The sequence below is a fragment of the Amphiura filiformis genome, chromosome 18 (genome assembly GCF_039555335.1).
Source record: "Amphiura filiformis chromosome 18, Afil_fr2py, whole genome shotgun sequence".
Classification (NCBI taxonomy): Eukaryota; Metazoa; Echinodermata; class Ophiuroidea; order Amphilepidida; family Amphiuridae; genus Amphiura; species Amphiura filiformis.
In genome coordinates this window covers 31,349,210-31,493,388 of record NC_092645.1, presented here as the reverse complement: position 1 = coordinate 31,493,388, position 144,179 = coordinate 31,349,210, and the positions used below count along the sequence as shown (strand labels likewise).

The 144,179-nt window shown below is 36.2% G+C and overlaps 1 protein-coding gene across 1 annotated transcript; it reads left to right on the top strand.

Moving 5' to 3' along the window:
* The first annotated feature begins 64,320 nt into the window (after positions 1–64,320).
* Positions 64,321–143,461, top strand: LOC140140114 (scavenger receptor cysteine-rich domain superfamily protein-like). The gene is given in 22 exon segments (XM_072161943.1): positions 64,321–64,445; positions 88,517–88,594; positions 94,708–94,826; positions 98,150–98,345; positions 103,561–103,875; positions 109,673–109,887; positions 114,239–114,350; positions 115,308–115,456; positions 117,711–117,873; positions 121,522–121,634; positions 122,401–122,596; positions 126,109–126,414; positions 126,919–127,061; positions 128,505–128,670; positions 129,560–129,723; positions 131,318–131,462; positions 133,145–133,459; positions 133,910–134,089; positions 135,191–135,232; positions 136,219–136,318; positions 137,574–137,600; positions 141,019–143,461. Coding segments are annotated over 22 exon segments (3,468 nt in total). The 5' UTR covers positions 64,321–64,342; the 3' UTR covers positions 141,140–143,461.
* The last annotated feature ends 718 nt before the right edge of the window (positions 143,462–144,179 follow it).

Sequence of the window (144,179 nt, the reverse complement as noted above, 5' to 3'; positions counted from 1 at the left end):
TTGCTTCAAGAGATTACTGAATTATGTATCCACAAACATGGCAAATCAAATCATTGAAACATTTGATTAATAATAGATAAAAACAGAAACATGAGAAATGTCAAGGTCGCCAGAGGTACTTTAAAGACGATTTGTATCAGGGAAAAAATACAATTTGAATTTAAACTTTTGTTCGAGTTCATCATAACCTTTATGATCCGCCCTTATCATGTTTATTATTTTTGTAGATAAAAATAAATACTTGAAAAGAAAGGGAAAAGAGTCGAAGAGAGTCATGTTGAGGGACTAAACAATACAAGACAATTGAATTGAAAGAGAACAAAGGACAATATAATGTAGACAAGCAGAGAATCAGAATAAACAAAATGTGTTTGATTGACGAGTGGATATAAAGGTAGACTTCTCCGTAGTCCATTTGTCAGATTGTGCATACTCTTGCTATTACATTTAAGCATGAAACTCTGATTTGTATTAATTTGAGTGCAATTGATAGATTTTCACATCTGATCTTTTTAGTCACCGTACTCCCTCTGTTAGCCTCCCATGTGGAATATTTTACTCGGGCTGTTCAGATGATATAGCTGTCTGAGGTGATACAAAAATGTATGTGATATTAAATTAAGTATGAAGAACACAGTTGACACTTGATCAACTGTGTAAATGAAAGGAAATAAAAGATTCGGATGGTAAAGATCCAGCTCCGGCAATAGTTGTGTTTGATCTACTTATTGCGTCCATAGGACAATACATTTAAGCATGAAACTCTGATTTGTATTAATTTGAGTGCAATTGATAGATTTTCACATCTGATCTTTTTAGTCACCGTACTCCCTCTGTTAGCCTCCCATGTGGAATATTTTACTCGGCTGTTCAGTATTGAAGTGAGCCATGCAGTATAATTATACCAATTATGTTGCATTCAATAACCATAACATAGGCATAGGTGTACTAAACTTTTACTGTCACTAATTATATAAACTTTTTATGACCATTTACTTTTGAATACTTTAATTCTAATAAACATCAGTACAATTTTGATTTCAATGGAATGCGTTCATTATGATTAAAAAGATATTTTTTATTTATCAAAAATCGACTATGGCATAGTCTAATATAAAGGTTGTCAATTATGTCGCTTTTCTATTATTCAGTTGTAACATGGAAGTGTAACCATGCATTTTCTGAATGTTTTTATCAAGCAACATACTCTATTGACCCACAAACATTTACAGACTAATAAATTGCAATTGTAATTGAACGTGAGAGATGATATACATTAGTACTTATTATTTGACTTTGGGCTATTCCAGATGAAATCCACACACCCCCTATGGAAGACATGACCTTATTCTTCCACATATGGAGTGTGAATTTCAAATGGGGTTACATCAGTGACTCCATTTGAAATCTGCACCTCCTGTGTGGGAGATTAAGGGCATGTCTTCCATAGGGGTGATGGATTTAAAATGGAATAACCCATTTTAATGACATAGATCATGTTGCTCATCATGTCGCATTTGTGCCGACTTAATTGGAATCTTTTTTTTTTAGATGCTCTAAATCTGTTAACCCCAATATCATAAATACTCTATGACGGTTTATTGTAAACAATATTCACTAGAAGCTAAGCAGAAATATGTGACGAAATTAGAATTTCAAATATTCATGATCGTATTTGAAAAAAATGGACCACATTAAAGGAGGATAAAACAAGTCTTATTTTGAACATTGTATGTCGTGGTTATACCACAGATACTGCTAAAGTCGAGCAATAATCGGTTCTGACGACTCAACTGCTAAGGGCAAGGTATTTAGAGAGATATATTTCCAGATGTTACGAGTCCCTTTACTGCGACTTGCAGACAACAGACCGTTTTTTGTTTTGCTTTTTTAAAAGATGAATGAAAATCAGGTTCGGTATCGTGATGGCATGGAAATACTTAAAAAGATATACTTAGCACAGTTAGTGCAAATGTCCATTGTAATATACTTTTAGTATTGACACGATACTTTGATCTTTATGTCATGTCTGATGGCTGCCTTGTGTTTGAAAACAATATCAACTTTTTGATAATATGTTATTTTTTGTTTAATTTTGTTTCGTCACATGCTGACAGCCTGTAGTCTCATCTTTGGAAAAATGCAATGGTTCAAAATAAATTGTTCATCCTCCTTTAATGTGGTCCATATTTCGAATACGATCATGAAAATTATGATACGTTGCAGCAGTTTAATAAGCTACAACTACGTATCTAAGATATCCTTTGTGTGTATCATTGTTCCTGTTGAGACAGATTAGTTCTACATAGCGACTTGGGCACGCTTTACAGAGACTTGCCGACATAATGCTATCTAGAGGCAAATGAGACACAACGTATAAAGGTATTCAAAGCGCCACGTACAAACATGCCTATAACCACTCCTTCTTACGATAACCTTTAAGGAATATACCAAGTTACAAAGAAGATGTCTTAAGGCTCCGCACATGTTAATGGTGTATTGAAAGCTTCACAAGTGTCTATAAAGGGCTCGGGTAAATAGTCGACCTAGTTTTCGAGGTCTATAAGGTATATAGCTGATCATATAGATGGTAATTTCCAAATGAAGAGGCAACAGACATAGATCTGAAAGGACTAGCCTCCTTTTCTAAATTAGACTTCGTCTTGAGGATCCACATACAAAACAATCAATTATGTGTACTCAGGAGACGTTAGCGAAAGATAGAAAGCTTCGGGTACATAAAAGGGCTTTTCACAAAATTAAACTGTTGTGTTGAGACGACAGAAAATTGAGGTTCGTTTCCTTGGCTTTTTGAATATATCGAATCTTTTGAGAAAATGAGCTCTAGAATAGTACAAATTATAACAGAGTGTATTTGTCTTTTTCGATGACTTTCGGGGACTGAATGACGCCTTTGGAAAACTTAAAAGACAGAAAATCAAGTCATAAGGCTGTGTTTATTAACCGGGGTTATTACCTTCGTTACGCAGATTTCGGCTGCGCCGCTCCGGTCCACACCTTTCAATTACTTTTTATAGGATAAGAGTTATGATTGTTCGTGACCAAATTTGAAAACTACATAAAGAACATAATCACATGAGTGCAAACATGACTAGCACATGTTCAGTAGTTCTTGAGTTGGTGCCACAAAATATTAGGCTATGTAGTTAAAGTAATTCGAGTATGCCAATGTTAAAGACTGTTTTGCCGTTTGCACAGAATTAAGCCCGTAAGTTGGGTTCACATTAAACACCAGCGGCGTCAATGTTGTGCCATTTCATGTCTATTACGCACAAGTGGTTGTGATACTCGCATGATATACCCTTTAATAAAGTATTAATGTTACATAGATTTACGTTTCCTGCTTGAATCTATCTATTAGTGTTATTACCTTTCAGTTTAAGAACTAGGTCAAAATGATTCTCGTTAATAAACCTATATGTCTAACCAAATGCGATAGGTAATGTTTCCATGCATTTTAACCACGTACGATATATGAACACCTGGTGTCGTATTTGCCACATTCCCGCCAATTTTTACTCAGAATTGGAAAGCATTTTAGAAAGAGGTAGGCAGATCTATATGTTTCCTCTTTGTTATTTTGTGACGTATTTACCACAATGAATAGAATGGGCTATTCCAGTTGAAATCTACACTACCCCTGTGGAAGATTATGAAAATATCTTCCACAGAAGGAATATGAATTTCAAATGGAATTAACGCATTAGGCAGTTTCATTTGAACCCCCCCCCCTTTGTTCCATAAGCACTAGGGTATAGGACATTTTTTGTTTTTGATATAGCCCCCGAATGAAATGTATTTAATTATGTTTGTACTCACTCAGGTAGCATTGTGTGTGAATTTTACATCCGAACTAGAGGCTATTCTTTTTTATGGGCATTTTAGTGTCTAAAATGGCCCAAAATGAGGGTTTTTCAATATTGCCGTCCATTTCTAATCGTCACCCCCATAGGCTTTACATGTAAAATAAAAATGCACATACAAATTTAATAGCCTCTAGTCCAGATGTAAAATTCACACAAAATGCTTTTTGAGTGATTACAAAGATAATTAAATACTTTTCATTCGGGGGCTATGTGGAATTTATTTTGTATGTATTCCTTGTACAATGACATTTTACTATAAAATGTCCATTGGAAACAAAGGTGCCCCCCCCCCACTGTGAATTGAATCTTTCTTAGAGGATGTATGAAATTCAAATGGATCTACCTAAAGTGTTAATTCCATTTGAAATTCATACTCCTCCTGTGGGCGATATTTCCAAAATTAGTAGTTTGGATTTTAAATGGAATAGCCCAATGCGTGCAAACGCCGTAACAAATATCAACTAATATCATTTTCAGGCATCGAACTGATCACTTCAATAATTCAAATTACTATTATATAGCATGTCACATTTGAGCCGACTTTTAATTGGAATTGTTTTCAGATGCTCATCCTTTAATCCCAGTACTCTGTAACAGTATATCGTAAACAATATTTACAAGTAGCCATGCAGGAAAATGTGAAGAAAATTAGAATTTGAAATATTCATGATCATTATTTGAAACATGGGCCATATTTTGAAAGGAGGATAAAATAATGGATATAATACTGTAAAGCACTGTTAAAGCATTGAGCAGAGTAACACTTTAACGTGAAAACAAACGTATACCGACTATTGATGATTCAGTTTAATACATTATCTTTTACAAGTCCTTTAAATTAATATGTTTGTTAAAAAACGCAGTGATTTATAGCGCGCTACGCACAGGCACAACAACGCCTAGACGTTGATCCACAAGCCTCAGCACACTTTACATGTTGTTGCTGACCACTACGGCCCCACATCCTACGGCCCCACATCATTCCATTTAACAAAAAATCAGGGACTTTGCTGCTTCAACAGCTGCTCAAGAGCGTACACCCTAGATATTCCACAAATAACCTTCGCAACCAGGATCAGCTCCCCTTGTTTCGTACGGGTTACAATGAGACAATTAGCAGTAAGTTCCTTGTCCAAGGGAATTTCAAGCAAACTCATTTTTTCCACGAGAGCGTACTAGGCACCACCAGGGTTCGAACCCGCAACATCTCGCACCATAGTCGAACGCCTTATCGATTGAGCTAATTAACTGCTAACATTCAGTTAGTTACGTTAATCAACTGTTACGAGTGTTTGTAATGACTGCACGATACTTTGAAAGACTTGGGTAGCAATATATATTATACTTCTTATAATATTAGTTGTAGAAGTTCATATTACGTATTTTGTCAATGTTCAAAATAATGTAGAAACGAAGCACGAACATGCCTAATGATTCTATGGGTTTTCATATTATGTTCTATAATTTATGTCTTTGAGGCATAATGTAATCCGGTCGCCACGTACTAAAGTGCTAGTAATGCCAGTTCATTACTTCTTAAGATATCATTTAAAATGTTAAAGAATATATCAAGTTAAAAAGAAGATGTCTTAAGGCTCCGCACGTGTTAATTGTGTATTGGAAGCTACACAAGTGTCTATAAAGGGCTCGGGTAAATAGTCGCCCTAGTTTTCGAGGTCTATAAGGTATATAGCTGATCATATAGATGGTAATTTCCAAATGAAGAGGCAACAGACATAGATCTGAAAGGACTAGCTTCCTTTTCTAAATTACAATTCGTCTTAGAGGATCCATATACAAAACAATCAATTATGTGTACTCCGGAGACGTTAGCGAAAGAGAGAAAGCTTCGGGTACATAAAAGGGCTTTCTCAAAATTAAACTGCTATAGAGACAGCAGAAAATTGAGGTTCGTTTCCTGGCTTTTTGAACATATTAAAGCTTTTGAAAAAATGTGCTCTAGAATAGTACAATACCAGAGTATATTTGTCTTTTTCGATGACTTTGGGGACTTAATGACGCCTTTGGAAAATTAAAAGACAAGTCAAACCGTTGTGAACGATGTGTTTATCAACCGCGGGTATATTACCTTCTTAGCGCGGTTTTCGACTGCTCCGCTTCGGTATACACCTTTCATTTGAAATTTTAAAAGGTTAAGAGTTGTGATTGTTCGTGACCACATTTGAAAACTACATAAAGAACTTCACAATAAAACTAGTGCAAACATGCCTAGTACTTGTCCAGAGGTTCTTGAGCTTGTGCCACAAATTATTAGGCTATGTGGATTAAGTAATTCGTGTATATGTTAAGAACTGTGTTGCCGTTTGCAGCACAAAATTAAGTCCGCAAGTGGATGCACATTTAGCATCATTGGCGTCAATGTTACGCACAAGTGGTTGTGATACTCGCATGATATACCCTTTAATAAAGTATTAATGTTACATAGATTTACGTTTCCTGCTTGAATCTATCTATTAGTATTATTACCTTTCAGTTTAAGAACTAGGTCAAAATGATTCTCGTTAATAAACCTATATGTCTAACCAAATACGATAGGTAATGTTTCCATGCATTTTAACCACGTACGATATATACTGCGCCAATAAAGTATCCTTACACTTGGAAAAATAATCACAATTTCAAAACTGAACAATATTGGGGTAACTTTGTTTTTTTAATAGATGCACTAGCTAATCCTGCACATTATGACACCACATTGAATCCAATGTGACCTCAAGAAGTAAAGTTATTGAATAGACGAAGGTCCAGTTTTAAAAGTGACAAACTGGCCTATACAAGGCGCAAAAAGATTCCAACAAACGCAACAAAGAGACAACACAGTTTCTTCAATGAAGCGTTATTTAAAGCAGTTTTTATTTCAGTTTTTACTTTTCTGTACTTTTCATAACTTTCATTTTATTTGTCAGCTCTTTTGTTTCAGTTTTCTTTTGTTCCTTTTGTTTTAAATTAAAGCCAAACGCATAAATTAGCCATTCACCACTCTCAAACCAGATGTCTAGTCTGTGGAGTTTTGAATAGGCCAGTTTGTCACTTTCAAAACTGGACCTTCCTCTAATCAAATGCTTGTAACTTTGCTTCTTGAAGTCACATTGGATTCAATGTGGTGTCATAATGTGCAGGAGTATCTAGTGCATCTATTAAGAAAACAAATTTACCCCAATATTGTTCAGTTTGGGAATTGTGATTATTTTTCCAACTGTAAGGATACTTTATCGGCGCAGTATATGAACACCTGGCGTCGTATTTGCCACATTCCCGCCAATTTTCACTCAGAATCGGGAGCATTTAAAAATGAGGTATAGTATTTATTAGGAGTTATTATGCTCACATTCAAACTTGATGTGCTTCATTGGAGATAGTGAACATTATACTTGCGTCACCATTCACATTCCACACATACAAGACAAATAAATCTTGTATTATCGTGTTTTTAGGCAGATCTATATGTTTCCTTTCTCTTTGTTATTTTGTGACGTATTTACCACAATCAATAGAATGGGCTATTCCAGTTGAAATCTACACTACCCCTGTGGAAGATTATGAAAATATCTTCCACAGAAGGAGTATGAATTTCAAATGGAATTAACGCATTAGGCAGTTCCATTTGAAACTCGCCCTCCCCCTGTGAAAGATTCAGGTTGAATCTTTCGTAGAGGATGTATGAAATTCAAATGGATCTACCTAAAGTGTTAATTCCATTTGAAATTCATACTCCCCCTGTGGGCGATATTTCCAAAATTAGTATTTTGGATTTTAAATGGAATAGCCCAATGCGTGCAAGTACCGTGTCAAATATCAACCAATATCATTTTCAGGTATCGAACTGATCACTTCAATAATTCAAATTACTATTATATAGCATGTCACATTTGAGCCGACTTTTAATTGGAATTGTTTTCAGATGCTCATCCTTTAATCCCAGTACTCTGTAACAGTATATCGTAAACAATATTTACAACTAGCCATGCAGGAAAATGTGAAGAAAATTAGAATTTGAAATATTCATGATCATTATTTGAAACATGGGCCATATTTTGAAAGGAGGATAAAATAATGAACATAATACTGTAAAGTACTGTTAAAGCAGTGAGCAGTGTAACGCTTTGACGTGAAAACAAACATATACCGACTATTGATGGTTCAGTTTAATACACTATATCTTTTACAAGTCCTTTAAATTAATATGCTTGTTAAAAAAACCGCAGTGATTTATAGCGCGCTATGCACAGGCACAACGCCTAGACGTTGATCCACAAGCCTCACTACACTTTACAGGTTGTTGCTGACTATGGCACGCCACACCAGACAAAAAACGGCGAGACTATAAAAAATGACGTCCAATTTAAAAAAATGACGCCGAGAATGAAAAAATGACGTTGAGAATGAATTGATAACGTCGAGTTTTATAATACGACGTTGAGTTCAAAACGATGACGTTGAGATTGTAAAACCAACGCCGAGTTTGTAACGCCGAGTTTCTTCGTGTCCAGATTTTTTTTCGCGTCCAGAATTTTTCGCGTCGAGAAGCGCCCTCTATAGTTTCTGATAGGCCATGTTGACATGGTCCAAATAGCTAGTCATTTTCAATATCTGCAATGACGGAAATAAAAGAATGTATGGTGAGTGTGGCAAATCTTATGAGTGAGATTCAGAGGACAGACATTGATTCCGAGGTTAATTCCGTGGAAAGACTAGGAAGAATGGTAGAAGAGCATTTGTGTAATTAAGTTACGACCTTTCTAGCTAGCTGTATACTTGCCGTAGTCAGTTCAATGGAATGAATCTTATGTCGTGTGAAATTTAAATTGCAGCATAACATGATATACAGGGTGTCCCAGAAATACCCTGGTGAATGAATTTGGACATAAGTTTAGAAATAGGCATCGGAAAAAAATGTAAAAATTATATTTTGATTCGGTTGACTGCTTGCAAAGAAATGAGCGATTACATAATCACGATAATGCCCACATCAATTCAATTCCCGGGGGAAGTGACGCGTATGTAGGGCTGTTAAGACCCCATTTTTCATGCAGCGCAGCTGTCACCCAAAGACCCCATATGTTTTTTATTATCACATGCTCTGTCACCCAAATACTCCTTATTTTTTCCTTTCGATCTGTCACCCCAAACTTCACTATCTATGATTCAACCATGGACTTATACAAACACGCATAGCAATTACTTACAATGAAACATGAACAATATTCTGCTAATAAATCACAGTTGCTATCTTTATCATTGTTGTTTCTTTCAAATATGAATAATAGTAGTAAATAATCAATATATTGCATGGTTTATAATGATTATTGAGATATAATATATACAGAAAGATTACAAAACTATAGAGGGCGCTTCTCGGCGCGAAAAATCTGGACGCGAAAAAAATCTGGACGCGAAAAAACTCGGCCCGTTACAAACTTGGTGTGGGTTTTACAATCTCAACGTCATCGTTTTGAACTCAACGTTGTATTTTAAAACTTGACGTTATGATTTCATTCTCGACGTTATCATTTCATTCTCGACGTTATTTTGTTATTCTCGACGTTATTTTTTATTCTCGGCGTCATTTTTAAAACTGGACGTCATTTTTTAAGTCTCGCCGTTTTTTGTCCGGTGTAGCGTGCCATAGCTGACCACTACGGCCCCACATCATTCCATTTAACAAAAACTCCGGGACTTTGCTGCTTCAACAGCTGTTCAAGAGCGCACACCCTAGACATTCCACAAATAACCAGGATCAGCTCCCGAGTTTAGTACGGGTTACAATGAGACAATTAACAGTAAGTTCTTTGTCCAAGGGAATTTCAAGCAAACTCAATTTTTCCACGAGAGCGTACTAGGCACCACCAGGGTTCGAACCCGCAACCTCTCGTATCATAATCGAACGCCTTATCGATTGAGCTAATTAACTGCTAACAATAAGTTAGTTACGTTAATCAACTGTTACGAGTGTTTGTTTTTAAAAATGTTTCTTTTCCCAAAGGTTTAAGTCGTAGTCATTTGTTTTAATTTTGGCTACTTTTATGTATGTTGGTTTTTAATGATGTTTCATATAAATACAATGGTTTTAATATTATAATAATTTATTCTTTTGAATTTCCATGCAGATATGTTTATGTATATTTTTGTTGTTGAAGTTGGTAATATTGCCTTTTTTATATAAGGCTTTTGATATGTATTTTTGTAGCTTGTAGTTGTACTTTGTGTGTATTTTTATTATGTAAAGCGCATTGGACATTGTGGAAATGCGCTCAATAAATCCTTGTAATAATATTAATAATAATAATGACTGTACGATACTTTGAAAGACTTGGGTAGCAATATATATTATACTTCTTATAATATAAGTTGTAGAAGTTCATATTATATATATAGTTTGTCAATGTTCAAAATAATGTGGAAACGAAGCACGACCATGCCTAATATGGGTTTTCATATTTCTATATGTCTTTGAGGCACAATGTATTCAGGTCGCCACGTACAAAAATGCCTAGTAATGCCAGTTCATTACTTCTTAAGATATCATTTAAAATGTTAAAGAATATATCAAGTTACAAAGAAGATGTCTTAAGGCTCCGCACGTGTTAATTGTGTATTGGAAGCTACACAAGTGTCTATAAAGGGCTCGGGTAAATAGTCGCCCTAGTTTTCGAGGTCTATAAGGTATATAGCTGATCATATAGATGGTAATTTCCAAATGAAGAGGCAACAGGCATAGATCTGAAAGGACTAGCCTCCTTTTCTAAATTACAATTCGTCTTAGAGGATCCATATACAAAACAATCAATTATGTGTACTCCGGAGACGTTAGCGAAAGAGAGAAAGCTTCGGGTACATAAAAGGGCTTTTCACAAAATTAAACCGCTCTAGAGACGATAGAAAATTGAGTCGGGTTTTCTTGGCTTTTTGAACATATCGAAGCTTTTTAGAAAATGAGCTCTAGAATAGTACAAATTATAACAGAGTGTATTTGTCTTTTTCGATGACTTTCGGGGACTGAATGACGCCTTTGGAAAAATTAAAAAACAGAAAATCAAGTCATAAGGATGTGTTTATTAACCGGGTTTATTACCTTCGTAACGCAGATTTCGGCTGCCCCGCTACGGTCTACACCTTTCAATTACTTTTTTATAGGATAAGAGTTATGATTGTTCGCGACCAAATTTGAAAACTACATAAAGAACACAATCACATGAGTGCAAACATGACTAGTACATGTTCAGTGGTTCTTGAGTTGGTGCCACAAAATATTAGGCTATGTAGTTAAAGTAATTCCGAGTATATGCCAATGTTACGAACTGTGTTGCTGTTTGCACAGAATTAAGCCTGTAAGTGGGGTTCACATTTAGCACCAGCGGCGTCAATGTTGTGCCATTTCATGTCTATTACGCACAAGTGGTTGTGATACTCGCATGATATACCCTTTAATAAAGTATTAATGTTACATAGATTTACGTTTCCTGCTTGAAACTATCTATTAGTGTTATTACCTTTCAGTTTAAGAACTAGGTCAAAATGTCTCGCGTTAATAAACCTATATATCTAACCAAATACGATAGGTAATGTTCCCATGCATTTTAACCACGTACGATATATGAACACCTGGTGTCGTATTTGCCACATTCCCGCCAATTTTCACTCAGAATTGGGAGCATTTTAGAAAGAGGTATAGTATTTTACACACAATAAGCACTCTCGGAGGAGTTAGCATGCTCACGTCGTAACTTGATGAGCTTCATTAGAGATGTTGAACATTGTACTTGCGTCACAGTTTAATTTTCTACCACACTGTATAAGAAAAAGTAATTTGTCAAATCTGGAATGTTTCTTTCCTTTTTTTTTTGTAATAGTTATGAAGAAACGATGTTCATCTTGTTCTTGATCATCAAAGTTTGTGTTTTCCATTTATGTTTGAACGGATGAATAACTTCATTCCAATATCTTTGAATTTTTAAGTTCCTTTAAAAAGCCATCAATTCGTCAAAGTTGTACAAATCTTCAAATCACGTCTAGATAAGACGTAAGACGTCGAATTTACATAGATAAAGGCACTCAAATGGCAAACCGCCACACGGTGTAATAGGTTCTTATCCGTTCATGCCTGCAAGAGGGATGCGCTATATCCCGTAATGCAATGCAAAGCATAGAAACTCAAGATACTAGGATCCACAACATGCTCATAAATCAGGGCACAATTCTTTGACCCCCAATACATTTGTACATCCAATGAATGACCTTTGACAATTTGGGTACAAAAACTCATACTCTGCAACTTGAGGTCAAATTTTTTACTATGATTGTTTAATTGAGGTTATTGAACTACGTCACTGGGATGAGGCCATTGTGGTCCATAGTGAGACCTCACGTCACACTCAAAGTATTATTGGTCATGTTAGTTGATGTGGCCAGTGTACAGGGTGTCCCAATAAATAAAAAGAGGCCCCTGGTTGCGCCCTCTTTTTCGCCTATTTCTGAAAAGTTGATTAAATATATTTTGGTATACAAAGAAACCTTTAATCGTTAGCTTTTATATTTTATCATTATATCAATCGGCTCACAACTTTTGAAGATATGCTCTTTTGAATAAAAGTACCCGTTTTTCACTCTGTCCACGGATAACAAACAGAGTGGTTGGGATGGCTCATGCTGTGGAGTGGCCTGCACGATCACCAGACCTCACACCACTTGATTTGTTTCCTTTGTGGCAAAATCCAAGATCTTCGCAAACGTATTACTGAATGCATTCGCAAGTATCCGGCGCACAAGGATGGTACCCAACGCAATTGATGCAATGAGGACCAGGGCTGAAACCTGTATTCGCCAAGGAGGCAACCAGGTAGAGGGCAGAGCAGCACAGTAAACTCACTTCAGAAGAACCAAAGACAAACCAAACAGCCTTTAGGGCTACCTTTAATCCTAAAAAGAGAAATGACTTATGCTGTAAATAAAAAAAGAAAGCAAGAAATAACAAAGTAAGAAATTAAGAAACATAATAAAACAAAAAGGCATAAATAACTAAGAAAATAATATTATTGCAAGTAAAGCAAAAGAAGTCCCATTCGGCATCCATTTTACACACAAATTAATGACACTATTAACAAAATCCATTGCCCATAAACCCACTGGTAAAGCCCATTCCATAAATAAAGTTATTTTATAAAGTTATCATTGAGGAATGTTTGATATTCATGCATGGTATGTGTACTCCTTTTCAATCTTTGAAGTAGCCAAACCTTCTCCGTGGACAGAGTGAAAAACAGGTACATTTCTTTAAAAGAGCATATCTTCAAAAGTTGTGAGCCGATTGATATAATTGTTTTGGTTTATTAAAGCTAACGACTCAAGGTTTTTTTACATACCAAAATATATTTGATCAACTTTTCAGAAATAGGAGAAACAGAGGGCGCAATGAGGGGCCTCTTTTTTTTGGGACACCCTGTATTTCGTAAATTATACCGAAGTGGGTCCTGATCGGCTGATTGAATTACGGAATAAAATATCATTCAGCATCTCATTCGCTGAAGAATCAGAACCGTTCTGCCTGAACCGGTTCTAAAAAAAAAAAAAAAAATACGTTCACGCGATGCTCGCGTCGAAAAGAGCGAAATGATCCTGTTGAGATCTGTAATATCATTAAGAAATGCAGTGTACTTCGGTTATATTTATAAATGTACTTATATAAATACGCACATGACTCATGAGCACGACATACCAAGACCAGCAAGCGTGACCAAAGCGAAGACCACCCGCTATGTAGAAGGTCGCTTCGAGACTTACTGTGTACAAGCTGTTATGTCAGCGCAGAGGTGGTCACGTGCCGCGTATTTACAAAAGCGAATTTATAAATATAACCGAAGTGCACTGAAATATGGGCTGTTTCATTTCAGACTGCTTCTATCGTTATTACCTTAGATGATTGAATGTCTTCAGGGCAGGTGTTTGTGGGCTTCGAAAGGCAAATGTTCGTTTTGAGCTTTTAAATCCCACGACGGTATTAATATCACGTGGTCAATACAAAAAGTACGAGGTTCCAGGCTTAAACATCATCGACTTGTTTAAGCCTGATACTTAAACAACTCGATTTTTAAACAGTTGTTCAATTTTATTTCAACAACTCTTCCTATACCTTTGTACAGGAGCCAACCGTTGTTAAACCGTGATGAACCCACACTTTTACTGTAGCGTATACGCGAACGCGAGCGAGACTACGCGTTACGCGAGAGCGCGTACAATTCGTCATGCCTGGAACCTTTGTGCGTATGCCAGCTTACAAGTTGAATTCAGTATTTTTCAGGTAGCGGCTAAACATTGCCGTTTTATTCTGTAGTTTTATTGCTGATATCAAAAGAGAAATCATCCAAGTTTTTGTAAGGCTGGGTGGCAATGATGAACTGACATTCCTCGTAAAATAATCGTGAATTATACGATATTTAGCTTCTTTTCGTTGTTGAAAGGGATTCAATCATGTTTCACCGTTGTTCATCACCGTTTAACAACTCGCGTCTGGCGCGTCTGCGTGGTTTACTTCGCTCGGGCAGCTAAAGCTGCCCTCGCGAAGTAAACCACGCAGACGACGCGGCCGCATCGTTGTTAAACGGTGATGAACAACGGTGAAACATGATTGAATCCCTAATTCAATTTTATTTTTAGCTGTGTATACTGTATAGTATTCATTTATATCCAGCACATTTTTCAGGCGTAACTTCAGAAACGATTATGACTCAAGGAGCAGGACTTACTCTGAGTCAAGTACCGTCTTTAAAATAAATAGATCGATGTAAATGTCACCAAAATTCCTGAGTCGATCGTTGTGCAAACTTGTCGTTGTGTAACCACGTTGGCACTGTTTGAATTTGACAAAATTACTCAATTGAAGATTTACGTGGATGTATGTATATGAGAGCTTTCAGTAAATGCGAACAAATTTCAAAATGTCACTGTCTACATCACAGAAATCCACACCGGCTTATTTGAAATATTGTATGCATGTTTTGAGATAACATTAATGTGGGGTTTTTTCTGATCCAGTTTCATGCCGAGATAATGTGAAAATAGATGCATATGGTTTTCTTTCCGTCTACACTTCCCACAATACAGTGCGTTTTAAAGCCGAAAATTATTTGTCCAAAAGGTAATAATGGGCTGTTCCAGAAAATAATGGAATTCCGTACTATTTTTGTATTTACTTTGGTCTGGAATTCCAGACTTTTTCCCCCAAACTCCTTCACATTCATATACTCCAAACCTATAGAGGGCGTCGTCAGAATTCCAGATTTTTTCCTCCAACGCATCAGAATTCCAGACTTTTTTACTCTTAAGTTCTGGAATTCCCGACATTTTTTCAAAAAACAAAAGTTTGCCCTCTCTATGGTTCCGTTGGAATTCCATACTTTTAGCAGAGGTTGGATCTGGAATTCCAGATGTTTTTTCCAAAACGAATTTTGAATTCCAGACTTTTTTTCAAAAATAAAGTTTGGGGGTGTCTTTTATTATCTGAATAGCCCAATTTCACTATATTAATATAGTGTGCAAGAATATGCCACGTGTTCGTCGCATATTGATTATGTATATAATATTCGTAAGGTAGCAACATATTTTGTATATCATACTATTACTAAGCAAAGAGCGTAGCTTTTTTATGACGTCGCGTCCGATTTGTTATTGGTATCAATAATTTGTTATTATAAAACAGCTCATTCTAAACCGCTTTATATGATTGCAAAACTTGAGCTTTTGGCATTATCATACTAGCAGTCCGCCCGCGTGCGATTCAAAATCGCTTTTATACGCGTTTGAAGCGTATTTGCGACTTGACGTTCTCGCATGCTAGCGACTTATCGATTAGATATCGACAGTCTCTCTGCCGATTAGTGACGGAAGTGACGTCATAAAAAACCCACTTAGTATGATATGCCATTAAGCATTTGAACTGTCCATATGATTTTGATAATTTAAAGAGATTGCGATTTCCAAACGTAGCATCGAACGTACGTGGAATCTATTCAAAATCCCGTCACAGGAGAGTGATCAGGTTGGTCTCTATCCGTTTCCAAGAAAACATAAGAGCTAACAACATCGGCTGATGACGATTTTCATGACCATTTAATTGTTAGTCATTTTGACAAAATATCAATTAGAGACATTTTTGCGGCCTTTGTCGCGGTGCATTGTGGTATATTATTTATACCTCCTCTAATATGCCGAAGTGCATTATGGTATACCATTAATACCTTCTCTAATATGCCGAAGCTATTGCAAAACAGAGTGTGTGGATTCCTTCGGGGGTATACTTTCCCTACTAAAGTACGCCACGTTGATCATTTTTGATAGTGTACATTAAGAAGCGTTCATTTCCTATTTGTTGCGTTTTTTTCATCAGATGTGCTCAGACGCCGAATTAAAGAAAGTACCGTATATAGAGTTAAGGACATAAGGTTGTTATAGTAACTTGGACAATTTGTGCAAGAATTAATACTCTACTGATCAAATGTTGCCTTTTATCGATTGTTCCACACGTAAGCAAAAGGCGTAGGTCTTTATGTCACTTACAATATATAAATTTTATAATAAATATGGTATACAACGAAAGAAAGTTCCAAGAACTATTTCAAAATTCCAAAGATTCGTCGTATAGAACCACTGGCACACTGACATAACGTGCTTGCGTATAAAACAGTGAAATCTCATTATTTTGAATATCTTTGTTAGATAATTCTTATTTTAAGCGTTTCTTTTGCAAGCGACTTCTTTGCTGCAAGCTACACGCTGACAGAGGTCTTGTCTCGTCCGATGCAACAATAACGGTAAATTTGCAAGTTTTGAGATAACAAATATCAAGAGCTATCTCTAGAACTACTGGACCAATACTAGGCTTGTGTGTACTCATTTTAATGCATATTTCATGCTGATTCCAAATATGGTCATGAAAATATACAATTCTGACATTTTTGAATTTTGACAGAAAATAACATTTTGAAAATGTCGTCTGCAGTCGACACCCGTGTGGAAAATTATAATTGAAGACTGAATTAAAAGACCAGTTTGCGTCTGACGTCAGGACAAATGCGTGGCGTGATTGGTTGCTGATCTGCGCAGTACGCCATTTTTGTATGGTTAACAGGACGTCATACGCAAACTAGTATTTTTAATTCGTTCTTCAATTATAATAAACTACTATTATATTCAATTAAAATATCATCGTGTGGAACTATGAAAACAAATATGACAATTTTTTAATCGCACTTTTCATTATTCGACTGGATTAAAAGAAAAGTTTGAAAAGTCAGCAACATATTTGCCGGCAAAGTGCAATTGTAACGTCAGTATTTAAGGCTGATTTTCCGGTCGCAGGATTATCTTTCACTTTTATAGCAATTTCAATCTACCCATAATTATTAGATCCCGGCCATAGATATTGTCTGTGAATATTTCTCAGTGGTTTTCTTATCAGAAATATTCTGATAGCTTCTATACGTTGCCTACTTAAAGGCGAGGCTTCTTTGGCTGTTAATTGTTGTATATTTCTGGTTGATTAATATTGTTTTAGACTTATAAAACATCCGAATGTTCTTATACCTGATAATTCTTCACAAAGTAGATTTTTAGAAGGCTTTAACACAACACACAGCCAGTGGCTATTGATGTCCCGATACAAAATCACCACGATCACTATCGTCTAGCTTACTTTTACTCAATTGAATGCATGTTTTAGTATATAATTCACATTATTTGAACTGAAGCGTAAAATTTTTGAACTTTTTGAAACAGATTGTGGGAGAGCAATTTTAATAGAAAAAAAAATATCGACGTTCCCTAAATTCATCGCTCAGATTATGTTCTTGTACACATTTACATAATTGCACTGAAACGTATTTTTTTAAAACTTTTTGAAACATTTTTGTTGGAAAACAACAAAATACAAAATTTCCTGTATTGATTCGCGGAGATGTCAGGATGGTATGCACTTTAAAAGATGTATATGCAGAGGACCTCATTTTGATTTAGGCCGATGTAGTTCAATGATTATTCATATTGTGTGAACAGACGCAGAAATATAAGCGCATCTGATTGGGCAATATACACATCATCGCCAAATTTGCAGACATTACCATGATTACGGCGTTCTTGTATATACTTTATCTTGTTTCATTTCAATCTGGACTAATCCAGTTCAAAAAGCATCGTAATGACAGCCTTATCATATCTATTGCCTCCAAAATAATGATGCTGCTAGTGTTGCGATCCGGGATGTATCTCTACTCCAAATGCACTGAATAAAGGAAAACCAGCGCTGTTTTCATTGAGGAGTCTCATTCCCCGTGATTCCTGCGTGATTCTATTGCCGGAAGTATAGATTACGGAAACGAGAAAGAAGAAAGATGACGTTGCAGGCAATTTAGGCTGTTTGTACAGCAGTGTCATGCGTTGCTCTTCTTTATCTCTCTCTTTTTCGCAAGAAATGATTGTTTCTTAGTTTCAATCTCAATTTGTGTCACGACTCAGCTTAATAAAGCACGTGTTTAGTTGACTTCTGCTTTCAGTAGTACTTGTTTTAATGGCAAGAGATGACTATTCAAAATTTAATTCTTCAAAGCTTGAGTCAAACGCGGTATCGTCTTGATTTGTTCACAAAACAAGTTTACAAACAGATGGACGTTACACTGGATAAACCCTCATCAAGTTGATTTTTAAGGAGGGGCTAATAAATTACTTGGTGCAATCAGAAAAAAGCGACCACAATTTGGAAGTTATTGTTTGAGGAGTTACATCATTTTGGGAGTTATGTTTTGAGGAGTCCAATGCGGTATCGTCTTGATTTTATCACAAAACAAGTTTCCAAACAGATGGACGTTACGCTGGATAACCCCTCATCTAGTTGATTTTTAAGGAGGAGCTAATAAAATATTTTGGTACAATCAGGAAAAAGCGACCACAATTTGGAAGTTATTGTTTGAGGAGTTACATCATTTTGGAAGTTATTGTTTGAGGAGTTACATCATTTTGGAAGTTATTGTTTGAGGAGTTACATCATTTTGTAAGTTATTGTTTGAAGAGTTACGCAATTTGTAAGTTATTGTTTGAGGAGTTACATCCATGCATGTGTTATAAATGTTGTGGAAACCATAAGAGACGGATGTACGATTAAGACACGCATTTGCTATGAGGACACTGAACACTGAAGAAGCTGAACGGGCATCTTTTCGAATGACAGAAGTTGGAGGATTATCTTAGATAAGTTTAGCGGAGTTCAAAGAGACGAAGTGGTGGATTAGGAGGTATGTCATTATCTAGCCCTATTATATAGGGCCTTTTGATCGTGGCAACTAAAAGAAGAAAACCAGTGGCGTAGCGTCATAGGGGCAGGGGGGCACGTGCCCCCAATCGATCTGAACTTTTTTTAAATCCCATAGGAAAATGGCCGAAAAACGGCTTGTGCCCCCCCCCAATCGGATGACCCACGCTACGCCACTGAACAAAACCAGCATTATATCCAGCGAATGGCTAAAGCTAGTCACAACTGCAGTTACCGCTCCCCGACGTCGACGTGAATCTTGGTTTATGCTGAGCATAAAGGGAAATTAAAATATCCCTAAATTTACGGCCGCGAGCATGTAAATGATATATTTTAAATTTATTAGCCAAGTTGTACGTGATACTGAAGATTGAGTAACACCTTTCCAGGAATTGCACAAATGCTTTTTGTTGCTGATATCACTGTTATAGAGTTGCACGACTTCAGCTTTTCTAGAAGTCGCCTAGTTGGCATCAAATAGTCGCGACTAAAACGACTATTACGACTAATAGGAGGTCAACAGTTAATAAAAAGCAATCAAGTGCCAAATATGAATAAACACACAAAACAAGGGGCATTCTTCAGTGAACGGCTCTTTTTAGAGCCATCACCTATTAACTTTTCTCTGTTGACTAGGAGCGGTCTTCAGTGAACGGCTCGTTTCCGGGCTAGGCCAGCAAAACGTTTACATTAGCTGAGGTCTGCTTGTTCTTTGTTGACAAATTAACTCTGATGAAATCCTTCTGATGGTAATTTGTTGTGTCAAATTAGCCGCGTTTTATGTCCCCTATTAGACCTTTTTCTTGGGGGGGGGGGAGATACAATAAATAGTCGTCATCGCCAAGTCATTGTCGAAAGTCGCGATCGGCGACTTACCTAGATATCAGACTCGGATCACTTCCCCCATGACCGCAATCATCAGCTGGTCATCGGTTTCCTGCTGGCTATTCCAGTTGAAATCCGTACACCCCCTTTCAAGACATGACCTTAATCTCCCACACAGGGAGTGTAGATTTCAAATAAAGTCACCCAATCAGATAACCCCATTTGAAATTCACACTCCTTGTGTGGAAGATTAAGGCCATGTCTTCCATAGAGGATGTATGGATTTCAACTGGAATAGCCCCATTTCCCGTATATAGATACCCTCGTGAATCTTCTTCGTGAACTCTCTATTGCTTATCACATCCGGCTATGTGTTAAGAGCCAGTCTCCCTTATTATGTACATGAATAATATAAGGGGGGTTGTGATACAAAAAAAAATAGAATTGTCTCTAAAAAATAATTTTGGTACATATTAGCACCAACAACTCATATGTAAAATATGAGCGTGCACAGCGCCCTCGTTCAGCTTGAAAAAATTCTTGAAATTTCAGCCTCTCTGAGCCTTACTTGCAAATGGTAAACTTTGGAGGTGCATAACATCGTGCGCCATCATCATCCCAACCTGCATTTTGCATTTTTATAAAGTACCAAATGGTTACATTACAAAAACCAAGAAAAAAAAATTGGGATCTTGATGGCGCACAAAATCAGCAAATCCAATGATTTGATGAAAAGCGCCCTCGTACAAACTTTAAAGCATCATAACGGGCTGCGCCATCAAGCTCCCAAGTCCGAACAAGTTTGAAATTAAAGACCTCCATGGCAAGTTTCATTTTTCAGCAAAATTTTTTTGGGATTTCGTTGGCGCACCGAGTTAACAGAGGTCAAAGGTCAAAATGTCCTTTTTTCGCACATATTTGCATGCCTGTATTATCGCGCGCCAACGTCACCTGACTCTCCGAATAGCATTTCATCAAAGAAGAGGTAATTCTCTGCAAGAACTGAAAAATTAGCTTGGGATCTCTTGATCTTCATATTTTTCTGATTTTTTGAAAATGGACTTAGCCTCATTTTGGAGGTCAATTTGACCTCTTTCCCACTCGAACAATGACGCGCAGCACAATGTGGGCTTTTTACTGCATCACAAAAAGATGCGCCAACAAGATCCCAATTTTATTTGTCATCGTCTAGCTTCTTTGGCGACCATTAGATAAAACACAAGCAACAGCTAATTGGGATCACGTGGGCGCACTAATATAAAAGAGGTCAAAGGTCAAGCTCTGTGCCAAAGTGATGCATATTTGCCTATGTGCAGCACGAAAGTGGAACTTTGACCCGCAATAAAAATGTGCGCCAACAAGATCCCATCTTACTTTTTGGATGATTGGATAAAGGGGCTTATGTATAACTAATAACAAGTAAACAAAAAGTGGGATCATGTGGCCGCACTAATTCAATAGAGGTCAAAGTTCACAATAATACAGGCGTGCAAATATGTGCGAAAATAGGAAATTTTGACCTTTGACCTCTGTTAACTCGGTGCGCCAATGAAATCCCAAAAAATTTTTGCTGAAAAATGAAACTTGCCATGGAGGTCTTTAATTTCAAACTTGTTCGGACTTGGGATCTTGATGGCGCAGCCCGTTATGATGCTTTGAAGTTTGCACGAGGGCGCTTTTCATCAAATCATTGGATTTGCTGATTTTGTGCGCCATCAAGATCCCAATTTTTTTTCTTGGTTTTTGTAATGTAACCATTTGGTACTTTAAAACAATGCAAAATGCAGGTTGGGATGATGATGGCGCACGATGTTATGCACCTCCAAAGTTTACCATTTGCAAGTAAGGCTCAGAGAGGCTGAAATTTCAAGAATTCTATTTTTTTTTGTATCGCTAATCCGTACATAATAAGGGAGACTGCCTCTTAAACTATCGTAATATCAAAAATAAAAAGTGGGAGTTTTTGGCAGATAGAGATTGTTTCCTAAGATGAAACGATACTGCTTTTGTAATTTCACGAGATAAGGAAAGCCATACAGGACATAGCGCGCACCGTATGACCAGATAACAGCGGTTAATTGAAGGAAACCACCTTAACCACTTAGATAAGATTGTTAGGTCATACTCAGTAGAGGCCAGGCTGTATATTGTTTCAACCTACAAATTACAACACAATTAATATAATTATGCAAAGGATATTCTTTTTGATTCAAACTGCATCAATGGCTCTATATATTGCATCTTTTACGTATGTACACATGTAAAGGTATATTTTGAAATTACTTAGCCCCGCGAATATTACATGCAGCAGGTAAACCACTTGTTGGCATCTTAATCAAGTTAACCCTCCTGAGTACTACCTGCCGATCTAACATTGCCTCTGATTGGTCAATTACATGATATCTTCATTTTAATCACCAATCAGAATGGAGCTTTGCAGATAATTCACCCCAACAATGTTGCTGATTGGTCCAATTGATAATGAAAACTTCTTTTTGACCAATCGGCAGGTAGTTCTCATGATGTTAAGTATAACATGTAGGAGACTCTGGAGCTGGCTGCGATGATTTAGTGTGATATGCTTAGGGTGTACATTTCTTAGTTGAAAATCCACGAGTTAATGAAATTGTTTATGCAATGATTGGAACCACATTGGTCAGAGAGGCCATGTGGGTTTGGCCATAGACAGTATAGAGAACGCTACTGTCTATGATTTGACATAGTGCACTATCGCGAATGGTTTTATGAATGAATCTTGTAATTACAGAGCTAGGCAGAAGTTGAAAATTAAATACATATAGACATACAGCTAAATCATTCAATCATATCATGATATAAAGGATAATTATCCAAGTCGTTAGTTGTACTGAAGATTGCATGGCGGTATTTTCAGAAGTTACAAAATGTTTAAATAATATTATTGTATATAATAAAAAGGTCATGAGAATCAGATCACTTCCTTTAGGCTTTAGGGCCGATGCCAATGAGAATAATGTAGGCTTCGGAAATTTGAAGGCACTTTATAATCATGATAATAGTGCACTTTCGACTAGGAAATAATTCAGACTCCCGTAATTATGGTTATAGAAATATTAATGTAAAATATACTCATAATCACAGACTTGATAATCAGCTATCAAAAAGTTAGAAACAAAATTTTACAAAACATTTTGACAACATTTTAAAATAATTTTGATAAAATCCGGCATTACAACTTTGTTAATACGTTTACAGCGTTAAAAAAATTGTGTGCTTGCTAGGAAAAATTATATCAAAAATTGTATTCATATGAGTACAAACGTGCCAAATGATAATGTGCAATATGTAAAATGTTGACCTTTCGTATTGAAGATATAGATTTGTTTCCCTAATGTAGCTGGGTGGAAAAGCCGACAATCATTTGAAAATGCTGACCTTTCGTATAGATTTGTTTCCCTAATGTATAGCTGGGAGGAAAAGCCGACCATCATTTCAAGATTTTGGCCTTTCGCATTGAAGATATAGATTTGTTTTTAACTTTTTATCGGACTGTTAAATATCAAAAATATAAATTTTTAATAATTTGCCATAAAATTTGTATATCACGAATTTCAAAATTATTTGATATCAGGAGGACATTCCTCGTATTCAGAAAGCAATTCGATATGTCTGATGTGCTCTCATATCCCACAAAAATACCGTGCAATAATCCGATCCCTTAAGAGAGAGGTCACAACAAAAGTGTTGCGTCATTTGGTGGTTTGGTATTATAAACTGGCCTCAAAAAGAAACTTAATTTAACACAAGGTCGTATCTTAAAATCCTGTCCATAAATATGAACAAAAATTGCACACAGGATTACTTCAATACTCTACTCTAAACACTGGTCGGTAACCAACTGACACAACAGCAAAATGCACTGACATGGAAAAGCTTCCTGGAATATGTGGAACAAGACCTGTTTCTTGAAGAAAGTGTGTGAAAAGCAGAAGTAGCCCGTTCCACACTATTCCACTTACTCTTTGGAAATAATCACCTGTATAAGGATCTTGTATACGCGTTCTCACAGATTTCTTTTGCTGGGTTCCAATTACTCCGCCTGTGAATGTGGTCCCGGAAGCTGTTCCGTGTCAGTGCATTTTACTGTTGTGTCAGTTGGACAACTGCTTGGTTAATGACGTGTGTTTAGAGTAATCCGGTGTGTAATTTTTGTTCATTTTCATGGACAGGATTTTAAGATATGACCTTGTGAAAAATTGTAAGTTTCTTTTTGAGGCCAGTTTAGATAGTTGCGATTATTCTTGCAGCTTTAATAACCACGCGTGAAACACTAGCTGTCACCAAGTGTCCATTAAGAACATGTGTATCTGCATTATGCTTTCATTGCATGGGCATGTGAGGATTAAAAGATGGCCAGTCCACTGCTGAAAACTATTAAAACAATAAAGCGAGCAGCCCTTCAGTGGTTTGTGCCTTTGAAACCGGCCAATTTAAGGAAAGCTGCGCGAATTCTTGGACGGAATCAAACATTTTGATGACCAGAACTTACCTAGCAAACGCAGAATGTTTTTAACGTACTTTAAGCGCGTTTTGTTTTTGGTAATATAATAATTATTATTCTAATAACATTTTTATGTACAAAGGTCATGAAAACATTTTTAAACCCATGAAAAGACATTACAACAACATTTTTAAAATGGTGTAAAACTGTTATTGTAAAATAGTGTTTTTGGAAACATTTGTGGAAAATATTTGGCATCAAGTTTTCAAAAATGTTTGCTGAATGTTATTAAAACGTTTTATACCTTTGTTTTCTGTAATAACGTCTTGTGTTTGCTGGGTTTATTATTCACCAAATGTTCTATTACTTTATTCTTTGCCGACTCCTTTCTGAAACAATAACTCAGCAAGCACACAAATGATTTTAAAATGTTTTAAATCTTTTATTTGTTTGTATAATTATGTTTTGGTCAAAACGTTTTAATAACATCTGAATGTTGGTTTACATAAGGTCATGGAAACGTTTTAGTAAAAACGCTACACTAAAAACGTTTATAGAATCAATGTTGTCAAAATGTTTATTGTTTAGAATAATGTTGTCAAAGTGTTATTGTACTTTTTTTCCCATGACCATTATATGTTACAATGTTTTTTAGCAACTATTTAAAAAATATTGTAACATCTTATTAAAATATTTTATACCCTTTATAAAACCCCGGTAGTTAAAATGACTATTTTATGTAGAGCTACACAACAAGAAAGATTTATGAAATAAAACCCAGATAGCAGAATATGTAGTGTCATACAAAGATATTGAATATTTCGCTCCTCATAGGCATTCATGCTTGTGTAGCTCGTATTTGAAATATGATAGGAACAACATATTACAAAAGATATTGAATAACGTTTGCCCTTGACCGCTCATATATGGTGATTCAATTTTATATACTCAATACTCATTATTTAAACATCTCCTTACCATTGCTTACAGAAGCTGATCGCAAACATTTTACATGCAGGTGTGTCTCTATACGCATATGTGACCATCCACGTCGAAACGCTCGAAAGGTCGGCCCCTGGTCAATTTTGTTTTCTTCCGTGTTTAGAAAATATATACCATAAGCTTTACAATGATACATGTATATCATTTGACTTCAAACGATATCCAGAACCGGGGTTATGGCTTGTTAAACTTTGCTCCTTCAGTAAAAGGGTACATTATTTTGGTGCTACAATATTTCTCTTTTTCTACATTGCTGGTATTAAATATCAAATGGTCATAATTGGCGGTCACTTCAAATCATCCCCAAGTCAACGAGGTTCAGGAATGTCCTCTCGTTGTTAATTGTTGGTTACCCCACCACTTGAGCAGGATTTAGCCAAAGCAAACAAAGACTAAAGCCATTTACTATAAGTATAAGCTTATTACCCTCTTCAACAATAGGATTAAAGATTGGTGTTTGACTGGACTAAAATGAGAAACATGTCGGACAATTATTAGGTACATTATGAATACAAGCTTTATGCACATTTTGGACTGTAACTCGAAATATAATTAATTTACCGACTTTACGAGCGGTTTGAGATGGATGGTCACATATATAGTGAAGGAGTATGCTTTTGTTAGATTTTGGCCCGAAATTATGCTCCAGGAGCCGTCTCATAAAAATTTTATAGCACCCAGTTCGGATGTAAAATTCACACAAAATGCTTTTTGAGTGATTACAAAGATAATTAAATACTTTTCATTCGGGGGCTATGTGGAATTTTTTTAATGTATTCCTTGTACAATGACATTTCACAATAAAATGTCCATTGGAAACAAAGGTGCTCAAGCACTGGCTGGGCGGGGAGCTCAAATAAGAACACAATAGTTATCCTGAGTAAGCAATTGGACAACCGCACCCAAAACATTTTTTGTAGCTTATCCAAAGCTTTTGATTACAGTTTTTAACCATTTCCGACGTACCAAACACATCTAAACAACCAAAAATCACATTTTCATCAAATAACTTTTGTTTTGTGTAGCCAAGATTTAAGAGTATAATCCTGAGACCATAATACCTATTATGGTCTCAGGTATAATCATTGGTAATTTTAATATCCTGGCCCGTAACAGAGATGTGATGATGGAGGTAGAACATTTTGAATGACCCTCGTATAATGTGTGTTCTTTATAAGTTTGCGAAAATATCACGGTGAATAATTTAACAGAAAACCAATTCATCACTTGTTTTATAGTATTTTTTTTACTATTTGACGTATTCATCTATTGCATTATTATGTATGTAGCTGGGAAGAAAAGTCGACGATCATTTATAAAAATTTAAAATTTCTTATTGAAGATACACAAAAAATACGAAAGGTCAACATTTTTAAATGATCGTTGGCTTTTCCTCCCAACTACAAGTACATTTCATTAGATTAAATAAGTTTACTTCGAGGACTGTTAAATATCAAAAATAAAGACAATATCAATTTTTGATAATATGCAATAAAATTTGTATTATAACGCAAATTTCAAAAAATATAAAATTATTTGATATCCGAAAGACATTCCTCGTATTCAGAATGCGATTTGGTGTCTTCTAATGTATCTCAGGTCCCACAAAAATAAAAACTTTGCAACTAGAGCCAATAATCAAATAATATATAATTGATATGTTACAATACAATTTTCAATTTTTATTAAATAGAAAAAGAAGCATAGACTCTAGGTGAGAGTTAATCAATTGCCTTGTCGGCGTTGTAACATTACACACTTTATTCAATTCCTTCATTAAGACAATAAGGGGTTCAGCTGGTGCCGATTTATATCAAATTTCATGTACTTTACCCACGGCTAATACTGTGTCTTCGACTCGTGACACACGAATCATACCACTACCATCCTCAGGGCTTCGGTTGTTAACCTTATGTGTGTTTGCAGTTATGAAATAATAAAAAACAATCATACTAACAAACAGGTAAACAAGTATACAAACAACTGAGTAAATGTATTTTTGGTCTGATATTTTTTGTATCGAAACTTTTACGTTTTATGTAAAAGAAGATTGAAAAGCCAGGACAGTTTTTAATGCGCTTACCCATATCGCTATTAAACACAAAACATTTTACAGAAAACGTTCAAATGTCGGGTTTTATAAACATTTTTGAAAATTTGCTGCAAAATATTCTGTAATGGCCATGACGACTTCGTATAACTTAGTTTCATCTGTAGGATGAAATAATTTCATGAACACTCCTATACAGGTGATTCTAACATGTTATTTCAGTATGGACAAAATATTTTGCAAAAATGTTTGCCGAAAAATATTTTGTAATAACATTTTGACAACATTTTAAAAATGTTCTTTAACGTGTTCACGACCTTAATAATAACCAGACATTTAACTGTTATTCTATAGGTTTTAACCAAAACCAAAATATGTGTATAACCTGTTAAATAACGTTTTTAAAAACATTTTTGAGTTCGCTGTAATATTAACTGTTATAACAGTAATGATGATGATGATGATGATGATTGCAAGGCGCGCGCGGCTCTCTTGTTCTTGTTCTCAGTGGCGGCGCTAGGGGGGAGGGGACATTTGACCCCCAAATATTTATCTTGCCCCTCCCCTCAGTCCCCCCCACTTTGGAGGCAAAACACCCAACATTATGTAAATTTTCCATAAAAATTTTTGAGCATAATTTGTCAATTTTGCCTCCGGGTTTTGCCTCCCCCGAAAAAAATCCTGGTGCCGCCACTGCTTGTTCTTCAGATGTAGGGAACATGCAAGGTTGTAGTGGCTGTATTACAGAATACTGCAGATTGCCAATAGCGCATACAACAACCTTGCATCGACCATAACGGAGATATGATATTCACTCGACAATGGCAAAGAGAAAACGCGCCATAATACAGGGAGATGAGGTGTCAAAATAGCAATCACTCGCAGCATTGATTTTACGCTCGGATTTCTGTAATTTAATTTACCTGTTATTCAGCACCGTATAAAATGATGTATAAAGAAGACCCGTGCTATTTGATGGTGAATGATAAAGCTGTGAGATGTGTTCATATGATAAGGGATTATATCGACATTTTGAATGCGTCTCCTGACACAAAAATGTCTCACGGCATATGCCAATGATATCTTTACACTATACATGTAGCTCGAGTGCCTTGATGGAGAGATTCAATGACCATTTTCAACTTGGAGCGACTGCTTTCAGAGCCACTGATGTTTCAGTAGGCAAGGCAGAACCTTGTGAAACGGCTCTTTTCAGAGCCACCATAATTATTTTCAGTGTAATCTACTGAAACGGCTCTTTTCAGAGCCACAGTTTCTTCAACAGGTAATATACTTGCATCGTTGGGCAAGTAACGCATAATATAGTTTGTCCTGACCTGCTACTGAAGAAATCAGAGTTAATCCTGACAAAAGATTTTAATCTTTCATTATGACATTTTCATTATGAAACACTTCATTGCGAAACACTTTCATAATGAAAGTGTCAAGCTTTTTATTCACTGTTAGAACACTGGGCAAATTACCCGGGTACTGAAAATAACCCAATGTTGGGTAAAATTTGTTTACTCTGCAGGTTTATAACCCAAGCTTTTTTCAGGATTAACTCTGGTTTTCTTCAGTATCAGGTCAGGAAAACGCTATTAGGAGTTGTAGACTACCACATATATCTAGAGTTTCATAGCTGGTTGTCCCTTGCTCAACAATGTGAGGTTGCCTTTTATATCTGCAGAAATTGTGCCTCTGAAAAGAGCCGTTTAAGTAGGTTGCACTCGTTTACTTCATTAATATCGGATTCCCAAATAATTATGTATATTGTAAATACGAAGGTACTAGCCATGAGCTGTATTAAGTGCGTGGCCTATATGCTACGGTGTATTATGCATGCAACCTATTTCTAAAAAATCGGGTATGGGGCAAAACGGAACCCTAGGTGTGGGGCATAACGGAACAGGGTTCCGTTTTGCCCCGGGCGTTTTGTCCCACAGATGCATGGGTTCCGTTTTGCCCCAATTGGACATAACTTGTCCTATGTAGGCGTTATCTAGGGGCCTACTCGAACATGGTAAACACTTCGCTGAAACATAGACATATAACTAGACCTACAGATAGAATTAATGATTAAAAGTTAACCACTTACTCCACAGAGATGGTAGGCCTACTGAATATTTCTTTCTAGATAATCAAATATTGGTCATGCATATTATAGGCCTATAGGCCTATAAGAAGTTAACCACTCACTCCACAGAGATGGTAGGCCCACTTAATATTGTAACTGAATATAGGCCTACATATAACTAGGCCTAGGGCCTACCGATGGAACAACTGATATAAGTTTGCACCCAGGGTACCGTTTTGCCCCATAGGGGGGTTCCGTTTTGCCCCGATAGTGGGGCAAAACGGATTTTTTTTTTTGAAAATATTTCTTCATTTTTATAAAAAATTGTAAGATTCAAGTTATATTGGTTAATGGTATATTAAAGGTAAATACAAACTTCAACTGAATATATAATTTTTACAGTCATATTACTTATGGTGACGTCACAGCGCATCCTCAAAGTTAAGTGTTCCGTTATGCCCCACCTTCCCCTATAAACCACACACTTTCCTAATATTAAACCCATTTTTTTTTATCAAAAGTCAATCTCCAGCAATGAATGTGTTACAAGTAGACGTTTATACATACTGGATTTCAATCAATGTGTTACAAGACTCAAATCATGTAATTGGGTGTTTCTTTCATACATGCTATTTTTCACATCATGCTCAATAGACACAGATGATGAAATTGAGTTGATCTTTCATATATATGACAGGCCTATCTATATAGCAACAATTTCCCATGCTTAACTCAATTTGGCCAAAGTATGGACTTGGGTGGGTTTTGTATTCATATATTCATTTAGTTGTGCTCCTAAGTTAATGAATTAACATACAAGTCATGAACTGTAGGGTGCATCCGATTTCGCTCTTTTCCGCTTCCTTATATAACGCATGTACGTTAAAGGTTACTATCACTTTAGTCAAGTCAAATAAGAAATGATCCACCACTAATGTTACAGAAGTCATTTCACATCCCCACCAAAAATAAAACATCGTAAGTGCATAGGAAACTATTAAATCCAAGATGGCCGCGTATGCAGGGGTGAATTTCAAATCTGATGGTTAGAATGTATTCCTCTCAAGTCTCAAGGATTCACAAAAATATAGTTTGACCTCTTTTTGATGTAGGCCTACAGTATCACCCCTGCACAAAACAGTCGTGTTGGATTGTATGAAGCAAATTTAGATTCCCCTAAAAGACCAAAAAAAATCGGATTCCGCCTTTAAAAGCCCCCCCCCTCGCGTAAATATTTAACGACTCCTTTATAGTATTGCCAAGTTAAAATAGTTTAACCTCGTAAGTTTGTTATGTTTTAAAGTGATAATGATCACGACTTATTTCTGGTTATGGCAAGGTCGCACATCCGCATCCTTTATGCATAGGCCTACATGTCCTGGGCATACATGTAACTTATTATTTCCCGCCTTCTCTATAGGGGAACAAGCAACAAATAGTTCGATTGCCAAAAGTACTAAATTCGAAAGTCCACGTACAGAAGTATAAGATGATTTATTAAAGTTGGACTGGTAGGTATGGCAAGCCTAATGTACAATAATTGAGAAACCTAGTTCTCGATTTGTATTATGAAAAGATATCCCTCCCTCCCATAACGCCATACTAATAAACAAGAACCGTCTTTAAAAAAGACAACACCACATAATTATGAAGATCATGTTTCATAATAATTTAGCATTAATATTAAAGAGCCTGGAAAACTGGTAATTTGTTTCGTTTGTGGAGAAAATTGCCCAGGTGGGAAATACCAGTAATTCTTGATAAGGACATGCTGGGAAATTTTTCGTTGAAAGCTAAACATGGCACAAATTTACCTACTCAATCCTTTAGTCTGGATTTCAGTGTTTCCTCTTCAATCATTTTGTTCTCTTTTATAGTATTACTATGTACGCCTTTAGACGAATCCAACGAGCCAAATGATGGTCAGAATTCAGTCGGCCATTACTGGGTCCCGACTCCCGTCTGCACCAAACTGGTGTTGTTACTGCCCAATTGGGTGGATTAAATCCGCTTAAAAATCGATGTTGAATTGTATTGTATTGTAAACTTTCATCATTCTTTTGTCTACTGTAACACGGGTGATGGAATGCAGTTTAATATCCCCGCCAAGGCCACATCATTTCACATTTTAGGTGGGATAGACCTAAGGGGGTACCCAGCTATGGCCGGCTGCCATTGAGGTGTAGGAATGCGTGAAAATGGATTCGTCTATATGCCCACTATAATATTACAGATCATAAAAAGTGCAAGGCGTTTCTGCGGTTAGAGAAATTAATGGAGCCGTGAACTGCAAGGGCACGGACACAACTGTATGATATCATCATTAAAGGCTTATCCAGTGATCCCAGCAAAAGTGTAAAAAAATAATTGTATCAAATTTCCTAAAAGTAAAGGATAAGTCACTAAAATTGTTATATGTATTTTTGAAATGAAAAATGCGACAAAAATGAGGAAAACTACAGTATTGATAAAGTTCAAGTCCACATTCAATAGGCCTACATGCTAATTTCTCTTACAGATTCATGTAAAAATGTCTTATTTTGTCTTCAATACATGGCTTTCGACTTGACCACTATTACTTTAGAAGGCAGTGTTAGCATATTATGACACTAAAATGTTGATGATTTTTACGATCTTCCGGATAGGCCTTTAATTATGCAATGTAGCATATCATTTGGTTTAGCATATGTTTAATTAAGGGTTTTAAAATCAACTGTAATCAATCCCTTATCAATGTTTAGTATAGAGATTACTCTAATAATTTATATGCAATCTTTCTTATATTATTTTGATTGCCAACTTGATGATAGAAAAATAGAAAATATAAATATGGGTAACAAATTTGTATTAGGCTACAACGTAAAACAAAAGGCCCAGATCCCGGCCCAGATACTGTACACTTTTAGCAGGAAATCACATGGTGCATATATAAACTTCCTTTTCCTTCTTGTTATCTCTACAGAACTTGCAGCCTTTTCTACCAGTGTCATTTAGCACCAGTACCACCCCTGTTGCTGCAGCATCCTTTAATTCCACCAAGGGATCTCTAATCCGGAAACCCGCTCTCTTGGTTGCTGAAGGCCACCGTATCAGTTCATCCAAGTTGGAAAATTTTAACCCATTTTGCAACCAGAGTTGTTTGATAAGCTGAATCGGAATCTCGTCGATATCATGTATGATTTTGGCACTATCTCTACAACGTTTTGTTGGTAACAGGATTTGGTGGTGCGATATTTTGGATTACAGCAAGAGAGCAAGATTACCTAAGTGCCTTTATTTTTGTGGGAAAAAAACCAATCGTGGTGGAGAATTAACGTCATCTTCAATAAATAAGGTGTACTTTCTCAGTGTTACAGAAACGAAGTGGAACTAACCAAAAGTTATCGTTAAAGGAGTTTCCTTTGATCAGCAAATGTGTTGATTTATCGCATTATAGACCCAAGAGTTGAATAAAACTGGAACAAAAATGGAGGAAAGATTACGATGTTGCTGCAAAACTTTACAGTTGCTACTTCTATGTGTTTTAGCTACACACGCACAAGTTGGACCCTTTTTAGGTAAGTTTTTCCAGTTTGAACTATAATATAGTTTGGCAAATTTGTATGAAAAATATCCTATATACCTACTCTAATAAGTTAGATTAAAGGTTCTAAGTAGAACCTACAAAGGTTCTTGAGATAACCTGTGTGTAGAATTTTAAATGGTTCTTTGACAAACTGAAAAGGGTTCTGAATATGGTTCTGGAAAGGCAAGAAAGAACCGTTTTAGACTTTGAAAGGTTCTAGAAAGGTCAGAAAGAACCATTTTGACGTTCTTTCAATTTTCAAGAACCCTTTTGTCTCTTCAGTGTTGGAAAATTCATCAGTCACATAATAATAATAATATAAAAGTGCAATATTTTAGAGCCCCCTCCCCGTTGTATTGCACAAAAAGTAACTTAAGGTTATTAATTATTTTAAACTGTTGTGATTTGGTAGTTCACAGCATCTTACGAATGGTAGTGAGCTTTGGCAAAAACTGCATTGCTCAATTTATAGCGAGCGTGTAGAAGAATTAAAATATCACAGATATACTTTTATAGGTGCTGCGGTTCTTGAGTTACGTTTTAAAGAGGGCTGAAACAACAACACTTTTGTAAAACGTACATAACTCATTAACAACAATAAATTAAGCAAGTTTGCAAAGTATACGATTTGTAGAATGGACTTTTGCAAAACATCAAGGAGTTAATTTTCAATAATATATTGATCTAGATAATGAAAATCGATTTTTAGGTTGCTTCGACCAACAATACCTCGTCTACCCTTAAAACCCATTCAGTGATCCCAGCGCAAGTGTAAATAAAATCAAAATTATTTATAAATTGCTTAAAAGTGAAGGATATAAAGTCATTCAAATCGTCATGAAAAAATTGGCAAAGAAACCGAAGAAAACATCAGCTAATTTACACACTTTCAGTATATATAAATCATATATTTATGCCTTGTTTTGCTGAACCACTGGCAGGTTATGTTATAGCACATCTATGACATTACCAAAATCTGAAGTTTTATGATTTTTACGATCATCAGGATGAGCAAATCACTCAATGGGCCTTTAATTCTTACAGTTAAACGCAATGCAAGCGCAGTCTATTGTAAATCAAAAGTTTACTTTTCAAATCACAACATGCAGGGCATTGTAAAATGCAACAAAACATGATCAAATGTATAAAATAATAATCAACATTTTGTTTTATGACAGTTTTATTGCATAATTTCTTGAACCGTTAACTCCTCCAATCACCCTTATCATATTCTTACTCAACTGTGTCAAACCCCCATGGAAACAGTTATGTTTAGTCATATATCTTTTTAAACGTTCTCTTGGCATGAATGAGAATTTCCCAGCCTGGGGGATCTCTGACGTCATCATGAACGTGCTAGGCCTACTTTACAAAAAAAGTGCAGTTTTTAATTTAAACCCGCATAAAAAGCTGGGCACAATTGGGACTACACGGAACAGAATATGCCTAACACCGGGGCCTAACATTGATATCTCTCTTAATGTTCACCGAGTGGAAAGAGTGGAAAAAAAGATTGAGCGAGTGAAATGGAGGACAACCCCTTTTTGAGTGGAAAAATGTTACTCTAAAAGGATTGAAAAAAGTAGTTTGTATACTCTCAAAAGAGTGAATATTGCCTAAAGAAATTGTACTTTCTTTCATCTTTGCGTGTTTTCCACTCAAAAACGGGTTGTCCTTCGTTCAACTCATTAAAAGAGTGGAAATTCACTCTTTTACATTGAGAGAGACATATCCTTTAAATGTTTTCTTGGCATAGAGGAGAATTTCCCTGGCTCGCGGATCTATGACCTGAGACTAATATTAGCCTCAGCTATGACGTCATTATGAATGTTGGGACGTGCTAGGCCTACTTTACAAAAAAAAGTACAGTTGTAAAGCCGCGTAAAATCTAGGCATAATCAGGACTACACGGAACAGAACATGCTTAAAATTGTACATTTGTCGGGGAATGGGAGTGAGTTGGGTGCCCATCGTGGCGCCCCACTGGACGCATTGCTGGAACTTATAAATATCCTGATGATGTTTAGTACACCAAAAACCCTGAAAAACTTTTTTCAGAGTCTTGTACACTTATATTATAGAACAAGACGAAGTTACAAATCGTAAATCATTACAGAAAGATTTCGCGATACGCTGTTGTGAACACACATATATAGCATCACTGCCCTCCAGTATTTGCGAGATTTTCTTCAAATTTTCAAAAAAAAAAATGCAATGCCATTTATATCACCATTTTCATATGCATGGAAAATTAAATTAGATTTCAAACCAGTACAAGCTGAGTACATGCACATATGTAGCCATATACCAAAAATGTAGGCCTAGAGATTCATAACATAGCCCTTAGTGACTTTATATATTAAAACCCTAAAGACATTTATACATGTCATGCATGTTTACTCACGTACACCTTATGTTAGCCTCATTGATTTTTGTGGCAACGATTTTCACTGATCCACCAGCCTAGTTTTGCTCAAGAGTTTACCACGGCTTAATGCTGCATTAAAAAACAGATCACGATTTTGTCTATGATGAATTTTCTGTCATAGCAGAGGATGGTCCCTGGGCTATGGCGTCCCTTTTTCATGTTGTAGATCATTGCTATGCTATACTGGTTGTTGAATATGACCCCATGGTGACACGACACCATATTTATTTTCTGGTTAGGGGACGGCACAAAGTTGGGGGGGGGGACAACACTCTGAAAAATAGCCTATTGCTTATTGAAGAAATCCAAAGCAAAGCAATGACTATGGGAATATTAACTATATCCACGCGAGTGTCGATTGCAGACGACACGTTTTATCTTATTTTTTCAAAAAAAAAAGAAAAAAGGCAGAAATGTAAATTAGCATTACCATATTTGGAATCAGCATGAAAAATGCATTACAATGAGTACAAACAAGCCTAGTATTGGTTCAGTAATTCTTAACTATAGCTCTTGATATTTTTAGAAAATATCTTAAAACCTGAACTTGTTATGCTGCTGCCTATGGCTAGCATGCAGAGTATTAACAGAGCTTCATGTATATAAACGATATGTCGTAGCCAATGTTTGTCAAGAATATTTTACAAGTAATCGAATCTATGATAGCATTTTTGTATTCATGTTGACTAACAGTAGAGACAGATAGTTGGGAGCGCCACTCAATGCAAAGATGAACAACTCTTGAAACTTAAAATCAAAATAAACAACTCGAAAAAGCCTGTTACACACCGCAGACTTTGCTTTAGGACGCACACGATGCTGAATATCGTTTTACTATGTCAGAGAAGCAAATCGTTACTATACTGTTATATTGTGTATTTTTATCAATTTTTTCCAAGTATTGAGGCGTACGAACCTGTTCCAACTCGAACTCAAGCGTTCGATTGCACAAAATGGTTGTTTTAAGAACATAAAAACGTGGTATACTTTAGTACTTTGTTGTTGTAAAAGAATAGTGAACTCATTCTCCACAAAAAGTGAAAATCACTCCCCAGTGAAAACCACTCCTTAAGAGTAGATTCGGTATTGTTGGTCGAAGCAACCAAAAATCGATTTTCATTATCTAAATCAATATATTATTGAAAAATAACACTTAAATGTTTTGCAAAAGTTTATACTACAAATTATATACTTAGAAAACTTATTGTTGTTAATGAGTTATGTACGATTTACAAAAGTGTTGTTGTTTCAGCCCTCTTAACAACATAACTCAAGAACCACATGACTTACAAAAGTATATCTGTGATATTTGAGTTCATCTTCACACTCGCTATGAAATGATCAATGTAAATTTTGACCAAAGCTCACTACCATTTGCAAGATGCTGTGAAATACCAAATCACAACAGTTTGCTAACCTTAAAGGGGAGGAAGCCAAAACCACTCTTTCAAGGTATGATGAGGGACAATTACTTTTTCGAGTTATGCCCCTTAATCGTACTTTGGCCAAAATTAATTGATTTTGACTGGAAAGTTTTTGAAAAAAAAATCAGAAAATTTCAAAATATCAAGTTGCAAATTTTTGGCAAACATTTATAATTATTTTGAAAAATTAATATTTTTTCGATTTTTCAAGCTCTGGTAATATTTTAGGGTCATTTTAATTTTAGCCTCAAAATCTCGACCAACCGACCCTACTTGAAAAGTCCGACCGTTTTTTTCCGTCACATATAAGCAATAAAACATTACAGTATTCAACCGCCCGCGTGATTTGATTGAATTTACAACTTTTCATAAAATCGTCATCTGATCATGCTGATGGACGTTTGGAATTCGTTATATATACAGAAGTGTCGTATCAAACTCAAGCTAACATATTTCTAAGCATGTTCTTAGCAATGTCAATGTTCTTAAGCAATCATGTTAAGAATTATGACCTCTCAAACAGCGTAAATTTTCTTTTTGTGATATAGTTTACCTCTATGTCTGAAACTTTTGTTTTCTTTAGTTTTACTCACTTATTGTTTCCTATTTTGAAGGCTAGCAAGCCTTGATCAAAAGTACTTGGCAAATCAAGTTGTTAACCACGTTTTCATACTGTATGTTATAATTGACCCATGAAAAAACATTTAAAGGTTTGTGTTGCTTTTGTATTGTATGCGTGTATTTTGATACCAAAGTACAAAATTAGGTTGGCACCAGCCGTTCGTTATACTGTGTCAACTGCCAACGACAAGTTTCTTTTAAATTGTTTCTTTTACAAATTAAAGAAAAACATACCAAAATTGTACATTTTCATTACCATATTTGGAATCAGCATGAAAAATGCATTAAAATGAGTACAAACAAGCCTAGTATTGGTTCAGTGGTTCTAGAGATAGTTCTTGATATTTAAAAAAAATCTCAGAACTTGGGCTTTTTATGTTGTAGCATATTGCCAGGACGCAGAGCATTAAACCTGTCCTGAATCCACTTGTCAAAGCTTGAAGACAGTTGCTGTCTATTTGCCCTGCCAATAATACATGTAGGTCGTCTAGAGTACGATACGTGAGCTGGGCGTACGTATGACTTGTTGTTTAGAGAAGCCGCGAGGCCTTACATCCAAAATTTCTAAATATATTTTCCGCAATTCATAGACGAAATTGATTTTGATCAAACGAAGCAGTTAGGCTGTAAATTGGTCTGGCTAGATGGGTCAGTGTGCTATTCGAATTGAAATCCATCCTCCTATGGAAGAGACAAGACCTAAATATCCCACATAGGGAGTGTGCATTTCAAATGAGGTTACCTAAATGGGTGACTCGATTTAAAATCTACACCCCCTGTATTAGAGATTGAGGCAATGTCTTCCAGGGGGTGTGTGGATTTAAACTGGAAAAGACCAATTTTCACTTGGAATGAGTTCCCTTATAATGTTACCGCGAGCGTCATGGCTTGTATGTATGGCAAAGAATTGGATGAAAAGATACAATGGCAACGTGATTTGGAACCATACAATAGCGGACACAGGCTGCAACAACTTACCAATTATCTATGGCGTGTTTCTAAAATCACGTGGTTCATAACCGCGCGAGGAGAGCCATGCAGATTTGATTAGTTTTGACCACCATTTATGGACCAGGAATAATCCTTTATGCAGTTATTATCTAAACGGATGTTTCGGACGTTTTCATCCTCTCGACATGCTCGAGAAAAATCATGCACATGGGGCAGAAATCACACCCCTTATAACAAGCCTGTGGTATCTCCATTTATAACCCATATAACTCATCTTGTGTGTCCACTTTATTTGTCTCACTGTGATATTTGAGTGCAAACACCACTATGTCATGCTTTCCTTCGGCCTACCTTACAACACTGAACAATACGATAATTAAAAAAAACAAAACAACAACAACAAAATACTTAACATCCTGACTTTGTTTTGTTTTTTAATTAATTTTATTTACTTGCCTCAATTTTGGACAATTTCAAATAAATTTGGGGATCTTTTTGTTGAATTTGCTTTAATCTGCTAAATTTTAGCAAGCTTTATAAACCCAGTGCATCACGATTTGTTGTCTATCTCAAGAATGCGAGACTTTTGTTAGGATTGCAATCAACCGTTAACGGGCCCATTAAAAGTATTTTGTTTAAACTGAATCAAAGGATATAATGGATTGTACCGCTGTTTATATGAACTACATCGGTAAAATTCACATTTAAAACATGTAGCATCCGTACTTTATCATGTTTAGCCAATTTTATAAAGAAAGACGTTGATTACGTATTCGCGAACATTAAAAATCACTGAACATTATGTGTTACAACACCCCCTTTTGATTCTTGACGCATTCTAAAAGCTTCTAAAAACCAGATCTGTCTTTAAAAGACATGGCGGGATGGGTTCAGGAACCTTGTGACTTTGCAAGAAGATGGATAATTTTTAAGAGCTTTTAAGAGCTACCCAAATAAGGTGGCATACATTGGACTACTATCTAAATAAATCCTGAACATCTTACAGTGGCGTACCGTGGCCGCCCCTTCCCCGGGGGCTGAAGAAAATCAATTTTGCCGCCCCTTCCTCAACAGCCCGAAAAGGTTGCCCCAATTTTTTTACGGTCGTTTGAAAAAGTGAAGAGCAAAAAAAAAAAGGATTTATAGGCGCTACCGCCCCAAAAGCAACACATTTTGATGTATAGTACAATTTTTTTTTTTTAATACGCGCATGTCTTAGGCCTATATCTGTTAAGGTATTCATATTTGGCAGTCCAGGTTCTAGCATTTTGTGGTTATATTTCGTAAATGCCAAAAGGGGAAAATGATCTCTTTTTCTTCATATTATGTTGACACTGACATATCTCAAGAACCACAAAGGGCAACGTCTGTTGAGCGTATGCATTTTCTTAAGAGGCTCTGCAGTAAGAACCATGTTTTACTTTCCAGACTGGTATAGTGTGAATTCTTTAATATTTAGTTAAAGCCTTTCAAAAACCGAGCCATCGGAACGTGACATTAAGGCGACGTCGCTATACGGAATCACAATTCCGTATCGTTTTATTTGTTGCTGGATCTAATTATTGTATAAATTCTAAGAAATTCACTGATTTGCCCTTTAATTTCACTATGTCTGAACAGTACTTGCAGATATATCCGTCAAAATTTGAACAAAATCTTTTAATACATTTTGGTGAAGAACCAGAAGGCCAAAAGAACTGTGTGAACATTATTATGAATTCATTGACGTAGCCGGTTTTTTTATGACAGGTTGGTGTATGCAAACTGTCAGTAAAGTTTGTCATATGAAGCCTGTGCTTGAAGCAGAAATTTGAATGTTTAAAAAACTAGATTCACTATTAAATTTAGCCGGGAGATGATAATAATTGATAATGCCTTGAGTGTGCGTGACAATCGCTTCCAAAATTTACCGTTCCTCGGGGGCTTATAACTGGAAGAAAATTGGAACGAAGTGTTTAACAATTAAAGAGTATTTTTAGATCTAATGCACCTTAAGATCGAGGAGTATCTTAAATTGACGGTCTCGAGACTGCCGTTTCAGCATATTCAGGAAAATAAAATTATGATACAATTAAACAAAGTGTAGAAATAAATAGGACTCTGAGAGCGAGTATTAAATTATAGACTAGAAACCAAATGCACATAAAGCCACTCGGAACTGTCGGGACTTGAACCAGGGACCTCATGTAAAGCGAGAACCGCTACGCTTACTCGCATATTACCAATTGGGTGGAGGGCATTCTACTTGATCTCGGCCCTTAAGGTTACACGAAGAAACGTATAAAAAACGTATAAAAGACGTATAAAGTTGTTCTTTAAAACCGCGTTTTCTCAGCAATCAAATATCGCAGTGAGTCAAATGTTGGTGCATGGATGTATCTTAACATTATTTTTGTGTGTTTATACACATTTTTAGAATCCGTTTGAAAATCCTTCGTTTAAATCATTTTTACGCACCATGTTCACAAGATCAAAAACACGTTCCATGCAGTTTTTTTCAAATATTCGCTCCGTATAAAACCACGCAGAGTGATTGTTTTCTCCTTTTTTGTATTGTCCTACAAATCGACCAAAGAAATAATGTTGCCATGGGGAAGAACCAAATACAGTACCGATTAAATTTTATTAGCCCGTTTTTGGGAAAAATTTTCGATAATCTTGTACCACAAAACACTGTTATGTTACATTATCGATATCTGGATTGTGGAACGTTAATTTTGATTTCTAACTGCCTACATTATTTCTCAAAAGTATGTCGATTCCTTTACCATTTGAATTTCACTCCAAATTTAAGCTACTTTTGCAAAAATCGAGGTTTTTCGCCATCGATACCTCCGACATTTACAGCGGTGATGAGATTGTTTATCATAAGAGCCTGGTATGCACTATTCCATAATAGTCAGTTTGAGATCATCGATTTCACAGGTCACTCAGTAGCTCAATCGGTTAGCGCGCCGATAATACTATAGTTTTGAGCTGGAAAACTTTGGTACGTGTTCGAGTCCCTATGTGGTCCATTCAATCTATTTTGTTTTATTTTTCTCTCACTTTTTTTCTTTTTTCTTGTTCGTTTCTTTAAGTTTCTGACTGCAGCGATTGATTGTTTTTGCCCGTTTTTTTTGCATTATATATTTCAGGAATTTTTAGGCTATACTAGTCTAATAGGCGCGGCCATGAATATATATTTACAAATTAGATTAACAAAATATTGGTTATTGGCTTTGTTACTGTTGTTGTAGTTATTGTTGTAGGCCTATATATTGCATAATCAGGGTATAAATAGGCATACTAGGCCTATTATAGCCTATAGAAGCATTGATTTATTTCACGACAGATATCATCCAGGAAAATTTTAAAAATTGAAAATTTAGAAAATCCAAAGAAAAATTGCCGAAAACGGCTGCCCACAATCACCCACCCCATCGGCCCATATGGTCCTATCATGGTCGCCCCTTCCCTATCCCTGCAACATATAGGATGACTCACGAGCCGCGGTTTGTCCGTGGCCCCAGTTCAGATTGATACATTGTACGCGTGAGTTCATTCTTTTTTGCATGACTGTTTCCATTATTAACTTACGCCCCTCTGGAATCAAGCCTTGAAAATCAATTGTATTTAACCTTAAACATTTCAAAATGCTTCACAAAGATAATGCTCAACTTTTGTAACAATTATTATACCATGATCACAAGGATAATGCTCAACTTTTGTAACAATTATTATACCATGATCACAAGGATAATGCTCAACTTTTGTAACAATTATTATACCATGATCACAAGGATAATGCTCAACTTTTGTAACAATTATTATACCATGATCACAAGGATAATGCTCAACTTTTGTAACAATAATTATTATACCATGTTCACAAAGATAATGCTCAACTTTTGTAACAATTATTATACCATGATCACAAGGATAATGCTCAACTTTTGTAACAATTATTATACCATGATCACAAGGATAATGCTCAACTTTTGTAACAATTATTATACCATGATCACAAGGATAATGCTCAACTTTTGTAACAATTATTATACCATGATCACAAGGATAATGCTCAACTTTTGTAACAATTATTATACCATGATCACAAGGATAATGCTCAACTTTTGTAACAATAATTATTATACCATGATCACAAGGATAATGCTCAACTTTTGTAACAATTATTATACCATGATCACAAGGATAATGCTCAACTTTTGTAACAATTATTATACCATGATCACAAGGATAATGCTCAACTTTTGTAACAATTATTATACCATGATCACAAGGATAATGCTCAACTTTTGTAACAATTATTATACCATGATCACAAGGATAATGCTCAACTTTTGTAACAATAATTATTATACCATGTTCACAAAGATAATGCTCAACTTTTGTAACAATTATTATACCATGATCACAAGGATAATGCTCAACTTTTGTAACAATTATTATACCATGATCACAAGGATAATGCTCAACTTTTGTAACAATTATTATACCATGATCACAAGGATAATGCTCAACTTTTGTAACAATTATTATACCATGATCACAAGGATAATGCTCAACTTTTGTAACAATTATTATACCATGATCACAAGGATAATGCTCAACTTTTGTAACAATAATTATTATACCATGATCACAAGGATAATGCTCAACTTTTGTAACAATTATTATACCATGATCACAAGGATAATGCTCAACTTTTGTAACAATTATTATACCATGATCACAAGGATAATGCTCAACTTTTGTAACAATTATTATACCATGAACACAAGGATAATGCTCAACTTTTGTAACAATTATTATACCATGATCACAAGGATAATGCTCAACTTTTGTAACAATAATTATTATACCATGTTCACAAAGATAATGCTCAACTTTTGTAACAATTATTATACCATGATCACAAGGATAATGCTCAACTTTTGTAACAATTATTATACCATGATCACAAGGATAATGCTCAACTTTTGTAACAATTATTATACCATGATCACAAGGATAATGCTCAACTTTTGTAACAATTATTATACCATGATCACAAGGATAATGCTCAACTTTTGTAACAATTATTATACCATGATCACAAGGATAATGCTCAACTTTTGTAACAATAATTATTATACCATGATCACAAGGATAATGCTCAACTTTTGTAACAATTATTATACCATGATCACAAGGATAATGCTCAACTTTTGTAACAATTATTATTATACCATGTTCACAAAGATAATGCTCAACTTTTGTAACAATTATTATACCATGATCACAAGGATAATGCTCAACTTTTGTAACAATTATTATACCATGATCACAAGGATAATGCTCAACTTTTGTAACAATTATTATACCATGATCACAAGGATAATGCTCAACTTTTGTAACAATTATTATACCATGATCACAAGGATAATGCTCAACTTTTGTAACAATTATTATACCATGATCACAAGGATAATGCTCAACTTTTGTAACAATTATTATACCATGATCACAAGGATAATGCTCAACTTTTGTAACAATTATTATACCATGATCAAAAGGATAATGCTCAACTTTTGTAACAATTATTATACCATGATCACAAGGATAATGCTCAACTTTTGTAACAATTATTATACCATGATCACAAGGATAATGCTCAACTTTTGTAACAATTATTATACCATGATCACAAGGATAATGCTCAACTTTTGTAATAATTCACAAGGATAATGCTCAACTTTTGTAACAATTATTATACCATGATCACAAGGATAATGCTCAACTTTTGTAACAATTATTATACCATGATCACAAGGATAATGCTCAACTTTTGTAACAATTATTATACCATGATCACAAGGATAATGCTCAACTTTTGTAACAATTATTATACCATGATCACAAGGATAATGCTCAACTTTTGTAACAATAATTATTATACCATGATCACAAGGATAATGCTCAACTTTTGTAACAATTATTATACCATGATCACAAGGATAATGCTCAACTTTTGTAACAATTATTATACCATGATCACAAGGATAATGCTCAACTTTTGTAACAATTATTATACCATGATCACAAGGATAATGCTCAACTTTTGTAACAATTATTATACCATGATCACAAGGATAATGCTCAACTTTTGTAACAATTATTATACCATGATCACAAGGATAATGCTCAACTTTTGTAACAATTATTATACCATGATCACAAGGATAATGCTCAACTTTTGTAACAATTATTATACCATGATCACAAGGATAATGCTCAACTTTTGTAACAATTATTATACCATGATCACAAGGATAATGCTCAACTTTTGTAACAATTATTATACCATGATCACAAGGATAATGCTCAACTTTTGTAACAATTATTATACCATGATCACAAGGATAATGCTCAACTTTTGTAACAATAATTATTATACCATGATCACAAGGATAATGCTCAACTTTTGTAACAATTATTATACCATGATCACAAGGATAATGCTCAACTTTTGTAACAATTATTATACCATGATCACAAGGATAATGCTCAACTTTTGTAACAATAATTATTATACCATGATCACAAAGATAATGCTCAACTTTTGTAACAATAATTATTATACCATGATCACAAGGATAATGCTCAACTTTTGTAACAATTATTATACCATGATCACAAGGATAATGCTCAACTTTTGTAACAATTATTATACCATGATCACAAGGATAATGCTCAACTTTTGTAACAATAATTATTATACCATGATCACAAGGATAATGCTCAACTTTTGTAACAATTATTATACCATGATCACAAGGATAATGCTCAACTTTTGTAACAATTATTATACCATGATCACAAGGATAATGCTCAACTTTTGTAACAATTATTATACCATGATCACAAGGATAATGCTCAACTTTTGTAACAATTATTATACCATGATCACAAGGATAATGCTCAACTTTTGTAACAATTATTATACCATGATCACAAGGATAATGCTCAACTTTTGTAACAATTATTATACCATGATCACAAGGATAATGCTCAACTTTTGTAACAATTATTATACCATGATCACAAGGATAATGCTCAACTTTTGTAACAATTATTATACCATGATCACAAAGATAATGCTCAACTTTTGTAACAATTATTATACCATGATCACAAAGATAATGCTCAACTTTTGTAACAATTATTATACCATGATCACAAGGATAATGCTCAACTTTTGTAACAATTATTATACCATGATCACAAGGATAATGCTCAACTTTTGTAACAATTATTATACCATGATCACAAGGATAATGCTCAACTTTTGTAACAATTATTATACCATGATCACAAGGATAATGCTCAACTTTTGTAACAATTATTATACCATGATCACAAGGATAATGCTCAACTTTTGTAACAATAATTATTATACCATGATCACAAGGATAATGCTCAACTTTTGTAACAATTATTATACCATGATCACAAGGATAATGCTCAACTTTTGTAACAATTATTATACCATGATCACAAGGATAATGCTCAACTTTTGTAACAATTATTATACCATGATCACAAGGATAATGCTCAACTTTTGTAACAATTATTATACCATGATCACAAGGATAATGCTCAACTTTTGTAACAATTATTATACCATGATCACAAGGATAATGCTCAACTTTTGTAACAATTATTATACCATGATCACAAGGATAATGCTCAACTTTTGTAACAATTATTATACCATGATCACAAGGATAATGCTCAACTTTTGTAACAATTATTATACCATGATCACAAAGATAATGCTCAACTTTTGTAACAATTATTATACCATGATCACAAAGATAATGCTCAACTTTTGTAACAATTATTATACCATGATCACAAGGATAATGCTCAACTTTTGTAACAATTATTATACCATGATCACAAGGATAATGCTCAACTTTTGTAACAATTATTATATCATGATCACAAGGATAATGCTCAACTTTTGTAACAATTATTATACCATGATCACAAGGATAATGCTCAACTTTTGTAACAATTATTATACCATGATCACAAAGATAATGCTCAACTTTTGTAACAATTATTATACCATGATCACAAGGATAATGCTCAACTTTTGTAACAATTATTATACCATGATCACAAGGATAATGCTCAACTTTTGTAACAATTATTATACCATGATCACAATGATAATGCTCAACTTTTGTAACAATTATTATACCATGATCACAAAGATAATGCTCAACTTTTGTAACAATTATTATACCATGATCACAAGGATAATGCTCAACTTTTGTAACAATTATTATACCATGATCACAAGGATAATGCTCAACTTTTGTAACAATTATTATACCATGATCACAAGGATAATGCTCAACTTTTGTAACAATTATTATACCATGATCACAAGGATAATGCTCAACTTTTGTAACAATTATTATACCATGATCACAATGATAATGCTCAACTTTTGTAACAATTATTATACCATGATCACAATGATAATGCTCAACTTTTGTAACAATTATTATACCATGATCACAAGGATAATGCTCAACTTTTGTAACAATTATTATACCATGATCACAAGGATAATGCTCAACTTTTGTAACAATTATTATACCATGATCACAAGGATAATGCTCAACTTTTGTAACAATTATTATACCATGATCACAAGGATAATGCTCAACTTTTGTAACAATTATTATACCATGATCACAAGGATAATGCTCAACTTTTGTAACAATTATTATACCATGATCACAATGATAATGCTCAACTTTTGTAACAATTATTATACCATGATCACAAAGATAATGCTCAACTTTTGTAACAATTATTATACCATGATCACAAGGATAATGCTCAACTTTTGTAACAATTATTATACCATGATCACAAGGATAATGCTCAACTTTTGTAACAATAATTATTATACCATGACGCATACCATTTGGTCTATATCTTTCCGAATTCTAAATCCAAAGTATACATATTGCTCTCTCGTAGTTCTGGCACCTACTTCAAAAATAAGTACTTTCGATTTGCTGTACTCTCGGCTTTAAAATAAAGAACACTACACCTGTAACACCTAGAAATTCCTTGTAACCAAAAATTAACGATATTAAAAAGTGACATCAGATCTCGCTTGTTGGCTAAGGGTAAACATGATAAACTTGACACTAGAGCCCTATTCAATTCTGTGCGCAAGGTTTCGCCAGTACAATCGTTTTCACTAGGATCCATAACATGCTCCTCGATCAGGGGCACAGTTCTTTAACCCCAATACATTTACACGTTCATTGATTGACCTTTGAAAATTTGGATACAAAAACTCATACTCTGCAACTTGAGGTCAAACTTTGCACTATGATTGTTTTAATTGAGGTTATTGTACTAAGCCATTGGGATGAGGTTATTGTGGTCCATAGTGTTTGAAGAGATATCCAAATTGCTTTATCTCAAGAACCACTGAAACCATTCTAGGCATGTTTGTACTCATTTGCACTTTTTCAAATTTGCAAATGAATTTGCATTTTCAAATGCACTTTTTCTAAAAAAACGACAACTCGACGGATATTTTCACAATAATCATTGTTCGTGTCTGATGGTGCAGTGTTACAAGCGAGAGTTAAATGGTTAAAGAATTCGTGCTGTGACATGCGCTTTGGGGCTATTTGGTGCGAAAAGTAAAGTGTATAAAATGTCAAAATTAAAATAACTAAATATTAGCTTCTAGTCCCACGATAACGTCCCTTTTATTAGATACAGTGCGTGCTGGAAGAGGCAGTTTGCAAAGGTAGTTTGTATTTGGCAAATGCAAACTTGGCTTGCATTTGATTATTGCGCGCGAGGTGCGAGATTTGATATGAGAAAAATATTTTCAGCTCTGTAAATTGGTAACAGTAAATAACACTGTGGTATACGTACTGCTTGTCATCGCTTGTGTAAGTTCGTATCGTATGTTTTAAAATCTTAAACAGGAAGCCCCGCTTGGCCAGTTCTCCACAGAAGAACTGACTTACACCTGTTACTTTGGTGACAGACAGAACAGAATTTACATGGATACATTTCAACCTTGACTAATTCCCTAAGGAACTTGAACCAAAAGTGGGGCTTCCACTTTAAAGGTGTTTGATAAGATTGAAGCCTCATCTTTGCTCCATCCAAATGTAGATTTTGATATCAGTTAAAAGCTCATATTTTTCTCATAACCCCATATCTCTGACGGGTATGACGGTTTATAATTAGCTGATATTCGTCAGTTTGTGAAATCCGTCAATACGAGTCATATACAAAGGGCAACACGTCATGCATGTGTACGACAAGTATTCGGTAGATCCAAGCTTACAACATAAATATCATGAATATGGTAATTAGCAATAATGCAACCAACGAGATTGCCGGGTACGCGGGTATCTGTATACCACTTATAACGTGGACTAGAGTTGATTTGCCAGGCTAGTGATCATTAATTAAAGTGATTTTCGTGCAAATGGATAAAAAATGTAGACGAGTTTTGTTTGGATATATAGAGCTCTGCTCCGAAATGTAACGATGGCTCTTCAGGAGATGTAATGCATTGTACCGGGCGTAGTAATGAACATTTGCATAAATACATGCAATGTGAAAAGAGCCCTCGGTACCGATCGGGCCAGACCATCGGGGCACCGATAGTGCTATAGGTACAAACCAAGCGTGGAGCCTAATGCGTTTCTCATCTGCTTGTTTCTTTCATACGTCTAAAGCATTGTAAAGGGTGGACTTGATCCACTAGAGATCAGTGACTTGATCAGAATCACATCATACTCATCTTTCAGTACAAAGTTCTTTAACCTCAGTAGACTTTTATATAAATAGACCTTTTAGTATGTTGGGTACAAAAACTCATTCTCCACAAATTGAGGTCAAATTTTGAGCTCTGATCGTTGAATTGAGGTTGTGAACTTTGCACTGCAGAAGAAATTATTTTGGCTCTTAGTGTCAATTTGAGCTATTCTATATAGAAAATAAGTGCACACCCACTATAGATTTTCAATTAATAAGAATGCCTGGATTTCCAGCTTTGTTTCCTGAAAACAACTGGAACTCCGATGTTATTGGAAAAAGTTTGGAAATGCAATCAAATGTGCATTTTACGGAATTGTTTGAAATAAGCCCCGCAAATTCACGGAATTGTTTGAAATAAGCCCCACAAATTCACGGAATTGTTTGAAATAAGCCCCACAAATTCACGGAATTGTTTGAAATAAGCCCCACAAATTCACGGAATTGTTTGAAATAAGCCCCACAAATTCACGGAATTGTTTGAAATAAGCCCCACAAATTCACGGAATTGTTTGAAATAAGCCCCACAAATTCACGGAATTGTTTGAAATAAGCCCCACAAATTCACGGAATTGTTTGAAATAAGCCCCGCAAATTCACGGAATTGTTTGAAATAAGCCCCACAAATTCACGGAATTGTTTGAAATAAGCCCCACAAATTCACGGAATTGTTTGAAATAAGCCCCACAAATTCACGGAATTGTTTGAAATAAGCCCCGCAAATTTAGGATTGATTTCCGATTGTGAACTATTTTTCCTGGATTTCTTCGTATTTGGATCTCCATGCAATCACAACTGGTCAAAAATTCCGGAAATCCGAACTCCTCTACCCTGGTGTCAATCTATTTTCTGGAAAAGCGAATTGATCTGTTCTTTTTTGTTTTATGTGAAGATGGTAAATGTGTCATCTGTGCTGAAAGTGACCTGGTAGACTCAATTACCCTGTCCCTTGAAGATGCAAAATGATAAAATGGTTAATTACACAGCCTTCTTGAAGACCTTGCCCCACGCAGACACTCCCTTGTTAAATCCCTTTCTATTTTGTTTCTATATGAAATAGATACTGATTTTTATTCGACCAATGTGTAACTTATATCGTTCACAGATAATGAGGGACTCACAAATTTCACATTTTTAAGTAGGTCATGGCTCACGAATTTTAAGTGGCCATATCAGAGATGCTAGAAGATTCTAATATTTGTGGTGTAAATCATAATCTAGAAATTTCACTAGATTGTAGGCCTAATGTGATGAACTTATTCGTTCACTTGATTATTTATTGTATAACATGTCCGGAAAATGGTGTCGAATTTCAGTTCCTTTTGATAAGTGTTTAAGAGGAAGTTTACACTTTGGTTCATCAAAAATCATAACGAAGTTTTACACGTGTATTTTAAACCCGTTTTATAGAGAATATATTTTGGTTTCATCATCATGTTCATCGCAACAGTGGAGATTCTGGATGAGTATAACATGCACTTTGCCCCTTACAATATTGTGAGGGGAGTACTCTTTTGAAAGTAAACTGGTTTGAATTGCACTCCATATTACACTCTTTTCAGAGTGACTTTCTAAATCATTTTCACCACTAAATTTCCATTTTCTTTGCACTGTAGGCACCCTTTTAGAGCGGAATTGTCGCCTGTTCATTTGCTTACATTTAAAGTTTATAAACAAAGAAGAATTTAATTAATACACTCTTAAAATTATTTTACGCAACTTGGGTAAAAAGTCACAACTCATACAAATTGAGTAAAAAATTACTCAGTCAAATTGAGGAAATAATACCCAACATTGAGCTCATATTGATAAGTAGTACTCAACATTGAGGGTATTATTTTTAATATGAGCACAATGTTGGGTGTTATTTACTCAATTTGAATAATATTCTATACTCAATTTGTTGAGTTGTGACCTTTTTACTCAAGTTGAGTAAAATATTTCTAAGAGTGTAAGAATGAACACTTCCTCTCTCGGTAAGCAATCATATGTTGTGAGAAATAGAAATCGTAAAACAAATAAGGGGATTATAATAAAACTAATGTAAAAGGGTGAAAACTGACTCTCCAAAAGAGTGAGAAGAGTGAAAAACACTCTAAAGGGGGTGAAAATCACTCCTAAAAGAGTGAAACCCGTTCTTTCAAGGTATAATATAAGGGACATTTGGAGAATTAAATTTTTCACTCTTTTACATTAAGACAGTGGGAAGGTGGTAAACAGAAAGAGGCAACTACCCCTTAATAATTATGAAAGAGATATAGGGAATACAGACAGATAGCCAAGCAGGCAGACTCACAGAGCTATTGAGAAAAACACACACGCCTTCAGTTTTTGCTACAATGTATTTACAGCAGCACTGGCATGGTAGGAAACCTGAATTTATTGTTATATTAAGAACACGAACCGTGCAGTTAGATGCCAAACCTCCTGAACCATTTACATGCTGAATACCTTTCCTATATTATATGCAACCAAACAGACAGTTTGATGTTTTTTCCTTTATCCAACATGCAATGAATGTTTCTTTTTCTTTTAAAATTAAATAAACTTTTCTTTTATCAATGTTAACTGTTGTGTGTATTGTCTTAGAATATGAGAGAGAGAAGGGGAGAGAGAAAACTAAGCAAACGAACAAACAAACCGGTAGCTTTTTCTGGTTAGCCAAAACAAAGAAACAATTATCCACATTAATGCACAGCAAACTTGATTAGAATTTTAAATCTACAAAAATATGTACTCAAACCTCTCAAACAATTACTGATGTTCCAATTTTTAAATCCTATGCATCCCATCGCTAACATTTTGCGCAATTATACACATTTCCACCATTTTAATTGGATTTTAGTAACGCATAAAAAAGGAGGAAAGTATGCACTTGAGGAGTTACAGTATCGACTAATCTATCAGAGTGGCAGAGCTAAAAGCGCAAGGGATATTGTTTAGGGAAAATAAACCGAAGGAGTGTACCTTGCAATGGATGTCTAGTGTCTTTATTGAATTGCCTGTTAAGTTAATTTTACGGTGTACCACGAGGGCCATCCCAGAAAAATATTTATCTCAGAAAAATATTTATCTTATCCAAGAAAAAATATTTATCCCAGAAAAATATTTTTCCCAGAAAAATATTTTTCCCAGAAAAAATGTTTATCCCAGAAAAATATTTATCCAAGAAAAAATATTTATCCCATGCAGAAAAAATATTTATCCCAGAAAAAATATTGGCCCTCATGGTACAAGGTACAATTTGGACAGTAAAGTAGATGCTGGGTTTGCGTGTTGTCTCGTTGTATATGCAGTTGGCAAATTTACAGTTTTATCAAGGAAATTTATGTATTCTCTTTTGAGCAAAAATTATCTTGAAACAAACAAGATGTTATTTCAAACAGTCTTTAAATGCATATATAATGGTGGCACCAGGTGTGTTTTTTTTTGGGGGGCTGGGCATATTTCGTCAAAATAGTGGATTTACAGATGTGAGTTATTTTCTTCTGACTGGGTAGGGAACTGGGGGTGTACAAGTTTGTTGGGGCACCCCATACTCCCCCGGACGCAATATTTTTTTCCGTAGTTAACATTTGAATAGGAGAAACTTATAATGCATAATGTACATGTATAGTGTTACATGTATTATAGGCTAGGTTCCACCACATTGCGATTAATTTCTTCTTACTTAACAAAAAGAAATTAAATACATTAGATTTAAAATTCTACCAAAGGATTGATCGGGGTTCGAACCAACAACCTATGTATGCATAGTCAGACGCTTTACCACTGTGCTACGAGTAGCTCTGCAAGAAATGCGTCTGTTTAACATACTTATTGATTACGGAATAAAGCGCAAACACACGATATACTATTACTAGTGAATACGGTATAATCTCCGATCAATATTAATAATAATAGGTATATAATTGCCTAAACAGGCTCCCTATTCAAATGTGAACTACGGTAAAATAATCCGCCCCCCGGACGGGCTCTAATTATTGTAGACCTACATTTACGGCTTTTTAAAGGGCTGGGATTTCAAAGTATCTTAATAGCTTTTGTGAGGTTAGGTATTATTATATAGGATTTGCATGTTGTGTTATTCATATATCTCTGTCTCTTTAAGAAGAGTATAAGTATTGGGGCTCATTCATACTTAATCGTCAACAACAAGTCATTTGCATCTTGTATAAGGCCAAATGAAAAAAATCATTCGTCTCGCGTCCGCCTCTCTTCTCACTTTTTAGGATCAGCTCATATTTTTTTAGTTTTTAATTTTCATAGTCAATTTTAAGTTTTACGACGTGAAACGAGTCTTTAATTTTATGTGGCCTATAAAAAACAATCGACGAACAAATATGCGAATTCGTCCTTTAATTAACGTCATGACCGTAGCAGTTCCGCTTGTTTTTTACTACGATTCCCTAAATTATATAAAGAATTGGCACTCGACAGAATGCATCACTTTTAAAATTACAAACCTAAAAGGTTGACGTGCGATAACTTTAATCACGATAATGGCAAGATGCAGTCAGTCAAAGATATTTTATGATTATCCATAACATTTAGAATATAATTTATATTATTATGATACTGTTTTGATCATAAAGTATATCCATGATAAGAAACCGAAAATCATTGATGATTGCCGAAATTTTTATTGGTTCTAATTAAGCCCAGCAATTAGTCCGGATGATTCATGATCGAATATAAACCTCCGACATCATTTTCTATTATTTATAATGAACTTAAGTTTGGGAAAAAGTGGTCTTCATTTAGGCTTGCATTATGATTTAAATCCAATTATTGGGCCGTGAATGTGGTCCAGGAAGCTGTTTCATGTCAGTGCATTTTGCTGTTGTGTCAGTTGCAGGGACAACTGTTTGGTTACTGACCAGTGTTTAGAGTAGAGTACTGAAGTAATCCTGCGTGCAATTTTGGTTCTTTTTATGGGCAGGATTTTAAGATATGACTTTGTGAAAAATTATAAGTTTCTTTTTGAGCTCAGTTTAGTTTCAGAAGAAAATACAAAAAGGCAAATAAACAAGCAACCAAATAAACATGACAACAAAAACACGTGGCAAAAACGAAAATACCAAATAACAAAAAAGAACAGCCTTTGAAAAAGACAATCATCGCTCAAAGTGTTTGACTTGCAACTATTGATATAATTATGTTTCTGGGATGCTGAATTAACAGTGCTTTATGCTAGTGTTGTTTGGACTTGGAGTATTGCATGGTATAGAAAAAGAAGAAAAAAAAAAAAGAAAAAAAAAAAGAAAAAAAAAAGGTTTCATGACAGGTTGGACCCTGCTGCTTCTTATTGGGTCATAATCATGGTAATTTGCCTGGTGAGTTAAGGAATGATTATAAGGTATGGGTTTGAACGCGTGGAACGGATTTCCTCTTTCCTCTCATACGGGATATCGACTGTTCAGTTCCAGAAGTGGGTAAGTGCAATATCTGCCCTGTGAATATGGCAATTTACACACAGTATATTGTACTCATCTATACATGGTAGCTACACATGGCAGCTATTGCATTTACCCACTTCTGGCACTGAGCAGTCATTGTAAAAACCTGACTAGATAATATATCAAGGGCAGCGATAATGAGATCTATGGGATGCGTATGACTAATGAAATCTATACCACAGGAGAGAACCATATTCGTCCGATTTTGATTCACGTTGTAAACATTTGTGGGAAAAAATCATAGATGAAGCAATAACAAAACAAGCAAAACACTAAAACATTGTATGTTCTTCATTTTGGTAAAGGGATGTGTACGTTAGTGAACAGTACTTTCAAGAGGAAAGAAGAAAAGGAAGAGAAAAGAAGAGGAAAGAGAGGAGAGAAGAAGCTGGAGATGAAGGAGAAGATGATTATGATATGATGAAGATGAAATGAATTTAAGACGAAGATGGCGATGTAGATGAAGATGCAGTTATAGATGCAGATAAAATGATGAAGATGAAGATGACGATGAAGATGGAGGTGAAGATGAAGATAAAGATAAAGATAAAGATAAAGATAAAGATAAAGATAAAGATGAAGATGAAGATGAAGATGAAGATGAAGATGGAGATGGAGATGGAGATGGAGGTGAAGATGGAGATGAAGATAGAGATAAAGATAAAGATAAAGATAAAGATAAAGATAAAGATAAAGATGAAGATGAAGATGAAGATGAAGATGGAGATGAAGATGAAGATGAAGATGAAGATGAAGATGAAGATAAAGATGAACATGATGAAAATGGAGATGAAGATGAAGATGATGATGGAAATGAAGATGACGATGAACACGAATATGACGATGCCGATGAAGATGGTGATGAAGATAGAGATGAGGATGATGATTATGATGATGATGATGAAGATGAAGATGACGATGAAGAGGACGATGAAAATGAAGATAAAGATGACGATGAAGATGTAGATGAAGGTGACGATGCTGATGAAGATGAAGATTAAGATGACGATGACGATGAAGATGGAGATGATTGAAGATGGAGATGAAGATGAATATGAAGATGGAGAGGAAGTTGATGATGAAGATGAAGATGAGGATGAGGATGAAGATGAAGATGAAGATGGAGATGAAGGGAGATGAAGATGAAGGTGGAGATTGAGATGATGAAGATGGAGATGGAGAAGAAGATGGAGATGACGATGGCGATGAAGATGGAGATGAGGATGGAGATGACGCTGAAGATGACGATAAAGATGAAGATAATGACGGAATGGAGATGGAGATGACGATGAAGAGAACAACGAAGAGGGCGATGAAGATGAAGACAAAGATGACGATAAATATGAAGGTAAAGATAAAGGATGAAGATTGAGGTGGAGATGATGATGACGATGGAGATGAAGATGGAAACGAAGATGGAGATGAAGATGACGATGGAGATGAAGATGAAGATGATGATGAAGATGACGATGAAGATGGAGATGAGGACGATGATGAAGGTGAAAATGAAGATGAAGATAAAGATGATGATGGCAATGGCGATAAGGATGAAGATGATAACGAAGATGGTGTTGATGTTGGTGATGATGTATGTTATGCATCCCACTGATGTCGTATTGCATTTTGCATACCTATACTTCTCCAATATTTAAACCATGTCAGGACCAACACCTGAAATCTGTAACAAGCTGTCAGGTTTAACAGTATGTACGCAATATCGGCATGTGTTCACACGTATATCGCGTTTACGCCGTAACGGATAAATCAGAATAATGTCCTCATGTATATAGATAGAGAAATCACGTCATGACGTATGTTTTACATCCATGTTTTAGTATTAAGGCATTCAATGCGCAAAGACATGGCCAAAAACAGAGAGTACGATTTTCTACAAAAATATCACGAGCTGTCTCAAGTAATGAATACTCTCTGGAGTTGTTGTTTATTTACTACACTCTTAGAAATCACAGTTTTTTACGGGAAAAGGTTGGCAATAGAATTCTTAGGTATTTTACCGTAAAATTTACGGAACATTTCTTACAGTGTAATTTTGAACAACTTTTCATGCCGATTCAAAATAAGGTAATATTATTTTAAAATGTTGGAATTTCTGATTATGATATTTCTAAAGTAGAATTTGTATATGTACAATTAGTTATCAGTTAATTCAAATGTCTGGTGAATAAATAACCATCTGCGAATAGCAATTGTGCTATTGACAGGTTTCGAAAATTAAAATGTATAATGATCTTGAGAATTTTGAATTTCCATTATAAAATAATGAGTTTTTGAAAATAATTCAAATGAGTTTCTGAAAATGCATTCAAATGAGTTCAGAAATGCCTAGTATTGGTTCAGTAGTTCTTGAGATACGTTTAAACATTTCTGAAGAAAACCTCGGCAATTGTTTTTGATATGAGATAGCGTTAAATCTCTATAAAGTCTAGAGCAGGTGGGGTGTGTGGATATGCATATGGGTGTATTTGGGTAAGCACAACGAGTAAGTGCATTCACAAAGTCACGATTCTAGGATTGGGTTTCAATCCGTCGACTCGTACCGCTCTTCAGATGTCGTATTAAAAGAGGCTTCCCTAGCTTGGTAGACTCGACCCAATACTTGTATTGGCGCGGACAGGAAGCCGCTTTAAGTATTGAAAGTATATACCAGAATTAGTTATGTGTACTGTTTAACAAAATACCGAGTAAAAGGTTTGTACCTGGGTGTTTGAAACAAGTTCATCGTTTATACCGTAAAACCTCGTCTACAAGCATATATAGGGGTTTTTGATGAACTTTAACGAACCAGGCGTATATATACCAATACAATAGATTGGCCTTACAATAATACTTGTTTTTATATGCTTGGATCTGTAATTTATTTGCTCAAACTCCATAATGGAGCCTGGAATAATTTAGCTTTCAACAGAAGCACTTTATATGCTTGTAGACGGGGTTTTACGGTAGTTCAAATCCAGATACAACCAGAGCCTCATATAGTTTATCACATGACCGTGCCGTGAAAGGTCCCGGATCTATGGTTAGTCACAACATGAGAGATCATTTCTCCCCTTATCAGCCGGCATATGGAATACCATTCGTAAGCATTATTGTATCAAAACAGAATGTAATGCACAGCTTCAAGCGGGAGGTAAATCGCTATCTTGGCGCTAACCCGTCAGTAATATAATTAGCCTTGATGTAATGACCCTTGACAGGTCACTTGTCTTGTCAAGTCACAGTTCACGTTGATATTTAGGGAATTGTTTGATCACATAGCACAGATTGTCATGATTGTGAAGAACAGTCTATTAAAATTGAATGCGGAAAATACATTTGAGTTGGTGTTGTGTGTCTTTAACTTTATGTCAAAATGGAAGACAGTAACGAGTATACAAAGAGAGGGAGGGGAAGTACGAAGAGGGGGAGGGGAAGTGAGGAAAGAAGGAGAGGAACGGAGAAGGGGGGAGATCATTATGAGATTGAGATATAAAACGAGAGGAGAGAGAGGGGGCAAAAATAGATGTGTAGAAGTAAATAGGGAGAGAGATACTCATAGAAATGTGAAAACAGGAAAGAGAATACCACATACGGTTTACAGCACCATGAATCCCCGTGTTCAATTACTTCTTACCAACTTTCTGTAAATGTCAAATTCAACCATGTTTTTCCTGTGAAATCTAAGAAGATGTATTACCATGCATAGATGCAGTACTTAGATTTGCCAAGTCCTATGCATATTCAATTGCCCTCTCGCTAAAGGCAAACACCATATCTTTGCATTTAAAGATGTTTGAATGTTAGAACATCCGATGAAATAAGCAGAATTTTGTCATGGTTGCTGACTGCATTCAAATCAACTATCAAGGGAGAGGGTGTCATGAGTGCGATATTATTTTAAAGATGAAATTTTCATGATTTATGATTGAGGCATTGAAGCTGTGCAACTGTGATGTTGACTGAGAACGACGTTCAATATATTTGGAGAAATTATGTGTAAATTATAACTATATTTACGCGTTTTAACCATGTTAACAGTGTGTTGTGGCTAAATAGTATGTACGCTCGCTAGCAATGAACCAAATAATTATTTAAGAATTAGTTCAAAAACTGAAATGATGATGATATCATGATGATATTAAGACGCTGATGATGATGATGATGATGATGATGATGATTAAATCATAACGACAACGAATCGATGACGCTGTTGTTGTTGTTGTTGTTGTTGTTGTTGTTGTTGTTGTTGTTGACGACGGTGAAGACATCGACGACGACGATGATGATAATGATGACGATGATGATGATGATGACCGGCCACATCGATGACGACGACGACGACGATGATGATGACAGCAACGACGACGACGATGATGATAGAAGGAGGAAGAGGAGGGGAAGGAGAAGGAGGGTGACGAGGGATGGAGTATAAAGCAATGATAAGGAGACAATGATGAAGATACGAGGATGCAATAAGTCAAATGTGTGGACAAACCTGAAGGGTTATATTGAATCTATTCCAAAGACTGGACCCCGAGAAGGACTCTTTCGTCGGGGTGTTGCTTGAATAATCGTCAAATGCGTATGGGAATACAATTTGGGAGAATTTTCACCATAGGATATCAGACTTGTAGAGAATCTCGCAATGATCTGCTAAAAGTAACAACTTCACCACCGATCTAGCCATATTAGATGTAGTCTCCTACAAAACTACACTAAATGTCGGGATTAAGACTTTTAGGTTGTGTTTTGGATGGAGTCTATTTGAATTTCACTGAGGTGTTTCAGAAGATGTAATTAAAAGAAGTGAATTTTGTCGCGAGCAAGTGAGTGTTTGTGAGACGTTAGGAATAGCTGGATCACAAGTTATTATATCATGTGGGCTATTTTGAATCTGTCTACAACTCTTCTTTGTTGCTCTCATTAAAACAAACAAACAAACAAACAAACAGGTCTGGAACTTCATATCCCAATAAAATTAATCAAATTTCCTACAGAGGTGACAATCTTTATGTATGTTCACTAATTTTATGAAAGCAAAATTCCTTCCAAACATAAATACATCTTTTCCAGCTAAATTATTTTAGTCCTTGAACTTAAAGTGTGATAGATTTGTTTAAATAGTATAGAATTAACAAAACCTTTCCCACTTTTCTGTCTTCTTCTTCCTTCTTCTTCCTTATAAGTGCCTCCCTCATATGTATGAGTATTGTCGCACTGCGTACAGACAAGCTGTACTTATTTTTTACTCTGGAACCTAGAGTAGATGAGTGTATTTTGAAGTACAGTCAACATGACCGGGATGATCCCCTGCTCTTTTCGAATAGCCTGTGACGTTCTTTAACGTGCACACTACATTAATGTGAGAAAATATGCATGTACACGGGACCGACAGCTTAAAGTGCCCTCCGAAGCACTAAGCAAGTAGAGTGAAGTGTCTTGCTCAAGGACACAAAGAGCCGGACCTGGGATTCGAACCCTTGACCCTTGGGTTCACAGTCCTATGCTTAACCGCTAGGCCACGCTGTCCGTGTAATTGGTAAGTATTTGCCAAAGTCTGTGTAGTGTAGGCCTATGTCTGTATATCAGTTCGGGGGCACTGCTAATTCAAAGACGTCTCTGATATCAAAGACGGGTCAGTGATTTCACATACGGGGGTCTGTGATATCACATACGTCGTGCTTTTTTTACAGTTTGGGGCTAGATGCAGCATATCGGAAAGAAGGTGACTGTATCGGAATATGCTTTCCTATGTTTAGCAAATATCTGCCTGTGCAAACATCATATCTATCTGTGCAAATTCTGACAAATGGTCCCAGAAAACACTTAGATTGGCAAAATCGAGTCATATCCAACGTTTTGAAGTAACAAAAATCCCAAGTCATGGGGGAGTGAATATTTTGGCAAGGCAAAAAAGGAGGGAACAATGAATTTTTTTTTTTTTTTCGAGGGGGGAGGGGAGCGATTTTTGGCACGCATTGTGGCGGCAACTTTTCAAAAATATATTCAAAAATGACTTGAAAAATGGTAGGCCCTCACGGAAACATTCAGGCCTATAACCTCGTGGCCTGACTCTTGCACACGTGCATGGGATGAATTCGGAGAAATATGGACACTTGTATTTTATTGATAGGGGTAGGGTTATGTAAAACTTATGTTATGATTAGGTGGCTCAAAATAGATCAACAAATTACGGTAAACCAGGCGCGTGCCCACTGCCCAGGGAGTGGGGCTTTGGGGCCTGCAGCCCCGGGTCTTTAAAAAAATGAGGGAGACAGAGAGAGAAAGAGAGAAGGGAGAGGGAGGGAGAGGGAGGGGAGTGATCGAGCGGTGGCATAGGCAGGCCCGTTTTTTTTGCGGGGGGCTGATTTTGAACAAGTGTTTCATTTTTTTCCAGGGGCGATTTTGTAAAAAGTGGACCTTCTTCACAAACTTTGGACCTTTTTTTGACTAAAAAAGCATAAAAACATATTTTTTTGCTCACTACGGTCGTAAATTAGGATTTTTTTGAGGACTTTTGCCTCACCGCACGGCCCCACTCTGCGTACGGGCCTGGGCATAGCCAGTGGGGCAGTATAGTGTCCCCTACAAAAATTGAAGGGCGGAAAAGGGAGGAAAAGAAAAAGGTCTACTTTTTCGGTCTGATTTCCCAAAAATTGAAAGAAATAACCCGACAACTGAAAACATATATAAAATAACTGCCAATAATACCGGAACGAAAATGTTACAAAAATCAGGACAAAATATTAGCAAAACTGGGTTGAAAATTTTGTTTTGCCACAGCCAAAATTGTGGCCCCTTTGTCTTTATCAGGGTGTCTTTATACTAAGCATTGGTCTAGGTGACTTAACTTTGTATTGTATGAAAGAGTGGTCTTTATGTTACTGTTTGGTGAAAAAATATTCAAATAGCATTAAAATTTTTATGAGGGGGGTCTAATTAGCGGAGCGACATCGCAAATGGCTCTAAAAAGTGGCAAGTCCACTTTTTATTCATAGGGTGGTACTTATTGGTTGTATCACTGACTATTTTGTATGTGTTTGACATGAAAGGTAATCATAACAGTTCCCATTGATATAACACTTTTATAAAAAATTTTTTATTTAATGAGCTAAATTTGCATATTATGTAATACCCGGCTTGTGATAAATGTGGCCCCTGTTCATGTCTTAAGCAAATTACTTGCATCTGACCCCCTAAAAAGCTATTTTGGTCATTAATCTGTTATATGTTAATCAAATTAGCCATTTGGGGTCATTATTGAAACAAAAAGACATATTTAGTATGTTTTCAAGTCAAAACAAGGAAGTATAATGAACAGTCAGATCCGGCCGCAGTTTCGGCATGCAAAAATTAGCATAATAACAAGTATTTTACAAAATGCCTTAAAATGCCCTTTTCTGGTAAATAAACCAGTCCAAATGGCCTAGAATTATCGCAATGACTGTAAAACATGTTATTAATAGTTATCAGGAAGAACTGGATTCACAATACTCTTAAAATTCTTTATTTTGTTCAGGGGCCACATGTAATTGTGGCCCCTAAAACATGTTAATTATTATGCAAATTGCAATATATTTAGCTCATTATCACATAGGTACCCATTGCCTCTATCCACTCATGCAGAAATTTTACTTCTCCAGTTCATACTTAAAGAATTACATGGTAAAAATGCAAAAGGGGGCCACAATTACCCCAGTTTCCCTAAGCCTAAAACTAAAATTCGCGGCTCAGTTGGAAATCTGTAAAAAAATATATGCTCCGAAAATAACCAATAAACAGTTTTGATGTGTCCGGAGAATTGAAAGTCTGCAAAATGTCGTCGAGGGAGCAAAGTTATTCTGCAGCATTTAAGCTCAATTATGAAAAAGAGCAACATTTTTTTAGCATTCTCCGATTTCTCACGTTCACTAGAAAGAGTGTATCCCGAGCCCGCGATTTAATTCATAAATTGGATAGTAAAATTAGCAGTAGCTAGCAGGCACTTGGGCTAGCTACAACCCTGTGATCATGCTGATTAGGCCTACTCGCAAAATTATTCCCGTTGCGCCAGTTCACGTTCACAATATCGTTTGCGGCTGGGTTTTGAGACTAGGGAGTATGTGATTTATGGAAAAGGGGTATAATCCTTCTTGTCTTCCATGAGCAACCGCGTCACTTCGGGTATAATCTTCCTTCCAGGAGCAACCACTGTGCATGATTGACGGGCTATTCAATTGCTCGTAATAGGGTAGTGTTAGCGGGACAATGCTGGATGGTGCACGCGCGCGTGCACGATGTGCAAGGTAGACTTTCGCCAAGACTTGGCATGTGGTTGTTGGTGTAGGGGTGTGGGGTGTGTGTGTGTTGCTGGGGGAGGGGGCATGTTGTCCGAGATGTTAGGAATTATTTAATAATAGTTTATTAATATTGGAAGAACGTTTTAAACTTTAATTTAAGGCATCAGTAGTACGATTTTATACTATTTTAGATTTTCAATTAATAACAAAATAATAAAATAGCATTTAAAAATTATATTAATAGGCCTATTTATTATCGCACGCCATGGTAACAATAAAAAAAATGGCACACTTTCCGATAAAAATTTGGGAAACAAATTAATTTTAAAAAAATAAATAAATAAAAACAATCTTTCTTAAACCAAATTTTCATGAAATTGAGGGCCATCAAGAAACCAAAATGCACCCCGAATCTGTCGCACATCCCCGTAGTAGGCCTACCCTACTTTCCACCCCCGTTGCCCATAACTAGACATGTAATAGGCCTATAACCGCCACAAGTATTGTTTTTTTACCTGTATATAGGCAAGCTCATCCCTACAGTCGCAATAGTTCTAGCCCAGATAGCTTTTAACTCACGCCTGCTAATAACGTACTTTCATCAAGTGATGGCGCTATAAGGTTTACCACGGAAGCTGTTTGGTTTACCGTGGAAGAAGATTATACCCTATATGGATTTATGAGACGTCTTTGAATTATGATACTGTCAGGTGACTCGGCACTGAAGAGTCTTTGATATCAGACACACACACACTGTATATTTGTCTGTCTGCCTGATTTTCTTTCTCTCTCAAGTTAATGAAAGTTTTTGGTAAAATGTTAATATTCAAAATGGAGAAAGCACACATTTTCGTGATATTTTATACTCTAGTATGTGTTCAATAGAACTTCTATTTTTCACTTATCTTATTTACAAAGAGGTGTTTTTTTAAAGTTGTTCACAAAAGTGTTGACGCATTCATTATTAAATTATAACTTATTAAAATAGCTTTTGCTGTAGTTTCGGACTTGTACAAAGACTACTAAACCCTTTCTAACTTCTCAACCAATGAAAATTGAGCTTTTTCCTACGAGCTGTGATTTAGGCATGGTAGACGAGCTGATTTTACACTTCGCCAAACATGAAAATTTCTTGCGAAAAAAGTACAACTTCTTCTGCAAAATTGGCTGTTTTTGGACTTGTGATTTTTATGAAATTGGTTTCCTGCTTTAGTTTGGCCTCGGGTAAGTAGTATAAGTGGTGTTGTTTTCCGATTATGGTGATGTTGAAGACTTGAAGTAAGCTTAAAACTTGATATAGTTTACATGTTTCATTCATGCATGCGCATGGTTTGTGTAGGTAACCTAGGCAAACCTTAGTTAACACATTTACTAGTCAGCGAATTCGCCGAGACCGGGGCCCCAACACAATGCATATTTACATAGAAATTTGAATTTTTTTCGAGAATAGGTGGGTGAAGGAAACCTACATAAATATGTTTTCTATACTTCACTTGACCCAAATATATGATTTTTATGGTGATAATCAAGTCGCACATGGAATTTTAGAGGATTTTGATAGCAGTTCCATTAAAAAAGCTGCCATCGCCATGAGACTAAGATCTAGAAACACCCCCGAAATGCCGCTTTGGGGAATTTTGCTAGCTGAATCTTTTTGATGAAAGTCAATCTTTGACAAGATGTAACTTTGCTACGGAAAGTGCTATGAAAAAAAGGTTTTCAGTTTTGGCTTAGTTTACTCAAGGGCTTTAATTTGATATATAAAACGATGCAATTTGATGGCAAATTTGAATTCACCTATACCTAGTTTGTGAGTGTCATCTGCAATTTTACATGACGTCAATTGCGATGGATCGCTTCATCATTCTCACTGGTTGTTTTTGCTGGGATTTGGCTGTTCCATCTCACACCCTCTGATACGAAAGGGACACTTACACCATTTGATTTCTTATCAGGGGAATAAACTCTGAATAATTACAACAACAACAACAACAAACGCAAGTGGGTATTTTCTATAGACTATATCTTGGAGAAACAATTCACAGCCTCAAATGTGCCAAAATTTGCTTAATTTTGAACAGACACAAGCGAAAGGAAAGAAACATATTCCACCGGTGTACACTGGAAATTGTAATTAGGGTCAACAATTTACAATTTCGAGTGTACGCCGGTGGAATATGTTTCTTTCCTTTCGCTTGTGTCTGTTCAAAATTAAGCACATTTTGGCACATTTGAGGCTGTGAATTGTTTCTCCGCATATAGTCTAATTGTTTGTCTGTGTGTGTGTAATTGATATGATGAAAGTTACATTCAATATCTAACAGGGCAGGGTAACACAATATGACACATGATCAAGGGGAATATGTCGACTCTGTTTAAAAATGAGTTTTACATAGGTTTCTAAAGAGGGCATTAAATTTAGAGCTTTCAGGAACTAAAAACCCAATGTTGATACGACTTTTGTTTGCGAAGTTACATCAATTTATCAATCGTTAAAAACAATGGAAAACATCTCAAAATCAATATTAGCGACATCTGACTCATTTCCCTCGATCGCGTCACATATGTGAAAATTTCATGTGAATCCGACATTCAGTTCCGGTCCGGTTCTAAAGATATTGACGTCTTTTGACGAATATGAAATGTCAGTCTCAGATGGATTTTTTTTACTTCTCATTCAGACATTCCTGGCGAAAAAGGTTCTCACACCAAAACATTGGCCAACATCCTTCCCCTCTCCCCTATTGCAATGTTGATTTGGAAGATGGGGATTCCCCAGTCACATTAGGAATGTTTTGTGGAGTTCATTTACTTTGATTGCATCATAAAACAATACACATTTTCATTAAGCTTGATGAGCTCACATTCTCCAAAAAAAAAAAAAAAAAGTTTCGACGCTTAGCTTCTAGCGAAATCTAAACTTTATTTTTCATTGTGCTTGCAATAAGCGCAGTAACCCCATCTTTCACAGTAATTCAGGACAAGTACTCATCTCCCTCAAGTGTATACTTAGTACACAAAAAGACAGCAATAGGCCTTTAGCCCTCTTTGAATTACCAGCTCTTGTCATTACTGTTTACATCATTTGATGTGTCATCACCTGAAGCCCAACTAGGCTGCCATACATGTCTGTGTTATTGCAAGGTACATATTGAACATATGTTGCTACATAAACACCTCAAAAGAAATAAGTCCCCCTCTGAACATGTCGTCATAACATCGTAAGGTTTCATTTTGTACCAACAAAACTAACTTTGAAATAATTATATGACTGTTTACTACGTGCTGTGTGAAAATGAGAGATTTCCATGACTTCAGGGCTGAATGAGCCTAAATTGAAGGCAAAAACTGCCCTTTTCAAAAGTCACAAAGTAGGCCTATGCTTGTCACAAAAGTTGATTCATGGCTTGATACTAATGGAAAACCCCATGTGTTTGAGTGCAGTTTAAAATCCTCACCAAGTGAACATTTACTGTAATGTGTATCGATTCTTGATCATTCAGCCATGCAAATCCCCTTGGTGCAGAGTTCAGCACAGTGAGTTGTAAGATGGCCAGTTCCATTCCTTGTCCCAATACGCCTTGCAGTTAACAAGCATAGGCCTACTTTGTGACTTTTGGAAAGGGCACTTTTTGTCTTCAATTTAGGCTCATTCAGCCCTGAAGTCATGGAAATCTCTCATTTTCACACAGCACGTAGTAAACAGTCATATAATTATTTCAAAGTTAGTTTTGTTGGTACAAAACGAAACCTTACGATGTTATGACGACATGTTCAGAGGGGGACTTATTTCTTTTGAGGTGTTTATTTAGCCTTAAATTCAACTCCCTCTGCGGTGGGGATTGTAAATGGCATCCCTTTAGATTTTGCGAACTTTTTGTAGCATTGAGTCAATGGTTGTACAAAACAATGTAGACTGAAATACCAAAACAATGGTAGGCTACATGTAGTTAGAATCTGCAAAAAATAACAACTACATTGTACAAAAAACATAAAAAATAGTTACCGTACAATTTTATTAAAATTTAAAAATAAATAGTGGAAAAAATTAAATTCGATATGAATTTTGTTTAGTCTGCACGTCTGCAATCTGGATGCAAATTGCAACTTAAGGCTTTCTGCTGACAGGTAACATTTTTTTGATGAAAATGTGAATTTAAAGGGATATTTCCTACTTTATTCATAGTCTTCGCATATACACCATACATCCGTCCCAAAAACTTGTTAGATGACAGATACACACACAGACACACAGGTTTATCGATTAGAGGTTAATAACTGTGCATCATTTTGCATTTGGAACCGGTTAATATCCCAAGCCCCGAGGGATATTCCAAGGTCCAAAGTAAAATGTTTACGTTTTTCACATTGCCCGACAATCCCCGACATATTACCGATGCAAAGTTATTAACCTCAATCAATATCATAACCATCACTTTCATCTCTTCACTTTACAAAATAATGCAAAATTGTCCTCAAAAGTTTGTAAAAATATTAAACAATTTTTACATTTTGCCTTTCCAAAAATTGAACAGGCTAATAAAATAGGACGACCAATAACAGAAGTGCGAATCACAATCTGTTCAATATGGTAGCGCGCAATCCAAGTTTGTTTGATGCACAACACAGTGCACACGGAGGTTACTAATATTTACGCTGGTACAATTATGCATTTTGCGGTCAATTGTGATATATTAATGACCTTGATTTGTGTTTGCCTTTTTACAAATAATAAAATGTGACCATCCATCTCAAACCGCTCCTAAAGTCGGCAAATTTATTTATAATTAGCCAACTTTATGGGTTATCCTGGCTCATTGACTTGGTTGTGTGTTTCTTGTGATGATGATTGATTGCATATTTGTTATTTTCTGTATTGTTGTCAATTTTGCCAAATAAATAATAAATGAATAAATAAATTGTATTTCGAGTTACAGTGCAAAATGTCCATAAAGGTTGTATTCATATTTACCTACAAAATGTAATGTTTGTCCTACATGTTTCTCATTTTAGTGTCAGTCAAATGCCAATCTTTAATCCTATTGTTGAAGAGGATAATAGGCCTAAGCTTATACTTATGTATAGAGTTAGTAAATAGATCTAGTCTTTGTTTGCTTTGGCCAAATCCTGTTCAAGTGGTGGGTTAACTAACAATCAACAATGAGAGGACATTCCTGAACCTTGTTGACTTGGGGATGATTATGACAATTTGATATGTAATAACAGCAATGTGGAAAAAGAGAAATAATGTAGCAGCAAAGGTTGTATTCATATTTACCTACAAAATGTAATGTTTGTCCTACATGTTTCTCATTTTAGTGTCAGTCAAATGCCAATCTTTAATCCTATTGTTGAAGAGGATAATAGGCCTAAGCTTATACTTATGTATAGAGTTAGTAAATAGATCTAGTCTTTGTTTGCTTTGGCCAAATCCTGTTCAAGTGGTGGGTTAACTAACAATCAACAATGAGAGGACATTCCTGAACCTTGTTGACTTGGGGATGATTATGACAATTTGATATGTAATAACAGCAATGTGGAAAAAGAGAAATAATGTAGCAGCAAAATAATGTACCCTTTTACTGAAGGAGCAAAGTTTAACAAGCCATAGTTCTCTGCTTCTGGATATTGTTTGAAGTCAAATGATATATCAATGTAAAGCTTATGATAATTTTCTAAACACGGAAGAAAACAAAATTGACCAGGTGCCGAGTCACAAATATGATTGGATCATACGCATCGCATATATTCATGAGGTTATGAATGACCACCAGTGACTTACATGTGTCTCATTTCACATAATAGCTAAAAATCTAAACCAGACTCATCTCAAGTGGAGATCTCTTCAAATAATCACCAAGTCTCATGGTTAAGGAATGCTCTTTCAGTATTCCTAAACCATGTGACTTGGGGATGATTTGAAGTGACCTCCACTTGAGATGAGTCTAGTATTTATTCTTAGCTAGCATGTGAAACGAGACACATATAGCAGCCGACAAGTGCATCGTTTTGATATGGATGTACACATATGTGGTGCAATGATTTCTGTGTGCACGCATTCTTTGCATCGGAGCACTTCACACTCGCGCAGCTACCATATTTGCACATGGTGTGATTTTACTGTAATTGGGAAGTCCATTTTAGCCTGTTTGAATTTTTGAAAGGAAAAATGTAAGTTGTGATGAAAATTCAGAGAATAAAATCTTGAGATTTGGTTAAGGGAAAAGTTAAAAAGAGACAGGTATGAATTGAATTTTAGTTAATAACTTTACATCAGTTATATGTCAGCCATTGTGAAAACTTTGCGGAACCATTCAGCTAAAAGCAGAACAAAGCAGTATAACCTTAATGCTCTGCGTGCTAGCCATGCGCTTTGAACAACGGAAAAAGTTGAAGTTTTGAAATATTTTCTCAAAATAACAAGAGCTATCTTAAGAACTACTGAACCAATACTAGGCTTGTTTGTACTCATTTTAATGCATTTTCAAATATGATCATTTCTGAAATTTTTGAATTTCTAAAAAAAAAATTGAAACATGTTGTCTGCAGTCGACACCCGCGTGAAGAGAGTTAAACACAGTGAAGCAAAGCAAAGTAGATCAAGCAAAGCCAGGTGAAAAAGAAACAAATAAAAACAACACCTACAAAGTGAAACAAAACCAAAATATTAGTTTTGAAAAACTCTTACTTAAAAGTGTGTTTCTATGATAAGTCAAATCATTTAGGCTTATCAAAATCTTGTAGCACATAGCTATTCTAAACAATTAAAAAATTGACCTTGCTTAAAGGATATCCTTCTTTCCGTTCAAAGGATTTAATTTGTGTACTAATTAAAACAAAGATAGCCCTTTAGTTTGGAGTATTTTAATGCTCTGCATGCTAGCCATAGGCTTCAATATTAAAAATCCATGTTTTAAGATATTTTTTCAAAATATCAAGAGCTATTTTAAGAACCACTGAACCAATACTAGGCTTGTTTGTATTCATTTTAATGCATTTTTCATGCTGATACCAAATATGGTCATAAAAATGTATAATTCTGAAATTTTTGAATTTTTGAAAAGAAATTAAACTTGTTGTCTGCAGTCGACACCTGCATGGAAAGAGTTAAAGATACATACATCCCGTATGTATCTTTACGTAGTACAATTTCCCATTTATCAGTTATCCAAAATACTTCCTTTAGATAATACCTTGAACATACTACTGTCTACAAGCATATAGAGTGCTTCTGATGAAAGCTAAATTAATCCAGGCGCCATTATGAAGTTTGAGCAAATAAATTAGAGATCCAAGCATATGGTCATTTTCACGGTAAAGGGTGTAACTTTGGATTTTTAACATTTTAATCCGTAGTGTTCTAATAAAGCCACAGAATTCCATGATTTTTGGCCACATAAGTCATCTAGTTAGCAGCTACCTTGGGTAGCATAATCAGCTTTGGGAGTTACTGCGCTCAGTTTTAGCAAGCTTAAATGTACTTAATATTGCCATTTTGAAAAACTATAAAAACAGTAACATTTTTGTAAAACCCTGTGTTTTCTTTAGTTAGTTCATGGATAATTTTTCTTATCCTGAAAGTACAGTCATATGTTCAGTAAACACTGCCACATTAGATTTAATTGTGAACAGCCCTGTATTTTTGAGAACCGGACTTCGATATTTGTCGTTTCGGAGGCTTCATTTTCCGTTAACAATTGTTAACAAACTTTGTGGGTGTAGCTTTGGTTCATAATTCTTGGTTATTTCTTCACTTCTTCTTGATTCATAACAGTTGTTATCTTAACTTGAAATGGGTAACAAAAATTAGTCGATTTGCAAGCTTTTAAAATTTTTATAAAATCTTGACTTCAAAGAGCCCTTTTTCCGTTAACTTTTTGAAGCCTCCGAAACAAACTGTTCAGCAAGCTTGTGCAAATATAAATAAAAGAGCTCATCCAATCTATTTATCAAAATGTAGCAAAGTAGATCCTCAAGTCACATGTTTTTAAATCGTGGAGATATATATCACCGTTTGAAAATGGGACTCAATACAAACTTTCCGTTAACAATTGAAGCCTCCGAAACAAATGAAGCCTCCGAAACAACAATAAGATTAATTATCATCTATGCATATCTAAATTGGTGTGTTTCATACTGATATCTGCATTGTAATTATTACTTGATATGTGCAGAATGTCATAAATTAAAAAAAAATTTGACATTATGGTTTTATGTTTGAAAAATATACTGATACCCAAAAAGCCTGTTTCGGAGGCTTCACATGCAAAAAACACCATACTTAACAAATGGGTGAAAAAATTAACATGTGATAAATCTACAATATCTGCCGCATAGAATCATTGATTCAATATACACAAGAAAATAACAGCTTAGATGATCCCAACACTGTTGTTTTCAAAAAAACTACTTCTGCAATGTTTAACAATTGTTAACATGAAGCCTCCGAAACAAAAAAAATGACTTCCTGTGATAATTTAATTTTTGTCACAACTGAAATTCAATACTTAGAAGCAAAGCATGAAAATTGGTAATTGTGATATTTTTTACCTATTTTTTATGTCAACTTGTAGTGGTTAGCCAAATATTTTACTTTTATGATCACCTGCGTTGTTAACTGAAGCCTCCGAAACACAAATCGCTTGAATTGCCAATTCTAAAAAATAACTCCAATTTCTGTGAAACTTGGCTGGGAGGTTCCTTTCATCAAGTAGTATTTGTACATGAAGTTAGACATTCAAATTATTTTAGGAACCCAATTAAAACTTAAAAAATATGTTTAAGGTTTGGAAATTTCCATTGTAAATGACACTTGATGTTAAAAATTTTCAAAACTGCAATTACAAACATAGCAAAACATGGTATAAAATTTAACTTATATCTGTTGACTTACTTTGGAATGGGATTTCACATGTATTCCAGCTTTCATGTCATAATTTTCTGAGGTTATGTAAAATACATTTTTTCTTAGATTTTAACCAAAATGTTATGGAAATGTGAAATTTTTATTAGAAATCAAAAGGTTTATGCTTTAAAAAAAAAAAAAATTTGAATTTAAGTTGCTTCTATGCATGATTTCAGTAAACAGAAACATATTTAAGTGGTTTGAAATTTTGACCCAAAAAATCAAAAGTTACACCCTTTACTGTGAAAATGACCATATACAAACAAGTATTATTGTAAGACCAATCTATTGTATTGGTATGTTTACGCATTTATCGTATTAATTTAGCTTTCATCCAAAACACTATATATGCTTATAGACGAGGTTTTACGGTATGTTATATTTATTGATAATCTTTTTTCAGAGCTAGTAGGTAGATAATGCATCTGTTCCTTTATGTTCAAAATACCAGGCCATTTTATTGAATGCATTCCACCTGTGGGCTTGAGTTAATGTATTTTGGTCAATCATTTGTCGTTCATGAGAAGCGATTCTAAAAGATAGCTAAAAACATCAACACTTTGTGGTCATTCACTCCCGGCTTTACTGTCATGGTGTCCCGGGGTAACCACTCTCATGTGCAGGAAGGTACTAGCCTGGTTCAGACGATTCATAGGAAGTTTGTTGGAAAGTTAACTCTGGAATTAAGATTGTGATAGTGACCATCAATCATGAAGATGCACTCCATGATAACTATCACAAGCTTATCACAGAGGTAACTACCTCTAAGAATTTTTTTAGGTATCTCATTATTATGAAGCGTCAGTCATTGCCATTCAACTTAACCAGAAAATCTGTGATTTCTCTGTTGATATTGGCAATAAAACTAAAGAATAAAGCGACAATGTTTAGCTGCTCCCTCCAAAAATACAGAATTCAACACTATCAACAGAGCGTGTTTACGTGCATAAGTTCCAGGCATGAAAAATTTTATGCGCTCATATGTAACATGTACTTGTTAACTTGCGTTCACGTATATGCTCAGGAAAAGTGTGGATTCATCACTGTTTAACAACGTTTGGCTCCTGTACTAAGGTATCTAGGAAGAGTTGTTGAAATGATATCTTCTTTAACGGTGTTTATAGTTCAATGGGGTGTTTTAGTGTTGCTCACTCTGACCCAAGACTGGCTACCTTGTATTTTATATCTTAAAACGGATAGCCTATGTAAATGTGTGGTCGTGTTAGACAGATTATTTTGATGGCTATTGTGGCACAGTGTCGACAGCGTCTAAATAAATACTTTTTCCATGAAATGAATCACGTCCTAATACTCCGTCGGTGAGCGACAGGCGATTGGTATTTCACTAATAAGAGACCTTGTCTTTCCGAAGTCAAGAAAAGGAGTCCTATCTGATTGGCTAGAAACCGATCGCTAGATCGCTCAGTGACGAGTGTACAAACTCATGTATTCAATTCCATTTAAATCGATATTCTATTATTGACGCAGATAAAGAAAGTTTTATTCACTGTGCTGTATTGTATATAGATTTGTGATTTAATACTATAGCCAGTGTACAGCACCGTGGTCTTAGCTGAATGGGATTTCATTTCGTTCTTTTCATAAATAATATTCTCAAACAGTTTAATATATCACAATTTTTACGGTCGATTTAAAATCTTTATGCTGAAAATGCAGTAAAATATGTCTACACCAAACAGCTATCCCCGCTTATTAGTGTATTGCATTTCAAGTTAGTGTATTGGAAACAAATCCTGCATTTTACCTGACAACAAATCAAATTTTCTTGTAATAGCAACACCATATGGGGTACTGAGCATGCACAGATTGCATAAACGTGTATGAATGGAAACACTGCGGTATCTCATATCGTGTAATTGATATGCTTAGCCTGAGTCGCTTGGCCTATCTCGAACAAAATCGCCATGCGTAGCTTTCGAAGAAAGAGTGGACTCGCCGTACTATCACAGCAATTTTTGACACAAAGATATAGGATGATGACGCTGTGTGTGGTACCTTATGGAGGTAAGCACCTCTCTGAACATATGGCTATATGATGTATAGGGACTTGTTGATGTTCCATAACTGATGAACATTCACTTTATACAGGATATGCATTCCTGGGGGAACCCTGTCACAAACAATGTGTGTTGCATTATTGATGACCATTCCCTTATAGCTCATCCAACTTGTCAAGGATTGTCTTAAGGTACTCTTGCAGCTCATGAACAAACATTGCAAAGTTCACATTGTTTATGTTAACTACACAATGATGGTCAATCACACAGGATTTACATTCCTGGGGGAACCCCTCACAAACAAACAGGTAGTGTGTTGCATTATTGATGACCATTCCCTTATAGCTCTTCCAACTTGTCAAGGATTGTCTTGGGGTACTCTTACAGCTTATGAACAAACATTGTTTATGTTAACTACACAATGATGGTCAATCACACAGGATTTACATTCCTGGGGAAACCCCTCACAAACAAACAGGTACATTTGTAGTGTGTTGCATTATTGATGACCATTCCCTTATAGCTCTTCCAACTTGTCAAGGGTTGTCTTGGGGTACTCTTACAGCTTATGAACAAACATTGTATATTTCACATTGTTTATGGTAACCACAAAATGATGGTCAATCACACAGGATTTGCGTTAGTGGGGAAACCCCTCACAAACAAAAGTATATGTCGCATTATTAATGACCATTCCTTAAAGCTCATCCATCTTGTCAAGGGTTGTCTTTGGAAACTCTTACAGCTTATGAACAAACATGGATAAGTTCACATTGTTTATGTTGCAAATGATGGTCATTCACTTATGCATACTCCTAACCATGCTCAAAGCTTTTTCAATTTTGATAAGTGTTGTTTTGTGCAAACTATAAAAAGCCTGCGCCAGGAACCTATTATTGGCCTGCCATTTTAGTGTATGGTTTGTGGCAATGTTATAGCCATGTCCAGCATGTCTTGAGTGTTAGCCAAATCTTGGAAAAAAAGTACTTGCAATGCTTGACACACTCTGACAAAATTCCGTGCAGAATTTCTTATCGTGATGAAAATGATGTATATTGTGCATGGGAACAAACATGGCATCTACAACAATGATTTATCCTTCCCCTTTCCCCATCAATCAATGTTGGACACATTGGGAAACTATTGAAGACATTGGCATTTCTCAACATTGCACAGGGAAAGGGGTGACAGTTTTCCGTTATTTACACGCAAGTGTTCTCCAAGACTGATTTCCAAGAATTTGAGTAAAGCCAATGCAACCACACCAAATAAACAAAACTGTGCTAGAGTCCAGGCTTGTGTGACCTACTTGACTTGACAAGGGTGAATCAAAATTGATTCTCACAAACTTATCTGTGAGAATCAAGTAACCTATTGTGTATGGAATGATTTTAGGAGAATCAAGTTTGATTCTTGCAAACTAAATTTAGGACAAACGTTGCGAGGATTCATTCACTGATTCTAGCTGAATTTGCAGCACTGCCCTCCAGCACTAGTTTATGAATGTAACTTTTGGTTACTTCTTCATGTAATTATACACAAAATTTAGGGTTAGGATTAGGTTTAGGAATAAATTAAGGTTAGGATTAGGGTTAGGATTTGCTTTTACCTATTACATGAAGGATCAACCTAACTTTCTGTAAAATAATAATAATAATAACATCACAAAAGAAAGGTAGTTAACTAAAATACAAAACTTGGATTATTCCAACTTAGCAATATCAAAGTTCTTTGAATCAACAGAAAATAGCTAAGTTCAAAAGAAGCTGACATGTTTTATGATAGAGAAATGATGGTAAATGAGCAAAATGTGGATTTTTTGTTGCTGTGGGTACATTTTACTGAATTCTAAATATTATGACCTCTTTTCCTCTACTTTTCTCTATAAAACAAAATGATTGTGTTAGTTGCAATCTCCTACATTGCCTGTGGATGTTTTATCCATTTTTGATATCCATTAATCTAAGTACTTTGCTCCATTTTAGTAAATTATCAACTGGCTGTTCATATGTAAAGCATTTATTGTAGAGGGTATTCACATGGTACTTTTTAAAGCAGATCTATTCACAAGGATCTGATTCATTTTGCCAACCATTTTTTTAACATTTTCAAAAGCATGTACAAAGGTTGCCAGGATGCATTTTAAATGTCTGGTTATGTAAAGGTTATAAAATGTTTTCATAACATTTTGAAAACAATTTGAAAAGTTGCCACAAAATTAAGCACAGGAACGATTTTTGGGAGTAACATGTGCTCACCCGCTTTTGAAAATTTGCAATTTGCAATTTTTACCAAAATGTGTGATTTTTCTCCCCAAAGAGTTCATATGCAATATTAAATTTTTTTACTTTTTCCTTCTGTATTTTCTTGCAATATTTTGTGACGGCCTATTTTTGAACCCAGATTGTGTTGCTGATCATTATATATAGATTCTTTGATTTTAGTGGAAAAATTGTTATTTTGGGAAAATCTTAAAATTTCGCGGTCAGACGTAAAATGCACGATTATACCCAAAATGCACAAATTTTAGCATTTTTTGTGCAACATGCATTTTCCCTGACCTTACGCAAAATATAATAGTAGTTGTGTACACACTAGGATCCATAACATGCTCATCTATCAGGGCACAGTTATTTAACCCCAATATATTTGTACATTCATGGAATGATCTTTGAAAATTTGGGTACAAAAACTCATACTCTGCAACTTTGAGGTCAAATTTTGCACTATGATTATTTAATTGAGATTATTCAAACTATGCCATTGGGATGAGGCCATTGTGGTCCATAGTGAGGGTTTACTTGGATAAGACCAGTATAATGACATGGGCAGCCTATTCATGATGGACATTAGCAAATAGGGGTCATCATATATGATGAGAAAGACAAGATCAGTAATGACATGGATAGCCTATTCATGATGGACATTAGCAAATAGGGGTCATCATATATGATGAGAAAGACAAGATCAGTAATGACATGGATAGCCTATTCATGATGGACATTAGCAAATAGGGGTCATCATATGATGAGAAAGATGAATTACTTTCTTCTGAATCTATGCTTTCATACTTAATATTGAGCCTTAGGATTGACATCAAGATGGGATCAATTTTCTAGGTTAAAATCTTCATAGTGCCTCTTATATTACCATGGGCTATTCCATTTAAATTTGAATTTCAAATGGAATGAACATATTAGCAGTTCCATTTGAATTTCATACACCCTCTGAGAAAGATTCAACCTGAATCTTCTCTGGAGGGAGAGTGAGTTTCAAATGGAGCTGCTTATGTGTTAATTTCATTTGAAATTCATATTCCCCCTGTGGAAGATATTTCCAAAATCTTCCACAGGAGTAGTGTGGATTTTAAATGGAATAGCCCAATGTACTGTATTCAACTTAATTAGTGCCCCTCCCCTAAGCATTGGTAAGTGGGACAACTGTTTATGCACCCCTTGTACAACTAAATCTTCCAGTTTAGGGTTATGATGATTTGAATGTTTACACATGTAAATTTCCATTTGTAATTCTGGCAATGTGCAGGATCATTGTGATCAGAAAGACTTGGACTAGATTACCCTCCCCCAATGCCAATCTGGAAAAAGGTCCACCTTTTCTCTAGAAAACATTAAAAATCAGCCCTTTTTTTTTGAGGAAAAAAGTCACAAATGGTCAAGTTTGTAGCTGCATTCACCCTCTCAAATATATCCTGGCAACGGGCGTGGCCAGATCTAGTGGATGATATTCAACTTGGAAATGAAAATGATCCCTTCGCCTGTGTGTAGAATTCTAGAATTCTAATTGAAGATCTGAGCGCAAGAAGACTGTAAGTCCAATTGGCCCCTCAACATGTGTACACTAAAGTTACGTGATAGTTTCTTAGGGTTTTATAATGTTTAATACATGTTCGGGGTGAAAACATCATGAAAGGTTGTGAAAGATTTGTTTTGGCCCCTGAACATGTATAAAACATTACCAAATTATACTGAAACTATGCGCAACTTTAGTGTATACATGTTGAGGGGCCAAGTGGACTTACAGTGTTCTTGTGCTCAGGTCTTCAATTGCTCCCGAGTTATTTGTCTATGAAAGGAACTGATGATGATTAATGCCGCCTGGCTCATCAGGTGAAGAAAATTGAACAAAAGTGAAAACTAAAATCAAATTGAAACTGAAAGCCTTGTGCAATTGCTAATAGCACAGTAACATGACTGCAGTATTTAATAATTATAAACAAAGTCACATGTCTTCAATCACGCTATGAATCAAAGCTCTGTATCATGTGATGCGTTAGAGGGCTATTTTACTTGAATCTACACCACCGCTGTGGAAGATTTTTGGAAATAACTTCCACAGGGGGAGTATGAATTTTTAATGGAATTAAAAGCACATTTAAGGCAGCTCCATTTGAATTTCATACAGCCTCTGAGAAAGACTCAACCAAATTCTTCCACAGAGGGAGGGTGAGTTTCAAATGGAGCTGCCTAATATGTTAATTCCATTTGAAATTCATACTCCCCTGTGGAAGATATTTCCTAAATCTTCCAAAGAGGTAGTGTGAACTTCAAATGGAATAGCCCAATGCATGCATTAAATCTGCTCTTGCTGCCAAAAGGTATGCATTTATCTTGATAAGTTTAAAAAAATATGAAAAAGTGGACAAACCTGTGTTCACAGGCCGGGTGCCCATCTCTCTTTAAAAGTGATTGGGCCAGACTCCTCCATGTAATGTTACTGTGAGGGGATCGCTACACCTCCTCCACAGTGAGTCTGTTACCTTCTAGGCATTAAATAAAGCTGGTACCCATTTATACACCTGGGTGGGGAGAGGAAATACGGGTGGAGAGCCTTGCTTAAGTGTCCAAAACGTTGACGCTGTGGAGATTCGAACCCACAACCTCGAGCTACCTCGCAGTATTGAGTCGAAGTCTTAGACTGCTACGCCACCGCGCCGTGTTAACATACTCCTGGATCAATCAGTTTTCAGTTATTTTGTCTATTTTCAGCACATAAAATCTACAAAATGGAGTTGTACATTATTATGCTTCCTCTGTGGAAGATGAATGTTTTGTCTTCCATATGGGGTGTATGGATTTCAACTGGAATAGCTCAGTACAAGGAGGTAACAACCCGCTGATCCCAATTAGTGATGGGAGATATACAATACACTTATTTATAGAGATACATATATGTTTATTATTGTATTGTGATAATGATGTCAAGTTGGTAGGTCATTGATACAGTTAGTAGATAGATGTGGGTCACAAGATTACCATTATTACATTGCTATAATGATATTTATCTGTGTTGATTAATGTTATGAATGTTGATTGTTGAACTTCTTTAGGTGGAGAAAGCTCCTCCACACAATATGGTATTGCTGCCTGATAAATATTAGAGTTACAGCTTCTGTTCTGAAGCTCTCTTGGATGGTTAGTGTGAGAGGGCCTGGAGTAGGCATAGGTGCAGGCCTGGGGAGGTGCTATCAGTGGAGTAGCCAGGACTTTAGTGTGAGGCAAAGCCAAATTTTCATCTCCATTTGTCAATTTTTTGTCCCCTTTTTAGTCATTCATTTTAGTCCCCATTATTTTATCCATGAAACATTTATGGGGGGGGCATTTGCAATATGCCCCCTAAGTGCTAACCATGCTCATTCATCAACACTCAAACCATACCCTAAAAGCCATTATTGATGGTAGCAAAATTCCCCCACCCCGGATAACTGTCAACATTTAATACGCTAAATGGTGTAACCATCACATTTTACCTATAAATAATGTAGTATCACATTTTAAATTATGATGTTGAAAAAGACTACTGTACTAATCAGATTCATTAGCTTCTGAAGATTTAGAAATAATTTTCACTTTAGCTTTAATAAAGTTTATTGTATCTATACAATAAACAAATTTACCTCCTGTGAAAGAGTCTAACCCTGGTCCATAGCTTGTGCTTGGACAAATCAATATGATTGATTTATTGATTGGTTGCCTAGTAATGGCTTTATATAAGCAGGTGTATAAGGACCAATGAGGTTTAAGGTCTATTGTTTGAAGTAGCCAATGGGAAGTGGTTAATAACCCTCTGACACTGCCAGTGGGTCAAGAATTAGGCACATTTTTATCTGTCATGGAAGGAGAAGGTTGGATCTCCAATGTGAAGAAAATTTTTATCTTTAGCCCAAATATTTATTATGATATTGATATACATATGAATTGTCTCGAGACAGCAGGAAAGCACAACAACGCAAAGAATAGACTCCGCATTGCCCCCACGATCATGAGGACCATTTAATACACATAAGCTTATTTATAATAATTTCACAATCTCATAGAAATTAAGACTATATTGAGATAATAACAGATTTCATATCAATTAAACAAATTATATACATTGAGATGATTAATTGCAGCAAGCATTTGGAATTATTTATCATCTTCATATAAATCAATAAATACACAAATTATTGGAAAAATGTGTACAAGCCAACCATACAGGCTGGACAAACAAAAGTTGACTTCTGAATCACATTTAACCAAATTTCATCTTAAGCAAATCTTAAGCATATCTTAAACAGATACATCTTTGGATCAAACAGAGGATTGGATTGGAAAACAGCATTTTTAACCGCAATTAAATAATTAGAAATCTCCAAAAGAATAAACAATGCCAACACTAGCAAACGAACATTTTGTATTCAGCAAGATACGGCATCAATGCTTAAACCATTTACTGATATATAATCCACTGGTATTGACAACCAAGTAAATAAAGATACTCCAAATAAGCAACAAAGCATTTATAACCCTGGTATAAAAACGCAGCAGAAAGGGAGGAAAGCATGAAGGCAACCAATAGCCCACTATAAAACGCAGTAGAAAGTGGAGACAATCTACCGACGAGATTCTTCAGGTTTCAAGAAACTCCGTAACACATTCAAACACCATAAAACGCAGTAGAAAGTGGAGACAATCTACAGACGAGATTCTTCAGGTTTCAAGAAACTCCGTAACACATTCAAACACCATAAAACGCAGTAGAAAGTGGAGACAATCTACAGACGAGATTCTTCAGGTTTTGAAGAAAATCCTTAACACATCCAAGCACCATAAAACGGAGTAGAAAGTGGAGACAATCTACCGACGAGATTCTTCAGGTTTTGAAGAAACTCCATAACACATTCAAACACCATAAAACGCAGTAGAAAGTGGAGACAATCTACAGACGAGATTCTTCAGGTTTCAAGAAACTCCGTAACACATTCAAACACCATAAAACGCGGTAGAAAGTGGAGACAATCTACAGACGAGATTCTTCAGGTTTTGAAGAAAATCCTTCACACATCCACGCCACCATAACCGCAGTAGAAAGTGGAGACAATCTACAGACGAGATTCTTCAGGTTTTGAAGAAAATCCTTAACACATCCAGGCACCATTAAACGCAGTAGAAAGTGGAGACAATCTACTGACGAGATTCTTCAGGTTTCAAGAAACTCCGTAACACATTCAAACACCATAAAACGCAGTAGAAAGTGGAGACAATCTACAGACGAGATTCTTCAGGTTTTGAAGAAAATCCTTAACACATCCAAGCACCATAAAACGCAGTAGAAAGTGGAGACAATCTACCGACGAGATTCTTCAGGTTTTGAAGAAACTCCATAACACATTCAAACACCATAAAACGCAGTAGAAAGTGGAGACAATCTACAGACGAGATTCTTCAGGTTTCAAGAAACTCCGTAACACATTCAAACACCATAAAACGCAGTAGAAAGTGGAGACAATCTACAGACGAGATTCTTCAGGTTTTGAAGAAAATCCTTAACACATCCAGGCACCATTAAACGCAGTAGAAAGTGGAGACAATCTACTGACGAGATTCTTCAGGTTTCAAGAAACTCCGTGAGTCCGTAACACATTCAAACACCATAAAACGCAGTAGAAAGTGGAGACAATCTACAGACGAGATTCTTCAGGTTTTGAAGAAAATCCTTAACACATCCAAGCACCATAAAACGCAGTAGAAAGTGGAGACAATCTACCGACGAGATTCTTCAGGTTTTGAAGAAACTCCATAACACATTCAAACACCATAAAACGCAGTAGAAAGTGGAGACAATCTACAGACGAGATTCTTCAGGTTTCAAGAAACTCCGTAACACATTCAAACACCATAAAACGCAGTAGAAAGTGGAGACAATCTACAGACGAGATTCTTCAGGTTTTGAAGAAACTCCATACAAAGCATTCATTCCCCTTCTATAAAACGCAGTAGAAAGTGGAGACAATCTACTAATGATATTCTTCAAGATTTCAAGAAATTCCATACAAAGCCTCTATTTTTAAGCATAAAGCAGCATATTTGGACATACCATTTTATTGTGGGTATCTTTAACCATATTTAGTTACTGAATCACCCTTCCAGCTTTTGGGAGGGTGGGTGGGATTTTGGTCCATCAAGATCGAAGGAACAATTGCAAGTGCATCACTAGGAGAACTATGGACATAACAAAGGAATTAAAAATAAGACGGAGACCTGAATGGCTGCACACCACTAAAGTGACAGCTGACTGGACAGAAAAACTGAGCTTGTTGCTATAACAACATAACAACAACCCCTAAATTAAAACTGACTTGACCAGGAGACCAAAACACTTTAAGTGTACTTGAGAATGCTCAAGTGGGAATAAGAGGATAAGCCTCTACACCTAGATGCACATGACAGCCTAATATCCCCTGCTGCTGAGACAATCTAGTTTTTAAAAGATTTGCAACTTTAAAAAACGGAATTGTAATATCACAATTGACTAAGAAGCGGCTGATTTATCCATATCTTTAAAAAATTTGTGTGAACAACAACAGTATACGTTATGTGCATTGAGAATGTTTATAGTCCCTTTTGGCAAAGCAGGCACAGTCATTTCACGATGTCAACTTTTTTCTAGGTCAAATCTGTCTTGTTCGAAGGAACTCATCGCTTTAGTTGGTTTTGCAGAATATCAATTTTAAACGTCGTATTTTCATTGTCCTCAAAACATTAGCTTTTGCCAATGATATGATGTTGTCTGAGCAATATATATGACCATTGAATGCCATTAATTATATCGTTACAATGTCCGACAATCTCATTCTTTGGGAACAAATGATAGATACGTGAGATACTGGTATGCAAAATGGGTTGGCTTCAAGCAGCCAAAGAAAAGTTGCCATATTGTGTGTAATTATTGAGTTAGGCACCGCAGGTAGCCTAACTCGCTAGTATGTTCTTGCCATTTCTATCTTTTAATAAGACTCAGTGGAGTTACAATGATCACTGTTATGGAGTCAATTTACTTTACTTCACTTCCTGGGCAGTAGTACTGGGCACATTTGGAAATAATTGCCCAGCTAATTAATAGTCGGCCTGCTCACTTCATAACTACATTTATAATTAGTGAATAAAAATATATCCAATTGAGTGCCTTCTGCGCATTGGCGAAAACAGCATTTTGCTTGTTACGTCATCAGGAGTCAATCGCACGGGCTCAGGCAGGGCGTCAGTGATTAAGCTTAGGATAAGCTGTTGCGCAAGCCTTCAACTTGCCAGCATGGTAAAGGTATCGATGTGCAAGGGCGCACAGGGAAATTAGGCTTCATAATAGGAGGAATTCAATCACCAGGGTGCCATGGGGTAGTAAGCCAGGGGTCATCCTACGTTCTCAATTTTTCTCCCAAAAATATAATAGAGGAGTTTTCGAGTTTTCGTAGCCCGCTGCTACCACGATTGTTTTTTCTTAGGCCCAAAGCCTTGACAAGTAGGTCTAAAATCTACAAGTATAGTATCTGTTGTACATAGGGGAGGATAAACTCAGGAATTTGGTGCACAAACAAAAATAGGCACAGGTTTGGCTATTATTCGAAATATATACTGGGTGCAGCTCGTACCTCTTCCTTACACAAAAGGTGTCTTGTAAGGATGAGATAAATTATCTAAAATATACTTGTGTTTGTCAATAACATAAAGGGCGCACATTTTCAAGTGATTCTGTTAATAAGCCTAGGGAATTAAGCTGTCAAAAGGATAGCTAGGGTTCATGAGGAGGCTTATAGAATCACAAGTGAAAAAAAAAAAAAAAAAAGGGGGTTGGGCAAATTTCTGTGCCATAAATTTGTTTACGGTAAAAAGGGACAGGGCCACAAATTTAATCTTGAATCCAATTATATGAAAATAATTGGATCACCATAGGTAATTGTATAAGTGTTTACAAATAGTAATAATGCGTAACTAATAAATTTGAGAAATAGTGCATGAGAAGTTGAACGAAATATGTCAAATATCCAGATTACTTTCCTGAATGTTTCCGGCTTCAGGAAAGTAGGATTAATGTATATGCACTTTTCTAAGGAATTTATATTAAAGGATTGACTCAATAAATGTATGTAAACTTCTCTGGAGAAATTTTCTCTTGAAAAGTTAAGCCAAGTTTGATGTATTATAACGGTACCCTTTGGGTCCGTATTTTATTGGATAAGCTGAAGTTAAATCCAATTCTGGTTTACAAATAAATGGAGATACTCCTGACAGATATGCCAGCAAAACTTTTGAGTAAAATGTGCCTCATTTCATCTGGGGGTAATAAAGTTTATTGTATCTATACAATAAACAAATTTACCTCCTGTGAAAGAGTCTAACCCTGGTCCATAGCTTGTGCTTGGACAAATCAATATGATTGATTTATTGATTGGTTGCCTAGTAATGGCTTTATATAAGCAGGTGTATAAGGACCAATGAGGTTTAAGGTCTATTGTTTGAAGTAGCCAATGGGAAGTGGTTAATAACCCTCTGACACTGCCAGTGGGTCAAGAATTAGGCACATTTTTATCTGTCATGGAAGGAGAAGGTTGGATCTCCAATGTGAAGAAAATTTTCCCACCCACCACACCCAAAAATTTAGGTCATATCCCAGTATTCAATACCTTTGTGGACAGTCACTTGGGAGCATTAGTTGGCTGGGAAGGCATCCATATCGTCACGGGGTTTAGAGGTACATAGACCTAAAGGGTATTGCAGTCTGCGTTTTAATGGTAGCTTCTGGGCATGGGCAAATTACCAGGAAGAGGGCGGTTAAGCTGACCAAGGGAGAGGATTCAATAAGTGCACATTTTAACTTCTCTTGGAGAGGTTAGGCCACATTTGGGTATACAGATCTAGGTGTTCAGGAAATCCCTTTAAAAAGGGTTCTGTAGCTTGCTGGTTAATACATTGCTGTTAACTTCTTTAAAGTTGGACCACACTTGGCGAGTGTGGAAAGGGCTTGAGAATACCCTGGAGGGCCCGTATCTATCTTACATGAAATTAATTTGGGTTAACTTCTCTGCAAGGAGAGGAGTTGGGCCACACTTGTGTGTGGGCCAGGGAAATTCCCCGGAGGGCCCCGTATCTTATGAGGTTATTTTGGATTAACTTATGCGAAAAGAGAAGTGGGGCCACACTTGCATGTGTGCAAAGGGGCCGAGGAAATTCCCTGGAGGTCCCCGTAGCTTACGAGGAATTTGGGTTAACTTCTTTGCGAGACAAGAAGTGGGGCCACACTTGCGTGTGCGCAAAAGGGCTCGGGGTAATACCCTGGAGGGCCCCATATTCATTAATTCATTTTCATCCATTCATTTCTTTCATGCATTTAAAATGTATTGTACAAGGAATTAACTTGGGTTAACTTCTCTCTGAGAAGTTGGCCCTTTATTAAATTCATTCATTTTCATTCATTCATTCATTCTTCATTGCATTTCATTTATGCATCTTACAAGGAATTAATTTTGGTTAACTTCTCTATGATAAGATAAGATTGGGCCACACTTGTGTGTGTGCAAAAGGGCCCGGGAAATTTCCCTGGAGGGTCCGTATCTTATACACGGAATTAAGTTGGGTTAACTTCTCTGCGAGAAGTTGGGCCACACTTTGTTCGGAGAGGCTCCGTACCTTACGGGTAAGTAGTGTAGGCATGAGCTCGGGAAATTACGGGAGGGCCCGTATCTTACGGGCGAGTAATTTAGGAATTGGCTCGGGAAATTCCGGGAGGGCCCCGTATCTTCTGGGCGAGTAATTTAGGAATTGGCTCGGGAAATTCCCGGGAGGGCCCCGTATCTTACGGGTGAGCAAACACTGTGTGTAGATGATGGGGACAGACTCTGTATTTAGGTAAAATGTGCCTCATTTCATCTGGGGGTAATAGACCCAGGGTGCATTTTCAGCTATTTTGGTTCATTAATGGCCCTTCATCAAAAATTTTCAAAAATTTTTGTGCCTTTTTTTCCCGTCAATTTGGTTTAAAGTCTGATAGTCTTTCTGAACGCCGCCACTGTTCACACCCAATCCAAAGTTGAGAACCCCACATGGCAGCATTTGGCACTGTTCCTGCTTCTCAGCAAGCTGCCCCGGGGCACTTGTATTTCAAGGTGGACACCATGCTCGTGTAAAAAACAAGTAAAAGGGTTGTTCCTGTTTAGGGTGTCAAAAACGCCAAAAATCAGGAAAAAGGGTATACTTTTCCAAGCAAAATACTTGCTTAGGCCTTTTAGGGTACCAAAGTTTAATGGCTATGTTTGGCTTCTATCAGAACAAATCGTAGGGTAAAACATTAAGAAACATCAAACTACTTATATTAAACAAGAACCTGAACCTGAATTTTTACTTTCTTAGTGTTAAAAAATGGCAAAATACTTGTTTAGGGTATGTTTTGAGAGTCCATACATGAGCATGGTGTCCATCACGTAATGTAAGTGCCCCCCCCCGGGCTGCCCCACCTTGTGATAGGTAGTCCTGCTAGTCTCATTTCATTTGAACTTGCATTTATTGTTTCATTTTCCTAATATGGCCTGCAAGAAACCAATTAACTCATCAAATATTAGAAATCACTGTATCTTGGGACTCCATAGATACATGTAGGCAGTCAGTGTTGGTCGAGTTAGGGCTTTAAAGTAATCAGAATGGTTGGTACATATAGGCCTGCCTATATTTTACTGTTTGTTGTGTAGCCCAGTATAAGTGGAGCATGTATCCCAGTACATAACAAGATTTCCTTTTTGTGAACTTTCGACTGTCTATTAAAGGTACTCTATCTGTCATTTAGAACTGAAATTGTACCAACTTTCACTAATGTTTATATGTAGTTCTTACCGGATCTCTAAAAGGCCCCTTTAACCCTGAACACTGCTTTTTGCTATCGGAAGTTAAAGAAGAAACAAAAAAGGAAAGAAGAAGAACAAAGTAGTCACTTAGTAGGATTCCAACCTTAGACCCCTTGCATGCCAAGCACACGATCACCGAACGGTAGCCACAGGGGTTTCGTTGACCCGGCCAGCTATTCTGTGAGCATATAGCATTTTAGTGATTGCATCATGGCCCCGATCATGGCATATCACATGGGATTCGTCCATGCGCAGTGGTTATCCTTGTGGTATTTTGTTGTCTTTAGCCTGGTTAAGGTTAATATTATATAATGGTTTATATAGGATATTTTGCATGCATGTATTTAGTTAAATAACATTGTCTAGATACAAATGTTGCTAAGTTATTTTACTAGGGCATACATCCTACTTTGTGTACAAAGATAACATTATGATGGCCAAGTTCCTTTTACATAAACACCTCTAAAAAGAAGCTCCCTACTTGTTAGTAGGGCTGGTGTCGACAAGCTTTTTGTCGATAATATTGTTGACAATTGTGACATGATCAAGGGGAATGAGTCACATGTCGACCCTGGTCGAAAATGAGTTTTACATTTGTTTCTAAAGAGCACGTTTAGAGCTTTCAGAAACTGAAAACCTCATGTTAATAAGACTTTTCTTTGCAAAGTTATGTCAATTTATCAATCGCTAAAAACAATATAAAACAAAAGAATTTTAACACTTTCTTTGCCAATATCTCAAAATCAATATTAGCGACATCCGACTCATTTCTCTTGATCGTGTCACAATTGGTAAAATTATAGATGTCCCAATTCTAATTTCCCAATTACCACCCTTTGCCTTAAATTACTTGCAACTATTTTAATTTTGGTATCAAATGTATGAGTGCTTTCTAGCAGTGTCGGCACCACAGGGGGGGGGGGGAGGGGATTAGGGGGAAAATGCTCCCCCAGTCAGAACTTTTGCCCTCCAGTAAAAACCCAAAATTACAAAAATGTCCAATGCAATGGCAATTTTGCACAAAATTTGTTGATTTTGCCCCCCCCCTGAAATTCACTTTGCCCCCTCAATTCCCCCACTGCTTTAAAATGAATGCAAATTTACGTGATAGCATGGAAACAAGTTGTTTACTTATCACAAATAATTATGTCATTTTTCATTCATTCATTCGTTCATTCATTCATTCATTTTTTACTTTAAGATGAAACAACACCACAACCCAATTGGGGGGAGTACACAACATATGACTATTTGAATAGGTGGAGTGTCCAAAGATCAGGCAAGTTGCATGTGTTTTGCATAAATTTTAGCAATTGAAATTTGTTGATTTTCAATAAAAATAAATTTGTTTCTAGGATAGTTTTTCATGTCTGTCTGAAAAGGCTATAATTAAGTTACTTTTTATCATTCACTAAAAATTACCTTCCTCCTCCTAAAAGAAACATAGCATGTTTAAATTTTTTTTTACAAACCTGTAAAAAGAAGAAGCATCTCTTTCCATATAGGCCAGAGGTGAAAAGTGGTCTATTCTTGTCACAGATACACAAAGTTAAAGTAAAAAAATAAGTTAATTTTACATTAGTTTTTTTAACTTGGGAAGGGCTTTGAGACAAAGTATTAAGATTAAAAATTAAGAAGGCCTAATCACTGCGCATCTATGATGTGTCTGTTGTCATTGATAGATATTGACTCCGTGGAAAGGCTTGAAAATGAGGGAGTTTCGGAAAATTCTTTTATTTCAAAAACGGAGCGGTCAATTGTCAAAATTCAAAATGTGTGGGATAGCTGATATGTTCCTCAACATCATCAGTTATTTAGTTACGTTTGATTAATGCGTTAAAGTACCCAAAAAATCAGTTCCCGACTATACGGTTCTTCCAGGGACACCATGTAGTGGGTTGAACACTGCTTTAAAAAAAATTGAAAACATGCAAGTAAACTATTTAGAATGTGTCTTTTAAAATACCACTTGCTAGCACCATATTGAGTCAAGTCAAAGGTCCCTGAACGACATGTTAAAATTTTGGGCTATTCCAGTTGAAATCAATACACCCCCTATGAAAGACATGATTTTTATCTCCCACACAGGGATTGTGAATTTCAAATGGGGTTACCTGAATGGGTGACCAAATTTGACATTAATCTACACCACCCTGTATGGGGGATTAAGGTCATGTCTTCCATAGGGAGTGTATGGATTTCAACTGGAATAGCCCGATGAAGCAGATAGTGACTGGCATTCATTTGACAATTGACAAATCGAGAAGTTAGCGCAAGAAGCGCCCTCTCAGTAATAGCTGCCTTATACATATAAATTCTGCATTCTATCTCAAAATATGACACCTGGCATGGCCTTCCTACCCTAAACCTTCAAAATCAGCACCATAAGCCTACATTTAATCTGCATTTGAGTCATAAATGTTGATGTGCTCCATGAAACATAGGTATGTTCAAGGCCAGGTTAAGAGTTGAAAACATTCATGACTGCTGCTCTCAAAGGAAGGAAATGTAGGCCTACAGATGTCTATTTCTGTACATTTCATGTCATGATGTAGGATGTGGCCTCTCCATACAGTTTGATGTACATATGTTTGATGATGTATGGGGGGAGGCTCAAAATATGAAAGTGAGGTACATGTGCTTACTGGAGTAAACACTAGGGATCTATCAATGGGGTTTTTTTTAATGGGGTCATTCAGGGGAGCTCCACGAAAATGGGGGTCATTTTGTGTGGGAACACTCAAATTGGGTGGCATTGACAATGAAAAATAACGTTCTGGGTAAAAATGTTCAAAATGTTGTGAAAATTTGCCATTTTGAAACTAAAATTGCCACAAAAATGTTAAATTTGTTCAAAATGCAGCAAAAGGAGGGGTCTATTGACAAGCACATGACATGAGCCAATATGCAATTGCCCCTGGGATCATGGAGTATGTGCTGTTGCAATAAAAGTGAAAATTTTTGAAAATACTATAGCAAGTAGATGAAAATGGCCTGTCCCCCCCCCCATATCAGGCTTGGTGCCCCCCCCCCCACCCATATCAGGAAAACTCACACTATTCCACTGTGAATAACAAAACTGTAAAAAAGTAATGTAAAATGTTATGTGTTATGCTCTATGTGTGTTGTATATATACTCTGAATGTCTACGTAATGGCAGTACATTCCTTTGTTGTTGTTTTCACATTCCTTTGTTGTTGTTTTTTCAGTTGGTTTGTGTACTGGCCAGGATTTCTTTTGTATTTTGTCTTGTTTATTTGTAACACTTTGTGATGGTAAACTATATTCAGTTACCAATTGTAGCAAGCAATCGTTCCCCGGTCATATTGTGCTTATTTGTTCTTGTGCTGGAGAATGTAAAACCACCATTACCTATTTAATCTGATGAAGATTTATACCCAGGAGGGGGGGGGGGGGGGTCACTGCACCCTAAACAAGGATTTAACCCTTGGCTAAAAAGATACCCTAAACAGGAAAACACGCCTGTTTTCACACCCTAAACAGGGATTTTATTCCTTGCATCAAATTTCATTTCCGCGTATTAGCATTTGCAATTTTGCTACCCTTTTTTCCAATTTTTCATGTTTTTGACACCCTAAACATGATATGCGCATATCGTGCCTACCCACGAAAAACTAATACGCGGATGGTGTACAGGCCACAATGGGAGTGAACCCCCCGGGGAAGATTACCAAACAGCTTCAGTGGTATAGAGTTAGTTCTTACCTTAAGAAGATCAGAGTATTGGCCACATTTGTGATTGTTTAAATGTGCATTATTTTTGTACGCAATGTAGTAGTACTTTAATACATACAAATATCTTACATGTAGTAGGCCCTACATCTTACATTTTTGTCATCTAAAAATTGACCAAGATAATATTCTTGGATAATATTCAAATGCAATGCAATGCTTTAAACATCATGCTATCAGGTGTTCAGCGGTATCTAAACTTGCTCTTTGCAGTGGCGGCACCAGGAATTTTTTTCGGGGGGCATTGGGGGGCCAGAGTGAATTTCTGGGGGAGGGGGGCAAAATCGACAAATTGCCGCAAAAAGCCCCCACACCCCCACACCCGTAGCGCCGCCACTTGCTCTTTGTGACTTTCATATGCACTTTTGTTTTTCAAAGTTGTTTTTTGTAGAACAAAATTGAAGTGTATGATGTGTGCACTTTAGAGTATTGGTTGTAGTTTGACCATGACTCCACAAAAGAGGAAAGAAAGGAAGGAAACGAGGAGTGGGGAGTTAATTTGTAGCTCATTAAATATAATACAGGCTTGTATAGTGAATGCTTTCACAGGCATATACATGCAACTGGAACATTATAAGGATCAGTTGCCACATTAGAAATCTTTGTTGACTTTAGCTTTAAAAAGTTTAAAGTCAGAACATATTATAATTTTCTTCTGCATATAATATAGTTCCATGACATATAGCAATTGAATGATAAAAGCGAGCTTTTCAAAAGTGACTAATTTACATTGACTTGCCCCTGGAAGCACACAAATTATGAGCACAGGGGAATGAGTGTCCATGCTGTAATGAGCCTGTAAAGAAAGGCAGTGAACATTTCCTTGGAGGACAAAGTATCCAAATTTGTCACTTTTGTCGAACTTTCGTCATATGCAGGGGGGGAACAAAGTCACATTGAGCAGAATGAGGTTTCAAAATGCGTATTGAACAAAATTCTCCATCTATCAACCACTTTGTTTTATTTTGTAAATTAGTTTTAGTGTTTGTAAGAAATTGCTTAATTTATAAAGTGAACAGATAATTCTGTGCACAGTATGGCTGTGCTTCCCCACTAAACTATTCTGGCAAAGTTAGAGTTAAAGTCATGTGGCTATAGATTGGCAGACAGAGTGTCCCTGTAGAAGACAAACAAGATGGCAATTCATTGTTAATGAGCCAACTCTCTGACCAAGGCAATGTTTATCTTTTCTTCATGTTTAAATAGGATGCTGTCCCAGGATGTTGCCCCTATTGGCTCAAAAGGCCTCATTTGAATTTGGCCTTTGTCTACTAAGCTGTTATCACTGTGTAGATGGTGTAGAGATGTCGGACTGTTCTCACAGCTTAGTAGCCACAAGCTGCGGAGGGTCTCATCGATATGGTGTAAAGATTGTCTGGTTATCTGCTAACACTGTCTAGAGACATTTGCTGTATTCAGATGGTCACAGAACTCTTGAGAATTGGCGTGCTTGAGTATTGCGATTCTTAAGTCAATCCCTGAGTGTGTGTTCACACGACTGACTCCATTGAAGCCTGGAATCCTCCAGTTTTGCAATGCCTGATGTTGTCATGGAAGCTTACTCTGACCTATCCAGTATTGCGCTAAATTGAACCATAAAAGAGTGTTTGCAATAATCCAACTGGAATGGTATAACAAATTAACAATTGAAATGGCTGCCATGCTGGAGGACAGTTCTAAGATAGCTTAAGATGACAGAGGGACAGGTCTCTAGATTGATTCCACAACCATTCATACATTTTATTGTATTATCATGCGAATTTTCCCGTGATACCTTATGGAGGACAGAATTTTATTTAAATGAGGATGACTCTGTCATGAGTGATGTTGTATTGCATTAAATATTATTAAACCAAGGTCATAGGTTAAATTTAAGCTCACCACTTGAGAATCACAAAATGTATCTTTCACACGGCAGTAGCACTCGAGCATCGATTGCGTATCGCTCGCGAAATCATGAAATCCCCTCAAATTCTTGGGGATAAACTTAAGGATTGGAATCCTTGAGAGCATTCACACGGCAGATTTCCCCAAGCTTTTGCTCAAGAACTGTGTTGCTTAAAACAAAAGGCCCTCCATGTGGACGTGCCTTTATTTATCTAGAATTCATGAACACTGTCGCAATCATAGATCCCATGCCCTTAGCTGTCCATGACAGGATTGCTGTGTAATTACCACGGCACTCTTGGGTAGACTTAACAAGTAATCTGTTATCATTGACAAGCCTAGAGGTCATTTTGGCGGCTGATATAACGCACTGCTCAGATGAAGTTATTACGTTTGTAATTAAATGGTGATTACTTTTCACATTTTCGTATTGGACATACAGTTAATCTGTAAGCAGGGAGGGGACACTCGCACATTGGAAGGATATGTGTGTTGTATAAAGACCTGCAATTACACCATAGGCTTAAGGCCCGGGTAGAGACACCGCCGTTCTGTCTTTCCAACCTAATGGTGGTTAAGATGCCTTTCTCCATCAAATAACATTTTCAAGGACACTCGCACATTAGAAGGATATGTGTGGTGTAATCCTTGTCTTTTCCTGCTTGTCACAATTTGTGGAAATGCTGTTTTTGTATGTAACCTGAATGAATCATTCATTTCAATATCATCTCTTACTTCCATCATGGTCAGAAAATGTCCATGTTGCCCAAGGTAGGGTGTACAGACAGCCAGGTGTAACCCAGGTGGGAACTGACTGCAAGGTGTTTGTCAGCTACTTCTCATTTGAGAATTTTTCACAACTTGTGTGTGGAAATTAGAGTGTGTCTGTATTGAAGGTTCATGACCATCCCATGCCAGAAGTCATAATGTAATTATAGCTATGGGTTAGTCTTAACTAAACTAGTAATTTGTTTTCATTGCTGTAGGTTGTAGTCATTTTGACGGCTACAAATCCACCTGTAATAGGGTGGTGAATGTATCATAGACAAGGTGTAGCAGCCATGGTTAATAGTAGCCTTATGTTATCCAATGGTTTTCCTTGAATCACTCATGCAGTTTTTCAGGGTAGGACTGTCTTGCACAAAAATATGTCCCCTCCTAGTAGTGACTTGCCCCTACTTTATTCAAACCATAATTTGACATGGCCCGCATTTGTATATTTTCCCTGCGATTTGTCAAAATATTGGTGTTTTTAGCATTTTAAGCTCACAACCTGATCCAGAGCTCCATTTTGTACATGCACAGGCACAATTATGCCTAGACGTTGATCCACAAGCCTCAGCACACTTTACAGGTTGTCGCTGACCACTACGGCCCCACATCATTCCATAAACCAGTTAACAACAAATCAGGGACTTTGCTGCTACAAGAGCTCACACCCTAGACATTCCACAAACAACCTTCGCAACCAGGATCAGCTCCCCGAGTTTCGTACAGGTTACAATAGACAATTAGCAGTAAGTTCCTTGTCCAGGGGAATTTCAAGCTAACTCAATTTTTCTACAAGGACGTACTAGGCACCGCCAGGGTTTGAACCCGCAACCTCTCGCACCATAGTCGAATGCCTTATCGATTCAACTAACTTGACTGCTATGTGTGTAAATTAATGTGGTTTAGGAAAAAGAGTTGACATACATAATTGTAAATATTTTCAGCTTTTCTTCATTTGCCTGTGTTTTTATCTCTTTTCAGATGATGGTGCTGTGAGGTTAGTTGATGGTAGCTCACCGTCAGAAGGCAGAGTAGAGGTCTTATATGGGGGTAGATGGGGCACAATATGTGATGATGGCTGGGATATAAATGATGCAAAGGTAAGAGGTTAAAGGTCACTTACAGGTCATATAGGGTCATAGGCACCATCAGAAGGCAGAGTAGAAGTCTTATATGGGGGTAGATGGGGGACAATATGTGATGATGGCTGGGATATAAATGATGCAAAGGTAAGAGGTCAAAGGTCACGTATAGGTCATATAGGGTCATAGGCACCATCAGAAGGCAGAGTAGAAGTTAGTGCTGTAATCAATTGTCATAAGTATCGATAGTCGGAAAATACATAGACTTCCGACATGTCGAAACACTCAATGTCAGTATCGATACACAAACGACATGGCACACATTGCCAAAGTCATGTAAAATTGCGGATTTGCAATACCACTTTCGTTTGTTTGATGCATGATCCATGTAGTTTTAGCTGTTAGGCTTCAATACACTTGTTGTTAACTTGTTTCTGGAACTTACTGATAATAAAATTGGTAAACTCAAATCCGTGTTTCAAACTGCGTGAGTATCGATAATAGTATCGACATGTCGGATGTTTGCCTCCCGACATATCGATACCCAGAAAGCTTGTCGATTACAGCACTAGTAGAAGTCTTATATGGTGGTAGATGGGGGACAATGATGATGGCTGGGATATAAATGATGCAAAGGTAAGAGGTTAAAAGTCATTTACAGGTCACAGATCATATAGGGTCATATGGTCATAGGCATCGGAAGAAAGAAGAGTTGAGACCACAAGTAAGAATTACAAAACTAAAAATCAGGCTTTGTTTGGATCAACTTTTTGACAAATCTTATACTGAAAACTTTTTCTTCATAATTTCTTACAAGTTTAAAAATTTGTCTCGTTTTAAACATATATTTGTTTCCTTATTTTTCCTTAATTTTTCTTGTTTCTGCCTGACCCATATCGACTATCGAGAGTTAAGTGCAAGAAGGCCCTTTCTGCAATAGCTCCCAGGAGTCAAATGTTTAGATTCCGTACAATATAGAAAGCAGAAATTATCAAATGTCTACAAGGCAGCTGTTCCAGATAGGACCACCTGGCACTAAACCGTTGATTTCATACAAATACACAATCTCCTTTCTGGCATATCTTATATCTGATGCAGGCACATGAATTATGCTACACATGTTCAATCATATAAGTCTGTACATAAATTTGAAATGTTGTTGCGAGTGAAAGAACATAAATGTCTAGTAGATAAGCAATAGCTGCTGTTTGCAGAGATGCCCCTTTTCAGGTTTTAGCCTGAATTCAGGTTTTTTGTGAGTCCAAATTCCCGCGTTTTTACATTTTTTCAGCCCGTTTTTGGCTTTATGGCCTGCATTCACATACTTTTTCAGGTTTTTCTCACCAGTTTCAGGTTTTTTTGAGTGAACCTGAGTGGCATCTCTGTCAGTTTGCATTTTTTTTATAAACCAACAGCTTCCTGTTTAGGCCGCACAAAAAAAACCATGGGTGGATGGACTTTTCAAGTAGGGTCAGAATGGATATTCTTTCTGGAGGTTAAAATGACCCTAAAATATCACAGAAAGCTTGAAAATTTGGCAAAAATTTGATGATTTTTTTGCAAACATATTTTGAAAATGTTCTGAATTTTTTTCAAAAATTTTCAGTCAAAATCAATACAGCGGCTAATTTTACATGAATTTAGCAAAAAGTAAAAAAGGGGAAAAAATCTAACACAAAATTTGAGTCAGTCAGGTCCATAAACTTTTTTGTGGCTTATCAATAATAGTATAAAAGTTCAAGCAAATGCCAGAGTGACAACTTCCATTGGGTTTGTTTGTTTTTAAAAAGAACCCATCCAAAAATTAAAATGTGCTGGTTGCGCTTCACAAAGAATGTATTATTCATCAAGCAGCTATTGATCTCTATTTCACATACAGTTGCACAATATAGCTTAGATTGAAAATATTCATGAATATTTCTTGCTATCCCCAAGGTCCCTTGAATCTTCCTGATCCTGTTTCCTCTTCTCAAGGCAGCTATTGTTATGCTTGTGCTATTGCGGTTGGCATGTTTCACGCTCATCCACAATGACAACATTTAATATATACATGTACAGTTTATAACATGTAGCTCAATAAATGAAAACATTAGAGTCAATATTCTGCATATATTCAGTTTAGGTATCCTATTACCCTATAGCTAAGTTTAGAGCAAAATTCTCAGGTTGAATGTGTTGATAATGAAATAATTTTGCAATAAAACTTTGTAAATTTTATTACAAAAATTATTTCATTAAAAGAACTTGATTTTATTTACACTTTTATGAGTATTATCAAGCTTCATTCATTCAGAATTATTTTTTCTTTATTATTTTCTTTTTTTTAAACAATCATTCAAACCATACTCTATTTTCCCACCTTAGCCTGGTGCCGGCTTGTTAAATTGACCAGTTGACTACTTACAATGTCTCAAAATATGATGCTGCCAAAAGTATCGAACTGTTTTATCACCAAAAATGCGAATATGAGTTGATTGTTCTACAGGACAAGATGCAGTGGCGTAACCAGTGGGGGCCGGGGGAAGCTGCCCCCAGGCCCTGGACAAAAAAAACTGGGAAGAAGAGCAATAAATAGGGAAAGGGGAAAAGGGGGAAGGAGAGAAAAAAGGGAAAGAAAGAGGGAAGAAGAGAAAGGAGAAGGGAGAAGAAAAAAGGAAAGAAGAGGAAAGGGGAAGGAAGAAGAGAAAAAGAAAGAAAAAGAGGGAAGAAAAGAAAGGGGAATGAAGAAAAGAAAAAAAAAAACAGGGAAGAATTTTAGTGTAGCTTCAAACAAATCTATACTACTTTCATTGTGAAATTTGTACACTAAAACACTGCTAAAAAAGCTTTATAATGTGGGATGAAAAGCCGACGATCAATTTTGACCTTTCGTATTGAAGATATGGATTTTTTCCCAAACCACCAAAAAAAATTAGGTCTTTTTGGGACCAAAATCCATATCTTCAATATGAAAGGTTAAAATTGTCAATTGATCGTCTGCTTTTCCTCCCAGCTACATACACTGTAAGAATATATCATTAGATTGATAAAATTTACTTCGAGGACCGTTATATATCAAAAATGTAAAAAATATCAAATTTTAATAATTTGTCATAAAATTTGTATTATATCGTGAATTTCAAAAAATGAAAATTATTTGATATCAGAAAGACATTCTTTGTATTCAGAATGTAATTCAATATGTCTGATGTGCTCTCATGTCCCACAAAAAATACTGTTGAAACGCTCAAAATGCTCATTCCAGATCCCTTAATACCTTCTTGAAATGATAACAACACTGGTTGGATAATCTTGAATTATCATTTGTTCAAAGCTTAAATTATTGTTTCTATTTTATACAGGTAGTATGCAGACAGCTAGGTTTTGCCGACGCCAATGCAACAAGATGCTGTGGGCATTTCAGTCACGGCATCGGGTCAATATTTCTAGATGATCTGAGTTGTGTCTGAACCGAAGAAAAAATTAGTGATTGCAATCACAGAGGCTGGGAACAACATAACTGTGCACATACGGAAGATGCTGGTGTTATATGCGTTGGTAAGATATATTTATTTATTTATTTATTTATAACATTCGGCCGAAGCCAGGCTAAACCCAATAGTGCTCAGAGGCAACTAAATTCAAGGGATGCCATCTGGATATGACGGGACATGGATATGGGAAGAGGTCCGATTTTAGATGCAGGAGGAAATCCGGAGCACCTGGAGAAAAACCTGCGAGGACAAGCATGGATCGGCAACCAAACTCACATGTGGCACCGCGGGGAATTGAACCCAGGCCACAGTGGTGAGAAGCGAGTGAGAAGACCACTACACTAACCCGCCCTCCCCGGGAGGGTCAGAATTTTGGCGAGAATCCAAGAATTGATTCTCGCAAAGATTCTGGTGAACAGATTTGTGTGAATCAAAGTTGATTCTCGCAAATATTTGTAGTTTACACAGAAGTTGATTGGCAAGAATATGATTTCCGCAAATTTATTCTGTAAGAATCAAGCTTGATTCTCGCACTGTGAAACAAAATTCTGACTCGGGGGGAGGGGGTCACAAGATGAGGGCAGGAGTATGATAGGGGATTCTGTTAAGGAGAATACACGAGAAAGTATTGATTCGTAGATCCGAATCCACGAGCGATAGCGAGTGGATTGGGATCTACGAATCAATACTTTCGAGTGTATTCTCTGACTTAAACCATTGCCCCAAATATAAATAGGCCCAGAGAGTGGATACATTTTTTTAATTATTTATTTATTTATTTATTTATTTATTTATTTCAATTTCTTTCTTTCTTTCTTTCTTTCTTTCGCTTCGTTAGTTCGCTCGTTCGCTTCGTTTCTTTCTTTCTTTCTTTCTTTCTTTCTTTCTTTCTTTCTTTCTTTCTTTCTTTCTTTCTTTCTTTTTTTTTCTTTTCTTTCTTTCTTTCTTTCTTTCTTTCTTTCTTTCTTTCTTCATTTATTTAAGTATTTATTTATTCATCTTTTCATTATTTTTTATTCACTTATTTTTTTAATTGATCTATTATTATTTTATTTATTTGAAATTATTATTATTATTTCATTTACTGCATGAATATTTATTGCATGACTAGGTCCAGAGAGTGGATACATTATTTATTATTTATTTTTTATTTTTTATTTATTTTTTCTTTCTTTCTTTCTTTATTTCTTTCTTTCTTTCTTTCTTTCTTTCTTTCTTTCTTTCTTTCTTTCTTTCTTTCTTTCTTTCTTTCTTTCTTTCTTTCTTTCTTTCTTTCTTTCTTTCTTTCTTTCTTTCTTTCTTTCTTTCTTTCTTTCTTTTTTTTAAATTTATTTATTCTCTCTTTCTTTCTTTCTTTATATATTCATTTTTCTCATTTATTTATTTAATTATTTATTTATTCATCTTTTCATATATTTTTTTATTCATTTATTTATTTATTGATCTATTATTTATTTATTTATTTGAAATTATTATTATTATTTCATTTATTGCATGAATATTTATTGCATGACTAGGCCCAGAGAGTGGATACATTTTCATTACTTTTTTTTTTCTTTCTTTCTTTCTTTCTTTCTTTCTTTCTTTCTTTCTTTCTTTCTTTCTTTCTTTCTTTCTTTCTTTCTTTCTTTCTTTCTTTCTTTCTTTCTTTCTTTCTTTCTTTCTTTCTCTCTTTCTCTCTTTTTTTAAAATTTATTCTCTCTTTCTTTATATATTAATTTTTCTCATTAATTTCATTATTTATTTATTCATCTTTTCATATATTTATTTATTTATTTTTTATTTATTGATCTATTATTTAATCATTTGAAATTATTATTATTTCATTTATTGCATGAATATTTATTGCATGACTACGCACAGAGAGTGGATACATTTGTTATTACTTATTTTTTCTTTCTCTTTCTTTCTTTCTTTCTTTCTTTCTTTCTTTCTTTCTTTCTTTCTTTCTTTCTTTCTTTCTTTTTTCTTTCTTTTTCACTTTCCTTCTTTATTTCCTTCTTTCTTTCTTTCTTTCTTTCTTTCTTTCTTTCCTTCTCTCTTTCTTTCTTTCTTTCTTTCATTCTTTTTTATTCATTTATCTATATATTTATTTAACTATTTATTTATTCATCTTTTCATAATAAGCTTTTATTCATATATTTATTTATTGATCTATTATTTATCTATTGAAAATTATTATTATTTCTTTTATGCATTTTTTTAAATTTAGGCATATTCATTGTATATATATATATTTATTGTATTCATTGTATATGTTTGTAATTTACTTTTTAAAAGCACTTCTAATAATATTTAGTCTTCATTTAAAATATTTCATTCACTTCCAGCATTATATTTGTATATATTAAGAACATGCACTAATGCGGCATTGAATCGATTTATATTACCTCACTTGTTATTTTAACACCTTTAAAACCACTTGTTGATTCATCGAATTCCTCCGTGGTCTAACGGGCTAAGGCGCTGGATGTTTAGATTTTCTGTGTTAGACCTATGTAAATGTATTCTTTTATCATGTTGCGGGTTCGATTCCGTGGTTTTTTTTGTTTTTGTTTTTTTGGTAAATTAAATTAATTGGTGAATTCAATAAAGCATTCACTGCCAAATTCAGTGGACATAATAAACATGGTAAAGACAAACCTTTCATGATTTGTGTTCAAAAAACAAAATATTCCATGATTTTACTACGATACGTCAATGGCACACTTAACTAAGCATTGTTACGTGAATCATCGACAAGGTAGCAATAGTGTAGTGGTCAGCATTGACACCTCTCACGCAGCGATGCGACCGGGTTCAATCCCGGTAGATTCGGTGGATTCGTACTTACGAATCCACACTTAACCGTTGATTCGTTCAGAAAAGTGTTGATTCGTAGATAATAATCAACAGTAAATTGAATAGAGTGACGTCACGGCAATGGTTTAATAGTTAAGATGTGTATAAAAAGCAGTAACGTTGCCAGGATTTTTTTTTCAAGGGGGAGAGGGAGCAAAATTTGAAGAAAATTGTAAAAAATTGTCTGAAATGGTCAAAAAAGGCCTAAAATCTTCAACATATTGGAGAGGTGGGGGGAGTAAGATAGTTCACAAGGCAAAACAGGATAATATATTTTTAATCCAAAAAAGAAAATTAGTGCTGTATTTTTTCTGGAATAGGGAGTAGGTAGTTTTTATATGCAGTTTATAATGCACATAAGGAAGATACAGATGTAGTGACATCAATACTATGAATACTGCATGCAAACTCCATAACGCCTACAGCATGAATAGAAAACATGCCAATTAAATGTGACATTTGGTTTCAATGACTGTACAAATAGGAACATAGTATATCAGGCATGTAATTACAATATATCAAGTTATATTCAATTCCAATTCAGCTACTACACTATCGTGTCACAAAATGTAGGCTATGAAAAAAACCATTTCAAGATAGTGCAAGATGATTGTTGATATGTGGTGTGATCATACATGTACTCTTTTAATGTAAACAAGTGAAACACTCTCTCTCCAAATAGGTGAGAGTAGAAATAATTCATTCCAGGTATGATATAAGCAGGCCCGTACGCAGGGGGGGTGCAGGGGTGCGACCGCACCTCCCCAAATTTGCAAAAGTATACAAAAAGTCCAAAAATTTAAGAATTTGCGAGCGCAGCGAGCCAAAAAATCAGTTTTTTTTAACGTTTTTTTGGTCAAAAAAGGACCAAATTTGGGGGAAAAAGTCCACTTTTTACAAAATCGCACCCCCTCTTGGGAAAAAAATCCACTTTTTCAAAATCAGCACCCCCCAAAAAAAATCCTGCGTACGGGCCTGGATATAAGGGATATTACTCAAAAAAGAGTAACATCCCTTATCATATCTGGAAAGAATGGGAAGCCACTCTTTTAGGAGTGATTTTCACTCTTTTGGAGTGATTTTCACTCTCCTCAATCTTTTGGAGAGTGAGTGTTTCACTCTTTTACAATTAAGAAAGTGGAGAAATGAATAACAGACACTGCAGAAACAAACAAACAAAGTCCAGTATCATATTTTCATGATGTGTGCAAGATAAAATTGCTGAGATCAAACACTGCATCTGTAGCAGCGTATTTGCCACTTAAACACAGAGGTTAGTATCGAAGGTGATTTGCCTTATAGACACAGGTCTATGGTAGAAGAACCTGACCATATTTGAAATCAACATGACCATGTTTAAAATCATTGTGACCATACTTAATATCATTGTGACCATAGCAAGGGTTCACAACAGGCGGCCCACAGGCCAATATGGCCCACCAGCCACTAAAATATTTTGGTCCTTTATCAATTTAAAATGTAACGGAAAACCAGATACTAGGGTGTATTTGGCCTACAAGCATCTATGTTTGAATTGTGTTTTGGCCCCTTACAGCCATAGAGCAAAATAAAGTTGAGAAACCCTGATTATGGTGGAATCAACATGACCATGTGTGCTTGCTTCAAAACCACCAAAACCTACATTTCTTGTATTCAGTGATTCACTGGCTAGGGCTTTCAGTTTGATTGTTTCTCAAGTTTTTCCAACTTAACATTAAGTGTTAAATTACCATGACGATGCAAGGGACGATCCTCACATCAATAGCTGGAGGCAGTTTGGCATAGTATCCTTATACTGGATAAATACTGCTAGGGTAGGCTGGATTTCATCAATGTTTTTGTTGAATTTTGATGAGAAGAAGGGGTTTGAGTATTGTTTTAAAGTCACCACACACACAGAAGATATCTTACACTTCCCACAATTGATTTTTACATTTCAATTTTTGATACTGATTTGCTATCTAGTGCAATGGCGTACCCAGGCCGCTCCTACCCGGGGTTGGGGGGGGGGGGGCTGGAGAAAAAGTAAATTTTGCTTCCCCTTGCCAATCCCGCTTTAGTCAATTTTCTTTACTCCCCTTCTTCATTAAGAACAAGAAAGGTTTAAATAATCTAAATATATCTAAGAAAGGTTTTAACACAAGTCTCCACATACATAAATGACAGCCAGGGAAAAAATCCTGACCATCCAGGATTTGAGCCTGGGACCTTTGGATCACCGGACTGATGCTCTACCAACTGAACTAATATTGCTCTTTTTTCTTCCAGATTCCATTCATAATGTAAACTAGACATTATAATTTAAATTCATTGTTTAATAAAAAACATCATAGGGCTGGATAGCAGAGGTCGTTGGTTCAAATCCTTCTTCGGCCCAATTTTCATATGAAAACAAGAAATGTCGAAATAATCATAATATTTGTTCTTTTTCATTCCAGATAAAATAAGGGTAAGCGATGGCCCCACATCACTAGAAGGAAGAGTAGAACTTTTTTACAATAACACTTGGGGTACAATATGTGACGCAGGCTGGGATAGATCAGACGCTGACGTCGTCTGCCGGCAACTGGGCTTTCCTTCCGCTAATTCTTCCAAATCGGCCGCATTTTACGGAGAAGGCAGTACAGATTCACCGTCTCTTCTTAAAAATGTTCAGTGTGTGGGAAATGAGACAGGGGTTGAGAATTGTCCACATGATCCGTGGAGTATGGATGCGTGTGACCATAGCAGAGATGCTGGTGTAGTATGTACAAGTAAGTTGTAAAGTTATCATTGAATTGTGTTGGATGGGTTGTTCCATCTAAAATCCACACTACCCCTGTTGAAGATTTTAGCTAAACCCTTCTACAGAGGGAATATGAGTTTTGAATAGAATAGACAATTGGGTAACTTCCATCTGAAATACTCTAGTTGTGAAAGATAGAGGTAAAACAATAATACAGGAGGAGTGTGGGTTTCAAAATAATTAAGGGATCTGGAATGAGCGTTTTGAGCGTTTTGACAGTATTTTTTGTGGGACATGAGAGCACAGCAGACATATCGAATTGCATTCTGAATACGAAGAATGTCTTTCTGATATCAAATAATTTTCATTTTTGAAATTCACAATATAATACAAATTTTATGACAAATTATTAAAATTTGATATTTTTTACATTTTTGATATATAACAGTCCTAATAATGATATATTCTTAAAGTGTATGTAGTTGGAAGGAAAAGCCGACGATCAATTGAAAATTTTGACCTTTCATATTGAAGATAAAGATTTTTTCCCCAAAAGACCTAATTTTTTTGTGTGTTTTGGAAAAAAAATCCATATCTTCAATACGAAAGGTCAAAATTAACACAGATTCCGGCTGGAGGGTATGGAAGACATTGGGATTAGGTGAAATTCCGGCGGCTAAAATTAACAAAAAAACAAGAGTGGGGATTGTGAAAGGCCATGATGTGCCTATGGAAGACATTCATATTTCTTAATATTCCAGCTGGAAAATGGTCAAAAATGCTCCAAGTCCGGCAGGATCTTCACTTATGGTCGCCATCTCGATTAACCTATGAAAGACATTTACTTAAATTCTAATTCCAGCTGGAACCCTATGGAAGACATTAACATTTACTTGAATTCCGGCTGGCCATATTACCACAATTCCGGCAGGGTCTTCCATGGGGTTTTCCTGACATGTGAATTCCGGCTGTCAATTTAGCCCCGAATTCCAGAAGTGTCTTCCATAGGGGGGGTGCGGAATACATCTGGAATAGCCCAATAGACTGATTGGATAAAGTATCAAAATATGATGCAATATCATTTTTAACAATGCAACTTTCGCTTCATTTCATATATTTTCCTTCCTTATATCTCTTTCATTTTTCTAGTCCTAGTCTTTCACTGTAAATTTAGAATTTCTTTGTTCTTCTTTCTTTCACTTCCTCATTATGTCTTTTCTTGATAATTTTTAGTTGTCTTTATTCTGTATTCTTAGCTTCTTTTTACTATATTATTTCTATCTTTTTTTTGTTCCTACCATTTTTCTTTCTCTAATTTCCTAACGCCACTCAACATTAATGGGTATATTTTCAGGGGAAAATTTTCTGGACATGTGACCAATGCGTATCAATGTGAGTGTAACCTCGAGCCTGATCTCTGACCCCCGGCGGTGACCTCGCTATTCAAATCTTAGTAATTTTGAATTGGAAATTTGGAATAGTATTCTTGGCGGCAATTTCGAATTGCAAATTTACTGAATATCATGCAATCTTGATTTCATCACAATATCATCAAAACGTAATTTCAAAAATATCTACCTACAGAAAAAATATTTATCTACGGAAACGCTTACCATAATATAACTAACTTGCGACAAGTTACTTATTTTGCATCAAAGGAGGAATTCTTCCTATTCAAATACATTGGTTGACCACCCGCTGTGCTCAGGGTTACATTCCATAATGCTAATATGTGACACGATCTGGTCCATAGGGGCCAAAGCAGGCATTTTTGAAAATTGAGTTACTATAATTATTACATTACACATACAATAGGCTATCATTTACTGAAAACCCAAAGGCCTAGCATACTTGGTTCTAAAGTTATGAAGTGTTTTGATGTCTATTTTCTTATGTATTTTATTGTTTTTTACTCCATATTTTTACCTTTTATCTCAGTTTTGAATTTGCCGCCTTTGGCCCCATGGACCAGATCATGTCACATATGTCTGCGCCCATGGGTGTCATGTGTCCAGAAAATTTTCCCTTGAAAATTTACCTATGAATTTAGACTGATTATGGTTTTGTATCTTTATTTGCTGTTTTTTTTCCTGCCATTATCTCAAGAGCTTTTGTACTTTGCTACCCTTTTCCTTTTTTATTTGCTTTAAAATTCTTATTTTTTCTGATGAAAGTGGTGAAGAAAGAATATTTTGAGAAAGAAATCAGGTTGGGGAATAATATGATAAGTGATCTATTCCTGAGTTGCTGAGATCTTTGTTCTTGTATGTCTTAAACATTTGTGTTTCATTGTTACAAACATTTACTTTAACTGTCATTATGGCATTTATATCTTTCGTTTTACAATTGAACATATGTGACTGGACACCACGAATCAGCCGTAAAGTTGGCCCCGGTCAATTTTGGTTTATTTCGTGTTTAGAAAATATATACCATAAGCTTTAAAATGGTATATCATTTGACTTTAAATGATATCCAGAAGCGGGGTTGTGGTTTGTTATGAACTCTGTTCCTTCAACAAAATTGTAATTTTTTTCGGTTCGACATGTGTCTCTTTTTCCACATTTCTGGTAATAAATACCAAACAGTCATAATTGGCAGTCATTTCAAATCATCCCCAAGTCAACGAGGTTCAGGAATGTCCTCTCATTGTTAATTGTTGGTTATACATACCTAGGCAAAATACAATGCTTTGTTATCCACCACTTGAAATTTTCAATTTATCTCTTAGCGAAGGTAGAATTCCTGATGACTGGAGGAGAGCCAACGTAGTGCCAATTCACAAAGCTGGTGATATTTCAAGTATTAAAAATTATAGGCCTATCTCATTGTGTTCTGTGGTTGGCAAACTGCTGGAGAGGGTGGTTACTGGCCGTATGGTCAAGTACATGCGTAATGTTGGCCTGATTTCTCATCAGCAACATGGTTTTGTTTCTGGTCGGTCATGTACCACTCTTCTCAGTTCTGTTTGCTATCATTGGGCTCAGATTCTTGATGAAAGATCACCTCCTGATGTAGATGTCATTTTTCTTGATTGGAGCAAAGCTTTTGATAAAGTGAGTCATCAAATTCTTTTAAAAAAGCTGCACCATTATGGCATTTGTGGCCCTTTGTGGCATTGGATTTCATCCTTTCTTATGAATCGCTTCTCAGTGTGTCCAATTCAGGGGGCTTCATCCGGATGGATCCCTGTTCAATCAGGGGTCCCCAAGGCTCGGTCTTGGGTCCTCTTTTATTTAATTTGTTTGTTTTGGATTTACCAAACTATGTGCAATCTTCTCTTCCGCAATATGCGGATGACACACTTCTTTACAGGCCTATCCGTTCTGAAAATGACATCAACATCATACAAGGTGATCTTAATAATATTACTTATTGGTGTCAAATCAATAAAATGTCTTTAAATCCTGATAAATGCAAAGTTATGCGTATAAGTAGGAGAGTTGGTGTTGCGCATCGCAGTCCCTCTTATAATATTCTCAACTCACCTCTGGGTGTTGTGCAAAGCTACAAATATTTGGGTATTATAATTTCTTCTAATCTGAAATGGGGGGATCACATTAAGCATATTACTTCCAGGGCTTCAAGGCTCCTTGGTTTCATCAGACGTCTTGTTCGCTGTAATGATGCTGATATCCTTGTTAGGCTTTACAATACATTATGCCGCCCCATTCTTGAATACGGGCCCCAGCTTGGATTCCACATCAGTCTGGTCATCTTAAAAAACTTGAAAATATTCAGAAGCGGTTAGCACGCTCTTGTATCCCTGCACCTATGGGCGAGTTGTCTTATAATGAGCGCCTCCAAGCACTTAGTCTCGCCTCGCTGTAGAACAGATTCACATATCTTGCCATTGCCTATGTAACCAAGTGTCTCTGTGGTGTGTACGATGTTGATCCCTTCAAATATATCAAGATTATTTTGCGTCATGCAGACACTCTCAAGTTTCATCATTCATATGCCAGAACTGACAGTTTTAAATTCACAGTTTTTAATAGATTTCCTGTTTATTTTGACAATTTACCCTCTTATGTCAAGGACCAACTCTTGATGAGTCTTCCTAGTTTTTTACAAGGTACAAAAAAACATTTAAATGAAATCAGCTGGCAGGTCCAGAACTAATCCTGATTTCTTTTTTACCTTTTTGGGTGCAATAACTGTAATTTTCCTTTCTGTACTTTTGTATTTTTGTTATTTTTATAACTTTACATAATATTTCATTGACATTTTTAGATGTTCATATGAGCTGCTTGGCCTGGTGGGAGTTTTGCTCTTCATCCTGGGGGGGTCTCTCAGCCCTTTTTGTTGTTTTGTGTTTGTAGAGAGCCATACGGTTAGCCACTTTGAAAGTTGACTTTTTGTCACTGTTTGGCTTTCCCTGCCAGGGTTCTCTTGTTTTCCGTCCTGTTTTGTTAATTTGTTGCTCCGACCCACCCTCCCGGGGGTTGGTGCTATCTGCCCAGCAGGCCATGTTGCTCAATTCCCATACGTGTACATCCATATCGGGGCGGTGCGCTTGTCGGTTGCTGCATGTGTCTCGTTTCGCATGATAGCTGGGGGTGGGTGCCGGGCTTGTCTCGGTGGGGGTCGCTTCAGGTCGCCCACGGTCGCATGGTTTGGGAATACGCTTCTGTATTCCTGAAGGTGACTTCGGTATGGCTTGGGGCGGCTTAGGCTTGGGACGGTCTGGTATTCGTCCCTGGCTGTTTATGTGGAATGGAGCGTGTGTGGCTGCCGACGGGTGCATCGTTTTTGATGTGGATGTACACATATGTAGTGCTTATATACATGTAGTACTATTGGTGAATTTTGTTTTGGGGGTTCGGTAGTTTGCTCGCGTTTGGACGCCTCATCTTCCGGTCGGGGACGCCATTGGTGATGTTGGGCTGGCGGCAGTCCTACTCTCGCTATGGACTTTGCAGTGGTTGGTCATATGCAGGATTTGGTGAGTGTGTCCTTCATCACCGTTATTGGCGTTAGCATCCATTCGATGCTTTGGTTTTGATGTGACGCGTGATCTGTCATGGCGGACTTGTTTATGAGGGACATGACCACTAAGTCATGTGTGTGGCTGGTTGCTGTGGGGAGCTGTGCGCTCAGGAGATGGGGGTGTTGCTGGTTCTGTCGTGTTGCTGAGGGGGTCCTCCGATCGGGGTGGGACGCCTGGAGAGGGAGTGAATTGTTGTACTTGTGAAGCGGTTTACCATGGGTATGTCGTCTAACAGTCCTGATGAACTTATTCAAGGGGCTCATATTTAATTGTTTTTAAATATCTAATTGTTTTTGATGTAGTACTTATAAATGTGCAATATATGTATTTTATGATGTTTTTCTGGCGAATAAAATGAAATGAAATGAAATGAAATGAAATGAACAGGATTTAGCCAAAGCAAACAAAGACACGAACTTTTTAAGGATTCTATAGAAATAGGTAGAAGCTTATTATCCTCTTCAGCAATATGATTATTGATTGGTTTAAACAGTGTTTGATGAGATACTTGTTGCACGGAATTGAGATACCTATGAATACGACCTTCAAGCAGATTTTACACTGTAACTCAGAATACAATTTGCAGAGTTTACGGCTCATTCGTAGTGTCCACTCACATATATGAATCGGGGATTTCCTTGATTCTGCTTTTATTTCTTTGCATTTGCATTTGTGGGCCGCCTCGTTTTGAGGTGACCATGCAATCGGCGAATAGCGCATTAGTTGGTGGCTTTAATCCAAAATGTTTGAAAATAGCATTTATCGGCTTTCGCATCTTTCTTCATATATGTACGGTTTTAGACACATCTAAATTTCACCCATTTGCTATTTTCAGGGCCTATCAGATTACGTAATGGAATGAGTCCATTAGAAGGAAGGGTAGAAATCTTCAACGGCTCATACGGCTTGGTATGCGACCAGGGCTGGGATTTCTATGATGCAGTGGTGGTCTGCAAACAGTTGGGTAATTACGCAGCGGTTGAAGCAACGACGGGGTCACAGTTCACACCAATAGGATTAGGACCACAGATGCCAATTATGATGAACAATGTAAGATAAAAAGTCTAGATATTTATTTATTTATTGTTTCTTGCTTGAAAGGAAGATGTAAATCCTGTAGAAGTGGATATTTTCGTAGAATATTAATTTTGGCACATTTTGCACTCAGCCAGTGGGGGGCATGGGGGGAAAATGCCCCCCAGTAAAACTCTTGCCCCCCAGCAAAAACCCCAAATTGCGAAAATTTCCACTTTTTGCAGCAATTTTATGCAAAATTTGTTGATTCCCCCGAAATTCACTTTGCCCCTCAATCTCCCCCGAAAAAAAAATCCTGGCGCCACCACTGCGCTCAGCCCAGCTACCATGAAAAAATGCAAAAAACTCAAAATCATGTATTTACCCTGTTTACAAGTGACCCACGTTGTTCAAAGTTGGTAAGCCTTTAGATGTGCTTTAGGTAAGGACAAAAAGAGATACTGTTTTAACTTTTTTTTTCATAAAATTTCTGAAAACAAAATTTTTTAATATTAGCTTTGGTAATTCAAACTCATAGTAAACAAACAGACTTCTTTTTTGTTACAGCATTTTTGTGCCATACCGTATTCACTCGATAGTTAGCACATGTGCCTTCTATCGAGGGCTTTTGAAAACGTGCAAAAACGAAAAAAATGAACAGCGCCATCCACAAAAGTGACAAAAGTGTAAAGGGTTTTGAGCAAATCATCGATACACACAGCTATATACGAACAATTAAACCTACAAATGTGTGTGTTAACTACATTAGCTCAGTTGGTAAAGCGACGGACTTTGAATCATCTTAAGAAGAGCGAACTGAGCAGGAGTTCGAGGCTCGTTATAAACTTTTCCGTTGCCTTATTTTTATTTTGGGGTTTGAGCTTTTCTTGATAAATTTAATCTTTGTTTTTCATTTTGTTTCTTTATAGTTTTTATTTGCATTATTTTGTTTTGTTTTTTCTTTTCTTTTCTTTTTCTCCTTTCTTTCTTTTTTGTTCTATTCATACTGGGGTCATGGGTTATTTATTCAAAACATACCTATATACTGAACAATTCAACCTGCAAATGTATGTCTGAACCCCATTAGCTCAGTTTGGAAAACGCCGGACTTCGAGACTCGATGAAGTTCAAATCTGTTCAGTATTTCACTATTTAGATTTTTTTTTTCTGCCATGTTTGTTTTACAGGTTCTTTTTTAAACTACGAATATAGGCCTACATTTGACAATTCTTGAAGGTTTTTTTTGTGGGCTTTTTATTTATTTATTTATTTATTTATTTTTTACCAAAGGAACAATTAGAGATCAGTTGGATTAAAAGTGGAGTGGTTACATAACTCCTTGGTAACTGGATCACGCACCTTTTTGAAGGCAAATAAATACGCTCATTTCGTTCTAATAGACAAAGTGATAATCGGATTACACGTAACACTTCGCTGGCGAATAATTCAGTATCGAAGTTACGTAATGTTACTATGTCAACGGGATCACGCGCTTGAGTTATGAACCACGATCGAAACAATCACCACACAAAGTATATGGCACTTGAAGGCATATCAAAATAGCGTGATCCGGTAACCAAGAGAATTACGTAACCACTTCGATGCTGAATTGGATCAACTTTAAAATTTCACCCCATACATCCAATTCCATGCATTTCTACACCCATGCATGCTACACCTCAATGGCAGACATAGCTGCTGGGACACAATAGAACAATAAATGGCGTTGAATGCCATAGACTTTGTGTTGCGATCATATCGATCGTGGTGCAGAACTCAAAAGCGTGATCCAGCTGACAGTGATAATCGGATTACACGTAACATTTCCCAATGCGAATTGTTACGCATAGTCGTGCTAAAAGTCGGTCGATACATGTTGAACTCAGAACAATTCAGAAATACGCGTTTTTGCTTTGATAATTCTCGGTCAAATAAAAAAACTTTTTTTTTTTTTTTTTTGTTTAATAAAAATGTTGAATATAAACATAGTTCTTGGATATACATTTGAAAAAAATCCCGTGTTAAAATTAGGCACGAAATTGTTTCCTGTTTGATTTTGATAGGACTCAGCTTCACCTAGACTGCATGGAACTTAGTCCTCAATGATAGTCAGTCATTTATCTTTTGGTCGTTATATGACTATCATGATACATCTCCGAGGAGCAATTTCAGACAATTGCTTGGGATTACTGGGGCAGAGGTTAATTGAATCCTTTCATGACCACTGATGCATAGTCAAGTCTGACAAGGACACTCGGCACGAATTGAAAGACAATGTCACTCTCGACAAAAGAATGCATGCATGTCAAAGGTCATACGACACCAATGCTATGCTCATCGAAATATGTACAGTAGGTCTATGTCTGGTTCCCTTCATTGTAATGACCTTCCATACTTCTCCAACCCACTTGGTGATCAGAATTCGTCTTTGGCTTGCTGTTATGTCATTGTTGGCGTATTTTTGGCCATTAGGTAATTTTGGTAATTAGGGACTGGAAACAGATTATTGATAGCTATTGTCAAGCTATTGTTATCAGATTATCTTTTTCGACCTTCGATTAGTATGCGAGTTGCGCCGAGTGCGCTATGTTTGAATTTTATTATTTACTCATGTTGCCCTACTAAATATAAAAAAACATCAAAATATTCCAATATCTTTTTTAAGTTATGTAAAATTGTGTAAAATGTCTATCCTTTGTCGAACACAATTTCTGTGTAGCATGGAAAATCATTTACATAGGATTTTGAAGATAAAATGTGATAATTTTGTGGAGATACAGAATGCTAGAACAAACAAAATTATATTTTTTCTGGAATGTGTACACCGTACGCTTGGTATTCCTACTGATTTCGATACTAAAATAATTCTTAAGATGATGTTCTTTGAAGATTTATGTTGGCATTTCTAGAGTCTGTCATTATAGGCAAACATGTAGGCTCATTTCGCAAATGTACAAGACAAGCCACGCGCTGTGTTGTAACTGTGCTTGGATTCGTACCAGGGTCTATTTATTCATGCTTGCTCAACTGAGGATAATTTGTAAACCAGCAACTCGCATGGTACAATGGGTGGAAGCTGTTTACAGTCCCTCCATATAGAGGCCTTGCATGTGACGTATCATCCCGTAAATATGGCGGACTACTCAAATGCATTCAATAAAAGCATGATTGCAATCTACCGTGACACATAACCCTGCACTACGATCAAATAGGTTGATGACAACATTTGATTGAATGGACTGCACTCCGCTATAACTACGGTGAAGGACACCGGTTCAAATCCTTTGTCTGGAGCCAATCGATAATTTCATGCAGGGCCTCTATACAAGGTCCATGATTCAATAAAGCACACAATGTAACAGGCACAATTGAATCGCAGCGGGATTTTACATGTTACACAATGAGCGTGTTTATAGTGAGACAATCTTTCCGTTATTTAGTTAAACTACCGCGCAGTCTAGATTTGCAATGGTTAGTAAAACATAAACAAATATAGACTGCGTGGCAGTCCAGCTAAATACCGCATAATCTGGCTCACTATAAACACGCTCTTTGTTTTTTTAATTTTTCGTATTGTCACAAAATCATAAAAGTATAATGGATAAGGTTAAAATTATAAAATGCAAAAGATTTCTTTGCGGTTAAAAAGCATGTCCATAACACGTTTAAGTCGCAGTTATTGTGTCCTTCTTGATGTAAAAACAAGTCAGTATTTTGAAATAGACTGCGGAACTCAGTCTTCAATGATAGTCATTTGATAGAAGGAACCATCATCAGAGCCTTTGAAAATATGGAATTTCTGTAGCGTGTAATGGCAAAGAGGACCATGACCACCTCATTTTAACATTGAGGGCATACCCAACTACATTGTTGAATAAATAGCCCATGACCCCAGTATGAATAGAACAAAAAAAGAAAGAAGAAAAAGAAAAGAAAAGGAAAAACAAAACAAAATAAAGCAAATAAGAAACAATAAAGAAACAAAATGAAAAACAAAGCAAAAAAAGATTAAATTTATCAAGAAAAGCTCAAACCCCAAAATAAAAATTAATCAACGGAAAAGTTTATAACGAGCCTCGAACTCCTGCTCAGTTCGCTTCTTCTTAAGATGATTCAAATTCTGTCGCTTTACCAACTGAGCTAATGTAGTTAACACACAAATTTGTAGGTTTAATTGTTCAGATATAGCTATGTGTATCGATGATTTGCTCAAAACCCTTTACACTTTTGTCACTTTTGTGGATGGCGCTGTTCATTTTTTTTCGTTTTTGCACGTTTTCAAAAGCCCTCGATAGTAAGCACATGTGCTAACTATCGAGTGAATACGGTATATAGAAATCACCAACATTCAAGCCATATTATGAATTTTGTTTGATACTAATAATAGGTCCGATGTGGTGGTAATGAGGACACACTGGAGCAATGCGGTCATGATGGCTGGGGCAAATTTAATGATGTCAGTTGTCGAGGAGAAAACTTAGCTGGAGTCAAATGTGCTCGTAAGTATTACACCTTAACATAGGGCATGTCAATCATATTTAAAATATGAAGGGCTGAGTTAATAGGAAACAAAACAATCTATTTTGTTTTGTGTAATTTTCTCTCCACATCTATATCTGTGTGAAAGATGGCATGTCTATTTCCACAAGCCAGTAGGGAGGTTATAATATTTCAAACGATCAAATTTGGTGTTGAAATGAGCAAAATTTTGAGTTACACCTTTTCAGTGTAAAATTAATATTTCTAATAATTTACTCATAACTAAGTTTGATTAAGAATAGGAGGTACAGAGTAAATTATTCCTTTGTTTAGAATGTTGCCATGGTTATTGGTTGATGTCATTTTGGGCCACTTTTGTGCGACACTTTATAAGAATGTGCTAAACATTTATTCCATGCTATGAAAATAAAATATTATCTACTTGGTACAGTTGATATTGATTTAAGCTCAATCAACCAATCAGTTAAGAAGTCAATTGATCAATCAAGCAATCAAGCAATCAATCAATCACAGCTATCTTGGCCTTGGTTATGATCATAATTTGATCTAGGCTATAAGTAAGATTTTTGTGTAGGTTTTTGCAAGGGTTTGCCCAAAGTGGTGGGCATTCATTTAACGCTCTGTGTGTTGGCCGTAGGATTCAACATAAAAAGTGCAAGCTATCTTAAGAACCACTGAATCAATACTAGGTTTGTTTGTACTCATTTTAATGCATTTTTCATGCTGATTTCAAGTTTGGTCATGACAATTTATAATTTTGAAATTTCTGAATTGCAAAGAAAAAATGAAACTTGTCGGCTGCAGTGACACCCGCCACATGGAGAGAGTTTCAGATGCTGCATTGATGCAAGACGTCACTGAATCGCCAAGAATAATATTTTGCTATGCATATACCACATGGAGTACTGATTTCTTATTTGACACTCTTTTTTAATCGTTTATTTCATTAAATACAGCTTCAGTGAAACTAACAGACGGTGACTCGCATATTGATGGCTTTGTAGAGGTTTATAATAATGGTGAATGGGGGCGTGTGTGCGGTGATAAATGGGACAGAAAAGACGCTCAGGTTGCATGTAGACAACTTGGAAATTACCCATTAGATGTAAGTATAGACGAATCCAATTTCACGCATTCATATACCTTAATGGCTGCCAAAGTTGGGTCCGTCAGCTCAATCTCACCTAAAATGTGAAATAATGCGGCCTTGGAGGGTAATTTAAACTGCATTCTATCACCCGTGTTACACGTAGACAAAAGAATGATGACAGTTTACAACACAAAAGAATCTAACATTGATTTTAAGCAGCTTTTTGGTGTTGCGGGGACCCAAAGATGGCCGACCAAATCCTGACCATGACTTGGCTCGTTGGATTTGTCTATATCATGCTTAAAATTTTTGTCAGAGAAGAACGGCACTTGTTTACATTTTGAGAGCGTGCAGAGCGTAAACACAGAAGTGGGGTTCTGATTGGCTGAATCAATCGTCTGACAATCATAGCAACAGACCAATAATCTGATTGGCCGATTGTGTGTGAAATCGTTGGTTGGTGCAGATCGGCGCCCTTAAAGATGAAGCCCCACTTTTGGTCTAAGTTCCTTAGGGAATTAGTCAAGGTTAAAATGTATCCATGTAAATTCTGTTCTGTCTATCATCAAAGTAACAGGTGTAAGTCAGTTCTTCACAGAAGAACTGGCCAAGCGGGGCTTCCTCTTTAATGTGTAGTATTTTAACTTTTTTTTGGTGTGGGTTTGTTTGTACTGTTTGTCCAGCATGTTTACTACAACATGGTATCGGTAAAATGGGTAGGGTTAAAATTTTGCGGTATAATGGGTAGGTCTTTAAAAAGCATGGGAGCGATATTTAAAGCGTGTGGGTAGAGCTACCAATTTGACAAAAATCATATTATAATAAAGTACTTTGATGATCTCTTCAAAAACATTCCTATTTTCAGTGTAAATTTTGAATGAAAATTTCAGAAATTAATTTGCTGATGTTTTTAATTCGTATGACGTCACCCATTGTAGAATCTATGATTGACAAATTTATAAATGGACATGATTAATCAGTCTCTACATAGCGGCATTGACCTGCTCGCTCCACACTAGAAGTGTAACGGGCAGAGCCACAAAGGCTGTGTTGATACTGGTGAATATTTCTCAAATAAAAGACATTCCTGTTCACATACTGAATGTATTACAATGATTCAGGATGTCGGCCTACTGCATATTTCACATCTATTTGTCAAAACTTTCATTACACATGCTTTACGATACACAATCCAATGGCAAAGATCATATTTTTTGTAAGATTATTGCAGCTGCAGTAATTCAGTAGTTGGGCCAATAATGTCGCAAATGTTTCATAATGAAGAAGAAAATCATGAGAGTTTGTTAGATGAGGATAAATACTGTCAATTTGGATTCTGAAATGGACAATGATGGTGCAGGTAGTGATAAATGAACCTGGAAGTGACTATGAAATTTGCAATATTCAGTCTTCTGAATTTGATAACTAGCTTTGGTCACAAAAAGGTGGGGTTCAATTTCTGATAAAAAGGGTGTCTTGTGGAAAAGTGTGGGGGAAAATGAAAAGGATGTGGGTTTGACCCCCCAATGGTGGTTTGGGGGCTTATGAGATTGCCTTGTGAGGAGCACACACCTTTGTTTGCACATTTCCAACTAACATCAAACATTTTTATAACAGTTTAAGGTAGAACACAACCCACACATTAACCTTAGTTATCTCATTAGTCCAAAGTCATGTTCCACCTTTCTCTAAATCGAGAGTTAAGAACCAGCAGATAGTCATAACTCACAAAGGAATGCTTTGTGAGTTATGGCTTTCTGGCTTTCAACCCTTGAAATGATCTCCAACAACTAAAATATGTTCTACTACTATAAGGCTAAACATAAAAATTGTCTCAGCCCATAACAGTTTCAAAAATGAATGTGAATGCATTTATTTTTTAAGGTTTCAAACTTAATTTTGAATTAAGATGTTATTTTCAAGTGTTCAAAAGTACACAGCATAATATTGTGGTTGATTTACAGAATTGAAGTACAAATATGAATTGTTTTATACCTAAACAATGTGGGTACCGAATCAAGTAACTTTTCATCCAAATGTTTCTCAGAATTTCATGATTTAAGGCAAAAAACTAAAAAAAATTGCAATACAAAATTAATTTGCTATTTCAGTTGACATAGACACGCTATAAAGAAAAACAAACGCGGGCGTAAGCTTTGAGACAATTTTTTTGTTTAGCCTAAGTTGACAACACAACCGCTGTCCCATTTGTGTTTTGTTCCTAATTTGAATATAATTCATCTCATTTTCTTTTTTATTATGCAAACAGAGTGCAGCACAGGCAACAGGTACAGCAACTGGTAACCCACCTATTATAGGCAACATACAATGTACAGGCAATGAAACTTCTTTACAAGAATGCCGTCATGATACTTATCCACAGAGGAGATCAGATTGTGGTGATTCTGGATTTGCTAAGGCTACATGTCAAGGTATGGGGGTTATCTGTTGGGTGGTGTAGCAGGGTGGTCCAGAGGGGGTGGGTCACTCTCTAAAAAGGAGAGGAGACAAAAGTAATGATAGAGTACATAGAAAACCTGCTCAGAGACAGTTCCAATAATTTAAACTCCAGGGCTATGTCCTCAATGCATATCGTGTGGGCGACTCTATTCATTTAAGCTGCATGGGCCCACAAAGAAATTTTGACTCTACAAATGATTGGAAATCACACATTTGTGATGCGATCAAGCAAAATGAGTCAAATGTTGACATAGGAGTGGTTTTCACTCTTTTGGGAGTGGTTTTCACTCTTTTGGGAGTGGTTTTCACTCTTTTAGGAGTGGTCTTCTCTCTTTTGGAGTGACTTTCATTCTTTTCACTCTTTTGGCAGTTGTCTCAGGGCATTTAAATAAAGGCACTTAATTTAATGCTCACGTGACCAGATGGGCGCTGACATTACAGCGTCTAGACAGGATGTCTGGAAAAGTGACCTTTGGGTGGTCTTTCTGTGTACAGGGTGGGCCATTAAAAAGTTCACACTTTTTTGATGGCTTATTTCTCAAAAGTGCAAACACATATTGAAATAAGTTGAACATATTTGTAAACCTCTATGTCTGGACTGTCATTGCTGAAAAGGGCATTAACATCCATGGTCTAATTACAAAATGGCGGCCATTTGAAGCAAGGGGGTCAAAAACCACTTTGCACACACATAAGTCAAATGGAGCGGATGATCACACGATATATGGTGGTCGCTGGTTCACACCACAATGGATTAGGAACAAAGGAAGAAAAATAACAGTACGCATGAAAGTTCTGTCAATATTTCTCTTGTAAATTAACCATATTTAAATAAATATTTCTTTTTCAAACAGAATATGTAGCCTTCCACTTGAACAGAATATATGTAACAGTAGCTTTAAATAATCTGCGCAGTTAACGTTTGTTTGCAGTCGCATTCTAGATAATGTGCATAATTTTATACCCGAGTCTTCATGATGGTTATTGCACTATAACATAAATCTTATAAAGAGATATAACAAGATAAATTTATAAATAGGTGTCAGGAATGTCTCTCCTTCTCTTCGGAAATTATTTCTTCATATAGACACATGTAAACCGTAGCAGTGCTTCAATGGAAAGGAGTTATTTGTCTCAAATTGTCATGAAATTAAAAATATTGCACTAGAAAAGTAAGAATACAAGTAAAATCATATTTGACTCTGATAAAAATAGTTCTGTTCTTCATTACTGCTTATCATGGTTCCATAAAGTCACGTATTTATGCATGCCACAGTGAAAATGCTTCTGTCTTTAAAGTGTTCTTATCGTCCTTCAACGTGGCCTCCTTGCTCATGAATACAAATCATCGCATCGATCGTATATATGGTGAACTGCTCTTGAAGTAACCCTGGTGCGTCACATCCTTGTGAACGCATCTGTAATACGCCTCCTCAGCTCCCGCAAATTCCTTGGCGGACCTGCGGCATACACAGACGCCTTGACATCACCCCAAAGCCAGAAGTCCAAAGGTGTCAGATCAGGACTCCTCGGAGGCCAGTCCACATGATGTCCAAGGCCGACAACACGATGCGGAAACAACTCCTGCAATCTGTCTCTAACAGCGATAAGACGGTGGGCTGGCGCTCTGTCTTGAAAGAACCACGCCCTCGGATGGCCCTGTTTCGCTTGATGTCCAAATATTTGGACCAGTTGGGGCTCTAGTTGATCATTGATTATGTCGAGGTATAAACGCTTTCCATTTATGTTCTGGTCAACGAATATCGGTCCTATCAACCGGTTGTTTCATGTGACGGCTGCGAGAACACTAACTTTGCGTTTGTCATGTGGAACGTTAAAAGCAAAGTCTCTCGGAGGATTGCCTTTCGGTGCATACATCCGTACGTTTTGAGAAGAGACAGACCCGTCCATTTGAAAGTTTGCCTCGTCAACAACAACAGCAGTATCAAGAAAGGGACGTGCTCTGTTAACTAACCAGTTACAAAACTGAAGTCGCCGATTTGGATCTCCTGGTTGCAGTCCATGACGCTTAAGGATCTTGTAAGGGTGCCATTCGATATCATGAGTGATGATTCGTATGAACGTTGTCCTTGGAATATGGGGACAATTGTTCCGTCGAGTACTCAATCTTGGGTTAGCTTGCAAATCCCTTCTAACATCGGCAATGTGATTGGCTGATCTTCCTGTTCGTGGTCTCCCACTGTTAGATTTAGATTGAGAACAGTTCCATGTAAGTGAACCTTTTGTTTAATATTATAGATGTGTCGGCGACTAGGAAGTCTGGTATTCGGAAACTGGTTCGGCCATGCATTCAGGACAGAGCGCACCTTTCCGGTTCTTGAAATTTCCTCCTCGATGAAAATTGCTCCTCCTTTGTAAACTGCCGCATTTTGAACAGCAAGAATCACCTCAAAGTACTTACACGGGTATCTCTAATATGAATGACAAGAACGCACGCAAGGCATTTTAAATTTGAAGTTCCCTCCAAAACTAGTGTATTTGTTATGTAAATGAGCATGTCCAATCAGCCTTTTGTGTCAATTTCACAGGTGAATGATTTTCAAACAGTAAACAACTCATACACGCATGAGTCCGATGACCACGGCAATGACACTCAAGTAAATACATATAGAGTCATCAAACTTTTTTAAACTTGCTTAAGCCTAAAACTTAATATGCATGATCATTGTCTATAGTCTTACGTGTGTGCAAAGTGGTTTTGACTTCTCTGCTTTAAATGGTCGCCATTTTGTAATTAGACCATGGATGTTAATGCCCTTTTCAGCAATGACAGTCCAGACATAGAGGTTTACAAATATGTTCAACTTATTTCAATATGTGTTTTCATTTCTGAGAAATAAGCCATCGAAAAAGTGTGAACTTTTTAATGGCCCACCCTGTATTTCAATTGGAAATGCGGGATGCATGTCCAAATTTTCTAGCAAATTTGTCATTTTTTTGCAACTTTGTAGTATTATTGTAAGAGTTTCCGCCGATAACTCTTTTTTTCCGTCGATCAAAACTTTAGTTCTTGAAAACATACCAAAAACAAGAAATGTCTTTAAAAAGACAACACCATGGATGAAATTCATGTTTCATAATTTTACATTGACAAGTTGAATGCTAGTATTTTTTTTTGTGTGTGTAGCACATGCACAACTAGCCGGGTGGGAAATGTTGTTACCACCAATGACATACTATTGAAAATTCTTAAGAATTGTTATGTTAAAAGATAAATTGAAAAATGTGTGTTAGGTCTACATTCAATTTATACTAGAATCCCCAATGTATACCGGTAATTAAGTTGCCTTTTAAATGTTCAGCAATTTTGATGATATTTGTCTGAAAAATTCCTATCTCTTAGCATTGTAGCACATCTACTGATCACTTGGTGGTCTTGGTATGGTGGCACCCATGGGTCACATGGGCATTAAATTTAGTGCCTTTTATTTAATACCCTATGGAAACTGTTTGGGGAGTGAGTTTTTCACTCTTTTGCATTGAAAGAGTACTTGACCTATTTTGTGATGAATTATTGTCATGAAATATAGCCTAACTATTGGACTTTCTTTTTGTGTGGTATTTACATGAATGTCCACTCTTCTCATTCCTTTTTTCAGCTACGGTAAGACTCAAAGGTGGTTCCAACCCCATGGAAGGCAATGTTGAAGTTTTATACGAGGGACAATGGGGAGCTATCTGCGATGACTCCTGGGATATCAATGATGCAGAGGTAAGAGGTTAAAGGTCATATATGTGGGTCAAAGGTCATTTAGAGGCAAAGTTCAGTGGTAGTATTTCCATTCCTGTAGATGGGAATGCAATTCTACATGATGGACAATGGGGAGCTATGTGTGATGACGCCTGGGATATCAATGATGTAGAGGTAAGAGGTTAAAGGTCATATATGTGGGTCAAAGGTCATTTAGAGTCAAAGTCCAGTTGTAGTTTCAGTGTTATAGAGGGGAATGCAATTCTACATGATGGACAATGAGGAGCTATGTGTGATGACTCCTGATATTGATATTGATGCAGCGGTAAGATGCTACATGTCATATAGGAGTCAAAGGTCATTTAGAGTCAAAGTTCTGTGGGGTAGTCATGGCAGCAGTTTCAGTCCTATGGAAGGATAAAAAGGTTGACATGATCGGACAATGGTGAGGGATACAAGATGATGTGTGTGACATAAATGATTCAGACGTTGACAGAGTTCGAATTTCTTTAAAAAATTTGCGTAGCAGTTTTTGGCTAATTAATCATAATAGGGATACTTCCATATACTAAAGCACTATAAAAAAAGTGCTATACAAATGCAAAATTGGGTAGCAGTTACTTCAAAATGTGGAGCAAACTGCTATGCGATACAGCCGAATTCGAACCCTGGATATTGAGGTGAAAGGTTATCTAGCAGTAAAAGGTCATAATTTACTGGTAGGAGGTTCTTCATAGGGTTCACTTATTTTTTGACACTCTGTAAATTTCATCCCCATTTCATACAGGTTGTATGTCGTCAACTAGGCAACTACGAAGCCGTTTCTGCAACTTGCTGTTCCAAATTTGGCGCTGTTGAAGAGACCATCCTGCTAGATGATGTCAATTGTGAAGGTTCCGAGAGTAGGATAGAGGATTGTTACCATGGCAGCTGGGGTTCTCATAACTGTGGCAGTTCCGAGTCTGCTGGAGTAGTTTGTAGGGGTAAGGAATAGAATCCTAAAATTCTTCAGTTGTCTAAATTTTCCCAAGTTGTACCGAATTGAATGAAAAAGAGAGCATTTCAAAAGTGACAAATTCTGGCTATTCGGGGTGATTTCTACCGGCTATTTCAATGGGATCTTTATAGCATGAGAGATCAACACTCACTTGCCATGCTCATAATTAGCATTTTGTCACTTTTGAAATGCTATCTTGTTTATTCAAATTAGTATAACTTGGAAAAATAAAGCTCATCATACACAGAATAAAATTCCCAATCTTTTGACTAAATTCATTTGGTAAATTAGGCTTAGTGTCTTTAAGATATTGATTTTATTTTAAGTGTTCAGATACTTTTTGTGCGCACTAGTGTATTTGGGTCTTACACTTATCTGAGAAGGAAGTAGTTGCTGTAAAACTCAGATTGGGTCACTTCAGGGAAGGGGTATGAACGTTTGGACAGTATTTATTGTGGGACATTAGAGCACATCAGACATATCGAATTGCATTCTAAATACGAAGAATGGCCTTGATATCAAATAATTCTAAGTCATCTATTAGTATAACTTGGAAAAATAAAGCTCATACACAGAATAAAATTCCCAATCTTTTGAGTAATTCATTTGGTAAATTAAGCTTAGTGTCTTTAAGATATTGATTTTATTTTAAGTGTTCGTATACTTTTTGTGCGCACTAGTGTATTTGGGTCTTACACTTATCTGAGAAGGAACAGATGACTTAGGGCAACCCAGCAACCGTAGTTGCTGTAAAACCCAGATTGGGTCACTTAAGGGAAGGGGTATGAACGTTTGGACAGTATTTATTGTGGGACATTAGAGCACATCAGACATATCGAATTGCATTCTAAATACGGAGAATGGCCTTCTGATATCAAATAATTTTGATTTTTTGAAATTCGCAATGTAATACACATTTTATGGCAAATCATTAAAAATTGATATTTATGATATTTAACAGTACTCGAAGTAAACTTTATAAATCTGATGATTTCTACCTAAGTGTATATAGGTGGGATGAAAAGCCGACGATCAATTGAAAATTTTGACCTTTCAGATTGAAGATATGGATTTTTTCCCAAAACACCACAAAAAAAAGGTATTTTTGGGGAAAAAATCCATATCTTCAATATGAAAGGTCAAAATTTTCAATTGATCGTCGGCTTTTCCTCCCAGCTACATACACTTTAAGACTATATCATTAAATTTATAAAATTTACTTTGAGGACTGTTATATCTCCAAAATGTGAAAAATATCAAATTTTAATAATTTGTCATAAAATTTGTATTATATCGTGAATTTCATAAAATGAAAATTATTTGATATCAGAAAGACATGCTTCAGATTCAGAATGCAATTCGACACGCCTGATGTGCTCTCATGTCCCACAAAAAATGCTGTCAAAACGCTCATTCCAGATCCCTTAATGTGTTTTAACTGTTAGTCATGCAAAAAATAAAAAAATTCTTACACTAGAATTCATTCTCACCCTTTTAAAGGGCATTTTGTGATCCACAGCCTCATCCCCCCACTTTTTTCAAAAAAAGTTGAGATTTTTATACCACTGAAGACGTCTGCATGGCTACATATTGTTTATGTACCAAATATTTCTTGCAGATTAATTTGTTTAGCAAAAATATCATCAAATTTGAATTTTGTTCTGGTGTACCAGAATGAAATTACACACTGGCCTATGGAGCAGTGTAATACACATAATCATGCATAACTTTCAAATGCAAAATCGGAATGAACTGAAATTTTGGGAATAAGTTTCTTTCGTGGATATCTACTGAAAAAGTCATAAAAAGAGGGTGCTAGGATCACAAAATCCTCCTTTAAGGTGGCTGTGTACTCTCAGACATGCATGTAGTAAAAGTGCAATAACTTTGTAATTATTAGCGCAAAACATATAAAAGTATACATTTTTATGAAGGCAAGACATCAATAAATCTTAATATAAATACAAATTTGGGGTAAAAACAACAATTTTGAAGAAAATCACAAAAAGTGAGTTTTTGGCAATATTTGTTAGGTACATCATAACAAAAAAACACTCTTTCCAAAATATTTTATTTTGTTTTTAGCTCAATCTTGAGGCTCCATTCCAAAAACGTTTTTTTTATTTTTTTTGATATTGGCCTTATTTTTGAGATATTGACCATATAAGGCATCAAAATGAACTTTTAAAATTCAAAACGCCTATTTGCACAAAATGATGCCCAAAATCGGAAATAGACCAAAATATAAAAAAATGAGAAAACCGCTTTCTTGAGTCGATCATGCTTTTTACGATGATCATATTTGCTTACCTATAGATGCTGTATTTATTGAGTTATCGTAGTACCTAAATCGCATTTTACCGAGAAAATGAACATTGAAATAATGGCCGCTGAAGTTTAAAGTGGTCGTATTTTGCACTTTGATCGAAGATTACAGGAGCATGCGGCAGTTCTCCTTTTTCTTCCTTACATTACGTGAACATCGGGTAAATCCAGAGCCCCTTGAGAAGTTTGAGCGAAATCCATTCATAACTTGATATTTAAATCGGGGGAAAGAACTTGAAAAAACCCACATTTTATCAGCTAAAACGGAGCCATTTGACCACTAGGTTCTTGTGAAATCAGTGCTTCCGTGGTGTTTCCATAAGATGCGCCGGCATGCAGATAAGCGTCACCGCGTATCGTCAGCGTGATTTGTGCGTTAATAAATTGCGCGACACGTAACGCGATGAGTTGTTGCGCGCGTGTACCTTGCTGGTACAACAAAGATTTTCTTTCCTTTTCAATTTCAAACACGAGTGGAATAGTGAAATAAAATCCTTAAAATATTACAGTTGGAGTTTACAAATCTGGATTTTCATTCCTTGTATTTATAAAAAACATAACAAGGTACAAACATATCATAAAAACTCAATTTTGAGAAAGAAACAATGGCTGGAGTACACAGCCGCGTTAACAGGTGAAAAATAGTGTTTGGTATCATATTACCCATTTGGAATTATTTTATAAAGTCTTGTATTTGTGTTATGAGCCCAGTGGCGATGTTATATTTTTTGATATCTTGGCTGCCACCACCTGGAAAGGAATAAAGTCATAATACTGCCCTCTATATCAATGAACTGGTTGAGTATCTGGAGAGGGGGCAGTGTGGTGATGAAGGTGACAGTCTCAGGCAGTATAGGACATGTGACGTACCCAGCTGACGAAACTACAACATTGACAGCCTGTTCAAAATAGACAGCTAGCAACCAAATGCAAATTGAAAAACAACATACTGTACTTTTAGTGGAGCACATTGTCATGCCCTAACGATTATAAAATAACATAATTTTGCTCTGACAACACAAAACACATTTAGAATTGTTTGTGAAGATTTCATGATTATATATCTTAATCGAATGGCGACGTCGAAAATGGCGATATCGTTTGTTTGTCCTCGCCGGACTGACCCTAATATCTATTTTCTAACCAATATTAAATACTCCATCATTTCCACAGCTATACGTTTGACCAAAGATGGCCTGGCCACAAATCTACCAGAGGGACGCATCGAGGTCGCACATAACGGCCGCTGGGGTAAAATATGCGGTGACGGCTGGGATTTGAACGATGCTGATGTACTATGCAGACAACTATACAACAGTACGGTGGATACGATACAACCAGATACCTCCAGTCCAGTCGGAAGAGGATTTTTAACCAATTTTACATGTACAGGGAATGAACAAAATATATTTGATTGCCCACATGAACCATGGGGAGATTATGAATGTAAATTACCAAGTGCTGGTGTCAAATGTAAAGGTAGGCATGGTTGTGATACACTACACATTGGGCTGTTGCAGTTGAAATCCATCCCCCTATAGAAGACATGATCTTTCACATACTAGTTTACCTGAATGGGTACCGGGTGACTTTGAATCTGCAGTTCTGCACCCCCTGTGTGGGAGATTAAGTTTATGTCTAGGAGTTGTATGCATTTCAACTGGACTAGCTTAACAGGAGGAGTTCATCACGCAAGACTGAAGCCCATTTCTTAGAATACCAGAGATGGTGTTCAGGTTTGTTCAAGTTTTAAGACCCAATCAAATTTGAATGATTGGCCCTCATGAATATTTGAGAATTCTCAGTGCATACAAAGCACGGGGACTTTGCCTGTTAGTGCTTTTAAAGGTCCTTTCAACCCAATTGACAGTCTCTAATTCCCCATTTTGCTTCATACAAGCTCATATATTTTCCTCATTAAATTTAATATTTTCGACAACCGACTTATTTCCTTTGACTTGTCATCTTATGATGCATTTTCAGGTGGTTTAAGACTAGTTGGAGGACGCAACGAATTGGAGGGAAGAGTGGAGGTCTTCCATGACGGCCAATGGGGTACAATATGTGACGATAACTGGGATGAAAATGATGCAAGAGTTGTGTGCAGACAACATGGAAATTATGAGGTAAGGCCAAAAAAATAATGGTTTGTCTCAAAGCTCACAAGTTTTTCTGGAAAAAGTAAAAAAAAAAAATTTGAAATAAAAAAAAAATTCCGCATTTCTTTTTATCCAAATCTCATGATTTTACAAATGCGCGCGCAAGCTTTGAGACATACCTTGGAGGTATAATGGGCTATTCCATTTAAAATCCACACTACCCCTGTGAAAGATTTTGGAAATATCTTCCACAGGGGGAGTATGAATTTCAAATGGAATAGATAGTTGGGTAACGTCCATTTGAAATACTCACTCCAGTTGTGAAAGATATGGGTAATTTCATAATACAGGGGGAGTATGAGTTTCAAAATGATTAACCCTGACCAATTACATTTGAAAAACATACTCCCCATATAGAAGATATTTCCAAAATCTTCCACAGGGGTAGTGTGGATTTTAACTGGAACAGCCCAATGTGTCTCATCTCAAGTTGAGAGTAACGCCATATTGGTTTTTGCAGTGGCAGGTTCGAATCAGTGCGTTTACGCAATTGCTTCACCAGTGTATGGATAATTCACTCCTCTACACATGTTTATACGCTTCGCTGGATTAGGGTAACACGTATGACTTGAATATGTCATTGCAAAATCCAACGTGGTCTTGCTCTCAACTTAAGATGAGAGTACACTCTAAAGTAATTAAGGGTCCCTAAATGTAAAACACTAGTAATTGCCTATTGCACCAATTTTGTGCAGAGTCTTTACTTCTCATATTCAAAAGTCTGATAGTTGAAAGCCAACAATAACAGATGGAATTAGATGATGTTGAAATCATCTCATCATCAATACTCTCAACTTAAAATTAAGACACACTATAGTAAGGGTCCCTAGATGTAAAATACCAGTATTTTAATCGAAAAAATGCAGGGCCTTCTCATATTCAAAGTCTCAGAGTTAAAAGCAAACAATAACAGATGAAACTAGATGATGTTGAAATCCCCACATCTCTGGCATCTTTATCTGCAAAGTTATGAACTTCTTATGTCCATATTTGTATATTTTTATTGGATTTTTGCTTCTTATTTTTGCCTATATCTCAATTTCATTATTGCCAACTTTAATCTGAGTTGATCAGCTTATGCCACATTATCATAATTAGCAAGTGAATATTTATGGGTGGTCTTAACCCTGGAAACTTTTGTGCCTCATAACTGTATAACCGGTAAAAAATATTTCCTTGTTATTTTCTACAAAATCAGCATTTTTGTCCAAATTTGATCACACATAGATTCATCAAGTCTTTGCCATTCTAAATATGTACTTTTATATACTTTAGACCAACAATTAAGCAGTTATGGGGCCCAAAAGTTTCCATAATTCCAGGGTTAAGACCACCCGTAATAAAACGTAAAATCTGAAAATTAAACTAAACACTTTTTTTGATCTGTTTTCTGTAATTTTTCTTTTGTAGGTTTTAGCAGCTAAATGCTGTGCCGCTTTTGGCCAAGGCTCAGGGCCTATTTTACTAGATGGTATGTCATGTACAGGAAGGGAAAGTGCCTTAGAAGAATGCCCTAGTGAGGGGTGGGGAAGCCATAATTGTCAACATTATGAAGACTCATCGGTAATATGCACTGGTAAGTTGTATTATAAGGTTAGGGGTTCAAACCTTGATTTGGGATTTATAGGTTACAGGTTCAAAGCTTCGTGGTGCATAGGGGTAGTACTCAAATTTAGTTTGGATAGGGTGTGCCGCTAAGAATTTAAAAGTGGACCCAGCAATATACCATTTTTTTTAAGAAATCTGGACCCATCAATAATTTTTGGCCATATTTTACACAAAATGTAAATATGTTAACACTCTTGCCTTGTAGATTACGAAACTGAAAATTTTGTTTCAATCTGACATTTGGTTCTCGAGATATGGCATGTCAAATTGGCACGGAACCAACAAATCAGCAACAACTTTCTTTTTATTTTCTATATTTTTGACAAGTACAGTTGTCAGGTAATTTTCTAATTATATATTTATGCATTATGCAAAGTAAAGTTTTCATTTGCGTTTGGCAAATTTCAATTTGCATAATTAATTAGGTTCACTAATTAAAAAAGTGGATTAGGGCCCTAATTAATTATGCAAATGGAAATTTGCCAACACATCCGTAGGTTTGTTGCATTTTATGTGTACTACCCATGTACCAAGTTTCAGTACCATACCTCTTCTAATTGTATCTGAAAACTTTACTTTGCATAATTCATGCATATATAATTAGAAAATTACCTGGCAACACTGCATGCTAAAAGTAAAGAAAATAAAAAGAAAGTTGTTGCCAATTTGTTGGTTTCGCGCCATTTTGACAGACCAGATCTCAAGAACCGAATGTCTGATTAAAATAAACTTTTCAGTTTTGTAATCAGGAGAGCATGGACTTTCACATATATTAGAAAAAAATCCAATTCTTTCTGGAAGGTGTTTTTTTACCATCACACTCATGGTTATATTTGTACAATTACATTTTTTTCCAGATTTAAAACTAACTTTTGAGAATGGTACGGTATCTACCAATACATTAAGCGGCCGAGTTGAGCTACTCAGGGATGGGAAATGGGGTACAGTGTGTTCTGATGGTTGGGACATGGACGATGCAGAGGTGGTTTGCCAACAGTTATATAACACAAGTGCAATGGAGGTAGGTGTGCTTTATGTGGTTGTATCCGGGGTTTGTATTAATTGCACAAATTGAAAACAAACCAGTAGCTTATGCTGGTTTTTGCTTACATGTATGTGTTGACTTGTGTTAAAAACCTTTCTCATATTTAATTTACCACATAGATTAAACTTTATTTCTCCGTCTCGAATATGATTTCGGAATGATTTCTAAACCTCTTTCTTAAAGCTCCTTGGATGAGAAGATGATAGAGGGCGGGTATTGAACTGAAGGCCTATAGATAATAACATCACTGCTCTTCTCCATCCGACTTATTAGCTCAGTTGGTAGAGCATCGGCCCGGTGATCCGAAGGTCCCAGGTTCAAATCCTGGATAGTCAGTGAAATTTTTTTCACTGGCTGTCATTTATGTATGTGTTGACTTGTGTTAAAAACCTTTCTCATATCTATCCTTGTAACTTCCTCCAGCCAATCAGTTGGGGGAACATGTCATTTGGTAAATATAAGGACTTACTTGGACATGATAATGAAAATCATTAATCATTTGCTATGTTTTACTATATCCCAAAACCTCGTATGTCCCACAAGGATCTGCAAGGCCCTACATTCCTTGGGTATATTTGAGCTTTTTGACAAACTGCTGAGTATGTTTAGCTTGGCTGCCAGTGCAATACATAACTCATGGTCACCCACTAATTAATAGGCTTAACAATTGAGATTGCCTTGTGTATTTTGGCCTTAATAGATTGGATGTGTTTTATGAAATATGCATGAGCAATTATCATCAACTTGACCTATACTTTTAGATCATTTGATAGAGCAGCCAAATTGTTGTACAAAATATTTCTGATTATCAACTATTGATCTTTTGATGGCCCTTGCATATATTTTTCCCTTTGCATGCAAACTGATATTGTTTGGGATGGGTGACAGCGCTGCTGAAAAGGGGGCTTTTAACAGCTCTACATATGTGTCACCTTTCAAATTGGAAGTGCCCCCCCCCCCACCCCGAGGTGATACCAGTGGTCCTAAGCTCTTTTTAACCTTGATCAATTTATCATCCTAACCATATACTAATATAATTCTGTTGGATTTTTACTCTCGGTGAGTCAGTATGCACAGCTTCAAATCATCAGTGTTTGCTCACAGCACTGGTACACAGTACATTTTGGCAAAATTATAGCTGCCTGATGTCACAGAATTGCCGAAGTTACTTTACAAGCAAATTTAAATAATTATAATAGTCTAATATGGTAATATTATGGGAACATGGTGGCTGAGCGGAACAGGCTCTGACTCGTAATCGGAAGGTTGCTGGTTCAAGCCTCAGTGATGCCATTGTGTTGTGTCCTTAGTAAGGCACTTCATCTTGATCAGTCCTCTTCATCCCAGGTGTATAAATGGGTACAGGTATTCTTAAATGCTGGGAAGGACCAAACTTGCTGTGCAGGAGATGTGGCGATCCTCCCCCATACATTTCATGGTTGCTAACGAAAGAGAGACTGGCACTCCGTCCATTAGAAAAAATACATTTTCGACTCCTTAAAAAAAAAAAATTTAATATGGTAATAAGATGATGATTATAACCTAATTGTCTATTTTATATTTACTGCAGGCTACTAAGTACAAGCTAGGGAGTGGAAGTCCCATCAGTACATATAATGTAAAATGTACCTCCAAACATAAGCTGCTTAAAGATTGCCCAACATCACCAGGTTCCAAGTGTAAAAGTGGCCTAACAGCTGCTGTTAATTGCAAAGGTAGGTAGAGAAAGTAATAGGGGATCAACCAAGATCTGTACAGTATTGATGCTGTAGGGGTACATGAATTATTTTTCGACGGGGGTGTGCGGCCCAAGGCAAAAAAACCCTTACCCTTTTCTAAGGGTCATTTTACAAAAAACAGAGTCCCATGTTTAATGATTTTTCATGAAATATGAACCCTTGTCTAAGGTTTTGTAAACTCAAGTATTCCTTAAATAAGTGAAATATCTTATGACTTTCTATCGAAAGGTGTGTCATAGACCAAACATAATGCAGTTTGTGATGCAATTTTAGTATTCAGTGCATAGATTACATCTTTATTTGATCATCGGACAATTTTCTCCTTATATACTGACCCATTCCATGTCAACTCCAGGGATGTGCACCGCAGCACCTCTTCAATTTTTTCTTTTTCTGTGTTGTGGTAGATATTGATGAGAAAGTAAAATCCCGAAAATTTGAGCTTCATACTCCATTTTGTTTTCCCGTGGCATCAATTTGAAATTTAGGGGGTCAGCATAAAAATATGTCGCAGCCGAAAAGACGACGCTTCGAGGTCCATAAATGTATAAAAGGAAGCCTTTACAACTTTGAAAAGTATGTATCATGGGGTACATGTTTGTGCAGAATTCAAATCTGGCATCAGAAAACTTGTAACTCCTTTACTTTCAAAGATATAGGGCCCTCAAAATGCAACTTCGTCCATCCAGGACCAACTTTGGGGAGTCAGAACTCCAAAAGTAAAAATAATTTTATTGTCCATTTTTTTGCCAGTCAGAGCCCTTTGGTAGGACATTACTCTTATCCAATATTGAGTCCATTAGAAAACTTTTAGCTGAGATATTACCCATCAAAGTTTTCAAAGTTGTAAAGGGTTCCCTTTATACATTTATGGACCTCAAGCGTCGTCTTCGCGTTGCAACACATTTTTACGCTGACCCCCTAAATTTCAAATTGATGCCACGGGAAAACGAAATGGAGTATGAAGCTCAAATTTTCGGGATTTTACTTTCTCATCAATATCTACCACCACACAGAAAAAGAAAAAAATTGAAGAGGTGCTGCGGTGCACATCCCTGGAGTTGACATGGAATGAGTCTACTGCTTAGTGAACACCAGAGTTGAATACAAAATTAGTACATATACATATACAATTCCCATTTTTGTGGTAAATTAAGGACCCACTCTGAAAAAGTACCCCATTTGGGCAGCACATCCCAGTATAGCGCTTGTGCGTGAGTATCCCCCCCCCCCTGGACAATTATTTGGAAGAAAGATTTCTATCAAATTCAAAAAGATTCCACAGGTCAACAAAACGAATAGATTAATTGAGTTTTTGTCAACACACAGTGCTCCAGTTGCACTGGGGTTTGGGTAGTGTTGAGAGGATGGTGGTTTTAGCTCTCATTGTTTAGAAGCGGGTTTGTAGGATGGGGGGGGGGTCACATTTACATACAGATTTATAGTAAGCCTCTGCATTGCACCATTAGCCAGAGATGAAATCAAGACTGTGGGACGGCCTTTTGTCTTAAACATGTTTAATAGATGATAATGAACAGCAAAATAATCTTGAAAATACTTCCCCTGATTTTTGAGAAAGTTTAAGCTTTGCAGATTTGATGTGGTACAGGATTTCTTACCATATTATACAATTAAATTGATTTTGTATATTTCCGTAGACATCAGACTAGTCGGTGGACCACCGAACCAAAGAGCAACAGGCGTTATAGAAATCTTATTTAACAACCAATGGGGTTCCATCTGCTCCGATAACTGGAGCGCCAGGGAAGGCACGGTAGCATGCAAACAACTAGGATACTGCGGGCTCAGATCAGCCATGAAAGGACTGGAGGTACCTCGTAGTGGAACCACAACTATGCACTGGCAGAAAGTCAACTGTACTGGGACAGAGACTAGGCTAAGAGAATGTGATTATAAAACAGGGAGTTACGGTTGTAATGGGGCAGCATTTGAAGCAGCTGTAATGTGTAGAGGTGAGTAAGTTAGACTGAGGAAGAGTCTAGGTATGTATGTAATTAATTGATCATAATTTCAAGCTCATTTTTTCAGCTCAAAATTAACACATTCTTAAGGGGTGGGGTATGAACGTTTGGGCAGTATTTTTTGTGGGACATGAGAGCACATCAGACATCAAAGTGCATTCTGAATACGAAGAATGTCATTCTGATATCAAATAATTTTGATTTTTTGAAATTCGCGATATAAATACATATTTTATGGCAAATGATTAAAAATTGATATTTTTGATAGTTAACAGTCCTCAAAGTAAACTTTATAAATCTAACGTGGTGGTGTATTGCAATGACTCACAAGTGCTGAACTGTGTTATATTGTGTCATATAACATGGCTAAGAACTAATAAGATTACAGGAACTTTCTGAAGTGTTTCAGAATGTTAAATAAATTTATGCTTTTGTTTTCAGATGCCTGTGACTTCCCTGGTAAACTGCGCCATGGCCAACTAACACCAAATCAGACCTACTACGACATTGGAGGCACAGTAGATTTTGAATGCACTGACAAGGGCTTTGAACTCATTGGTAACAAAACTTTGACCTGTCTAGGTTCTTGTATGTGGACTGGGGAAATGCCAGAGTGCCAAAGTAAGTAGTATGTCTGTTTCTTTGTTTACAGTAAGCCAAAAAATTAAGGTACCAGTTATGTTAAAATACCCCTGTATATCCTAGACAAATATGTCATAATTGGAACCAGTAGCCAACAGCTTAATCTTTTAGCTTGAATTTAAGACCTCATTTGTTGAAATTGTTCAAGAAATAAAGACATGACGATCCAAAAACCCAAGGAAGATTCCAATTTAAAAGTTGCAGTTTGCTGCATTGCATGTCATATTGATTTGTACACAACGCGTATCGCGAACAAGAGAACTGACGCCATGTTTCCATTGATTAGCACATTAAAACTAGTGTCGTGCTTTCATTAATTAGAACACAAAAGTGCAACTTTTGATTTTGTTTCTTCATTAGGTTTTAGATCACCGTTTCTTTAATTCTCAACCAATTTCAACAAATAAGGTTTTAAACCAGAGCTAATGAGTACAGGTATTGGCTGTTTGTTTTAATTTTGAAATATTTGTCTTTATTTAGGATATACGTAGGGGTAAACACAACTGGTACCTTAATTTGTACTGTATTTACTGTATATGTCTGGTGGACATTCAAATTGGGTATCACTGAAAAATGTGTCATAAAAACAGAATGGTAAATGCTAATTATTTCATTGTTTCACACAAATGGATATATCATTTATATAAAGTTTTTAAAAACATAAAAGTTCAAGCTGATTCTAAAATAAAAATGGATTCTTTGCCCTATTGCACTTTTTTTTACTCACCCTGGAGTTTAACAGCCTCAAAAACTATAGTCAAGATGAAACATTCAACTACTCATGTTTCTGTCTCTCCTGAACTTTCCAGTTATACCCTTAACCCCCTGAGCTCTACCTGCCGATCTAACATTGCCTCTGATTGGCCAATTACATGATATCTTCATTTTAATCCCCAATCAGAATGGAGCTTTGCAAATAATTCACCCCAACTTTTTTGCGTGGTGAAACTATTCTAACAATATTGCTGATTGGTCCAATTGATAATGAAAACTTCTTTTTGGCCAATCGGCAGGTAGTTCACATAGGGTTAAACATAATATTCAACCTTTGTAATAATGACTTTGTTATTAATTCTCCAGGGACTTTAAAAGGAGCAAGTGCTGCAAATGTAAATGGATCAAGTAAGTATCCTATCAATCACTATTCCCTTTCTTACAGAGCATCTGATTGGTTAATTTCATGATATAATCATCTGAGTAACCAATCAAAATAGATTTCTTAGCATTTTTAAGTGTAATTCCCTTCAGTCCTACTGGGCATTCGTACCCTATCTCTGATTGGTTCAAGATATGATATAGGCCATGTTGTAACCAATTAAAATGGGTCTTAATTAGAAACCAGGGGACACTAGAACCCAACATGTTACTATTATTCTCCAGCAGAAATTTGTGGTAAAGGTGAGTGGATTTCGCCCAAAATCAAGTACCTCTCAGACAGTGTTCAGGGTCCTAATTTCAGGATCCTTTACTAAAAAGAAAATGCTGATGTTACAATTGATGACCTTCAATCACCATTTCAAAGAAAGGTTGATTAGGGTTGGTATTTGCACATGAAGTATATGAGTGCCCCTCATCCCCCAACTCCCCCCCCCCCTCGTGTTGGAGTCAGACAATTTGGCTGGTAGAGCCCATGGAGTAAGAATGCTACAAGTTCAGCTACATGTACCTGACCAAAAAAGCACATGAAAAGGGGTGTTTTTTGGGGAAAGAACTAGAGGCTGTAAGAGGCAACACAATTTCAACGTGTAGGGGTCTTCATGCGTCAATTTTATTTTCAAGAAGGTGTTTTTCAAGATTGTTGAATGCATCACCTCTTTTTAGCCCGGTCATATTTTGGTTCAAACTCAATTGTTTATGGGTCAAATTTGGTGTGAATAGATCAAAACTCTCTAGCATGTATCAGATTCATACAACTGTACAAAAGCAATTTTGAAATTGTAAAATATACATAAGGGATGGGGAGAGGGGGGCTTCATGTGCCAAAGTGACCCCTAGTCTTAATTCTTATGGGATGCATTATATTTTTACATTGTATGATTTGTATTATGATTTCATGGTTATGGTAGTAACGATTCACTTTCTGACATTTTCTCTTTTCTTATTAATAGCTAATGGTGCAGGAATGTTCATTGGTGGTTTAATATTAGGCATCATCGTCGTTATTGTAATTGTTGGAATCATAGTAATAATACAACGAAGACGGTCAAGGTATGTACATGGATTTCAGGCTAATGAAATGAAATGATTAGTTTCCTGTCACATTTTTTTCAGTGAAATATAGTGTCATGATTTCATTATTCATTATTTTGGAAAATGTCATTATTGTCAAAAGTTTCATTTTTATGGCTATTACCTATATTTTTGATGAAACTTGAAAGACCACCTCAAAACAGGTATAGATCATCATTACAGACATTTTGCAACAGATTGAGAAAAGATTTGAATTTGTGTTTATTAAAATGAAGAGAAGTTTGCATTATTTACTACATGCTGTACCCCTACAACTAAGAAAAACTGCTGATTATGATCAGCAGGGGATGACAGACATTTTGCAACAGATTGAGAAAAGATTTGAATTTGTGTTTATTAAAATAAAAAGAAACATGATAAGGTAATCCTTAAATTTCCATTATTTACTGCATCCTCTACCCCTACAACTAAGAAAAAATGCTGATTATGATCCGCAGGGGATGTCAGACATTTTGAGAGTTTCAATTTTGATTTTTTTCCATCTCAATATTCAGATGATTGACTTTTTTTATGAAAATAGTGAAAGTTTTGGTCAAATTGAAAATGTGATGTGGGCAGGTGACGGGAAACTAAGAATCAACTTTCATTAGCCTTACACTTTTGCGGTGTGTTTCGCTAAAACTTACGACACATCGTAAGTTTCAAATTGATCATAATATACGATGCATTGTAACTTCATTTCATTCTGCAGAGATTTATGATTGATAAACATCGTAAGTAAATAATTGGCTATTCCAGCTTAAATCCATACACCCCCTATAGAAGACATGTCCTCAATCTTCCACACAGGGAGTTTGAATTTCAAATGGAGCCAATCATCAGGTATAAACTCAATTTGAAATTCAGGATGGATTTCAACTACAATAGAGATTTGTAACAGAAATACATTGTGATGTTACGACAAGTAAAGAGTCATTATAACTTTATGTCATCTTCTTACGCTACGATGTGTTAAAAGTTGAATAGGCCCGGCAACTTCACACCTGGTTCATGCATGGATAGTCACATGATGTGGATTTAGTTTTTGAACTTTCATATAAAGAAGTTACCATGCACTAACAGATTTATGTTATGGCCACCCTCTTCAACAATACAAATATTTGTATTTGAATTTTCCTTCTACCAAAACAGGAACTTTTAAGTTATATTTCCGTATTATTCAAATTCTTCTTAAATTTTACCTTTTTTCTATGTTTTATTTTATCCATCTAAGGAGTAGGCGAGCAAGGAGAGCTCTTGGGTAGGTCTTTATTACTTTCAGTTCGCATGATAATGCTGCTCATAGTGCTCATCGCAACAAGTGTAGCAAAAAACCATGAAAATGCCAGTCATTTTATTCCATCCCTGTAGTGTTACAAAGTCATAAAAAAGCTTATCATGCGTACAACCCAGGCCTTGCCGTCTAGATTTTAAAGGCGAGTGGTTAAATCACTCGCTAGCATGATGTTAGGCGAGTGGCAGAATTTTCACAAATATCACTTACTTGGGTATAATCAAGTAGAGCTTCGGTCTTAAAACGGTATTTATGTTGACATTAAGATCTTTGACTTTCTACGCTTGGAGGGGGCACAGAATCGATTAAATGCTGAAATGGCTGATTCTACAGTTGATTTTGGGAGATTTGCAGCGAGTGATATTTAGTTAAGGCCTATAGGACGAGTGGAAAATCGCTCACTAGAAATCGAGTTTAGGCGAGCGGTGGCGAGCGAGAGTGATCGCTCGCCTCAAACGGCAAGGCCTGCACCCTATATATCCTATCTACAGTTGCGGCACCATAATATTTGTCCAGTGGGAGAGGATGCCGGGGAAAAGTGAATTTCAGGGGGGTAAAAAATCATGAAATGTCCTCAAAATTGCTTCCAAAAGTTGTTTGCTTTTTATTGAGGGGGGGGGGGCAAATCTCTGCCTGGGGGAATTTGATCCCTTGTGCTCCCCTCATTTGCATTTGGTGATACCACTGCCTATTTAATGGTGCAAATGGTCCTGCTCAAAGTGATGATTGATGGATAGAAACAAAGCAGGAAAATCACATTTTTAAGAATGTTACATCATATTTTTTATTATTATTTCAATGAAAAGCATTCACCAATATTTTGGCATGTATGTCTTGGACTGGGCATAAACAGTGATCATGCCCTCAATTTTTCTATTAACCCAAACCTCGCTGAATCCTTCAAAATCCTACAGCACAGCAAAATACTGCAGCACAAAGTCCCAAGCAGCCCACATAATGTGATTGCACAATAATTGGAGCAGCTAGTACATTAGAAAACGATGGCCAACCAGGTCAAATGTTATGGCTTGCTATCCCGAGGGATCGGTGGTTCAAAACCACACAGAAAGAGGGAAAATATACTTTTCTCTTTTGTCCTGATTCCCCTCCCTTTTGCCATAAAAGCAGATAGAGGCCTAAAAAGGATGTTACAGTCAATGAACCCCTAAATCATTTATGTTGCTTCCACCTAGTCATCTTATACTGGTCATTACATACTTGACTCATTATAAACCCTCTCCCGCAGTACTATAGTTTACCAGAGAAAAAGCTGATCGTTGCATATTCCATCTTAGTGTCTAGTTGTGTTATTCAAAGTGATCAAACTGCTGATATCTTATACTCTTATACTTTTCATTTCATCTCCAGTTTGTGGTGATGTCGTGTAGCTTTGTGTTTGGTTGCAAGCATGCCAGCAAATAGCCCTTGAGATTTACATGTATGCTCTGCTGGACTAAGTTTGCATGTACAATATTATTGCTTATTGTTACCAGCCAAATACACACCTACACTACCAAACTTGAGAAGACATACAGCATAGTGATAGAAGTGCTGGTCATTATACCCTTCTCATTGTACACCCCCAGGGGGGGGGTACTTAGTACAAATTACCATACGGAGACGTGCCGCTAATATGGGTAGCATTTTCAGCCTTTTGGTATATCAATGACCCCTTTTTTTAAGCCAATTTTGGTATATGAATGGGTCTTTTTTTCAAAATGTTTTCGAAAAAAATAGTCCAATTTGGCCTCAATCTAGCCAAAATTTCAAAATTTTCCAAAAAAAATTGGGAAAATTAGTACAAACTAAGACAATTTGGGTTAAATTTGGCCGAAAATTTTGACTTTTGGTTATCAATGGGTCCAAATTTCTTGAAACATTGGTATATTTATGGGTCCACTTTCAGCGCACGTCCCTACCAAAATCCCCGTGTACACCTTTCCTGAAGCTTAGCAAAAAAAAATACAGAAATGCAGATAATTATAATCCCTCCTCTGTAATGTCTTCAAAGTCACAAAAAGCTGATCATATAACCATCCTCCTCATGATCATAGAAACACTGTTCATCCGGGGTACTCAGTACAAATGACCATACGGGGCGTGCACGCAAATATGGGTAGCATTTTCAGCCTTCTGGTATATCAATGACCCCCTTTTCAAAGCCTATTTTGGTATATGAATGGGTCCTTTTTTTTTTTTTTTTTCATTTTTTTCGGAAAACAGCCCAATTTTTCCGTAATCTAGCTAAAAATTGTCAAAATTTTCCCAAAATTTTGGGAAAATTTGTAAAAACTAAGACAATTTTGGTTAAATTTGGCCGAAAAATTTGACTTTTGGTATATAAATGGGTCCAAATTTTTGAAAAATTGGTATATTTATGGGTCCACTTCCAAAATCTCAGCGACACGTCCCTACCAAAACCAAACTTGAGTACCCCCCCCTGGGCTGTTCATTATACCTCTCCTTTAGTTTACTAGATGACATGTACTGATCATAGTGGTATTCCCTCTCATCTCCTCATTGGTCAGCTTATCTTTATTTTCCTCATGTGCAGAACCTCATACATGTACTCCATAGCATGAGGTGTCGTATTACGTTATAAGCTGTCACTGTTAAATGGGAGTTTGATTGGGATTCTGCAGATGTTTGGTTTTGTGGATTTCATTAGTCCCATCAGAACACAAGTGTTTTTACATGGAGTGATCATTTCAACAACACTCTTGCATTCATGTTCTGACCCTTCTCAATTAGAGTTTTCCACATATTGCAGCTCAAATTCTTCTTCTTATATCCTTACATGCCTATGTGTCTAACTTTGGTCGATCCATGTTTAAGCTTGATAATCAATCCTTTCTTTCAAAATTGTGTATCTGTTGCAATATTTTTTGTTGCACTGGCGCAGACCCAAAATGGAATGATAATTAAGGTTTGAAGCATGACTAAGTGTTATAAAGGTTGTACACAATATAATTTGCATGCATATGTTGCCAAAATGCATACTATATGTTGCCAAAAATGCATACTATATATCAACGTTTTTAGCATATAGCAAAACAATCCGTAAATATGCTTTTTCCCCTCCAACTGAGCATCACATTATCTTGGTTGACGGTTGATGACCACCGTCTGACTTTATTCTTTGATTGATTTGTTGATTTTATTCTTTCATAAATTTATTGATTTTATTCTTTAAATTGATTGATTGACTTGATTGATTGGTTGGCTTTATTCCTTGATCTATTGATTGATTTGATTTGCTTGATTTGATTGATTGATTGATTGATTGATTGATTGATTGATTGATGATTGATTGATTTTATTTATTGTTGTATTGAATCTTTCGCAGTTTTATAACAATTTGTTCAATTGTTAAATGTCATTACAGAAGTACACCAAACAGCATATGGAAACCAAAAGGCAAACCCAGGGATGACATGGAGGAACCAGTACTAAGCTTTAACTCAAAACATGATGGTATGGATGATGGCATGGGGGACACACTCTAACAAATGGACTCAATCAATCGAGTCCCTGAATCTTGGTAATTTAATTTATATGCAAATATAGAGAGGACTATATTAGCAAACAACATACATTGCTTTAACTCAAAACATGATGGTATGGATGATGGCATGGGGGACACACTCTAACAAATGGACTCAATCAAACGAGTTATTGAGTCACTGAATCTTGGTAATTTAATTTATATGCAAATAGGACTATTATTAGCAAACAACATGCATTGCTTTAACTCAAAACATGATGGTATGGATGATGGCATGGGGGACACACTCTAACAAATGGACTCAATCAAACGAGTCACTGAATCTTGGTAATTTAATATTATATGCAAATATGGAGAGGACTATGAGCAAACAACATACATTGGTAAGATGCTGTACATGTATGTGGCATATCTGGATGCATGAGTTATACTACAGTCATTTAGTTAAACTCTCTAACAAATGGACTCGATTAAATGAGTTATTCAGTCACAGAATCTCTCAAATTTAATTTTGTGTGCAAATAGAGGACTATGAACAAATCCATGCATTGCTTAGATACTCTATGTGGCATATCTATCATCTGGACTCAGATACATGAGTTATATAACAGTCATTTAGCTTCATACTCTAACAAGTGGACTCAATCAAATGAGTTACTGAGTCACAGAATCTCTAATTTAATTTATATGAACAAAACAATTTGAGTCATGTTGCAGAGTTGGATAAATTATGTGCCAGTTCCTGATCCACCCAGAGCTGATGTCCTAGAACAGTGTACACATTGAACTGAGATTTTGATAATCAATCTTGGGAGAAGAAAACATTTCAATTTTTGTTTATAAAATCATTGTTTTTCAATTGTTAGTGATATTTCATCCAACTCTTCGCATGGTAGCAGTTCATCACCACTGTCATATGTTTCATGATGGCTCTTTTCTTGAAGTTTAAGAGCAAAATCAAAAAATGGTTTGAGGGCAATTTCCAGTTCAAATCCATACACACCCCTATGGAAGACATGACCTTAATCTCTCACACAGGGAGTCAGACTTTCAAATGGAGTTACCTGCATGGGTGACTCCATTTGAAATTCACACTCCCTGTTTGGGGTATAAAGGTCATGTTTTCCATAGGGGGTGTATATGGATTTCAACTGAATAATCTATCGACTTGTGTAAAGACACTCGTCTATGAAATGTGAAAAGTCTTCCATTCTTTCATATGGTGGTCTAATTAAGAAGAGAGATAGAGAGTGAATTTTTCTAGTGAGAAGATGTGCAGTTCTTGTTTATAGAATAATGCCAATTTTTTAAACGTATAATAATTGTATAATCTTATATTGGGATATACCAGTTGAAATCCATACACCCCTATGGAAGACATGACCTTAATCTCCCACACAGGGAGTGTAGATTTCAAATGGAGTCATTAACCATTCAGGTAAACCTATTTGAAATTCACACTCCCTGTGTGGAAAATTAAGGTTCTGTGTTGAGGATATATGGATTTCACATGGCATATAGCCCATTCAAGTAAGATCGGTTGGTTTAATAGCCATGCCACAGTAATCTATGTGATCAAACTTTCTGTAAAATGTGAGTTGACGAACTTAAATTGTTATGTTTACTATACCAAAATTGAACTTTTCCATTTTCAATAATCACAAACTTCAAAGTTACAATTTGCTGCCAACTTGGTCTTTCAGTTCCCGATGAAATAATCATAATTCTTTAGTTTTTGCGTGCATCTCAACTCAAAGCACATCCTAATGATTAGATATCTCTGTTCATAACATTCCCAAATACTTATTTATTCATATTTTTTCCTTACCATCTTATTGTTGCTTTTTATCAGTGTGGTATATGTGCAACATTTCCGGGGTTGGGGATTTTTCACAGTTCTCACCTCATGACTTGCTTCCAGAATTAGTTAACTGGGACAAAATGTGTGCAAGAATTTGCTATTTAATACTATTATAGATGACCCAAATGAGGTTAATTTTTTTGCCTGAAATGGACTTAAAGGAAGAAGCACATCCCAAAATGTGGTCAATTTGTCCTGCTATTTCAAGTCAGGGTTATCACCTTCCCCTCATAGTGAACATATTATCCAGTTAGTATACCGCTCACTGCCCTTTATCCCTGTAAGAATAGAATTTTGAATTATTAGTCCATATTTCTTATATCAAATCAGCTCAAATATTGCCATCATATTTAATTGGCCTATTCCAGTTGAAATCCATACACCCCTATGGAAGACATTACCTTAATCTCCCACACAGGGGGTGTGAATTTCAAATGGGTTACCTGAATGGGTGACTCCATTTGAAATGGAATAGAATTCGAATAGACCATTATATGCATATTTTGCAACTCTTTAATCTATGCAAGCCAACATAATATCTTGGATGAAGTTGTAAAATATTGTTTTTATGTTCATTTATTTAATATTTTGATGTTGCAAGACATTATGTTATGATCATAGCTTTATCCATATAAGGATGGGATTATCTTGGCATAATCATTACGCATGTCTGAAAATAATCTCATTTTATGTGTTTTTATGTCTAAAGCATTGAGATACTTTGAGGTACTTTTTGTCACTATCGACTCATCTTGCAGTAGATAGCAAATAAGTACAATGAACTATAATGGAAGAAATGCATTGTGGGAAGTTTAAGATAAGTACTTTAACCAGAGCAGCTTTGTGAATGGTATGGGTTTATCAAGCATTTATTAATGATCCAATTTTTCAGAAAATATGTTATAATATGGTATATTTACTCAGGGACTTAATTGAGGGTCAAGGTTCATGGGGTGTATCCTGAAGGGAAGGGGTAGAGTGGCCTGTGTCTGTAACATATTTTCAAAAAAGCAATGAAAGTTGTGGTCATCATGGCCCTCTCTTTGGCCAAAGTTGTGGTCATCATGGGCCTCTCTTGGTGGCCAAAATTGCTGTCATCAAGGCTCTCTCTTTGGCCAAAGTTGTGGTCATTATAGGCCTCGTTTTGGCCAAAGTTGTGCTCATCATGACCCTCTCTTTG